This window comes from Colius striatus, chromosome 3 (assembly GCF_028858725.1).
Source record: "Colius striatus isolate bColStr4 chromosome 3, bColStr4.1.hap1, whole genome shotgun sequence".
Taxonomy (NCBI): Eukaryota; Metazoa; Chordata; class Aves; order Coliiformes; family Coliidae; genus Colius; species Colius striatus.
The window spans coordinates 79,684,598-79,828,776 of NC_084761.1; the positions used below are offsets into that span (position 1 = coordinate 79,684,598).

At 39.4% G+C, this 144,179-nt stretch overlaps 2 protein-coding genes across 4 annotated transcripts; one reads left to right on the plus strand and one right to left on the minus strand.

Annotated features, from left to right (window-relative positions):
• The first annotated feature begins 15,620 nt into the window (after nt 1-15,620).
• On the plus strand, nt 15,621-22,546 carry CCKAR (cholecystokinin A receptor). The gene is made up of 5 exons (XM_010203584.2): nt 15,621-15,741; nt 16,496-16,747; nt 19,438-19,699; nt 21,266-21,393; nt 22,020-22,546. Exons 1-5 carry the CDS (start codon nt 15,621-15,623, stop codon nt 22,544-22,546), a joined length of 1,290 nt encoding a protein of 429 aa, XP_010201886.1.
• A 16,399-nt stretch (nt 22,547-38,945) lies between these two features.
• On the minus strand, nt 38,946-102,356 carry RBPJ (recombination signal binding protein for immunoglobulin kappa J region). 3 transcript variants are annotated; one of them, XM_061993328.1, is made up of 12 exons: nt 102,292-102,307; nt 88,031-88,118; nt 68,936-68,974; nt 65,561-65,656; nt 56,504-56,669; nt 55,222-55,396; nt 53,606-53,743; nt 53,270-53,382; nt 50,987-51,127; nt 44,671-44,826; nt 43,860-43,963; nt 38,946-43,142 (listed from the first exon to the last, which is right to left on the minus strand). In XM_061993328.1, the coding sequence occupies exons 2-12, from the start codon at nt 88,090-88,092 to the stop codon at nt 42,827-42,829; spliced, it is 1,506 nt and encodes a 501-aa protein (XP_061849312.1). In that variant the 5' UTR covers nt 88,093-88,118; nt 102,292-102,307; the 3' UTR covers nt 38,946-42,826. The 3 variants fall into 3 exon arrangements, with proteins under 3 accessions (XP_061849312.1, XP_061849313.1, XP_061849314.1); XM_061993329.1 differs by lacking the exon at nt 88,031-88,118 and having other exon boundaries at nt 102,292-102,356; XM_061993330.1 differs by lacking the exons at nt 88,031-88,118; nt 102,292-102,307 and adding an exon at nt 81,580-81,640.
• Between the last annotated feature and the right edge of the window lie 41,823 nt (nt 102,357-144,179).

Sequence of the window (144,179 nt, forward strand, 5' to 3'; positions counted from 1 at the left end):
CTTCATCACATTCACTGGTTTCCTTGCGCAGTCAGAAGCATGATATGTTGTTTGGAGCTGATAACAGAGAGGTGTGACAAAAAAAGAGACTTCTGCCCATGACTCACCCTCATCAATGTCAAGCTTTGTTCAAATTACTGCACAAAACGTGACAGTGCATATTTTGACAAGTTTCAATACTTTAGCAATAGGATTTTTTTCTTCCCAAATACCACTGATGCAATCTGAAGAATGTAGGAGGCTTAGATGATGTATCTTCACTTATCAAGGAAGAAGACATTTCTTATTGCAAGCTATTGTTCATGAGAAGTAATATATTTTATCTAACACATGGCTGAGCTTGAGAGCTAGGCTTTGGCTACCAATGACGTAAAGAGTTATCAGGAGTTTGTTATGTAGGAGTTGCATGTTGCTTCAGTTCTTGATTTTAGGTAATTTCCTACCGAAATTGGGTTTAAAATAGGTATAAGCCTACCTAGAGAGGATCCTGTATCTCAGGTCATAATATCTATAACTGGTACTTTTAAATAGCATTACTGAGTCATAGCATCAACTGTGAGTTATCAGATATGTAAAACAACTAACATGCACAAAGTTCCCAATTTTTCTACTGTTATTAGATTTAGTTCACTTTTCATGTGTTTTATTATTAATTGAGTGACATGGCCTTTAGCAGTAACATTCTGGATCTTGTGATTCATAAAATTCTGGGTGTGCATTTACCATGTATTCAGATATAATTGCACAGATGTAGGATTTCTTGGGGTAAAGGAAAAATGGAGCCTAACAATTTAGATTCGTTTTGAAGAGAAACACATGGTGAATCACAAATACAGTCAACATACCATGTAGTTTATGCACCTCATACATGGCATATATTTTATGTCTGAATTTTATATTATATACTCACCTGGCAGCAAGTCTGTTGGGAAATTCAGACAACTATCATATTGTATTGTCCAAACCAATGATTCAACATTCATAAGCAAACATTTCCCTGGTACAAATGTAACAACTTTAGTCATTTCCTTTAGGGTTCTTAGAAACTTTAATCAATTGGTCTGTAAGTAAGAAACGCAGTAAAAAGAGCTGTTTCAGGAGATTCTCAGTTAACATCTGCAGGTCAGAGCTGACCAGTATATAGATATACTAGAGTGAGATTGTTATTTTCAAACCTATTGATTTCAGTGAGAGTATGCAGCGTAAATAAATGCAGAACTTGGAGGTTGTCTGTGATAGGAAGTATACCCTTTTTCAAAATATCTGAAAAATTTATGTAGAATGATAGAATCGTAGAATGGTAGGGGTTGAAAGGGACCTTTAGAGATCATCTAGTTAACCCCCCCTGCAGAAACAGGATCATCCAAATTCAGATCGCATAAGAACATGTCCAGGTGGGTCTTGAAGACCTGCAAGGAAGGAGACTCCACAACCCCTCTGGGCAGCCTGTGCCAGGGCTCCATCACCCTCACAGTGAAATAGCTTTTTCTTATATTTAAGTGGAACTTTTTGTGTTCCAACTTCATTTCATTACCCCTTGTCCTGTTTCTAGATACAATAGAAAAAAGGGATGCCCAAACCTCCTGACAGCCAACCTTTAGATATTTGTAAATATTAATAAGATCCTCCCTTAGTCTTCTCTAGTCCAGACTAAACAGCCCCAGTTCCCGCAGCCTTTCCTCGTATGAAAGATGTTCCAGTCCCCTGATCATCTTGGTGGTCCTGCGTTGGACTCTCTCCAGAAGTTCTCTGTCCCTCTTGAGCTGAGGAGCCCAGAACTGGACACAGTACTCCAGATGAGGTCTCACCAGGGCAGAGTAGTGGGAGAGAAGAACCTCCCTTGACCTGCTGGCCACACTGTTCTTGATGCATCCCAGAGTGCCATTGGCCTTCTTGGCCACGAGGACACATTGCTGGCTCATGGTAACTTTATTATCAATCAGAACTCCCAGGTCTCTCACTGCAGAGCTGCTCTCCAGCAGGTTGACCCCCAGCCTGTACTGGTGCATGGGGTTGTTCCTCCCCAGATGCAGGACTCTGCACTTGTCCTTGTTGAACCTCATGAAATTCCTCTCTGCCCAACTCTAAAGCCAGTTGAGATCCCGCTGAATGGCAGCACAGCCTTCTGGGGAATCAGTCAGTCCTTCCAGTTTGGAGTCATCAGCCAACTTGCTGAGGGTACACTCTGTCCCCTCATCTAGGTCGTTGATGAAGATGTTGAACAAGATTGGCCCCAGAACTGATCCCTGTAGAACTACACCGGTCACATGCCTCCAACTCCATTCTGTGCCATTGATCACCACCCTCTGGGCTCTGTTATTCAGCCAGCTCTCGATCCACCTCACTGTCCGCTCATCCAAGCCACAGTGCCTGAGCTTTCTGATGAGGATGTTGTGGGAGACAGTGTCAAAAGCCTTGCTGAAGTCAAGGTAGATGAACTGCTCTCCCCTCATCTAGCCAGCCAGTTATGCACTCATAGAAGGCTATCAGGTTGGTCAAACAAGATTTACGCTTGGTGAATCTGTGTTGACTCCCTCTGATAACCACCTTTTCCTTCATATGTTTAGTGATGACATTCAGGATGAGTTGTTCCATCACCTTTCCAGGGATGGAGGTGAAGCTGATCGGCCTGTAGTTTCCTGGGTCATCCTTCCTGCCCTTTTTGAAGACTGCAGTGACACTGGTCTTTCTCCAGTCCTCAGGCACCTCACCTGTCCTCCATGATTGTTCAAAAATGACAGAAAGTGGCTTAGCAATCACATCGGCCAGCTCCCTCAGCACTTTAGGATGCATCCCATCAGGATCCATTGACTTATGAGCGTTAAGCTTGGCCAACAAGTCTTTAACCTCTTCCTCTTCCACCCAGGGCAGGTCCTCTGCTGTCCAGGCCATCCTACTATCCTTACTGGACTGGTCTTCCTGAGGGCTGGCCTTGGCCATAAAGACTGAAGCAAAGAAGACATTCAGTACTTTGGCCTTCTCTGCATCCTCAGTCACCAGGGCACCCTCAGCGTTTAGCAGCGGGCCCACACTCCCTCTCGTCTTCCTTCTGCTGCTGATATACTTGAAAAATGCCTTGTTACTCTCCTTAACATCCCTAGCTAAATTTAATTCTAGAAGGGCTCTAGCCTTCCTAGTTGTACATCTGCATAATCTGACAATGTTCCTGTACTCTTCCCAAGAAGTCAGCCCCTGTCTCCACCTCTCATAGATGGCTGATGCCTCCTTGTGTATCAATTCCAGATGCTTTGTTATTGTTCTGATTAAGATTTAATGGCGATTAAAGGGGATTAATCCTTTATTTTAATATTTTTTATTCAGTGTGAAGGATTAGTAGGCTGATTGGTGTCCTTCTTTGTTACATTTTCAAATAGAAGATTCAAAAGTGAAAAAAAAATCCAAAAGAATTTAGAAACTCTTGTAGAGTCTTTTAATTTTTTTCCTGGTAGTTACGTAGTTGGAAGATGAACAGATACTCTGTTAAGAGGAGCAGTCTAGTTTGGATCACAGGAATTGTCACTTCCATTACAAGGATTTTTCACATATCCTTTGCCTTGACTTCTGTTTCCTTAACTTGATGTCTGCTTTGTTTAAAAGACAGCTAGAAGTGCCACAAAAATGGAAATGCTGAATGAACTGAACATAACAAGCAGAACCTGCTTAAGTTTCTCACTGATGGTGCTTTATACTGTCAAAAGGGAGCACTGCACAGTGAATAAATATCTTTACCAGTGATGGAATAGCCTCCTCTGATAGATCTCAGGCCATGGCAGGAACCTAAAGAATTCTATATCAAAACAGATTAATAGAGTCATAGAATCATTTCGATAGGAAAAGACCTTTAAGATCATCAAGTCCAACCACTGATGTAACGATACTTGGCAATTGTCCTGTATTAGTTCAAAAGAGATGAGGTCAAAAAGTCATGCATCCTATGGAGAGGACTGGTGAAGCTGAGATTTGTTTTCATTTCGTTAAAGACCCCACATCAGGGCAGTGACTCACTTCACTAAAGACCCTGCATCAGGGGTAGTTATTCTCTTCATTAAAGACCCCGCATCAGGGGCAGTGATTCACTTCTTTAAAGACCCCGTGCCAGGGACAGTGACTGTGGCTGGAGGAAGCCGTGTCCCATGTGAGGGATCCCATATTCACAGAATCTGTAACTGTGAGGAAGAACCCACACCAAAGAAGCTCATTAAAATTACGCCCAGAAGAGGCTGTGTCCCATGGGAGAGACCCTGTATCTGCAGAAGCTGCAACTGTGGGGAACAACCCACACCAGAGATATTCACTAAGAACTGTGTCCCATGTGAGAGACCCTGTATCGGAGCAGGCGAAGAATGCCAGGAGTCATCCTCATATGAGAAAAGCGGCAGAGCCCATCTGTGAGAGACTGACCACATTCCCCATTCCCTGCCCCACTGAGCCGTTGGTGGGGGGAGGAGGTAGAGATATCGGGTGCAGTGAGCTGGGCCCAGGAAGAAAGGAGGGATGGGGGAGGGAGATCTTACAGTGCTGGTTGTAATTTTATCATCATCCTACTCCCTTTTTGCTTTTATTTCATTCTGTTTCTTGTAGGTAGTAGAATAAACTTTCCTACTTTCCTCTCTAAGTCAAGTTTTTGCCTGGAACTGTAATTGGCAGCAAGCTCTCCCTACCTTTGTTTTAATCCACATCAACCTTGCTTATCTTTTTACTCTCATTTCACTGGGGCCTCTGCCATCATAACGAGAGTGGGAGTGAATGGGGCACCGAGCGAGAAACTTGTGGTGCTTCATTGCTGGCTAGGCAAAACTATGACAAGCTGATAAAATCTTTTGGCAAAACTGTACAGCTTTGCCCTAGCTGAGGCTATCAGTCATTAATATGAGTGAGCAGTCATATAGCAATGTAACTGGAGGAATGTGTAATGTCAGAAGGATAACTGTGATACACCAGACAGCTAAGATGTGGAATATTTTATAGGCAGACTTTTCCTTATCCAGCTACAGGAGTCCACATGCCTGAGTTGAAAATTGTCAGTAGCTTGCCATAGTCCATCCTCCTCAGTAGGATGCCTCCTATCCTGCCTCATGACTTTTATCATTGATCACTTCTGTTCTTCATAGGAAGGACTTCTGTGGCCAACATTCTTACCCATTTTTACCAAAAGACACATTTTGGAGAGCAGGTGAGATAAAAGATGCTCCCAGCTTAAATCAATATGTGGATACACACTGGTAGCCAGTGTGGATAAAAATTTCCCAGTCTTTTTCTTAAATTGCATCCAGGCTTGCACCGACAGAGAGTAGAGAAACGTTCTGCTGGATAGCGTATATAGCATCAACCTAATCTATAGCATTAACATACTCTATTGGAGCTGTTCATCAGCGGAAGGTCTCACTCTTGCTTATGAGGTTTTTAATTTCAGTAAACTTGGAACAGTAACAAAGGCAACATAATAAAGGTTCAGATCCAAAAAGTGACACCTAAGCCTGTCCTTCCCAAATATATACTGACTTATGAGCACATATAGCAGGAGGTGACACCAATCCTTTGAGGGAAGCTACTTTCAAAACATAGGGATTTTTTTTTCCCCGAATATAACTGTGAAGGTTTGCGACAAGAATATGAATGGGCCAAAGACTTAAAATAGCCTAAGGAGCAAGTCTGGTAAAGGATTTGGATGTATGCCTATTGATTTTATAATAAAATATTCACTTAGAAAAACACTTTGGCATCATTATGCAGTAGTTTATGACACCGGGACCCAGAAATATCCATAGCTTTGCAATGGTTTTAACTTTCAGCGAGCTTTAATTGTGATATAAGTTATTACGTATTAAGTTAATATGTATTAAGCATTATTTGCAAATTTACAGTTTTGGTTAAGTTGGTTTAAAGGAGGAGAAAATACACACAGATAGGAAGGGTAATAGCTAAAGAAGTATTCATGAGGATGCATCAAAGAAGGAAGAGAGAAAAAGAAGTTATCTTGTGGCTGACTGAGTGAGCCACCATGTAATGAACAGGATGTTGGGAAAAGTGTAAGGAAATAGGAAAAATCCTGTTTTCTTGCTCATTCCCCAAGACCATTCAGAGAAATTAATTCTACAGCCTTCTTGATTTCATCAAAGAAATATAAATTTGTACTGCTAGTTTCTTCTCAAGCAGCATTAAATCTGAAAGGCCTTTGTTATTTAGCAACATGCCAGACTAGAAGAACAAAAGTTTCCTGTCATTTTAGGCTGGATAATATGGTACGTGATATACCACCTACTCCTCCTTAAAATAGAAAATCAAAATGTTTTTAGCAATTTATATAATCATCTGATTTTAGCATTTATTTGAATATTTTGCACAGAATCCAGTTTTAAATTTCCAGCCTTCTCTATAGAAGGGCCTGTGAACAAGACATTCCGTTGTGAAATGACTTGGTTTAACAGCTAAGGAAATAAATACTGCTTTACAGTTTATTTAGCCAGAGCATTCCCAATTGACTTCTAATAACTTCTATGAGCAGTAATTAAGTAAAGATTTTGGGGAGATTGTACTTTACAAAGTATGAAATTGCAGCTGACGCTTCTGGCTTTTTAACTGAAATGTAAATGAAATTTAAAGGGATAAGATCACTTTAAGATTATGGTTTGAGCAAGATTATACTTCTGGTACTGATGGGTTTAAAACTAGAGTGAGTGAGAGTAGAATCTGGGAGCATTTCACTAGCAAATCACTTAAAATATTTTAAAAACCTTTTACTTGCTGCAGTGTCTTCAATAAGCCAAGCTTTTATTAATAAAGTACTAGTTGTTACTGATCTTGGTCTCATCAGAAATACCTTTCCTACTTCAATTTGTTAATCTTCCCCACATTACTGGATTGCAAAATGAATATATTAGAACAAAAGAACACCAGGAAGAAATAGTCTTTCCAAGTACTGACACAGTAGCCACAGTTTATATGAGCTGTGACTGTTTTACACTGCTTTCTCTGTACAGAATGTGCTTAACAGCAGTGTCGTTGGTTACAGAAAGGCCCAAACCAGTATCCATGAAATTGCAAATATAAGGTAATGACCTCAGGCACACACAAAAAAACTACTGAAATAAATAATCTACATTAGTTGCAAATTTTCACGTGTTTGTTAAAGCAAAATCAACAGTGTGTCAGATAACTTCTCTGTATATGAAGATTCCACCCCAAAGCTCCAACTTCTGCTATGTTTGCCTAACAGCTTTTAGCCCCTGGATATTTGGGGATACCATAGCATCCTATCTGACACTGACTCCATCAAAAAGTGAGCATAGAGAATTCAGAACAAAATTCATCCTTGGGCTTTTGTTTCTTTCTTCTTTAAAGAGCTGAGTCTTCTCCTTGGCAGCTTTAAAACAGTTCTGTAATGTAAGCAAAGACTAAACAACGAAAATTAATTGAAAACTTACATGCTTTCAGTCACATTAACTCCCTGCACAATGTAATATCATATAAACATGGGCAAACTAACTAAAGCAATTGTTCCTTGGAGTGTGTTTTCTTAAGAACTGTATAGAAAAAAGCATGGCAAGCAAGGCTGAGAATACTATCATTTAACAGCCCATCTGTGCTGCAATACTGGAAATTATTATTTTCAGTGTTTCAGTGTTTGAATAATGTTTTGAAGTCACTCTTTATGGAAATACTATCAAATACTCCCAGGACAGCTTAGCACAATGGTTGAAATAAATCAAAGTATTTGTTATCACTATGGACCTGACTACCTCAGTTTCACAAAAAGTTATAATTGACAGCTTACGACATTTAGTTATTGGACAGCATTATAGCTTCAAAGAAGTCCAAAATGCAAAGATAATTTGTGTCATTTACAAATAAAGATAAACATTCCAGAAATGAATACCTAGAACAGAACTTCAGTTGAGGTAAATTGTCTTTACTCTTGAAGGTCTCCCTGTACTTCATCTTACTTGTTTCAATAATTAGTCCAAACTGTCAGCTAACAGAGTTCCAGTTAACTGAAAAAACTGGCCTGGAGATTGTCAGGGTAAAAAAGAACAAGAGTCAAACAATAAAAAACTTAATTGTGTGCAACAAAATGCATAGCCATGAAGCTAACTTAAATCTTACTTCCATTCTAGGAGCCCCAGAGCTTGAAGGGGACAACCCATTTTCTCACTGTCTGAGTACCCTTCCATGCAAAATCATGACAATGGAAAAACAGCAGAACTGTAGACATCAGCCAGTCTTTTGCTTGTCTTTTTGTTATCAATATACTACTTGGGTTAACTGCTTCCAAGGAGACAGTATTGCCTCTCTGTGGGGGATTGCTGGTAGGGTTTTATAGACAATAGTATCCATCTATATTGTACCAGTAGGAATGGTAGAAGAGTCTTCAAATGAGACACAATTTGCACTATCTCCTAAAATTTTTAGCTATAGCTCTGGATTTAGAAATAGTTCTGGATAGCTATTTCATAACCAGATACCCTACCGCAAGTACCTTATTTCATGTTCTCTTTTTCTTATTCTGTACTCCATTTCATGATCTGAATTGTCTCAAATGACAAAAATTAATACTCAGAATTCAGTTGTTGGCAAGAGATTTAGACATTTAGTAACTGCAAATTACAGTAAGTAATTACTTTCTTACGTAAGTGTAATTTTCAATGTTTTTCTAATAAAAACAATACTTCTCTTGCAGCCCATAGCTTAAGTTCCCTTAAGCAAGCGTTATGAACCTTGGGAACTCAGATGTCAGTGGACAAATTTCAATAATATTACCTTAAAGATTTTTATCATTTGTTACCAAAATTGATACTCTTCAAAAATGTACGTGGCAGGTCAGATGTCATGAAACCAAAGTAACTTCTCTCTGTACATAGGAAGACATATAAAAGATGGAATCTTAAATTAAAGCCCTGGCTTCAGACATGCTGGTACCAATTCACCCAATAATACATCATCTGACTTCTTCTGTTTCCTCCCTACTAGCTGCACAGCCAGTCCCTTAATGACCTAGTTGGTGCTGTGAAACTAACATCTCTCTATCTAATTCCGCGGAAATGTGAAAATCTATTTGATCTTAATGTCATGAGTATAGACCAGCTGTCTGACAAACGTAGCACTGGACCAAGTCTGAAGAGACTGCCTTCCTTTTCCTGACCCTTCCACTAGCCCGTTGAGTGGCCTGTGACAAATATCTCACTTCCTTGCGCTTCATTTTTTTTCGTTCTTAAATTGAAACTCGTCATGACTTCAGTTAACAAAATTAGCTTCTTACATACACTTCTGTGAGACCTACTAATGAAAATCTTTAGCAGTAAAATAGCAGTGACTCTTTGTTATGTGCTTAACTAGAATCTTAAAAAGACTACAGTTCTCAATTGGTACAGGGGTATATTTAGCAGTCTGTTCCAGCTTTGAGCTTCGTGGCCTAAAGCCAGCATAACCCTGGCAAGTGGCAACAAAAGTAGACCATGACTTTCCATATGTATTTCTTCTAATTAATTTATTTTATTTTATTTGCCAAGACAAAGAAGACCTGGCAACAAATCCAAAATTGTTTGTAGGTTTGCCACAAGATAAAGATAATCTTTTCCAAATTAATAATTTTACAAGTGGAGCTTCTATTTAAATTTAAGTGAAGACCTTTGCCAAATTAATGAAAAAAGAAGAACAAATGCTTATTCTTTGGGAAAAAGAATGAGGCAACTGTAAATTGATGTTGTTCGGGTTTGGATGAGAAAAGCGTTATACACATAGCATGAAAAGACAGAGCACAACAACTGTTTTGGCTGCAAATCCAGTCTGTTCAGGATTTGACGTTATAGGGGAAAAAAAGATTAAGACTAAAACTGAAAAAAACTCACCCTGTCCTTAAAATGGGAGATTCTTTTGTTATCATGGATTACCAGGCCTCCTCTTCTTCAAATACAAGGGAAAAAAGGTTTTTTTATATGCTTTTCTCTAAAGTAGCTGCATAGGTACACTATGGGACTTATTCTTAATTAACAAAGCCAATTTTAAATATAAATTAGTGTTGATAAAAGCGCTGAGTCAAAGGGACTTCTTGCCTAAAACTAAAAAGTTCAAGTAGGATATACTTTCAGGGTTTTGCTTCTGCTAAATGCTATAACTGCATCTGTGATAAGCAAGCATTTCATTAAAGCAGCATCCTTTTTTTCTCTCTCTTAAAGCTTGCAGGGAGACAGTATGATACTGATCTGTATGGAGAGGGATCTGTCATGCAATTAGCTAAATGTAATGATGGGAAATGATGTTAAAAAGGCATCTCAGAACTGTCCAAACATTAAGAATATTGGCTGTACATTTAGGTAAATCTATGAAAAAAACAATGCCTAGAAAAACTAAACTCTTTGATCTTAATATGTTTCATGCAGAAAACCACTCCAAACAGGGAGTCAAGAGTTCATAGCAAATTCTTATGCATTTAATCTGGCAATTTAACCAGCAGACACTCAATCCAGCTCAGCTCAGGACCAGATGGTATTCATCCAGAACTTCTAAAGGAAACAGTAAAATTATTAAACCTGGTATGTAATCTCGTGCTTAGAGCTACATTGTTGCCATAGGAAAAAGAAAAAAACTGTAAATGTGATGCCAATATTTAAAAAGAGCTCCAGGGTAACCGAACCCTTGGAATAACGAGCCAGTCTGTAAGCCTGGCATCCACAGAAAGAAAACTGGTGGGGATGGTAAGAACAGATAAAAATATCTGGATACATGGTCTACACAACTTTTATAGCAGAAAGCAACACCGTGCAGATTTAGAGATCTGAGCATGTGAACAAGATGATCCAGTTCTTTTTAAGCAGTAACTACACAGTTGTTGAGGTTTGTACTAGTTAGCATTCCCTCACTCATTCTGCACTGGCTTTTGTTTAAAATTAGTACCCTCTGGAGGCAACTATGACTCAGTGCCTGCCGGCCTCATTGGCTTCAGCCCACTTGCATGTGCTGAGAAAGCATGTCTCGACACTGTAGTGGGCCCATCCCCTGGGATGAGGCTAGGTGAGGGGCTCCTACTCTCCTGGAGAAGCAGATCCTTCACACCTTCCCACATACAAGTGAGACCAATGCAAGAGACCTGCACTGGCTTTATAGTGTTTGTTGTAGTGATCTGCAGCCTTGGCCAGCCTCTCACCCCCCTGAGAGGAGGTGGGTTAGTGCACCACTGTTGAGCAGCTGTGTCTGGGACTTCCAGAGGTGAAGAACATTATGCCAAGTCCTCCACAAGAACCCACTGCTCTGTGACAGTCTTTTACATGTGACGTGTCCATGACAGGCTTTTTTATGCACAGCCTGTGGGCTTGCATTGGGAAGACATGAATGGCAAGGGATGAAGCCATCTGCTCACATGTAATCAGGACAATAAGCCTGACAAGTGTCATCTGAATTTGTACATCCAGAAAAAAGTGAGCTACAATTCAAACACGGCTCTGGGCTACCTTTGCAAAAGTGGAATGTAAGTGTCTGATTTCCTTTTCTCCCCAGGGAAAAAAAAATAAAAGTTGGTTAAAAAGACACTCTCTTCTTAGACTGGCAATCAGAAGAAATTGCTTGGAAGCCAAGTTCCTAGCATCCGTGAGCATCATGTGGACATAGAGCCAGTGAGCCATCAGTAACTGATGATTTAGTGTCAGAAAGGCCAGTAAAGGTCTTAATAACTCAGCAGAATACACGCTGATTTTTAAGTGACTTGCTTTTATTTTGTTTCTTTAATGTAAAACATTATTCCCTCATTCTGTGGGCACAACCCACATCACTGAGCTGCTCTATCACTTGTTGTTTTGGATTTTCATTGCTTATCTATGTTCCTAAATCTTGGGATGATTTAACACATAGGAATCAATGTTCACAAATAGTCCTGGAAGACTTACCAGGGCTGATGAGCAAAGTTGGCACGGATTTGCTTGCCAGAAAGAACTAGGAGAAAGATGGATGCAAGAATTCAAGAGCAATTTAACATCATGGAACAGTAGACCATTGGTCTGGGGTGAAACAGGGAACAGCATGCTTAGAAGATTAGCGATAAAAAGTAGGAGTGAAGTGCAATTAGGAATGGAGTCCTACAGGAAGCTTTGCTACAGCTGTTCATGTCTTTCATAAATGCTCCAGAAAATAGGGAAAGTGGTGAGGTAAAAGAGTTTTATGCTGATGTTAAGTCGTTTAAAGAAAGGAGACGCAAAAACTGATGTTGTTGAGTTGCAGAAGGCTCTTTCTGATAAAACGGGAGAATAAAAGTAACTGCAAAACAGAGAAGAATTGTAATTTTTCATGAGCAGTGTAAGGCTCTAAGCTAGACATTACTATACAGGAAAGAACCTACTTGTGGTCAGTTCTTCCATTAAAACATCAATTCAATTCTCAGTAGTCAGGAGAAGAGTAAATAAGACATATTAGGAAAGGAACAGAGGAAAATAAACAATGTAGAAACTCAATATGCCATTGTTTAAATCCTTGGTTCATCTTTATGTGTTAGCATCTGTGAAAGACTGCAGAATAGCTAGAAAATATTTTAAACCTGGGCCATGATGCCCATCGAAGGTACGAAACTGCTTGTTTAGAAAGAATGAATAGCCAACCTGATGTTCTTCAGATATGACCAAATCATCACAGGTACAGAGAAGTTAACTTCAGAATGGTAATTCAATGTCTATCATAATACAATGAGAGATAAGAGTCTCAGTGAAATCTCTGATTGCAATAATCCCCCTAATGATCCCTCTAAGCTTGTCTTCCCTCCTGATCACTAACTATGTCTTCCCCAGATCTCCATTCACTCTATGCATTCTCTCCTTTTTAACTGAGTCCTGGAAACTTCATGGAAGATTCTATGCAATCCAGTTTAGCAAATCTGGAATCCTAACAGATGACAAGTGCACAGTCTCAGTCTGTATTTGACAATATAAATTAAAAAAATAATCTTTCTCTTTAGTGTAATGTTGCTTCCTCACAGCACACCAATAACCAATATGTAACTTACCAGAACATCAGCAATTAACCTCTCACCCCAAAAGCACAATGCTATAACCAGTATAAAAAGTGTAAAGTAAAAACAAATTAAGAGAGAATCCAACCCAAAATAGCAACACATCTAGGGTAAATAAATAATACTGTAGATAAAAATACTGCTAATATCACTTATTCCACACGACTGCAACTTAAAACATATACAATCATTTCTCTAAAGCAGACCTAATAGATGCTGCCAGGAATCCAGAAAGTTCTCTTCCACATTAAGAATAAGGCCAGAACAACATTTTGACATCTTGCTTACAGAAAGATCTGAACTCCATTACAGGCTATTAAATTCAGTAAAGGAATTACTAAACACAATTACACAGCAGGTCAGACCATTAAAATAGTGATAAATAATTATAACTTCTTTTCATACACAAAGGTTTCCTAAGGCTAAAAATTGTTCAGATTAAACGCTACTTCATGACAAAAGAAAATGCTCTAAAAGTGAAAGGCTTCGTTGAAATGAGTCTCATATGATACGGAAAGCAGGATCAGTATCTCAAGGGTTAAAGGACACCTTAGAAAGGCAGACATAGGCTACAAAATTAAGTCTGAGTTGGTTTGTCATGGATTTTGCTTGTATAGAAAGTAATTTTAAAAGGAAAGAGAGGTTGTTAACCTGAAGTTTAAGCAGTTTAAACTAGTCTGCAACTTGCTGTTGTCTGTGAAGAAGAGCAAAAAAATCAATGTTAAGTTCAGCAGTCCTTTCCAAAAAGCATCTGTTACTGTTCCTGAGCATATCAGTACTAAATCAGCACCTGTCTTTGCTGCCATTTCATTGATTTGGGAAATTATAATAATTTTTAATTGTCAGAGAAAATGTTCAGGAAATAATGGAATGATTACAGATAAATTTGAAACAAATAACGCAAAAATAATATTCTATTATTAATTAAATGGGCAATGTTTGTCATTTAATAGAGTGATTGGTTAGTTCTATTTGTAAACCTGAATTAAGCAGCTATGAAAAAATCAGGTTTCAGACATGTTGGTACCTAATGTTCAAGCTTAATGCTCAGTCATTGCAGAAATGGAAGTATATTTTAACTTTTGTTTCTTCAACATAATTTTCTCCCATTTTGAGATTCACAGTTGGAAAAACAAATGAGAATGTATCAATCTGGATTACTTTCCTACCAGTACATTACACCTTTGAAACTGGAGCTGAGCCCTGCTGGAATGAATGGGTTTTTTTGCAGCTGAGACAGTTACATGTTGTATATAACAATTGCCCAGCTTGAGTTGTTTTATCTCAGGTTTTATAAACTGCAAAACTCCATAAAAGAAATGGAAAACTATAATTAATCTGCTAAAGGAAGGATAATTAAGAAATCAGAACTTTAGAGGTAGCTTTTCAATCTGCTCTCCTATGCACCTATTCCATTAATGGCACTATAAAGCAAAGCCAGAGAGACAGGAAAAGAAATCCAGGCCTTCCAGTCTGTGCATATCAACTTGAAGGGGTCCAGACTTTTCATTAGGAACCTGTTACTGCTCTGCCTGGTTAAGCAGAAGAGGTTTTAAATGTTTTCCATTGAGTTACTGTGGAGATTCATTTATAATATTAGTTAACGTTTCTGGCCATAAACAAGCTGTATACAGGAAGTTAAAAGTCCATGACTTGGTGAAGACAGCAGAGAGGATGATGTTTATGAGTTCAAAATGAAGAACTCAGGGAAAAAAAAGGTTTCTTTTAAACAATCAAGAGTGCTGCATTTTACACTAATGCATAACTAATGTGCCACAGTTTATCAGTTCCTCAAGGTTGTATTCAAGTCATATACAGGTGCTTGCACTGAGAAAATGTATAGACTTCTGCTTATATTAACCAACAATTCGAATATCATACTTTCATGAGGTTTGATCCAAGAACAGAGAAATGAGCGATTCTGTCTATTGAGTTGCTTGGGTTTGGATCAGGCACATGCAGCGGTTTCCCATGAAGTTAGCACTTCACCAAACGAGATACATGTAACAGCTCCCCTTTTTCTGAGCATATCCAGTCTTCAGTCTGCTCTGAAAAATATGAAGGTAGGAATCATTTTCATGTAAGACATATAAAATTGTCACTGTGTTCTCTGCTCTTTTTTTCAACTACTCTTACAATTTTAAATGTTGCTTGAGACATGGATTTATTACTCTCATCACTCACTGATTGTGATTTACTGGCTGTGGCATAACGGGCTCCCTCTGAGAAATATTGGAGAGATGTGAGTAGAAGCAATCTTGCAAGGGGTTAATGCTGTAATCTTTTTCTAGCCTGATTATAATCCCAACTGTAGTCCAGTAACAGAAGAGGGTGGATCTGAAAAAGTATTGGAGGGGATGTATGTGTGTGTGTCTGTGTGTGTGAGTCTGCATGCATGCATGCTTTGCTTTTCTGAACTGCCTTGTGTGCCTCTGGAATAAATCTTGTTCAGCCTGAAAAGGACTCTGTGCTGAGTGCTCCCGACAGAGAGTTAGAAGAGCTTACTTGCACAACTGCCTCTTGTATTCCTCCTAAAGATTTCATTCAGAAATATATTTGTTTACTGAAAGAATGGGCAGTTAATACAAATCCACCCTCTTTTCCATCAAAGCTAACCTGTGGATCCTGAAGAATGGAAATAGTTGATGCTAGCTTCCTTGGGAACAGTACCAATATTACTGCTTTCCTCTGTGATATCATCTTGGAAAATGACACCTTATTCTGTGTGGATGATCTACCTCATCCTTCTCAAGGTATGTATGGAAAACCAGATCTTGTCAGTTTTAGTTCTAGCTGGAAGTAGACATACTATGTAAAGAAACAGCTACACATGGCTTAGTTCTGTGAGGGAGTGTAAAATCAACTGCTTGCTGATAAGTTAGGATGAGAAACAAGCAAGAAAGAATTTACTATGTCCTGGTTTTCCAAGTAAAAAATTTAACAAGAACAAAACTTGGATATAATGGAGAACTAAAACAGTAGCACTATTGGGTACAAAATGTGAACTGGTCTGCTAAGGACCTGGAGAAATGTGATTTGTACTCTTTGAGCAATTCAATAACAATGGAGTTATCTAATCTGAAATCATATTTCAAAGTGATTAAATATGAAATTACAGCACTCTGAGGCTGAAAAAATTACCCATGTACTAAAACATTTTTGATTGCTGTATCATCTCTTCCTTCTGCATAAAGGAGGAACTCCCGTGGTGACTGAGTGGTGCACACGAAGTAGCGTGAGCAGAACGTGCTTTTAAGAAGTTGTATTTGACTCTCCAAATGGACGTTGTATTGCATGCATTGTATTTTAATGTGATGCAAATCAGGTAGATCAGCATAAATGTAAGGATATCAGAACTTCCACTGATTTGGCATGGGTATAAAGACATAAACCTTAGTAAAACTGACTACAGAAAGGCTTTTACCTGTTTATTAAAGGATGAAACATGTAATACCAGTCAGTGAGCTGTATACTGTGTAACTGATTTTCCCTTGTGACATTTTTCAGATTTGCATCAGATAATTCGGATTCTGCTGTATTGTTTGATATTTCTGCTCAGCGTTTTGGGGAACGTTCTGGTAATTACAGTGCTGATAAGAAACAAGCGTATGAGAACAGTCACCAACACGTTTCTGCTGTCACTGGCAGTCAGCGACCTGATGCTCTGCATTTTCTGTATGCCATTCACCCTGATTCCCAACCTACTGAAAGATTTTATTTTTGGTAGTGCTGTTTGCAAAACTGCCACTTATTTCATGGGTAAGTCTTGGAAGTTCATACTTATTTTGATTGATGAGATATGTGAGAAGGTCATTAAAGACCGGTAGAAAGCTCATTGTTTCTGTCTGCCATCAAATAGCTACCAAAATCATGAAGAAATAACTTTGTACTGCAAATCTTCATGGTTCTGGTCTCAGTCTGATCCTGCAAAACACAGAGGCAGCTACTTAATTTTAATTACATACAGAAAAGTTTTGCTGGATCAGGTTAAGTGAGAAGTACGTTATGTGATCAGGCTTTAATGAGGAACCTGGCACACACACTTGCTCACCCATCACTGACAGAGTTATTAGCAGTGTTCAGGTCACCCATCAGAAATGACAGGGTGGTACTGTCCTCACTAAGGGCAGATTTTGCTCTCATCGTTTTCATAGCAGTGACACATGAAAAAAAAAGTAGATGTCATTTGTGGAGCTGGAAGTCAGGGCAAGCACTTTTTGAGAACAGATCCAGAGCTCAGCAGGACACCACAAAATACAGATCTAGGTTTTAAATGCTGACTCTAAGAAACATCACATTTATATGCCTTGCCATACTCTTTTCAGTTGTGTAGCCAGGAGTGTCAAAATGCCTGGGTTATGTATGTCTGTCTAAAGGATTTTGTCTCACTTCCAATACTTCTCATGTGTTTGCTTGTTTCTTAAAAACAAACAAACAAAAAAGAACACGATGTAAAGTTTTTGCAGAAACCTTAGGCTCCCTTTCAACACATGCCCTTGAGAGCTTTGATATAATGTGAAAGTACACACCTAAAGTGTGCGAATGGGAAATCAACATCTTTTTGTAGATAAAACCAATCAAACTAAAGGCCATGTTTAAACAATTATAATGAATTGCTCCCATAAACACCCTAAAAGGTTACTGACGCTGTGTCATCTTTCACTTATTTCACACTATGTAAATTACTTATAAAAAAATCTCCACTGAAACATTTTTGAATCTGAAGTTTATCATTATTAAGGTGTTTTAAGAGTTAGAATGTGGGTATTTCCCACTGACAGTTCAGGCTAACAGAGGCTTCAATTGATGGTCTGTCTTATCTATTGCACGACCTAGTCTCAATTTTTCATTTGAAGTAGAATGATAGAATCACAGAATGTTAGGGTTGGAAGGGACCTTTAGAGATCATCTAGTCCAACCCCCCTGCAGAAGCAGGGTCACCTAGATCAGGTTGCATAAGAACATGCCCAGGTGGGTCTTGAAGACCTGCAAGGAAGGAGACTCCACATCCTTGCTGGGCAGCCTGTGCCAGGGCTCCCTCACCCCCACAGTGAAATAGTTTTTTCTTATATTTAAATGGAACTTCTTGTGCTCCAGCTTCATCCCATTACCCCTTGTCCTGTTGCTAGCTACTATAGAAAAAAGGGACGCTCCAACCTCCTGACACCCACCACTTAGATATTTGTAAATGTTGATAAGATCCCTCCTCAATCTCCTCTTCTCCAGACTAAACAGCCCCAGTTCCCGCAGCCTTTCCTCATATGAAAGATGTTCCATTTCCCTGATCATCTTGGTGGTCCTGCGCTGGACTCTCTCCAGAAGTTCTCTGTCCCTCTTGAGCTGAGGAGCCCAGAACTGGACACAGGACTCCAGATGAGTCCTCACCAGGGCAGAGGAGAGGGGAGGAAGAGCCTCCCTCGACCTGCTGGCCACACTCTTCTTGATGCATCCCAGGATGCCATTGGCCTTCTTGGCCAGGAGGGCACATTGCTGGGTCATGGTTAGTTTATTATCAATCAGGACTCCCTGGTCTCTCTCTGCAGAGCTGCTCTCCAGCAGGTTGACCCCCAGCCTGTACTGGTGCATGGGGTTGTTCCTCCCCAGATGCAGGACTCTGCACAATAGAAGTAGGAAGACTTAGATAATTTGTGTAAAGCAAACTGTAATGATGTTGTCATTGTATATTTTGACTCACATTAGAACATTTGCAAAGACTATTAAATGAAAGCCTATTCACTGAAAGAAAAACTTGTGACAAATTTAAGAAGAAATATTTATAAGCTTGTAGTGATAAACTCAGTGACACCTCAGTAACAGACATTTAGACCACTGTGTTATATTTTATAATATATGAACAGGAGAAATTAAGGATACTTGAAGTACAAAGATTCTGTTTCATGACACCATTTCTCCTGCTTTGTAACTCCATTCCCATCTAATTTTAAAACCTGATAACATATTTAATTCTCTCGAATGAGAAAATGAGATTACCAGTCAAGCAGGACACTTAAAACAATTAATTAAAATAATAGAATGAATTTCTGTGTTAAAAGAGTAATTAACAGCATAATCCCACTGATTTCAAATGCTTGTTTAAATTTCAGTGCAATTAGCGGAATGGATAGACCACAGTAGCACAGAGAAGAATTAGGAGGAAAAGTGTACACTTTCCTTGTTATCAGAATTTCATGGTTTGGCAGAAGTCTTTTCTCTTGGACTTCCCTTGGAGTTAGAGAAGTGCAGACCAGGAGCATCAGTCTGGAGACCCAGACCAATTGTCCACACATTCTTTGTTGACTTAATCAGTATGAGCTTTATACATATTTTAGCTTAGATATAGGTAACTATATTTTAAGTTTTCTATATGCTCATATAAAGTTTGCAAGACTGTTTGAAAAGAACACCTTTGAAACAAGAGAATAACCTTTTGCTTTATTTCACATATATAGGTATCTCTGTAAGCGTGTCTACATTCAACCTGGTTGCCATATCTTTGGAGAGATACAGTGCCATCTGCAAACCTCTGCAGTCCAGGGTCTGGCAGACAAAATCTCATGCTTTGAAAGTGATTGCTGCTACCTGGTGTGTTTCCTTTACTATCATGTCACCTTATCCAATTTACAGCAAACTGATACCTTTTACGAAGTATAACAACACCACAGCAAATATGTGTCGGCTCATTTGGCCAAGTGATGTCATTCAGCAGTCTTGGTAAGACATAACTGACTGTTAGCAAATGCATAATTATCTGGTGAAAAACAGGATTTCATGGTGACCTTAAGCCTGTTGAAAATCAAGTATTAACCTTCAGCAATCATTTACACTCCCATAATGCTCATTTAAGAAACCTGAGCATCCTATTTTTGAGCTGCTTACGTTTTGGCACTTGTGTGGCTTTTCTCTTGTCACAGGAATGATACCCAACATGGCAGTGATCCTCACACTATAGTATGCTAAGCCCCTACGGTTGCTGTAAAGAAAGGATCTGTCACTCTTCAAGCAGGAATACTGCTTTTGCTTTTTCATTCATAAACTTAAATATTTTCAGAGGAATCCTTCATTAATCTTTGAGAAACGGACACAAGTGTCCCACTGTGTGCTGCCTTGCCTGTTAATTCATCTGAAGGTCCTCTGAAGCAGAGAAGTAGAATGTGAGAACCTGGAGGAGTTTCAAATGTCCTTGAGAACTGAATCTTTTCAGCCACTTATAGATAATAGAGGCAAAGAGATGAGGGAAGAGACAGTGCTCCAGGTCCTACACGTCCAGGCAGAGTAAGTAAACAGTGCTATCAAGCAGCAGTATTACTTAGACATCGTGTTCTTGCACGATGACTAAACACTTTAACTGGCACTGAAAAGATCTAAGATTTGTTTGGACACTGAAGGTCATTTGGAGCTGAGAACAAGATTAAAGTATGCACCGCTTCACTATGGTGTATCTACAAACACAGTAAATTTGTATTAATGCTTTTGGTAGTCTCAGGTATTTGGCAGTATGAGTACAGATGAGGGATGGTGCAAGGTGAAATTCTCTTTTGCATGCAGGCTCCCTGTGAGTTTGCACCTAAGTCCCAGGCAGCAGAAGAGAAGATGCAGGCTTGTGAATGCATTTAAACAGAATTATTTCCCCAGCTTGTAGTTATATTAGGGAGGCTGCCTAGGAGAGTAACAAATGTGCAACTTTAGCAGGGGGCTGGGATCCCTCTCCGGGGCTCTGAATGGCCCCAGGGCTGAAACCCCAGATGGTGGCTGCTCTGTCCCTGCCCTGTCCCTGCCAACATGTGCCACCACCCTTGGCAAGTCAGATCTCATTGAAGTACTGACTTTCAGTACCAGCAGCTGATTTGAGAATCACCAGCTGCTCATTTGGCTCCTGCAAGGCAATTTTTACATCGTTCAAAGCTACAGGGTGCTCGATGCTCACCTGGTTAAAGCAGAGATCCCCATTCACGGGCATAGAGGTGTTCTGCCCCCTCTAACCACTGCAGGAGTGCTCATCTCCTCTATGTCCATCTCCTCACTCCAGGAGGTGAGGTGATGGATGTTTTCCAGCCACAATAGCTGTTCGTGCTGGACTTTTCTGGAGGAGAAGAGGTGGGAAGCTTCTAATCCCCAGAGCTGCCGAAATGATGCTTCGTATTTGTACGAAAAACTTTCAGAAAAATCTTGAAATCCTGTTCCCCTTCTCCCCCACCCCTGCAATTCTCAACAGGAGAAAAAGGAGTTTTTCTGGTTTCGTGCTGTTCTCTGGTCTCAGTTTGGCTTTTGATTCTTTAGGTACACTTTCCTGCTGCTCATACTCTTTCTTATACCTGGCATTATAATGATGGTTGCATACGGCCTAATTTCTTTGGAACTCTACAGAGGAATAACATTTGATGCCAGCCAGAGAAAGCTTTCACGAGGTAACAGTACGTTCGGGGTTGGGATTTTTTTAGAGTTGGAGATATGAGCAGGCATCTTGAGGCTATTAAAAGTAAAATTTCCTATTCGCGAGAATGATCATTGTGGTCAGTTATTGGTCATGAATCTGCCAGATGCATTTGTTGGCTGAAGTAATTCCATTATTTATTAGCAAACGATTCCTCAACTATGGCTTGTTTGCAAAGAGTCTGGGCAAAATGCATTGAATTCCTAATTTGCTTATTGTAGAAGTACCAAGATTTTTTTCTGGCCGTGGATGAGGACTATTTCTGTCAACTAACATCACAATAAAAATTATCAAATTAAGATAGAAGCATATAATTTTGAAAACTATCTCCAGTGAATATTTGAGCAAACAGTGCTCATACAGCTTTTGAATCAATCTATATAAAGATGTGGGAATACTGGGAGGCAGTGGGTACAAAGCAGCTGATAGACACCTGACTCAGCAGTAGGCTGGTGCTCTCTTCACAGCAGCTGTTCAGCCAAGAATTCTGTTATTTCTTTACACTTACACTTCATTCTTTGGGTTGGTTTTTTATTTTTATTTTGAATCACTGTTCAGAGATATTTTGCCAAGTACTTAAGCACTAATTTATATGTGCAGAAAGGAAAATCAGTACCGGCAGCGCCAAATATGAGGATGGAGATGGATGCTACCTCAACAAAACCAAAAGAAAAAGGAAAATGCCATTGCAACAGCTCTCTGCTACTAGCCATAGCAAAATAGACAGGGTGAGAAGCAACAGCTCCTCTGCCAACTTAATGGCCAAGAAACTCGTCATCCGCATGCTGATGGTGATCGTGGTTTTGTTTTTCATTTGCTGGACCCCCATCTTCAGCGTCAACGCCTGGCGCGCCTTCGACACCACTTCGGCAGACCAGCGGCTCTCAGGGGCTCCCATCTCCTTCATCCACCTGCTGTCCTACACTTCTGCCTGCGTGAACCCTATCATATACTGCTTTATGAACAAGCGTTTCCGTATGGGTTTCCTAGACACTTTCACTTGCTGTGCAAAGCAAAAGCCCCCTGCAATACGGGGAGATGTTGGTGATGAAGAGGAGGGGAAGACAACTGGGGCTTCGCTCTCCAAATGTTCATACTCCCACATGAATGCATCTGCACCCCCCTGAGCTGCATCAGAAGAGGTAACAGATGGCCAACAGAAATTCAAGTATCTGTCGTCTGGTCCTGGCAAGTGACTGTGGCATCAACTGAACATGATTTAGTTCTGAGGTAATGAAACACTTCAGCTGACAGTAAACACAGTGAGAATTTTGTGGGAAATGGATGCTATCACCGTCTGAGCTTTCATATCGCTTTCCCTTCAAAAGTACAAAGGAGGAAGAGGGCTCTTTGAAGATAACGGACTTTATAAAAAGCCTTAGAAGATGTTCTATTTGTCATAAATTCTCTTGTAAAAATTGGTGTCCTTTACATTGACAGTTTTGCTCAGTTTTCAGCTGCAGTTCTGAGTATCTCTTAAAATTTCCAAGATGCCAGCAGATTCTCCTCCAATATGAATATGTGTATTGCAGTCTTCAATATCTATGCTTCACAATCAAAATCTTTCAGTTACATTTGTAACATTTTTTTCACATCATTTTAGCTGAGCTAATACATATTGAGATCATTTTGATGTCACAGTCAATTAAAAGAAGAATTTTTGTATGGGGAGAATGGGCTTGTCCACGTGAAAACAATGCTATTAAGTAAAGGGTTTTTTAATTATTATTAAAATGGAAATAAATATTGGTGTCTTTGTGGCTGTAATACATTCTTCACTTAGGCAATAACCTAAATTAACATAATTTAATGTCATTTTTTGTTTAAATAAACTGCATAGAACAAAGACAAAGAAGTGTCTTTCTCCTGTGGAGCTGCAAGCACTCACGTCTGCAAGTGGCAGGATGAGCCCCGAAGGCTGGCATACAAATTGTCACACTGGTAAGGACAAAGATAAACAGCAAGGATAAAGGCAAGGAGGTGATCTTACAAAAGACACAGGACCGAAAACATAGGACAATGCCCATTGTGGTCATACACTTCACAAATATATCCACAGTCTCTCCCGGAGTGGTCCTGTCCCCATGGAAATAGAAGTTGTTGGATGTAGAAAGGCAGAGAGAGCAGATACAATGAGCAAAGGTGAAGACTTTGTCAGAAAACACAGTTTTTCTAAGCTTTGGAACAACTACCCAGCTACCCGTGTTTGTAAACAGCTTTGAATGATATAACTACCGTGGTTTTATTGAGCACGGAATGCAGCCTCTTTCCTCTGCAGCGCACAGGTGGGTGCGGGTGGTCAGGTCATGCCCTTTGCTCTGTGGAGCTCCGAAGGAGAAGTTTTATCATTTATTTTGTTTTGTGAAAATATCCTGTTGGAGATACTTCTATCTTCTAGTTGAGTCAATATTTAAAAAACTTGTTATTAGATGGAGATTAAATTTGAGCACAGCGTGGAATGTAGATGTGGATATTAAACGTAACCCCTCTCAAGGTTTTTAATCAGGAAAATCTGATCTCTTTACAGAATGATTTAAAATTGGGAATACAGTTTGAGTTCCAGGCACCCAGATCCATGTTCTGCACCCTGATATTGCCTGAGACAGCTTACCCATACAAGCAGACAACTTTGGCTGTTTGGGTTTGTGTTTTGTTTTTTTCTATGCAGCTTGTCCATAGACAGGAAATTAAAAAGACCCAATTCTAAACAGTATTTATGCACAATCCATAGAAACAATGTTTTGCCTGCCATGTTAATAAAGTACCACTGTTCCAGGAACGCTGCTGAGACTACTGGCATCAATCTGACCTTTGGCAAGTACTCACTGAATTAAACTGGGGGTTTTAATTCATAACAATGAAATGAAAATTTTACTTCACTTAAGGATGCAGGACGAGATCTTCTACAAACCTGTCCTGCACGTTGAAACTGAAGGAAGAAAAGTAGCTGCTCTTGGATTGATGTGGATGAGGGCAGAAAAAAATACTTGTGAAAATATGTAACACCCTTTGAACAGCTGCCTTTATTAAAAATTGTTGTTAAGTAAAAAATAATCAATCCCATTTTAACAATACAGTAGTTGTGACTATTGCTGACCGTGCGCTGGGTAGGGAGAGACAGCCTACTCACGGCTCTGGGTGCGCTTTGAAAGGCAAATGCCTTCCTGCAGACGCAGAATTCTCAGCACCATTAGAGCCCACATAGCAGAACGTGCACCACTCACTTGCTCTGACTGATTTAGTCAGACGATGGTGGTTTCAGATGAAAGGCAAAAAGCTCTTTTCAACAATGCCTTAATCAGATCAGAGACCCCTGCGGCTTCCAGTACCTGTGGCTGAAAGGAGCAGAGTCTCTGACTGATTCCTCACTCGTAACTATCAGGGAGCACAATTTGGAGGTGACAAAGTGAAGGAGGCAGAAGAAGATCCTGACAGTGGTAGTTGGGTGACAGTCAGTGAAGGATTAGAAATATGCCAGAACAGACACGTTTCCTTTTGTCCAAGGCTCATCTGTGCATGTGTCACTTCCCCTCCATTGCCCCCTGTGCATCCTTTTCCTTTATAAAAAAACAGATTAGCTCTTCTACTAAGCTCCCAAAGACACGAGCTTTAAGCCAAATTCCAGCAAGGAGTAGAAATTAAGTTTCTTAAATGCACAGGAAATTTTAGCTCTTCTGCAACCTGTATGCATTTGAATGCCATTTTCCCTGCTCTGTGCCTTGCAGCAGCCATTCCTGCCTCCGAATGTGGCCCTTTCATTGCTAAAGAGTCGTGGAATCCTCCCAGCGCCTTTAATTCACATACTGCTGTTAGTGGAAATGTATCTTCAACAATAAATGTAGTTGAATAAACATATAAAAATAAAAGAGCCTATGAATTCTCTTTTAACGTGAGTTTATTTTAACCAGATTTTAGTCTTCTTCTACAACAGACAGTATGTAAAGACAAACTGTTTCCCAGATGTAGCTGACAAATGGCAAACCAATAAACTTCAAGTGCATAAAGCCCATAAATCGCTGAAGTCTTTCTCTTCTTCTCCTTTCTCTCCTGACTCCTGGGGTTTTTTTTCCTTCCTTTTTCTTTCTCTCCTATCTTTCAGCTGCATGTCACGATCTTTTTTTCTTCTCTACCCTTTGCAGTCTTTAGGTTACTTTTCCCCCACCACCAACTGCTAGATTTTTTTTCCTCTCTGACAGGTTTATTTTCCTTCCCCTAAAGCACCCTCATCTTCATTTCCCCCTATCATTTCCAGTTGACAGACTCCTGAGACACATTGCTCTATGCAATATACCCTGCCCACAATGCAATGGTTCTGCAGTTGCCTTTTGCAGGCTCATGTCTGAGTTCACACACCATCTCTCTCCAACATCAGTTCCTGGTGTGTTCAAACAAGCAGTATATACTAGTTCACAAAACAAAGCCACAGCACTAAATAACATCCAAGCCCTCCTTTGCTACTTCTGTTTGCAACCTCTGTTATTGGGGTCCTGAGTGTACCCTCAGCAAGTTGGCTGATGACACCAAACTGGGAGGACTGGCTGATTCCCCAGAAGGCTGTGCTGCCATTCAGCGGGATCTCGACCATTGAGCTTGAGAGTTGGGCAGAGAGGAACCTCATGAGGTTCAACAAGGACAAGTGCAGAGTCCTGCATCTGGGAAGGAATAACCCCATGCACCAGTAGTGGCTGGGGACTGACCTACTGGAGAGCAGCTCTGCAGAGAGAGACCTGGGAGTCCTGATTGATAATAAACTAACCATGAGCCAGCAATGTGCCCTCATGGCCAAGAAGGCCAATGGCATCCTGGGATGCATCAAGAAGAGTGTGGCCAGCAGGGTGAGGGAGGTTCTCCTCCCCCTCTACTGTGCCCTGGTGAGACCTCATCTGGAGTCCTGTGTCCAGTTCTGGGCTCCTCAGCTCAAGAGGGACAGGGAACTTCTGGAGAGAGTCCAGCGCAGGGCCACCAAGATGATCAAGGGTATAGAACATCTTTCATATGAGGAAAGGCTGCAGGAACTGGGGCTGTTTAGACTGGAGAACAGGAGACTGAGGAGGGATCTTATTAACATTTACAAATATCTAATGGTGAGTGTCAGGAGGCTGAGACATCCCTTTTTTCTATAGTAGCTAGCACAGGACAAGGGGTAATGGGATGAAGCTGGAGCACAAGAAGTTCCATTTAAATGTAAGAAAAAACTATTTTACTGTGAGGGTGAGGGAGCCCTGGCACAGGCTGCCCAGAGGGGTTGTGGAGTCTCCTTCCTTGGAGATCTTCGAGACCCACCTGGACATGTTCCTATGCGACCTGATTTAGGTGAACCTGCTTCTGCAGGGGGTTTGGACTAGATGATCTCTAAAGGTCCCTTCCAAGCCCTACCATTCTATGATTCTATGATCTCCCTTTTTTCTCAGGTATCCATTTTCCATAGCTTATGCTTTTTTTTGTACAAATCGAGGTACGCAAACTAAGAGTGTCCTCAGACTCAAGGACTGTACTTACTTCCTGTTCCATTTCTCAGGACTTTGGTAAATATGCCTCTTTTTTTTCCCCCCTCTCATTCTAAACTGAATGGATGTTGAGCTCAACTTAAAAGTTCCTTGTGGCAAAAGATGCCTATTCTCAAGATTAAAGTGAATAAAGATAAAACTTAACGGCTTTGAGTAAGGATGACATGAAAGGAGAGGCTGGAATATTTTTATTATGGCATCAGAGACAGGGTGGTAGAGACTGAAAAAAAAAAAAGTTGTGATTTTTAAGAGGTTTTGAAAAATTTATTTTACAAATTGACTTGCTCTTCCATTTAAAATACAACCCAGACCAACCAAATGGGGCTTCACTCAGTGTGCATGTAGGTCAGCAGACTGTTCACCCTCTGAATATAGTTTTCCTATCCATTTTTCTATATGCATTATTCATTTCTGTTAAGCAGCTCCAGCTTTTTATGCACAATCCCCCCCTGGCTCTTCCCTCATCAGTTAAATCATAGTAATGTGCACCTTAAAGAAGCCAGAGTTTCTGTCTAAGTAGTTTATAAAAAGATTCATTTCCAGCATTAGCTTTTTATTTTTTTCCGCCTGCAAGGCTTGTTAAGCTGCCCTTGGTAACTACCAAAGGGAAAAAGGAAAAAAAAGGCAAAGGAAACGTCTGCGAATTGTAAAGCTCCTGCCTTGCTTGCCTGATGGCAAATCATCCCTGCTAGAAGTTATTTGTCTGCATCTCTACAGATAATTAAGGCATGAAGAGTTTTCTTTGGCTTCCGCTCACAGTTGTGTTCAAAAGCCACTAATTTTGAGCTAGTGAGATATCAGTTGTCTGCTGCACTGTGAGATGAGAACAAAACATCTTCATTAACATCAGCAGGTAGCAAACATCAAGTAGAAATCATCCCCTATGGGGTAAACACCATTTAATTGATTTCCTGCTACTTTGGCAGTTATTAATAACTTTAAAAATACTTCCTGATAGAATGAAGAAATGCAACTTACACGCCAGGTTTGAGTTAAGCCAGTGGACAAATCACTGTGTAGCTCCTGTGGATATTACACAAATATCACTGTTAGAAAAGGAGCCTGAAGAACAGCAACATGTACAGGACCTAAACCCATAGGAAAGATGAGGGGCTGCTCGTGCTCTTGGCTTGCTGTCAGAGCCTTGTGGGCAATGGCTCAGGGCCTTGTTCTGAGTTATTTAGCAATTGGTAACAGGCTTCATTCATGACCAAGTGAAGAATGACACACGGAGGTGAAACTACAGGGGCAACCACAATAAACAGATGACAATACCCAAAAGAGAACTGGGCAGCCAGCTACAAACACTGTGCTGACTCCTGGAAACCTGCCACGAGCCTGCTAACACCCGAGATCTTTGGGATTTCATAGCTAAACTGCAAGCAGATGCAAAGGAAAAAGAGCTGTTTCCTTGCTTTAAAACTGTCTCAAAACTCTGCATCCCTGTGGTGGCATCTGGCAGTGTTGCTGTCACCAGCTGGCTATTACTGTAAAGGAATATGAGGATAGTAATGTCATCCAAGACACTGTGTCTTTGGAGTGGTTTTTTTCTGGTGGCTTCCCAACAGATGGTCCTGCCACAGTCCACATGCTAATAGGAAAATTAACACTGAGGTTATGGCGCTGAAATGGACTCTTCGTATCAGAGAGGGTGTAGCTGCTCCTTCCGTGCAAACCCAGCCTCGTGTCCCTTTGAGCTCCCTGGCGTGCTACAACTACTTCAGCACACCTCTGGCCATATGAGGGGCAAGGACAAGAGGTCATTGTAGGATGAAGGGGCTGCCTTGTCTTGAAGACAAAGAGCTTTTTATTTGCAGTCCAGATGTGGTCAGTGTTCAACTGAGTTAGAAGAAAAGCAGTAGTGACTAAAGTAAGTTTTCAGCTGTTCTCACAGTGGATTTTTAACAAGAAGAAAGTTCTGCTAATATCCAGATCCTTGTTTCACTGGGATTGTAGATCTAGGAAGAGGATCTAGAAAATGTATCTCAGTGCCCTTGTGTTTATTAAACAGGGAACCTGTTTAAACAGTGTCAACTGGCTGAAGCAAAACAATACAGTTCAGGAGACAGTGTCAGGCTGTGTGCTTCCTGCTAATTTTCAAGCATTTCTGTTTTCCCTTTTGCATTCATTTCCTTTGCTTTTTGAAGCAGCAAAAAGTAAAAGCTGATGTAAATTCAAAGAACATTTATTGAAAGCCAGGGTGTTCCACAGGACATCAAATGTTTATTAACATCTGATGCGACTCCTTCACTGCATTAATTTGTCAAATATTTATTAAACCCAGGACAGACTTTCTTTTCTGCACACTGAAGCCAAGACTGACAAGCCCCAAATTACAGTGGCTGCATAGAGAGGGAGAGAGAGAGCACAAGCTGCAGGTGTACAGCTTTGCTTGACATTGCTTTTGTAAGATCTGTAAGAGATTAATGAGATTGGTAGAAGAGTGAATATTTAAAAGCTGGTGACTGAAGACAAAGCTGAATTTGATGCACTTGCAGCTGGAAGTGTGGCTCTGCAGAGCCCAAACATAGGGCTGGTGGAGAAATGGAAGAAGAAGTGAATGAGAAACATTTCAGCCTTGTAGAGCAGGGGACAAAAAATCATAACAAGGAGGAAAGAAAAATATGATCTGGTCTGTGAAGGAAGAAAACAATTGCAGACACTTGTTGGTTTGGGATTAGCAAGACCCTCTTGAAAGCAAAAGCAGACAAAAGTTTCCCTTGGCAGGAAGATGGAAATTCAAACAAAAGTCCTCATTTTAGGCAAGGTTGAAAGTGAAGATTTTCTGGAACAAATTTCTTTCCTATGGGCTTTGCACAGGGTTTTGCTATGGAAGGACAGAGCAGGCAGCGGGGCTGGAGGTCTCTGAGGTATACTGCAGGCCGAGGAGCCAGCTGGGGAAGTGCTCTCAGGACCATGGAGACTGCTGCACTCTAAGTGCTGCTGGCAGGCAGAGCGTGCTGTAGGACACATGAGTCGGGTACCTCATGCCTTTGAACTGCACGACCACAATACTGCTAGTTCCAGCCTGGCTGATAGGCTGAGAGGACACAGGGCTGTGCTCCCCTGTCCCCAAAGCCCAGTACCCCACAACACTGCACATCCATGGGGTATACTGAGGGCTGCAGCTCCACGACTTGTCCATGTCATGGTTTGACATGACAGCCTTTTCTGGTAATGGGGAAGGGGCTGTAAAGATGCTCCTGTAAGAAGTTGCTTGAAATTCTCCCCAGCTCTGAGCCAGATCCACTTCTGGGGCTGAGCCAATTAGACGCCTCCACAATCACTTTTTAAGAAGAAACTGGAAGAGGAGGCTTCTTCCTCCTTCTTCTGTCCCTTCTTCTGGCTGGTGGTGGTGCAAGGAGTAGGAACAGTGAGAGAAACAACCACGTGGACTCCAAGGTCAGTGATGAAAGAGAGGAGGAGCTGTGCTGTAGCAGAGACTCCCCTGCATTCTATGGAAAGGACTCATGAAGCTGACATTTGTTTGCATTCCTTTAAAGACCCTGCATCTGTGGTAGAGACTCATTTTGATAATGAGCCCGTATCAGGGGCAGAGACTCATTTTGCTAAAGTTGGCCCCAGACCAGGGGCAGCGATTCACTTCATTAAAGGCCCCGAGCCAGGGACAGTGACTATGGCCAGAGGAGGCCATGTCCTGAGGGAGGGATTCAATCACTTCACTGCAGATCCCGAGCCAGGGGCAGTGATTTTCTTTAAAACTATGGCTGGAGCAGGCCGTGTCCCGAAGGAGGGACCCAATATCCACAGCTGTAACTGTGGGGAGGAACCCACAACAAAGCACCTCATCAAACTTATGCCCAGAAGTGGCCAAGTCCTGAGGGAGGGAGGGACTCTCTATCTGCAGAAACTGCAACCGTGGTGAAGAATCCACGCCAGAGATATTCACCAAGGACTGTGTCCTGTGTGAGGGACCCTGTATCGGCAGAAGCCGCAGCTGTTGGGAACAACTCACACCAGAGAAGTTTGTTAAGGACTGGGTCCTGGGGGAGAGACCCCGTGTGGGAGCAGGGGAAGAATGCCAGGAGTCGTCCTCATCTGAGAAGACAGAAGCGGCAGAGCCCATCTGTGAGAGACTGACCACATCCCCCACTCCCTGCCCCCCTGAGCCGTTGCAGGGGGAGGAGGTAGAGATATCGGGAGCAGTGAGCTGGGCCCGGGAAGAAAGGAGGGATGGGGGAGGGAGATCTTAAAGTGCTGGTTGTAATTTTCTCATCATCCTGCTCCCTCTTTGCTTTTATTCCCTTCTGTTTCTTGTAGGTAGTAGAATAAACTTTCCCACTTTCCTCTCGAAGTTGAGTACTGGAGTCTGTTTTGCCCAGAACCATAATTGGCAGCGAGCCCTCCCTGCCCTTGTCTCAATCCACAACAATCTTGGTTATCTTTTTACTCCCATTTCGCTGGGGCCTCCGCCATCCTAACGAGGGTGGGGGTGAATGGGGGCACTGAGTGAGAGACTGTTGTGCTGCTGCTGTGCTGGCTGGGCCAAACCACAACAGTCCACCAGCCACAAAGCTCAGGTACCACAGAGTTCATCTCTGCTGCTGCTGGCACGGCAGCAGGGAGCCTGTATTCCGTCAGACATGCCTAAAAGGGGCAAAAGTTTCAGAAGCCATAAAAATCAGTTGCAGTCAGGTAGGTAGGAAAACAAACACCTAAATAAGCATGGGACTACTTAAAAGAAGAAAGCAAAAAAACCCCACAACCAACCCCCTTCTTCCATCACCCCAAACTGAGCTGTTTGCAGTAACTGAAACAGCCTACTCTTCACTAGCATCCCGCACACAAACTTACAAAGGGTGGCACTCTCTGCTAGAAGGAAATGGGTATTGCCTCTCCTGCCCAACCTCCAGCTCACTTTTACTGAGGCTCTTTTTCACCACAGAGTCTGTGTGTCCTCATTCTGACGACAGACAGCAGCAGTCTGTTATGCATCTTGGTGCTAACTGCTGGCTTTGCTGGCTAATAATTTCCAAATCTACGTATCTGCTTAGTCTACAATGCCTTGTACATTCAATTATTCCCCTACCTCTACCAACAACAACATGTTTCTAAATTAATATAAACTTACCAAAATGCAATTTTATAACTGATACATGTTGTGTCTGCGCTTCCTCCAGATTTGAGTACCGTTTTCTGATCTACTACTACATAAAACAAACTGAAGAACTTTGATATTACTTCCATATGCCTGTGGGCCCAAATGTTGCCATCTGTGCAACTTCAGGCTCTGCTTCTGTGCCAAGAACTGTTATCTGCTTACATGTGTCCTTGGTCTTGTCTGGAGGAATATATTTGTGCAAGTGCTTTTGAGTACTTTCCTGTGTCGGTGAGACTCTCTCCACCTGTGTGATCAGTCATTGCAGATAGCAGCCAGGAGGGCTTTTGAAGAAGGGACACTTGGAAACACCTGCTCTTTAGTTACAACATCAAGCAACTTTACATCCGCTTTTTAAATACTGCAACATTTCTTATCTGGCTTGTGTTCCCTTTTCACAGCTTTAATGTGAACCTTTCTCTTTCATCTCCTATGACTGCTCTCCAACTCGGGCAATTCTCCCTTTCCCTGTGAAGTGTATCAGATCTAACGTTCTCACACGCAAGTCACCAGCAAAACTATCGCTGTTTTGTATCGAGAAAATGAAAGCAATTTTGTTTGGCTTCAGCAAACACCAAGGTTAACTTCATCAATATTGCAGGATTTCCACGTTCTCTCTGAAACCCTTCATCTCTTTCCATGCACAGTGTGCAGTGAGATGTGGTGACTAATCTAGTTCTTACTGACTGGTCTATCAACAGCACTGAAAAGAAGGGGAGACACAGATGTACCATCTAGATTTCACTCCTTGCAATACATTTTTGTGGACTGACAGCACATATATATATACACATATATGTATTGTTAAGAGAAGTGAAGGTTAGGGCAACAAGGTGAGAGTGGATTAAAATTTTTGGCACCTAGTAAAGTAGGAGCAGCATTTTCAGGCCACTGAACGAGTATGCAGATGAAATAAGAGGAAATTAAAGTTTAAAATGCAGGTATTTAAATGTCTTTTTGCCTTCCTAGAGGAGATGATGAAGCAGTTTACATCTCCAACAAATCTTCAGAAAGAGATAACTCTTGCAAGAAACGGTCTAAACAAAGATGTGGAATAGCTGAGGTACTGGTGATGGCTTGGAAACCTCATGTACTTCACTAGCTAGTTCTGCTTCAAAGGCACTCTGAGGTCAGTCCCATCTAATCCTCTGTTCCCAAACAACAGTTGCTACAATTCTGGGCTGATTTGCAGATTCTACCCTCATCAATGACAGTTTGTCTGGGTAAGGATATGAAAGTACAGCTTCTCTTTCCTCTAGGTATCCAAGAGGAGATAGTGCATTTATTTTCAAGTGTTTGTTCCCAGTGGTCTTAAATGTATCATTCCATAATCCTACTCAGATATCCAGTGGAACCCGTTGATGGAGGGTGGTGTGGGGCTGGGAATGCTGCTGAGGCTGAGAGTCTCCATCAGGACAGCTGAAGTGAAAGCTTCTTTTCTCATTTATTTTCATGTTACTTAGAGCGGATAGATCTGGTTTAATGTTGTAATAGAGCACTGGAAGTCTTGTATCATTTCCAAGAAAATGATTCTTTTTTCACCTTCCCAATGAAGTGGAATTTCAGCCTTGCCTCTAAGCTGAGATTCCTGCACCTCTCCATTTAAGAGCTCAGCTGATTACAAGGCTGACTGATTTAGAAGGCTTTAGCAAATAGAAACCCAGCACATTATTGGCACATTGCTCATCAAACAATAGCCAGTGGGGATTTTCTGGGCAGCAGCCCCTAGTTTCCCTGACACACAAATCCATTCTTGTCCCTTGCATGTCTACGGTTTGCGATGGTTCTTTAGGATCCCCAGTTAACATGACTGCACTTCTCATCGGTGCAAATCAGATCATTTGTATTTCTCCATCTCGGGGATATAATTCACTCCTTGAAGAACTTTACAGGAAGTCAGGTGAAGTGAGAGAGATTTCACCAGGAGCTTTCCTATTAAGCTAATCAAAAGCTTTCTGCTGGCAATGAGGGAACCCTTTCTGGCAGGTTCGCTCTAGCTTCTCTAGTCCAAGATAGAATTTCTGATGAGAGAGAATCAGGTTTTGGTTCTTCCTGTTCCTGCTTCAGAAAAAGGATTTAAACCTCAGTTTTCTCCATTCAGGCAAAACAGACCAATGAAATAGCTACCTGGAAGACAGACTTTACAGCCTCTCTGGTCTGGGCTTTTATCAAGGCCTGTAAGCTATTCCGAGTTGATAAAACTGGGGAAATAGGTTATAAATTCCTAGAGAAACAATTCAGTGGGATGCAGGAGAGCTACTCATGCCCAAGCTCTGCACCCAAGGCCAGTATATCTTGACCATTTTTTTTCCCCCTTTTCCAGGTCTTGGTTCTTTTTTATTTTCAAACTTCCTCTATGTGGCCCTGTAAAACACATCTAATTGGTTAAGATGAGGTAAATACAAGATGATTTCAACTTGGATGGCACACAGGCCTGAGTTTGCCTAGTAGATATCTTGTATATAACTTGGTATTTCGTATCTGAGCTCTTGACTCTTTATCCATGACAACTACTAGAGAACAACAGATTGTGACTCGGTTTTGCCAGAGCCCAGCAGCTTACTGAATTATTACCATTCACCTGTTACTTGATTCTGCCCATTCTATACTGTAAATGTGTAAGTTTCCTAAGTTCTGGACATCAACAACACAGTTTTAACTGGTACTTGACAGAGGAGTTTCACGTGTCACTGTTCCTCCTTCTGAGTTAACATCACTGTAGGCCAGTGGGAACCCCCCCCCAACCAAAGAGTATATACTCTAGGCCTATGTGACAAGTGACACTCACACTTTAATGACTGCATCCATTACATGACTCCCAATTCCCATCAGCCTCAAAATTTCCAGCACTCTGTCTTAAAAACTAGTATTCATCTTTGGTGTTAGCTCTCCCCTTCCATCTTATGTAATAATTTGACTGTACTTAAGTAAAACTCGAGGTCTAAGCAACCCCCACCTGGGACTGGGACAAATATCCTTTGAATCAGGACATTGCTCTATTGTGACCGTGAAGTTCCTGCACCAGAAAAATGGGGAAATAGCTCAATTTGCATTGAAGATGCCATAGTGCTTTTGCAGAGAACACTTCACGAGCTGACTAGCATTTAGACATCATTTTAAAAAGAAAGGAACATTTTCATAGGCACATAAATACCGAATTAATTGAAAAACAAGATAAACATCAATATCATTATCATTCACTCTAACACAACCAGCTGCAAAGAATGGTAAAGCAGAATGCAAGTGCAGGTGAGAGAAAGAGAAGTTAGATTGTAATATAATATTAAACTGTTTAATAAACCTTCCTCAGGTCCGGACACATGAAGAGCAAAACTCTACCCGTATGTCATACCTGTACTCTTCACAGTAGCTGGAGGAACAAGCTGCAGACTCACAAATCATTTTTAAAAGCTATGACTGCACAATGCATTTGTATTTTCTCCTTGCTTCGAAGATGATCCTATGGAGGTAGTAAATGTAGTTTACTGTAGTAGTTTACTAATCTTCAGTGAGAAGACACAAACTTCTGATTTTTTTTTCAAATTCAATACATTTATATTGGTAGCTGATATCCATTTTCTGAAGCTTATCTGTAAGCTGAGAGTAAAAAAATGTGCAAAAGCCAAACTTTATCAAAATTCACCATTTCGAGCTCTGAATTTCATAGCAGTACAGGCTATAAAGACATCCGGATCCTAAGTTTTAGTGTGAAACACACCTGGCTCATCAAAGCAAACAGAACAAACAGAAAACAGTACAAAAGGAGGAAAAAGACATAATTTAAGATGTTGTAATAATAAGTTACTGAGATCAAAAGGAAACAACAGAAGCTACCAAGATACAACCAACCATTTGTGTTGTTGGGTTGGGTTTTTTGTCTTGTGTGTGTATACTTGGTGCTCTGAGACATGCTCATGCAGGTAAATAAATATTTTATGCCCACACTGAACTGAACGCTGCAACTGCACACACATACAGAAGTATTATGCAAAGTTGCCTCCGACAGAAACCAAAAAATCAAGCTTGAAGTCACTGCTGTGACATCCACCAGGCATAATGAACTAATGTGTATCTCAGGATCCCATCCCACAGATATCTTGGCTAGATCAGCTCTAAACAGGTTATGTACAAGTCTATCAGAATTATCAAAGTCATGAAGAAACGCTACAATAAACTGTCTCACTTAGAAGTGACTGGGCTCAAACCAGCATGAAACTCACTCAGACATTAAGAACTAACTATACGTTTGTGACCAGACACAAAACAGTATGTACAGATCTGTGCTTCCAGCTTTTACACAAACGTTGAAGTTACTCTTCAAGCAGAACTATGAAGTTGTTAAAGAATCCTGATGATATGGTCTGTAAAGCTGCAGCTTTTGTAACAAAGTCTTTCCTTCTGTAAACGATGGACAGTGGAAGCTTATAAATTTCTTAATGTACCGGCAGAGCAATCAGCAAACACATGCAGTTGCCATTTTTCATTGGCATGTCAAAGGTCTTGAAGTCAAGTCACTCAGGAGAAGCTAAAGAAGAGAGTGAGAGATAGGGGTGGAGTACAGAAGTGGCTCAAACGGCACAAGGTCCCATCTGTGAAAAACATCTGTGGGGATTTGCAGAGGTGGAAATGGACAAGCTTCCCAGTCAACAACTCAGCGAATAGAACAAAGGTATTTAGCTAAAAACAGAGAAGATTTAAGGATTCAATGAACATAGATGAGTGGGCAGCATGACAGCAAATGTAATTAAAAGGTTAATATTAAGCAAAGGATTTCTAAATTCAGATAATGATTCACAAGCCTCTTTATATGACTCCAAATTACATATCACCTTCAGATAAAAACCCACAGATCATTAAGGCCAAGTCTGTAGAAACTCCCATTCAATGTACCTATAAAACAGTTTAGAAAACCACCAACACAGCAGTACAAACAGCACAGAGATATGACAGCATGTTACTGTCAGAAGTTACAGCTCACCTTACACAACACAGACTAAATTATGCAGAAAAACTTACACATTCAGACAAAAATTGCAAACTAAGGATCTGGAAAAGCATACATGAAAAGTAAGGGAACTGATATAGAATGCAAAGGCAATAGTGTGTGGAAAAGATGACAGCAAACTTTTAAATATCCTTTTCTATGCTTGAAGGAGATGCAGAACCTGAAAGATGTCAAATCCAGGCAGCTGTATCAGATCTTTTTCATACAGCAGTTAGCCTGTAAGTTTGGTTCTAAAGAGAATCAAGACTTCCTCGACTCACTTCTCTTTAACATACATAATCCATGCTGAAATTCAATACAAAAGTATTCTGAAATTTTGAAATACTGGTTCATGCTTTTGGCCTCACACCACGTGCTACTGGAGATTAGAAATAAATACCCTTTATGAATACAGAGCACAAAAAAGTGTTTTCTACCCCTCTCAGATGCATAAAGCTCAGATCTAAACAGGGCACTGTGAAAAGTAAACTACCCGTCCCAGCTCTTTAATTCTTTATGTTCTGAAATGGCATTTAAACCAAATGAATCCCTTCCTCTACTCAAATAATTTCACACTACTTTCCTTTTAATCCTCTACTCTGGATTTTAAAAGGATTTACTATATAGTCAAGGTTTAGACGGAGCTGTTTTTTCTGTATCTGAAATTCTTTGTCTAAGACCAGTACCATTACATGCAATTTCTTCCAACCACACCAGCACTAAAGTTTAGCAAGTGGCAGTTCACTTTGTCAAAACCTCAGATCTAATTTGGATTCTGTTCTAGAAAAATCAGTTTATAATTCCAGAGACAGACTACAAGAGCCCTTAAAATAATTTAAAACTGTAATCTGCCCATATTGTCCCTGTTTCAAACACCAGAAGCTCTAATACTGTTGAGTTTCTGGCTATTTCGTGTCTTAATGGCATTCATGTTTGCAGACATTTCAATAAAAATCTGTAATGCTTCTTGGTAATCAAATGATCTGGTTTTTTTTCACTGAAATCTGTAGCTGTCACCACACCTTCTTATCAATCACTTCTGGCCCCTTCACCGTCTTATGAATAAACTAGTAGCTCTTGTATTAGTTCAATACAAAACTAGTACTGGTTGGTTTCTGCTGTTCCATATTTTCTCTCTGCTGTGTCCACTTCCCCTCAGAAACATTTTTCACGTGACCATGTCACTCACACTTGCAAACTACGCATAATTTCTAGTTGTTCCTTACAGCCCTACTAGAGTATTTTGCCCAAGCAAGAAACCAGCTGCCTTGTTCCACTGCTAGTTCCAATTATTAACCAACCAAAGGAAGGAAAGATCAGACAGTCTGCAACTAAGAAAAGGATAAAAATACATCAGGTCTGCTAGTTGCAATAACAAAGCTGCTGAAGTTAAACAATTAAACACAGTTCATTTTTTCTTATTTAATAAATAATATAAAAAAGTGAACTTTTTTTTCTTTACATTATTGGAAAAAACAGTTTCTTATCTAACTCCAGCGATAATACAAGCAATAAATGAAACCGATTCAGATTTCTGGGTGGACAATCCAAATCCCATTTAGGTGAAGTCCAGCGTGCATGGCCTCGCAACTACTGATGACTTTTCCACTCCTGCGGTTGGTCTCCTTTTGTGTTCTTCTAAGTTCCATAGATGACCTCACCGATCATCCACCAAAAAAAAGAGAGAAAATCATGTTCCTTGGTTAACATTGAAAAAACAATTCCACAAAAAAACGTGGCAAGTTTCAACACCCAATCAAATCATACCTACTTTTACATCATCATACAGATGTTCAATTGTTTGTCACATCAACAGTAGCATGGCATTTTATCTTTAGCCTTGTGGAAAAATAATGAGCCCCGATAGTATAATGCACATACGCACACAGAGTACACTTGACAAAAACGCTTTCACGTGGTTTCCATTTCACTTTTATTTAATCCTCAAAACTGCCCATATTGCAGGGTTTTTCTTGATGAAATATGGAACTGAGCAATTAATTCTACAAAATTATGGTAAAAACTTGCTCATTTTTCTACCTTATTGCTAAGAAACTTTACAGGTGCACAGTTTGTAAAAATAACCCTTTTAAGACTGAATGTATACACACGCTACATGTTTTTAGAAAAATGACATTAGCATAGCACCTCCAGATGGGGCAAATGCAGTGCTGAACACAGACAGAATGCTTACAAAGTCAGAACTGGTCATTTACTTTACAGCTTCTAAAGGGGAAAAGTTGTTCAGTCCTAAAAGGGTTAAGTAGAAACCCTAAGATACTTCTTTTTTTAACAAAGCTGCCACTCAATCCCACAGTACAGTGCTTGAAAACAAAGTCAAAAGTCTGGCACAGGAAAGCATACACATTTTGTTCAGTACTCATAAACACAGCTGCTTTTGAAAGAAAGTAAATAATACGGTTAATGATTGAAGAGCATCTCAGATTCAAGAGGGACACCTCTATGGAGTCATTTCACCTACAAGTGGGTCGTTTACTTCCAGTAGACAAATTGTTTCGCTTGGCATTAGTATTTTGCACACAGGGAATTCACTGATTTATGTCCCGAGTTCACGTCTTTTCAGGTAACTGATCTTTTTAAGTCTGTGCAATGCAAAGCGGTACAGAGTACCATTAACATCACCATTGTGGGATGTCCTCAAGGCAAATAATTAGGGAATACCTCAGCAGCAGATTATTAAAGACTACGCTAGTGTTGCACTCTGAAATGCAGTTTCCAAACAAAACAAGAAAAGGCATAGCTACATCTGAGCACTTAATCTGCTTCTTCTTCCTAGAGTTGGAACTATAACAACATTCTGAACACAGACTCATTTTCTATGTATATAGAATTAACAGCAGACTTACAGCTAGACTTGAACAGTTATAATAGTTTCATATTGAAACATTCTAAAAGTAGTCTTAGCAAAACCTTGAAATATTGTTAATATCACGGAAACCAATTAGCAGCTCACAAGGCCAACAAATGTAACAGTATCACCCCACAGGAGAGTTCAGGAAGATAATATATCTGAACAACTGGACATCTTAAAAAGAGTAAGGACCTGGAAGACCATTTCCATATGACAGAATAACTACTGGCAACAACGGAGCCACAAGTCAGAGGGAAAAATGGGGTTTTTAAAATGGTCTTGTAAGCAGAACTTCATAGTCTCCCTTTTTTTTTTACCCACTTGGCTGTAGTGTGTAAACCAGCAGAAATTAGGCTAAGTAATTAGGTTCTTTACAAGTCAAAGAATATTATAGCTATTGGGCAAAATTACTGCAAGTAAAGAAACTGAATATAAAAAGTATTGCGTTTACATGTAAAAAATTTAAAATAATGAGTATGAAAGCACATGTCAAGTTCTGAAAAGCTATTTTAAATAGTCTTTAAGGTTAAAAGGCTTGTTATGGTTTGCCTACTGTGTGTACATCACGGTTTGTTCTTGAATACCCTCTAAATCTGATATATATATGTAAAATACCACTTATTTTAATTCTCAGTCTGATTAGTGATGAAAATCTGTGGTTCTTGGATGAAGCCGTACTGTAAGATACTCGTGTGCTTCTAACAAAAACACTGTGAAATGATTCCTGCCACAGCACAATTAAACTGAACTTTTATAGCACGTACAAAGGTAAACAGATTTGCAAGTAAATGCCGGTAAACAGTTTAAAACAGAGATAAGGCCACAATGAATTCTGCCCTTGGTCACTGAAACAGAGATGAGGTGAGGCAGTATTCACTAGTGCTAAGAGCCAGCATTGCGACTACGTCACGGGAACAAGTTTTGTAACACAGAACAGCAAACACGAAGGCCTGTGGTAGAATACAAGCACGTTTTCAGAGGACAGTGGAGCCGATTTCACTATTATTGGCTAAATACGCTTAATAACCGCTTTCTTCCTTTAACCACACTGTTTTCACACAACAGAGCACTACAGCAAACAAGTAGAATGGAGCGTATGAGGACACAAATATGGTGCAGAGACAACGCTTCAAAATGGTGGCGGGCGCTGAAACCGGAGCAAGTGGTCAGAAACAAAAACCACACGAGAATGGTCAGCAGACAAGCTTGTAAGCAATGCACCGTAGGAAGCCACAGGTTCACATTTACACAGCAGTTGTGACTCTCTCTCCAGGGTATAGCAAAGGCTGAACACACCATAAAATTTGTATTTTGGCTTTAAAAGAGGAAGGTCACACTACAAGAACTTGTCCTATGAGTCTATGTCTAGTTCTGTGACTACGAATGAACTACTGGGGTATACTTCCAGATACGAATGAAGCAGGCAGGCCTACAAGGAGGGACAAAACATGGCAAAGTCAAAATAAAAAACAAATGCAACAACCAACAAAGTCAAAGTGCAAATGAGCCTTGAATTTATGATGGAGAGAAGACTTGAATGTTGCACAAGCTGTTGGCAGCGAAAATGAAAACCCACAGGAAATAAAGATGGGAGGAGTTGACATCTTCATAGTGCTTTTACGATATTTCTATTTGCCCATTTCTAAGTAATAAAATTTACTTCTAGTTATTATGGTATGATCACTTCACAATGAAAGCACGTTCTCAATACAAGTGTTACACCGAAGTCTGGCCTAATTTACTGAACGGTATGAAGAAAAACATGCTTGTTGTGATTCTCAAGTGATGAAGGGCATCACCCACCAATCCCATTTGTAGCACATAGGCTCATGGTATTTGAGTTACATGCCAACAAGACAGAAGACATGCTGCCAAATGAAGTTATTGGGAACATTCCACTTTCAAAATAAAACATTTAACTTACACTTAATACAAATTATGTACAAGATTAGAAAAACCTGAACAGATCCTGAAACATTTTCAGATGCAATATGACTGAGCAAGGAAGAGAGGGAGTAACCCAGTAACAACCCTTCAAAAACACCAACGTATGCCTGTGACACGAACAATCATTAATACGACTGCTTGAGATGCCACTTTAAAAAAAAACTCATGTCATGTTAGAACCTCATGAATTATCACTATAAATACATATTTAAAAAAGGAAAACAGAAATAACTATTAACAATGACTGAAAACAGAGCACTAAAGTTAACATACATTGCATGTATTGCAGGCAAGGCAGAGGCATTTTTTAAAGCTTTTGCACAGACTTCATATAATCTTAAAAAAAATATGCTGGCCTTTACAAGGTTCTACTTGCTGAAATAAAAACAATTTCAGTTCATAAAAAGTCACAAGACTTCAGTTTAAAAAAAGGAACAGTTCCAGCCACAGACCAAAAATATATATATTTTTTTAAAACTGGAAGAGTATGGTAATTAGATTATACAAGTATGGTCAGGCTTGGAACCTGAATATACTTCAGAGCAAAAGCTCAGAGGAAAAAAAAAATATAAACTATTTGGTAACAAAAGTGTACTATATGTTGTGATACAAAAAAGGTATGGTGAAAATGTACCTTTTATACTAAAGCTTATACAAGTTCCTTGGTCCATAAAAACTATGTTGTGTTCATGTTTTCTAGTTTGCTCAACATGTATCCCAGCCACATTTTTTGTTTCTTGCCCATTAAAAAAAAAACAGCTGAAAAATAGATTTCCAATAAAGTTCTTATGTTTCGGATGTTTGTTTGTTTGTTTTTTTATTGTGGCTTCTATAGTTAAGATCAGCACTTGCAGGTAACAAGGTTCAAATAATATCACCTAAAATGGAAAGGTGTTTCCCCACGAAACCACAAAAATTGTTCAGTTCTCTTGAATGTAGCACTTAAGAGTCAGTTAAAGTCCAGATAAACAACAGTAGTTAGGAAACCACAGTTGCTGTAGATGATGTGACATTGGTTGGGTTTGTGCTGACGTTTGTGTAACTTCCCTCGCTGTTTGTATTCGTTTCACTGGAAGCCATGAGGCTTGAGTTGGCTCTGAGGATTGCTCCAGCAGCACTGCAGTGTGGTCGTGGCCCTGGTTCCGGTGTGTACGTAAAGGTAAGGCTGGTGGAGTAAATTATGCCATCGTTACGGACCAAAGTTACTGGCACCTGGACTGGCTGACGGACCCATCTCCAACCCTCTCGAAATGCAGAAATGTCTGGAACAACACACAGCATGCTCTCTGCGCATCTGTAACACAGGAGAGACAACTGAGCACAACAAAACTTCAGCTTAAAGAACAGGACAGAATAATTCAGTTGGAAGGGATCTACAATGACCATCTAGTCACCAAACACCAACAGGCAGGGGGCATCAACCATTTCCCAGGGAAGTCTGTTCCAGTGTTTGACCACTTGGCAAAAAAAAAAAAGGCTTCCTAATGTCCAGTCTGAACCTCCTCTGGTGCAGCTTTGAGTCATTTCCACATGTTGTCACTGGATCCCAGACAGAGGAGATCAGCATCCCCCTCCCCACTTCTCCTCAGGAAGCTATAGAGAGTAATGAGGTTGCCTCTCAGCTTCCTTTTCTCTAAACTGGACAAGCTCAAAGCCTTGAGCTGCTCCCCATAGGGCATTCCTTCCAGACCTTTCACCAGCTTTGTTGTCCTCCTCTGGATGCATTCAAGTACATGAACATCCTTCTGAAACTGTTGGGCCCAGAGATGCACACAGTACCCAGGGTGAGGCTGCAACAGTGCTAAATACAGTGGGACAAGCACCTCTTTTGACCAGCTGGATGCGATTTGCCCTCTTGGTTACTAGGGCACGTTGCTGACTCATACTGAGCCTGCTGTCAGTCATCACTCTTAGGTCCCTTTCTGCAGGGCAGAAAGTATATATTTGAGTGTATACATGAGTATACACTCTTTAAACGTAACCACCATAAGAGTGGTAGGAAATACTGTACCTGTACATGGTTTCAGCTTCCACATCCCCAAACCAGACACGTAAATTTGGAGTGAAGTTCTGTCCTGTAAGTTCCAACATTGCTACATCTCCGCCACCATTCAACTGGAAAAGGAATGAACAGAAAAAAGAAGAAAATCCACAAAACCCGACACATATTAATAAAAACAAACACCCCGCTCAGGAAAAAAACCCCAAAACTCAACCCAAGATTCTTCACATGCATACAGGAATAGTACACAGCACTGTTTGTATCAGCTGGACATAACTGAAACATATCTACACATCTGAACTATAAGGAAGTGACACATCTAAAAGATACTGCTAATTAATTTGATATTCTGAAAGAACTTTTAAGTCTTGATAGTGACTACTTAGAACAGAAGTTATCAGGGCTTTGAAAACAAAGAATTTTTCAGAGGATATGTTACGAAAGCTTCAAGTTTTTCCACAGCAGAATGTTGGCTTCCTTAATAAGGTTTAAGTCTGTTTCTCTTTGATCTGTAATTGGCTGTCTTAAGAGCTAAAGTAAATTTCTAAACAATCAAATAGAAGTAAAATTTCTAAGAATATCACTATCATACTATTTTAACAAATAAAATTCTTAATGTACAGAATAATATTAATATTAGGCTCATATATTCTGAAATGCAGGTAAGAAAAATTGCTGCAATGTAATGTTACTTTCCTATTTGTAAAGCCAGTAAGAACATTTTTCTTCAGTATTCCACAAAGGTATCATGAAGGTTGAATCAGAATGACAAAAATAATCTCACACAGAAAAGCTCGTCGTAAAAAACCCAGCAACTTACTTGAAGACTTTCTACAACAGGCACAGGTGTCACTGGAGCATGGACCGGTCCCATCCCCTCATAAAATGTGTATTCTGCCTTGTCTGTGCTAATGATTGTCCAAGAAGCTCCATCATTAATCATTTCTTTATTTGGTTCTTTTGGGCATGGAGTGGCCTTATAAAGAAAGGAAAGTTTTAAATCTGATGTGCAGAATTGTTTGCCAAGTCAGAGCTAAAAAACAACTCATTCAATAACCACGTTCACTATTTCAAAACCAGGAATTTTATAATATTTTAGTTCAGCTTTCAAAGTTTTAACGTTATTCGATAGCCAATAACCATCCAACTGCAGCAACAAGAAGTAGGAACTTTTTAAAAGAGATCTGGTTTATTGATGCAAAGTGACTAAAACAGCTACAGACTGTGAAGTGAAATACTTTTCATTAGTTATGATTTACATCTGGCCAAGAGGGTTTCTTTCTTTTTAGAGAGCTCTTTGCCATCCACAAAATGATGTAAAACATAGATTTATATTTCAGTGACTGTGCAAAAACATGGGAGAGAAGCTGAAATAACAATCCTGCAGATTAGAAACTTTCACTGTCTCCTTGTAAATACTACTAAATTAGTATGAATACATATATACATTGATAGAAAATACTCTGACAACTGTTTTTTATGGCAAGAAAAACCTCTGAACAATTCCATCATTAAGCAATCAATAAGGAAAGTTGAGTACAAGTTAAACACAGGCACAGATGAAAACTGGACTCAAATTCTATTTTCAATACCTGAACTCTGTTTTCTTCCATTAAGATTTAAGGATATCTAGGTACGTAATCATAACTTTCACTCTTCAAAACTGTCAGATTAACTTTAGCTAGCATGAGTTTACCAGTTCACAGAATCATTGAATGGTAGAAGTAGGTAGGGACCTCTAGAGATCATCTAAGTACAAGCCCCATGCTAAACCAGGTCCACCTAGATCAGGTCACACAGGAATGTGTCCAGGTGGATTTTGAAAACCTCCAGAGAAGGAGACTCCACACCCTCCCTGGGCAGTCTGTGCCAGGGCTCCCTCACAGTAAAGAAGATTTTCCTTATGTGTAAGTGGAACTTTTTGTGTTCCAGTTGATGTTCATTACTGCTTAACTTGTCACTGAAGACAACTGAAGAAAGTTCAGCCCCATCCTCCTTTCAAATACTTTTAAGTATTATTTAGGTCTCCCCTCAGACTCCTCCAGGCTGAACAACCCCGGATCCCGCAGCCTTTCTTCATAAGAAAGATGCACTGATCATCTTGGTGGCCCTGCGCTGGACTCTCTCCAGAAGTTCTCTGTCTCTCTTGAGCTGAGGAGCCCAGAACTGGACACAGAACTCCAGATGAGGTCTCACCAGGACAGAGTAGAGAGGTAGAACCACCTCCCTCAACGTGCTGGCTACACTCTTCTTGATGCATCCCAGGATGCCATTGGCCAGCTTGGCCATGAGGGCACATTGCTTGCTCATGGTTAGTTTATTTTGAACCAGCACTCCCAAGTCTCTCTCTGCAGAGCTGCTCTCCAGCAGGTCAATCTCCAGCCTGTACTGGTGCATGGGGTCGTTCCTCCCCAGATGCAGGACTCTGCACTTGTCCTTGTTGAACCTCATGAAATTCCTCTCTGCCCATCTCTCAAGCCAGTCGAGATACTGCTGAATGGCAGCACAGCCTTCTGGGGAATCAGCCAGTCCTCCCAGTTTGGTGTCATCAGCCAACTTGCTGAGGATACACTCTGTCCCCTCATCCAGGTCACTGATGAAGATATTGAACAAGACTGGCCACAGAACCAATCCCTGTGGAACTCCACTTGCCACAGGCCTCCTCCAACTCAATTCTGTGCCATTGATCACCATCCTCTCAGTTCTGTCATTCAGCCAGCTCTCGATCCACTTCACTGTCCGCTCATCCAAGCCACACTGTCCGAGCTTTCTGATGAGGATGTTATGGGAGACAGTGTCAAAAGCCTTGCTGAAGTCAAGGTACGTGACATTCACTGCTCTCCCCTCATCTAGCCAGCCAGTTATACCATCATAGAGGGCTATCAGTTTGGTAAAGCAGGATTTCCCCTTGGTGAATCTGCCCGATAACCACCTTTTCCTTCATGTGTTTAGCAATGATATTCAGGATGAGTTGTTCCATCACCTTTCCAGGGATGGAGGTGAGGCTGTCCAGCCTCTAGTTCCCTGGGTTGAACTTCTTGCCCTTTTTGAAGGCTGGAGTGACATTGGCTTTCCTCCAGTCCTCAGGCACTGCACACGTCCTCTATAATTGTTCAAAAATGACAGAGAGTGGCTTAGCAATAACATCAGCCAGCTCCCTCAGCACTTGTGGGTGCATCGCATCAGGACCCCTAGATCTGTGAGTGTCCAGCTTGCCTAACAGGTCTCTAACCTGATCCTCTTCCACCAAAGGAATGTCTTCCATTTTTCAGCCAATCTCACTACCCTCCAGGGACTGAGCTTCCCAACAGCTTGCCTTGGCTGTGAAAACTGAAGCAAAGAATGCATTCAGTAGTTCCACCTTCTCTACATTCTCCATCACTAGGGCACCATCCTCATTCTGCAGCAGGCTCACAATTCAGTTGAAATGAAGTTAAGATTAAAGTTGTGCTCTCATGGGGACTCTTCACTCTGACACAATCACATAAAGAAGCATGCAAAACAGCTTGCCAGGATGCAACAAGGATAGTAACTGCAGATCTTTTTAAGCTCACGACTCAACTGGTATTTTTATTAGAAACTTACGGAGCTTCTAAATTACTAAGCCAACTTGAAAAGAGGAACTGCTGGATACTCTTTTGACACATGACCTTCCCTACACATTTTCTACAGTTCCTTTTGGCATGGTCTGATATACTTCAACTTTTATACCCATGGCAAATAAAGCCATGGGTATAAAAAAATCATAGAATGGTAGGGTTGGAAGAGACCTTTAGAGATCATCTAGTCCAACCCTACTGCAGAAGCAGGTCCACCTAGACTCAGGTCACACAGGAATGTGTACAAGATCCTTGACTGCATTCTTCAGATCTGCTAAACCCCTGCCACAAAATGAGGTAAATGCCACAGAATTTGTTCTGGAAGTCCTGCTACATCAAGAGTCATTTCAGGAGCGCATTACTCCTTCTGTCTCAGAAATCCCTGAAAGATTATGATTCCTCTTCTAGAGAAGCATTCCTCCTTGTCACTTGCAAATACAACAGTTTACCTCCAAGCACTTCCCCTTCCCCCCGCCCATTTCCTTTTCTCCTATAACTTAACTTTCTCAACAGGCCTTAACATCATGCTTAGTACCTCATGCATTGACTCATATAGAGACATGATGGTAAACTGTACAGCATTAACTTCATTAATGGACAGAATTCTTCAAGTATTGGTACACACAACAAGGATGCAGACAAAAGGAATCCAAGGAATCTATTTGGATTTAGAGAAAGAAAACCAACACCACTAAACCCTCTCACCCAAAAAACCCTCAAGAAAGCTCTTTATCAAAAGATATTAAAGAAGTGAAATTATAATGGATTAGAAAAAGTTGTTGTCTTCTTTTTTTTTAATAGTTAGCTAATGAAAGGAAAGCAAAAGGTAAAATGAACAGTCATTCTCCTTTTAAAATGTACAAAAGCCAACAGTGCAGTCCCTTCCCTAGACTGGTGTTACTACTCGTTTTACTGAACGTGCTCACCAGTATGCTGGTAAAATTGAATTTTTAAACTTCTGCATGGCCCCAAGTTTTTCAAGTAGTTAAATGCTGTTACATTTGCAAGCATTTTATGTCCAGAGGACACAGAAATGAACATAGAGGGGAAAACAGTGGTAATGAAGTTCAATTTAGATAAAAGTGAGGATGGAATCACCTGGAGTAACCACTGACAGTTTTCTGAAATCACCAGCTCAATGTGCAATGGCAGTCACACGTGACAACGGAGTGCTGGACATCAGCAGAAAAAATACTGAGAAGAAGCAATCAGCTATTATTTTGCCAGTGTAAATCCTTTGTTCACCTACTTCTGGAATACTGTGTACAGTTCTGGTCATCTTGTCTAATAAACTATCGTAAAAAAAGGGTACAGAAAGAAAGCTGAAAGTCACCAAGGAGTTGCTGACGATATGAGACGAAATTGAAAATACTGTGACTCTCCATTTCAGAAAGAAGAAATTAAGATGTTCATGGCTAAGGTTAACACAGAAATGTTGCTCACCAAATCCTGCAAAACTGGAACTTGGAATCACTACTAGATCATTCAAAACAAATACAGCACAAGTTTACTACACAGGGGGCAGGAAACCTGTTGAACTTTCTGCCACAAAATACCACAGAAAAAAGAGATTATTGGCACATTCAAGATGAATCAAACTGACTGACTACACATCTACACAATGATACTAAAAAACAGAGTCAGGGATGCAGCCTTCAACAACCCTTAATAAAAGAAGTGCTGATACTGGCAGAGGATGTCTGCACTGGACAGTCTAAAGACAGCAGGTCTGCCTGCTCTCTGTAAGCACCATCTCCTATTGCTCCTGGTGGATGTAGATAAAGAACTATGCTCTGATCTAGTATGGTATTACTTATATTCTTTCTATATTCTCCAGAATGCATGGACATCTTTAAAGAGAGATCTGGCTGGTACTTGAGCAATTCAATTTCAAGGCTTTTGTAGGTTTGTGCTGGCCTGCTGACTTTTAACAGCTTAAAATGCTTAAGAAGAGGCAGGTGAAAGAGGCTACACATGCCTTGCTTCTCTGGTTTTGGTACTCTGGTCCAAAGGAAAAAACAGATAAGAATGGGATTTCCCTCCTACCACTGGTAGAAAAAGTTTAACTTCCCTAGTGTGGAAAAGTGCTAACAGCCCAATGTGCAAGTCAGCAGATTTCATTTAACAAGTAGAAGTGGCAGATACCTATTCCACTAAAGTAATTCAGAACAGTGGGTTGACCTTTTACCTAAGCCCTACCCATATGGACAGTTTAGAGCTCTTATGAGTTTGGGCTCCATGTGTGCTGCAGAAACTGAAGACTGGTAGGATGTCCTGGTAGTCCTGTAGGCAATTCCAGGGTGTTGAACTAAGGCAGCTGTCAATAAAGCTGGGGTTTCTTCTTCATCCAGCAATTCCCACAAAGTATTTGGAGAAAGGTCATATCAAGGTCAGATCAGCAAGGCTGATCCTGAGTTAGTGCAATTCTCATTTCACAGCCTTTGCTTCTTGTTGACAAAAGCCCATTCTCCTTTTACAGCAAAGCATACTGATGTATCTGCTATGTGCTGCGGGTACAACCAATAGATCTGGTCCTTTCTGAGTCACAAGTCATGAATAAGTTTCCTGAAATATGAACAAAGCTTCTCATATTCCCTTTCCATTGTCCCAATATAGGTTAGAAGTCAACTGAGCCTTTACCAATCCTTGTTCTCTCCCTTACCCAAGAAGCTAAGGAAGTCCCAAGACATATGTGGCCATCTTCCTGGAGGCACAGAATTACCTCTCAACACTCTTTTCTACTTTAGCTGCCCTGGATGTTTAAAGAAAATTGCAATATCTAGTTAAACCTGAACTTGGTCACGGTCTCATTATTCTGATGGGAATTGCCATGCTGAAAGTCTGCTAAAAGAATGTTAACATACACGAGACTAAACCCACAATTTGTTAACATATTGTGTAAGCTGTCAGAACAACTGTACATTGTGTTTTGGGTTTTTTTTCTTCACAGTTCTCCCTAGGGGTTAATTCATGTTACACTAACTTGTTAGCAATATTTTTGTTCACCTGCTGGAGAAACAAGTACTTGAAGACTAAGACAGCCACATTCTTTACAGGCAAATCAAGTTTCTGTGGCCTTACTGTGGTCAACTGCCACAGATGTCTATGTTTATGCTCTTAACCAAAAGTGAAACAGTGCAACTCTGCTAAGTTCAAGACAACTATGGTGATCCGCATTGTTTCCTATTTGCTGTAATCAAGAAATGGACATGCAAGTAAATGGTGTGACTGCACTAGAACATGCCAACATATTAAGCCACAGTACCATGATTACTTGCACAAGTTCCTATCCTGTTTCCATTTTTTCCATTGGAGAAAACAATTCATTGTCTAGACAGACATGCAGGGAGCAAAGAAAAAGAGAGAATTGGAACATGACACATAAAAATTTGTTGCTTTCCCTCCTTTGTCCTTCCAAAACATCAGACTTGCATTCAAAATCAACTGCAGAACTGGCACTCATACACGTCTTGGGAATATTTGGGAAAACACTGCAACCACACGTCTCATCTACTGAAATAGTTTTATACAACTCACTTGAAATTGGATTATTCTCTCCTGGGAAAGGCACAAATACATTCTCTCAGTGTCTTTAAGGTAAAATGCACACTTATGGAGCTGCGATACTGGATCATCTGCATCCAATAACGCTGTTTGTTTATCTACTTTTCGAATTATCTGTGAATGAAAATTGTACATACATGTTTAGGACAACTTCTGTACTATATTACATTCAAGATTACATATACACTCTTAGTAAAGGTCTTTTTTTCAATTTCCATGCCTCTTGTTTTAATACCAACATTAGATTCACAATTCTCAGTCCTTTTGAAACAAGAACACAATATTGAAGTGACTCGGTACTACAGCTTCAATGTGCTGCACACATATATATTAAATTTTTTGCTCTAAGATTGGGGGAAAAAAAACTTTAAGCTCCAGTAAAATCTACTTTTATTCTATCTCCTGCTACAAAGGAGCAGTAAGTGAAGTATTAATAGACTTCTACAGAAGCTTCCACCATTGATAGCATCAACATTCTGTAGCAGTCTGGTTGCTGAAGGAGAATAGTTAAAAATAAGGACTTACTTTGAAGTTATTGAGATGTGTTTGTAAAACTGTACTTAAGGACAACAATCACAGCATATCTTAACAAGCTGGTCATTAAATAATATTTAAAGGCAACTGCAAAGAAAAATTGTTCCTCACATTTAGCAATTTGGTGAAAAAAATATCTGCTGACTTAATTCAGACCTGTTATACCATTTTTTTTTCATTAAATTAAAAAAGTTGTCCCCTTACACACCATGGAAATCTGTAGCTTGGAATTTTAACTCAACTTCTGAAAAAAGTTTTAATACTTAATTTCATGCAACACCAGGAAAAGTAGCAGCCAAAGCACTTGAAGATTTCTAAGCCAATAATCAGAAAACCAACTATGTCCTCTGGGATTTCTAATGATATTGCTAATAATGCCATCTATTGTCAGTTTCAAAGTTACCTTGTTTCTTCAAAGTTCTTTGCATTAACCTACAAAATGTCTGTAATTTACCTTTTAATTGCATCACCTTCAGTCAGCCTTGTAAGGCAGCATGACAAATGTTCCCAAACAAACCAGGAACCTTTAGTCTAATCTCTTTTAATCTATTTCTAGCCATGCATGACGTTTCTGGAATCATAAATGATGGCATCCCCTTTTGGCAATAAGAAAATATTAACATGAAGCCCACAAATAGAAGTGAGATTCTCTTACTGAATTTCCTGTGCACTGAACCAGATTGGCAGTAGCCAGGTCTGGATTTTCCTGTCAAGTAGTGTGACTTCAAAAAAAAAGAGGATTATTTCACACAATTTACTCTCTGTTTTTTAAAACCAGGTTTGAATTTGAGAGAGGACTTCTCATTGCAGTCCTATTACAGTCCTCATAAAATAAGTCTCGTAAGTGGAACAAAAACCTGCCTGCAGGGAAGGCTGGTTTTACATTGGTGCATTCCAAAAGCAGTTTCTAGTTAGAAGAGAAATTAACAAAGCCTTGTAAGAAATTCGTAATAGGCTGACAAACCACAATTTCACAGAAGTTCTCACATGAAGCACTGCTTATTATCAGTCACATCAAATGCATAAAACAGGAGAGAAAAAAAAAAAATCACTAATTATACTTAAACTGATTTATAAAAAACGTTATTGTGTACCCAGTAATAATTTTCTGAGGTTCAAAGACCTTTACTGGTTAAAATCAATTTTATATCTGTGTCAAAGGGCTGAAATTGTGTATTTCTGAAAAAAAAAATATTCCAAAGGTATTTCCAATATTCCATATTTAAAACTGACAGTATCAATGTCCAAAATGCTTTTACAAGCTGGTATCGGTATAATTATGTACCCTTAGAAGTACAAAGATGTGCTTTTAGGTTCAAATCAGTAGAGCATTTTTAAAGCTATGCTGAACCCAACAACTGACATAGTCCTAATCACTACAAAAGCCTACTCATCTACTCAATATTAGTATTTAAAGCACTTTGCTAGACTGGGATCTATGTCCTTGTTTTTTAATAGAGATTTTTTTTTTTTAAGGACAGCTTACAGATTAACCTACTTTGGCAGGTTTGAATTCTGAACAATTCCCTATGCTTATTTTACAAGCTGTTCTTTGCTTACAGAATTAACCTGCAGATATAAAACCACACTTTTATTAAAAGAAATGGTGTTTTCCATGAGGAAACGTACAAAGCCAACTGTAAACAATGTAAGCCTGACTATGAAATTACACTAAGTAGCCATCTACAAATTAATTATAGCACTGGAGAAATTAAACTGTACCAGTCTCGGGAGTGCCATGCCAGTAACTGAGCATACAAGTTTGACAGTCTGCCCATAATGAATGTAGCCGTCTCTCACTGTGAATTCTTCTCCTTCAGATTCATCATCATCCACTGCAGGAAACAGGAATTTTCACATTATTTGTTTTAATCATTGTTTTCCTTGATAAGGGAAAACATTTAACATCACACTATTACATCAAATATACACTCAGTAACAAAACAAATCTGCATGTGAGCAATTAATATCGAGGAAAAGACAGAGGACTTCTTTTTCATGGGGAGGGAGGTAGGGGGGGAGGTGAAAAAAATAGAAACTTGCTTCATTTTTACTTACAGAGGTGAATGTAAAATGCTCCCCACTGTTGTGAACTGGCATGGAAATTGCCACCTTCTACGTGCAAATATCTGGTGCTAACTGTTTGGGATCGAAGTCTATTAAATAGTGCCACTTTTGTCCCTGACGCAATACACACTGCAAGGAACACACACAGACTTGAGATTATAAAATTACTTCATTATTACACAGAAAAGTAACAAAAAGTCACAAATACAGTAACATAGACTGATGAATACTGGAAATCAAGAAACAATTCTCAACTATGTTAATTTAGAAAATATTGATATGACAGACAAAAAACAATCACAAAAGAGCACAGTGGCTGTTCTCCAAAGGCATGCTAGTTCACAGAATTTTGCCCCTTAGCCAAATGGGCCGGCGCTTGCCAGCTGAAAAAAACTTTCTGTACATAGCTCTCCGACGACTGATCATTTGAGCAGAAGCTTTAGCTTGCCCTTGATAAGTACTTAGGCAATTTTCAGTGATCATCTAAAGTGTATTTGAAGTATGAAGAAAAATTATTCTTACAAATCACAACCAATTAAATAGACAGACATAAATATGTAAAATTGTAATGATGCAACTTGAAATTTTCTCAGATCTGAACTTATCATTCAAGAGAGAAATGCTAAGTCTGCTCCCCTAAAAAAGAAAATCAGCAACTAGCATTTTGCCATCAAGACAAGTATGTTTCTTCTACTTGGTTCATATTTACTATTGAAGAATGCTTGGCTCACATTCACTGTCCATCAAAACTATCTATCTGAATACAAAGTCAACAGTGCATACTCTGACCCCACGGGCATGAACTGCACAGCAGCAGATTGCCTTTAGTCATGTGGCAAGCTCGCACCCCGAGATCCACATTCCATAGGTGAATGGGTTCCAGCCCAACACAGATGGAAGAGCCTTTTAAAGCACTAGTGAAGAGAGAGAAAAAACAAACAAACAAAAAAGGGTATCTCTTGAGGTGCTTCAGTGGTATATAGGCAAAAACTTTGGAGGAAAAACAAAAGAGCTCCCAATTATCCATTAGCACCAGAGATATCTTTAGTTGAAAAATATGGTAAGCAAATAAATCTGTGGGACATATCACCATACAGATTCCTTAACCAGTTACTTGAAAGGAACCATGAAATAAGTATTAAAAATAAAACCAACGTGAAAATGAGACAATAAGAAGGTGGCTGTGATAACATGGTGACAACGGTGCAGTTTGGCTAAGATGATGCGACTCATTTACCACAATCTGAAAGCTATCTTTTTGATACTAACCAAAACATCCTAAGAAGATGACCACAGCACCTTAAGAGATCCAACAGCTTGGAAAGCTGAGGTAGAACATTCTTTACACATTTTTCTACGAGGACTTTTTTCCATGGACTTTTTACTAAAGAATTAACTGTGACTGCATAAAACTCAACAGTGTAACCTATCTAAATCGGAATACTTGAAAATAAACTGATGTGTACAGTTGTAAAATACATTAGAAAAAACATAAATTGAAAATATCATTATATTTACTTTATAGTCAAACCTCAAAATACATAAGAAAAAATTAGGAGGAGGCAAAACGAAGTGCTACATGAAGAAAAGAACTGTAAAATACTTACAGTCTGCATTTTTCAGCGACTGTTTCTTTTTAGAAGGTTTGGAGATGACTTTGATCCGTTTACTGAGGAACACACCAATGTCATCACTATTGCCATAGAACATCTTTACCGATAACATGAAGTGCTTTCTCTTGTCTGAGTCTGATATGTATAATGTTTTGGCAGTGCAATAATTCTGTAGGCAAAAACATACTATTGTTTCTTCATTCAAGTTAACCCAGTTCAGGAAAGTATGTATATTTAGTTACGAACAACATAAGAAAACTGATGCAATAGTTTCTAAAACAGACGAGAAACTGCTTTTTCTTCCATTTGGATAACTTTTATGACTACTATTTAGCTTTATGAAGTTTCGCATCCAACTTCATTACTTCAGTATCTTTAGAAAGACTCTTTATCAGGAGCAGAAACTAGATGATTAGACTACAGCTGTGTTAAAGCCATCTCTGAGTGGCTAAGAGCACTACTGAAAATTACATTCGAGTAGAGCTATACAGGCACTACAACGGGCATGCACAAGAGGCTGGCTGTGCAGAAAATGAGAATGTGTTGGGCCCAACTTTTCTCGAAAGAATGGGAGATGATTGAGTTTTGAAACATGAGAAAGTTACTTCTGGCTAATTGTTTACACTTGGTGGCAATAAGAGCTTAAAAAAGATCACAAAATATTCAGCAACATATAATGCATTTCTAAGTAGACTGCACTAGAAATACCACGTAGCTATAAAATACTGCTTAATACAACAAGCAGATAAAAAAGTACTCACATGTTGCAAGTTCTACAGCAACAGTTTCAACTGCTATAAATACATTTTTAAAAAATCTTGTCGCAATTTTGGTAAAAAGAATCTGCTAGATTTATTAAGATGTCATCTTAATTGTATTTTTCTGCAAAGAGACTTAAGAGTACTTCTAGCGGCAGATGTTGTTCAGATACTTCCTTGATGAGATTATGCACTCACACAAGCCAGGGAGAGGGATAGGGAGGCTGGGCCACAAACCTTCAGTTTCAGAACCACCGATGCCTAGCAAATAAAAGTTTCCTGACTCTGAAGCAACAACCTACAAACAAAAGGTTAATACCCTGCTATGATCCTATGAACCAAACCCACCTACTCAATTATCCCACAGATTTTTGAGGGATTTTTAAAAATCACTTAGGTAACATCTGCTACAGTGTAACAAAAGTTATCAAAAGTAAGGAAGGGTATTCCTTGAAATGCCACCACATAGCTATAAAATCCTCTGCAGTATCAGGAGTGGTTTATTACAATTCTTCTACCTTTCCTTCCAAGTTCAGCTGCTGCATTTCCTGGTCACTGTTTCCTATTCCAATGAAGGCGCAAGGCTGTGACTCTTGCTCAGTGCAACCATCTCGTTCCATTTGTTCTTTTTTTTTCTTCCATCCACTGCCCATAAGATACACACATGGAGGAGGACAAAAGAACCTGAAAATGAAAAATGCATTATGAGATCACACACAGCTTTCAAGAAAATTCTTGAGACAGAAATTGTGTTGTGTTGAGCTTTCTCAGTCCATTTACACTTTGCATTTGAGCTTATACATGTACACCCTTCATTTGACTTGAAGATTTTCTAAAATGTAAATGAAAAAAGTGAAAAAGCAAGGAAAATTAGCATTAGATGCACTGTCAATGAGTATCTTTCCAATTCAATATATGACAGGTAACAGTCTACATATGTCTATAAACTGAAAATGCTTTCTGTCCTCAGAGAGATAATCAAAAAGTAAAAAATACAGTGTTTTGCTTTTGTGCATACTTAACATGATGCAGTGATTGACACACATAGAACAATTCCATAAGCTAACTGAACGGACACTTGCTGACTACAATTCCTAAACATTTAGTGTTTGATCATTAGCAAGGAGGAAGCTTATTCTGTCCAAGCAAACAGCTCTTTTCAGTTTTTAAACACAATAGATATTTGATATCTTCATCATTAACTGTAAAATATATGATCTAGTCTTTAGCAACACTGACTAAAATCTGTCCAGATGCTACTTAGACCAACATGTTTAAATATTTTTTCACTTAAAAAAACTCTTAAATCTCTCATTTCATTTCAGCCTTTTAAAAAGACAACAAAACTGATGACACACCAATATGTGTGCAGCTTAAAGTTCTACGAACATAAGTATTTTGCTTTTGTTTGAAAAGACATCACCTAGGAAAGAGAATTTGGAGAAAGTAACTTGTTATGGGACATCAAAAGATCTGCACGTTTCAGAAGCCCATTAAATAAATTGTGAAGCTGTTCCTAAAAATTGCTTTTTAAACTTACTACTTCTAAACAAATAGAAACAAATGCTCTACGTCCTCCATTTTGATAAAGGCTTTTCATACTTATTTGATCCTTTTACTGTCTTCACACTGTTCTGAAGCATAAAAATGTAGATAAATATAGAATTATTAATTAATAGAAAGCCACTCGTAGAAGCAAACTATTCAAAGTTTAAGAACTAACATTTTTCCATGTGCTTATTTGCACCAGTTTTAACTATTTGTTTTTTAATCTTTGGGATAATTCTGTCATGTGAAGCCCCTGGAATTTTTTTCTTCCAATTGAAAATACAGAACACAAAGAACCAAGGCAACAGGTAGTAAACTTGCCAATTTGCAAAGCAGATGCTTCCTGATGGAACTGTAAACTTGAGCAACCACACAATAAACTACCTCAAAAAAAAAAAAAAACAACCACCTTCTCAGTAGCAGTAGAAGAGAATACTTCCACCAGCCATGCCATGAATCATAAACCCGAAATTTATAGTTAGCTGACGATAGGACTTTTTAACTTTATTGCTGTAAGAATAGTAGTTCTGAAATCTTGAAAATCACCACAAATAGAAAGAGTAAGCAGTAATAAACGTTATCAAACAACACACACTGTGTATTCCCTTTTTGCTTGCTATTATGCCTTTTGCTACCTAATCTCTTACCCATCTTTTTTCATGATGGATGCTGAATGATGGAGTAGGAGTATATTTAAGAACATCATGATTTTGTTACATGTCAATTAAATCCTCTCCTCCCTACCACAAATTTTTCATCACAAAACTTGGAATTAGTTTCCTACTTTTCCATTGCATTTATTTCAAACAGCATTGATCACTTGACCTAATTTCCCTCAAATATTTTTCCACCCTAAAGGAAAAGTGAACATAATAGGACTTATGTTTGTGAGGGAGATATTAAAATTTTATTGTCATTGCACTATGTATTTTATGACCTTGACAAGATGTATATGACCAATACAATTCACATGCCTTATAGTACTCCACATCTAGATGAAAATACCATAAACCTTGTCCAAAATCTATTCTGAGGCTCATCTACTGGTTGCTGCAATTTTAGGCATGCAGTCAAGTGGAGGCAGTGATCATGTTGATGTGCTGTTTTAGGAAGCCTGCACTGCCTTGCCATCTTAGAGAGGAGGAAGATGACAGTAGTCTTCTGTGAACTATACCCTACAAATGGAGGTTATGAACCAACTGCAAGGTTAGGAAACACAACTGGGGAAGAAATTTCCCCAACTGACGCATTTATTCAAGAGCTGATCTTTGGAAACAAACTCAGATTGCCAGAAAAAGCATACCTCACCACTTGTATTCCAGGTAGGTATCATACCATGAAGTAAACATCACACACTAACCTTTCTTCCCTCATGTACACTTTTTTGTTTGTTTTTATCTTACTGGTCAGAACACAAGAGAGAAAAAAAAAACCCAATAAACATTTCATACGCTTTTTCATTTCAGCTTTACTTTAAACCAAGTCTTTTGAACAACTATGGCCACTAGATGGCAATGAAGACATAAGAAAAAGGTTTTAACCCACTGAGGAGAAAACTAACGTCAACAATTGAAGTGTTCTTTTAAAATGAGAACACAGGAGGAAAAACTCAGAAAACTATCATTTACTGAACAAAGAAACTTTTGAAGATGAGACAAAATTTTTAAGTTTGGTTAACACTACCAAACAATAAGAAAAGTCTTGACATTCACAATTTGAATGTGTTTTCCTACATCTCTTAATCACCCTAAACCAGATCTAAAGTACAATCTCAGTGCTTTTTACCTCATATTTTCAATCTCAAGAACTCACATATAGAAGAGATTAACTAGATATTTTCTACCCAATATACTGCAAGTAAATACTGGGTATCCTAATATTTTTAATATTCACAGATAATAAAGAAGAATGTTGCCAGTAGGTCAAGAGAGGTTCTTTTCCCCGTCTCCTCTGCCCTGGTGAGGCCTCATCTGGAGTACTGTGTCCAGTTCTGGGCTCCTCAGCTCAAGAGGGACAGAGAACTTCTGGAGAGAGTCCAGCACAGAGTCACTAAGATGATCAGGGGACTGGAACATCTTTCTTATGAGGAAAGGCTGTGGGAACTGGAGTTGTTTTAGTCTGGAAGAGAGAGGACTTGGGGGGGGAGCAGGGGCAGAATCTTATTAACATTTATAAACATCAAAAGGGTGAGTGTCAGGAGGTTGGGGCATCCCTTTCTTCTAGAGTAGCTAGCAAGAGGACAAGGGGTAATGGGATGAAGCTGGAAAACAAAAAGTTCCACTTAAACATAAGAAAGAACTATTTTACTGTGAGGGTGACGGAGCCCTGGCACAGGCTGCCCAGCAAGGATGTGGAGTCTCCTTCCTTAGAGGTCTTCTAGACTCGCCTGGACACATTCCTATGCGACCTGATCTAGGTGAACCTGCTTCTGCAGGGAGATTGGGACTAGATGACCTCTAAAGGTCCCTTCCAACCCCTACCATTCTATGATTCTTTGGTTAAAGAAAGTGCCTTTGATATGTATAAAACAACTGATGGAAACAGGTTCTCATTAATAAATAATTTCTGATGTAAATGTTTATATGTGAGAGGCTGGCTTTCAGAGAACTATAAAGGGGGAGAAGAGAAAAAGAAAATCCCCTCCCTAAACCAAGTTATTTAGGTAAAGTTATTTCCAGTATTACTGATGGGAAATAAGGTAGGACATTTGTTTGGTGGAACAAATGAAAGTACTCTTCCTTTGACCTTTGATTTACAGGCCTAGCTTTTTTTTTTTCCTTTAATCACAAATCTAAAGTAGGACTGAGTAGGAGGTAAAAATTCTTCTGAAGTATTAATCTGACCTATAGTAAAAATAAAAGTATGTTGGAGGGAAAGGCAGCTGTGTCTGGTTCTTCTGAGCTTGTTCAGAATTCTCAGTACAAGAACTAATGGTGGAAAATTGTGCAGGATGTAATTTCCTCACTGGATTTATAGCATATTCTCTTAATACTTCTTCTCTATGCTATAAGTAGACTGGTAATTCCTTTCTAAATGAGCAGAAAAACAACAAAGGAAATTCTTCTGTGAGGGAAACACTTTACAACTTGATCTATAAAACCAAATGAGATCTATTAGAGATCTGTGAGCTCTTTCATTACTGGAAGTAAAACCACTAGGAATGTCTTTCCTGGACACAATCTACTCCACCCTTGTTAGAGTTGCATGACGAGATGTAGATTCAGTGACTGAACTAAGGTAACATTTTGGAATATTTGGTCTTTGTAAATACTTCTTATATTTGCAACATCTCTTCATTTCTACAACATTTTGTTGTGGTTTCTCAGAAATTGTAGTTTCTCAGAAAAAGCTCTCTGCAATGACCCCTCCTGTGCATCTTCCAAGAGTTTGCAATCAGTTTTGAAACAGTTTTATATGAAGCTAACTTGGGGACTGATAATAGCCAGGAAAGGTCAGAGGATCAATCTCCAAAAGTACACGGCATCCCCCTAGTGCCACCTTGCTCTGTAATTTCATGAGCTGCTCAAGTGAGGAAAGCCCATATTATTACCAACGTCATTGGTTGGCTCCAGGCTCAGCAACTCAGCACAACAAAGCAAGCTGTTACTCATCTGTTCCAACAGATCTGTTCCACCAGACCAACTGGAAACAGAATAATCTTCCATAGCAAGAAAATCAAGCTGAGTTTTGTCCAAGGGTGCTCCCTTTTATTCCAAGTGACTTGGAGAGAAGAACAAGATGATTTCTAGTGGTTTCTGAGTCTTGACTACAACAATAGAAAGTGGAATAGGTTGAGTCTTTGGCACCACCTGGAATATCACTTTAAATCAGACAATCACCAAAGGACAGAATAATATTCCTTCAGTCCATTTCAGTCAATTCAGGCCAATCAATACAGTAAAAATATGGTACTTAAGCAGAAAAGCTACTCTTAACTGAACTTGCTAGGAAGGGAAGGGTAGAAAGTAAAATAAAATTAGCTCATATTATTGCTACCTACTTGTGATGCACTCAATGCACTTTTCAAACCATTGGCTTTTGTTCACAGAGGTTTGTTTTTCAAATCATCCAAATCATCCTTGTGTTCACCTTACATTGCCTTCAGGAGGATTTAGAGGTCTCTAATAGTTTTCCTTATGTTCAAGGTGACATTATTAGAAGAGAAATTTTTGCTTTGTACCTGTTGGTCAATTCCCAGTTGGTCAATGCACAAGGTGTGTTTGCTAATTACTCACATTGTTCTGAGCACGAAACAACTCAGTCTTCTTACAACAGAACTTACAACATCCACTAAAGTATTCAACACAACAACAAATAAATTAAAAATCAATAGATGCTAAGGATGAAGTAGTGGAGCCATGGAATAAGCCCTGGCTGTTCTCTCAATAACAACAGCAGTAACCACAGTGAAGACACACTTAGTTTGGTGAAGGGAAATATTTGAACAGAAATTACAGGAGCATTTTCACTAACAGTCCTTTAGCAAGAAACAGCCAGACCATTCTGAGGCTAATCAGTACTGATAATGTGTAAACTTGGAACAGCAAGTAATCCACAAAGACCAATCTGGTGCATAGTTCTTGATAAACTATGTCTTGGAATCCAGAACACTTTAGTCCTTTAAGCTGTTGAATGTTCAAGCTATTCAGACTCTGAAGTAAGAAGTCTCATTGAATGGTATAAAAAAATACAAGAAGCACAAGTCAAGTAACCACACTCATCAGGACTAAAACATCACTTGAATCTCTCTCAGTTGAACGTCTTTGAAAGATGACAGTCATCCAACATGAAACAATAGGCAAAAAGTCTTAAATTCAACTGAAGTCCACCCCTGAGCTTCTTGGTACCTGACTTTTGTTAAAATAAGCAAGATAAACTTTAGGAAGATCAAGGCCAATAAGAACAGTCCACTCAAAAAAGGAAAGAAGTCACTTTTTATTACTGTTATTTACAGACAAGTATCAAGAATACTCTCAAAATAACCCAGAAAATCTCCAGTCCCGTGGCAACAACCTGGAATTGTGCTTCTGTGAGGCATATGTAAACAAGACCACACTAAATGAGATCTGCGCTGTCTACGCTGAGTTTTCAATACAAGTATTTCACCATGTACTAAGCTTCAGAAAAACACTCAAAAGGTAGTTATTGTGCTAACCTTTTAATTATCCCATGCAAAGTTTATTAATGATAACTATTTTCCATGACTTCACAATAAACAAGATTTAAAGACTGCAATAAAAGGGTTTTTCTGGGTTCTATATCTACTTAAAAGATATGTCAGATTTAAGAAATAATTTATTTTATAACTTGAATTTTTAGTTACAAAGGGTAACATCTAACTTAACTCTTTATGGATCAAAAATGAATCAGATTATATCCACATCATAATGAAGTCTCGTGGAGAACATGACATTTCTTCATAAAAAGGGTATATAATAGTTTTCTGTCTATAAAGCAGGTGTATGGAAAACGACTCACTTCAGAAATGGTATAAGAATGGTGAAAACTTGGTTAATCTGTTGCATAAAACAGACTTACACCTTTACTAATTTTCTTAGTCCAGCAACATGAAGAACCAAAGCACACATTATGCTAGGAGTAAGACAGAAGCAAATTTAAAAAAAAAAAAAAAGAAGAAGAAAAAGAAGCAGCAGTTAATTGATCATTCAGTTTCACTAAATACCTCTGGACATGCATAGATCCAAGGACTTAATAACTGGCATTTTCTTTATGCTGATAACAACAGAACAGTTTGGGAACTAGTAAAACAGTACCAGAAACAGGCTAAAAGTTGAAAAACTAGAATATTTTAACTGAAAGATGAAATCTTAGTGTGTATTCCAAACTTTCATTTCATACCCATATCAAAATGGCAATCATTGGACCATTGTATTATTTTATAACTAACATCCAACCATTTTCATTCCCAGTTGTCTTCTGCAAAGCTCTGAAATTCTCTATATTCATTTGACATGCTTCCACTTTTAGAGGTTAAACTGAGAAATCTTTCATACACTAATGCAGTTGGGCTCAGAAAGGCAACTGAAGTGCACTTCACAGAATCTGAAGTCCTAGAAGAACGCCTAATTCCAGTTAGCAATCGTTTCAAGCAGTTAGAAACCAAAGACTAGTTTACTGAACGTCATCAGTAGCTAGGCAATATCTGTGCCACAGTGACTTTAACAGTCTCAAGTGAATTATCGACCACAGAATGATAGCGGTTAGAAGGGATCTCTAGAGATCACCTAGTCCAACCTCTCTGCTAAAGCAGGCTCACCTAGATCATGTCACACAGGAACACGTCCAGGTGGGTTTTGAAAACCTCCAAAGACTCCACACCCTCCCCTGGGCAGCCTGTGCCAGGACTCCCAACATTCAAAGCAACAGGAATTTACAGCAAACTATGAAATGCACAGAGAAGCTTTAAGAAACTGTTAGCAAATAACAACTTGAGGCTTTGCCCTGTATTCTTCAGAACACTTCTGGAAGTTTTCCAAACAATAATGGAACTTTCAATTATAAAAATTACATACTTTTTTTAGTTCCTCCCTTCTTTTGATGCAATTTATTCTCCAAAATAACAATACACAGGACAGCTTTGCAAAATGTTCCTGCCCTCAGGAACTGTTCTGGCCCTTGGAGAACAAACTGACTGAAGTTACAGATAGACTATTTAGAAAGTCACTTTCTTATCTGGAAGCACATCCCTCATTTTTGGGGAGTGATATGCATAACTCATCTGCAGAAACAAGTAAACTATGCAATGACAATAAAGATAACATCAGAGGTCCCTATATTGTAACGATAAATCTTTTTGGCTGCTGAGTTTACAACAAAGGGTCAAAGTTATCATTTACTTCTAGTAAGTCCTTGCATTGCAACCCTTTTGCACTTCAGTACGGCGGTGAACAAGAGGGCTGCATAGGTGTACAGCAAATACACAGCATACTTGTCTGCTTCCACGCTCTTCCACTTTCCTCTTTCACTGACTTCCCATTTGATTCTCATCAAGAATTTCAGAAAGATCTAAAAAGCTCTTTGAGTAAACAGTTCCACAGAGTTGGAGAACTTGGACACTGCCCAAAAGAATGGAAGTGAGACAGTGGTTAACAGAAAAAAATTCCACATACTGAAAGACATGTACTTGGGCACAGAATACTGAAGAAGAGTTTAAAATACAGTATTTCCACCTCTGTGATTCAGAGACATTAGGAAGCAGAACTTAGACTGTTAGCAACAAACAGAGCTTTACAGGCTTAATTATTCCTGTTTCCTGACACTTTCATACATAAGTGTTAAAATCTCGAATCTCCGAAAGCTACAAAAAAACCATAATGGTGTAATAGGACTTACAGAACAGCAGCCCAAGAAAAGTTAAAACAGTAAAGCCATTAGTGTGCTGAAAATGCAGTCTTTGGTAGCGAACAAATACTAATAACACAAGGTATGTGGAAACTAACCAAATGCTGTACTACTTATTTACAGTAAAATTTAAGGTAGAATAGTGTCATTCATACTTAAAGAAAATTATATTTCATAGTGAGAGGACTAGAAATCTATATACGAAGAACCACCCTGTTTGCTTCTACTAGTCATGCAATAAAAACCATCACATACAGAAGACTACAGAAAACTGACCTTTGCCTAAGAAGCATTTATCCTCATGTTTTCCTGTAAATTCTGTCCCTTAGAAAACTATTATAGCAACTCGTACTGGATTGATTTTTGCAACAGAAAGTTTACAATAATAATAATGATTTTGACACCAAATCAGGAGGACTGGCTGAATCCCCAGAACGCTGTGCTGCCACTCAGTGGGATCTCAATCAGCTTGTTGGTAGAAAGAGGCACCACTACAGTAAATGCCACAGGTTTGCAGCATTCATTACACAATTTAAATGATTTATGAGAACAGATTTTGTTTTAAGTTTCTTCAGATTATAGTACAATCACACACATCAGCTGACACACTGTAGGTTTCCTAGCTGGGAACTGCAGAAGAAAGCCAGGAGAGAATAGAGACTTACCTTTTTTCATTTCCATACGATTTCTGCGCAACCTTTGCATGGAGTATTAGCACTGTTTGATCACCTCGCTCCTTTAGGTAATTTCGCATTGCTTCTCTGAAAAGAGAAAGACAAAATAAGCTTTGAAAGTCCTTTCAGTTTTGTTATTATAATTATAATAATCCAAAGACAGATTTAGGACAAAAAAGTCCACCCAAACACCTGCAATTACAAAAAAAAAAAGGCAACCATTTATAGAGTAAAAATGAGTTTGTTTTGGTTTAGGACAATTGTACCACACAAAGCAGCAACTATCTTGCATGAAACCAGCAGTAGGGTTCTGTGGTCATTTATAATTGCTGCTTTTTCCAGAAAAAAAAGATGCTTGTGATGTAAAATCACATCAATGTCAATCACTACATGATGTTAAAAGCCCCATTTTTGTGAAGTACCATGCCACAAATACTCAATTAGAATACACTTTATTTTTTCAATATTGTCTCTAACTAATTTAGTCTCTCATAATAACAATGAGTTGTTCTGAAACTTTTTTTCACTATTAACTAAATCAATGTAATGTTTTATATAAAGTTTTCTTTTGGTCGTGAAGATGTTTAAACTATTCACTTTATCGTTTCATCTAGTTTTCTAGAGAAAGAAAAAAATTGATTTTCTATCATTCATCATCACTGTAATGACAGACATAATATAAACGCTATAATTACATCAAACACACCAACAGCAGTTCCTTGAGAGAAGCAAGAGAACAATACACCCTATCATTCTTCTGTATAATAATCTAACTGTTCATTAAGCAGCATGCCAAATTCAACACCCTAGGGTTTAACGCTGTCAAAGTGCTGACAAGAACATTTTAAGTCCCCGGAGGAGATTTTGCAAGTTGAATGCCCACCAATGCACCCATCTTCAAACTCATCAACTAGAGAAACAAATTATAAATTTATCAGAAAGTTATATGAAGAGACAAAAGCCTATAGAAGAAGGATTTTTTGAGGGGTTGTGGTTGCTTTGTATTTGGTTTTGGGTTTGCTGTTGTTGGGGTTTTTTTGGTTGGTTGGGTTTTTTAAAAACTTTTTTGGTTTTTGCAAACTACCCCCAACTGTTTAATTCCCTTTGGACTGACACAGAAAACCAAACATCTAAAAAATGGTGGAAGATCAAAAGCAGTATGTTGCTGACAAGAACTTTTTCCCAAAGAAATCCCCACATACAGTTTCAGAGAGGAAAGCAAGGAGATTGAGCCGGAGGAAGGGCTGACAACAATAACCCAACAGCTTTGCTAAAGGTGTTTTGTAAATTCTTGCATTTGTCATGCCTGTATAAGACAGTTTTCTAGATTTTCTATGCAATAGCAGGTTATAAAGGCAGAGAAAAAAACCAATTACTGCTTTAAATTTGGACTAACTTGATCTACTTACATTTACATTGGTAAAACTGATGTTTATCCACGAAAACATAGATGAAAACTGTGAGTGTGCAGACCTACTTTATTTACAACCATTGTTTAACAATATGTTTTAAACCACAAAACATAATACACTGTGAAATTTTGATTATACATTTCATTATGATAGCTATTATCTGCATTTAAGTGGTTTCAAAACTTTTTATCTGACAATTTGAAATACTCTATTGAAGTACTGTCACAGTAAATTAGGAACATTTGTCATATTAAAAACTTTTGACTTTACTACTGTAAAAAAATCCCACTCGAAACCAGCAACCCACACTCAAAAACAGGACTGCCATTACTCAAAAAAAAAAAGCAGAATAATTTCCAATAATTGAACTAAATGCCTTTTCAGGTTTTACAGATACATTTTTTAGCATTACATAAACAAATCACACTTTTAAAAATTTGTGTGATAGTTTTTCCATTTAAGCATTTTTCTATTCAGAAGAAAAAAGTCAGGTTCCTTATTTCCAGCCTCTATCAGTATAGAAAAGGTTTGCAAGCTACTGCTTTGATGGATGGCTAGCAATTCACTAGATGCCTACACCTTGTACTCACAGGAAAGAGTCCCTGGCACATAAAGTACCTAAAATCCTGCACATAAAACTATAGTTAACAGAAAACCTAGTTAATAAGACTGAATAGCCATTATTTCTGTTGATTTTTCTAAATCATAGAAGATATTGTCCATGATATTAAAAGGACAAAACAAACATGATTTAAATTCTATCAGTAACTTCAGGGTGATACTAATAGGTGTTACCACTCAAGATGGAAAACAGTTCATTACTTAAAATTTGGTATCTTTAAATATCCCTGAAAACAGGTCAGCCAAGAGTAAACAGAGATGTTTCTTCAGTTATTTTTAAGTCAGTATGGATCCATTTTGCACTGAAATAAAGTTTAACAATGACACAAGCTGACCAGAAGCTTATCCAGAAATCCAACCAGACAGGAAAAATTCAATAAAAAAATTAAATGTTCCCCTTAGCCCATGCTTTACGTGAGGCAATTTCATTCAAAATAGAAGTAGGCCAGAATAACAGTAGGTTTCTGTGTCTTTGTACAGCACTATTACCACACAACTCTATAAAGATTGCACATCTTTCGTACTTCAAGCTAATAGTGGATTTAAAACTCAGTAGCTAATTATATTTGGTACAGTCTGTGGCATAAAATAAATATTTGTAGAGACTGTTTGAAAAAAATGGTGACTACTGAACAGCTTCTAGTATAAATACTCCTAGGCAGGCCATGGGCAAATCAGTCACTGTACTCCAGTCACTCTAAACACTTCAGAACCGATTGATTTGATGGTACTATTTGATGCTATCTCTGATTGTTTAGGTTTCACCAATTAAGATCATTCTTTGACAGTATGGTGTTCCTTTTGCTCTTACCTGCTGCATGACAGCAATAATACAATAACCTGAATTTTGGTGTAAAAAAGTGTTATTTTACGTTACTTCACACCAAACTTTTACCCAAGGAAAAAATACAGCTTTTTCCTGATGATGAAAACTAAGTAGATTCATATTCTAATTAATAATCTGCAATAGCTGATATATGAAGTCACAGAATCACAGAATGGTAGGGGTTGAAAGAGATCTCTAGAGATTATCTAGTCCAATCCTGCAACTACAGTAGGTGCACCTAGATCAGGTCACACAGGAACGCATCCAGGCGGGTTTTGAAAGAGTTGATCACTCCAGAGATCAATATCATTTCATCATTTTGAGTATCATATTAAAAAGAAGCCACTCGCTGTTCAAAATTTTCAGGCTGCTGACTGCATACAATTGTTGAAAAACTCCAATATTTAAAATTCTAGGATTAGCAAGACAATTTAAGTTACACACGCTTCTGAGAATTAAAAGAGCAACTTTAGAAAACTGTTAAAACTGGAATTGTTTAATGCTTACCTGGTGAGCCGTTTCGGTTGAGGTCGCTCTCCAAATTTCCTGAAAAAACCCAAAAAGTTTCTAATTTAAAACAAAGGCATTTAATTATAATTTTATAGTGAACGTTATCTCAATTTTACAAATATTGAAAATGTATTGGGATTTGGTCTCCTTTCTTTGTAAATTCCTAGACAGATTTCTATTAAAACATCAACCACCTCCTTGTAACAGCTTTCCACCAGAGCACACGCTTTTTTTTAATTTGAAAAACTTGATAACTTTCTTTGTTAAAGTCACATTTACTTTCTCTGTGAATCGCTTTTGAAAAGTTCAAATGTCACCTGTATGCAAATAACCAGATCTTTGCCTTAGCATTGATCATAACTGTCAACACAAAGCTGTTATTATAAACAAATAGAAATTAAGAGACTTATCTCTGAGTTATAAATCACAGTGAACGCTTCCCATCAGGACAACTTCTTAAAAAAATCTGTTTCTCCTTAATGGTTTCTTACAAAAAAAGAATGGCAATGGATTTCATACGTGCCACTACAGAATTATAAGAAAAATCTCTTTTGGAATGTAGTCAAGAATGATTAGAAACTATCTTTCCACACACTTCACATTTTTTTAGCCATAAAGTGTATTGAGACAGTTGTATTTTGGTGCTTTAACATTGTTCTTGACTGAGAGTACATCCTTTATACTAGGTTAAACTTTCCAGAAACATCTTTATTTACATAAGACATTGAATTTACACAGAGTAGAAAAATTTTTATTAACAACATCGTAGAATCATAGAATGGTAGAATGGTAGGGTTGGAAGGAACCTTTAGAGATCATCTAGTCCAATCGTTCTGCAGAAACAGGTTCACCTAGATCATCCTCAGACTAAACCTAAATAGTCAGGTAGAAGACCTCAAAAAAATGAAGGCTGTATCCATCAATGTGCATCTGCAATGTGTATCTGATAAACCTAGTAAGGAAGTCACAAGCTAAAGTGAGGACAAAGAGGAAAGGAAAAAAAATCCAAACAACAACAACAAAAACCCCAAACCCCAACCAAACAGGCTTAGTTTAACATCTTTCTATTTAAAAATAAACACAGGCATAAGAGGTGCTTGGTGTTATCATAAATATGACTTGCCAAATAAGTGGGCATATCTTTCCCTTCATGCTTCCTGGATAGTGGAAAAAACATCCCTCCTAACGATGTTCTACATCAGTGTTGGAGGCTCGCTAGAACATGAAGAACTTGATCATTGAATGATGTGACGAGAAATTCCTCTATTTGTGCAGTGTATCTGTCCTGAACGCTACAGCAACCAGTAGTGGAATGATTTTATACATTTCAATTTCATTTCAGTAGTTCTATAAATGTACAAAGTAAAAATACATAGCTACCACTATTTATATAGCTGAGCAGAAATAGCATTCCCCTGAAAAGAAAGTGACAAGAACATGGAGCAAATTTTGAAGTTGTTTTTCAAGACTTGAGAAATTTGTCTTTTAAAGTACTGGTAAATCCATTACATGTAGAAGAAATGAATAAACAAGATGAACCCAGATATCTGTTTTTTTCCAGTTTAAACAATGAAATTAAAATTCACTTTTCTGTCCAGACAAATCCTTCCACGTTCTATGTTGTTGTAAGTAGGGCCCCTCAGTCCAAGAAGGACAGGGAGCTGGGGGAGAGAGTTCAGCACAGGGCCACCAAGATGATGTAGGGAGTGGAGCATCTACGTTATGATGAAAGGCTGATGGAGCTGGGGCTCTTTAGCTTGGAGGAGACTGAGGGGTGACCTCATTAATGTTTATGAATATGTACAGGGTGTTAGGAGGATGGAGTCAGGCTCTTCTCAGTTATTGTTCACTGATAGAACAAGGGGCAATGGATATAAGCTAGAACACAAGAGGTTCCAAAGAAATACAAGGAAAAAAATCTTCACTACGAGGGTGATGGAGCACTGCAACGGGCTGCCCAAATGGGCTGTTTTTTCTGGAGACATGCAAAACCTTCCTCGACACAATGTCTGTGTGACCTACTCTAGGCAGTCCTGCTCTGGCGGGGGGGTTGGACTTAAGATTCTGTGATTGTCCATGTGTTTGGCTTTAACTACAAATTAAACAATGTAACTAAAGTTCTGGCTGCAAGACTTTCATGTATTTTAAATTTTGAAGTCTGTTGGACACATACTTAATTTATGTTTCTCTGTAGTACCTATTACTGCATTGTCACATCTGTAATACCAAAATGTAACCAGAAAATCCAAACAGTTTTGCAGTTTGTGGGCAAAAAAGCTAAATCTGAAAGCCTTTCTGCTTCTACCACTTACCTTTTCAGGATCTGCCTAGCTTCATCTCCAAGCACTCACCGTGTCTGATTTTCCCTGGATAACAGTGGGAGTATCTATGTGTATCCCACGTCTCGATGTAGTTACTGCTCTCTCCCAAAGGCTTAGGATCATTGCACCTGGCAGAGGATTTGCCTGTCTTTGACTCACTGACTAGACGTCAGATTACCTTTAAGCAACACTCTATAGCCAAACAACATCCCTATAGATTAGCTGCCCATTTTTAAGTAGAATTAATGTCTAGTTCAGTGTTTCAGAAGCTAGTGCTTCAATCCCTCTGTACATTTTAATCCACTAAGAAAAACAAATGAAGAGGTGTGTATTTTGTAGCAAAGGAGGTGTTACGCACACCACGCTTATTGTGTGGCCCACAGATCCCATGCAAAATGAAGAAACTAGTAAGTACATCAGAAATTGCATTAACACAAGAAAACCTCCCAGACATCTTACACTCCCCTAAGGAAATATCTAACCATGCAGAACTCCTGAGCACAGCTGATATATTCCCCTTGCACGTACACTTATTGCTGTCTAAAAAGAGCTTTATTAATAAAAAGGTACCTACACAAAACACTTGCAATTACTTAAATAAATAAATCCTATCTTTTTCTTTAGTCAAATCTTCAGTATACGGCACAGAGTATAAAGCACCAAAATCCTCATTCTCCAGAGGCAGAGGTAAAGCACTGGATTAATTCTGAAGGTGCATGGAGCAAAGTCTGATCACCTGATGCTCAGTGCGGCATCTTTATAAAAACTATATGCCAGCTTTTCCTAGCCTCCTCCATCTAAAATAAAGTTAATGATGTGATTGTAATCAACTTGTGAATTCATATAAATGCTGCCCTTAGCAATACTAACCTTCTAAAGAGATGATGCAAACTAACTTTGGTAGTTCTTTTATTATTCTTTCAACATACATCACAGGGAGAGGTAGAATAGGAAGAAATTACATATTCCTATTTACTTAGGTCTCTAAATTAAAGTCAGGTACTCTTCCCTCAATAATGTCACGTTGACACATGACTGATGGTTATGTACCCTAGCCTTGGTGTCAATGAACAGCACTTTCCTGTTCCACCTCAAAATCAGATTAAAGATCCCATAAATATTCTTCAGATCAACTCTAAGATCTGATCTACAAACCACTTAGATTAGTAGACTTTTTCACAAGGATAACGATATTTTAGGAAAAAATTATGTGACTTGTACAGGAATGTTATAAACCAAGTTGTTTAAATAAGTGACCAATATGCAAATGAATAAGGTTCACCGATATTGCATTCTTACATATCCAGTAAAAAAACCTCCCTAGCTCAATAGCAACTGTCAAAGAAGTTAGGATTTAAGAATGAGTAAGAAAGGAACAGGAAACACAAATATTACCATGTCCTACTACTATTCTGCCACATCCCCACAATTTTGAAAACTACCTGAAGTGCACCAAAAAAAATTTTAAATTTCATGTGCAATTGGATAAAACTCTTTAGCCTTTAGAGAGAGTAAAGCCTTCAGTGGGAAAAGTGACGAACAGATGCAGAGACCTAAAAGACTACTAAAAGATATGCAAAATGTGAAGAGAGATAGTTATTCTATCTCTCATGAACACAGGATTTACAAAATATATTTAATATTTGAAAATTTCATTTTATAATAAAATATTTTTCCTTGCTCTACAAACACTGTTATAACTAAGTTGTGAAATACATTGCTAGAGGATATTGTGGAGGCTGAAAGCACAAATTGGCTCATAAAATTAAACAAAAGTCTGGTACAGAACTACATTAGCTTCTATTAAGCATAATGACTTATTTTTCACAGGAAAACCCGAATCATGTTCTATCAGCAGCAAAGAATCATAGAGTCATAGAATGGTAGGGTTGGAAGGGACCTTTAGAGATCACCTAGTCCAACCCCCCTGCAGAAGCAGGTTCACCTAGATCAGGTCACATAGTAACATGTCCAGGTGGGTCCTGAAGACCTCCAAGGAAGGTGAATCCACAATCCCTCTGGGCAGTCAAAGTGGAACTTTTTGTCTTCCAGCTTCATCCCATTACCTCTTGTCCTGTTGCTAGCTACAATAGAAAAACGGGATGTCCCAACCTCCTGACACCCATCATTTAGATATTTGTAAACGTTAATGAGATCTCCCCTCAGTCTCCTCTTCTCTAGACTAAACAACCCCAGTTCCTGCAGTCTTTCCTCGTATGAAAGATGTTCCAGTCCACTCCAGAAGTTCTCTATCCCTCTTGAGCTGAGGAGCCCAGAACTGAAGTTACCAGGAAGGGGAAAAAACACCAACAGTCTACATTTACATTGCCTTTCTATTCTTTCCTTAATTGTCTGTTATTGATGTACAGTCCAGCATGCATACTTCTACGAACCAGAAATATTCCATAGTAGCAACTGCATCCAGGATGATAGATTTTCAGTAATACTGTAAAACCCAAGAAAAACAAACAAAACATGGCAATTAAAAAAAGTCTCATTTGTATTTTATTTAATGGTTCGTCTGTTTCACTCTTTCCATACATTTTCAGCTTGAGATGCCTGTATTGACAACACAACCTGAAGTACAAAAACTATCAGCAACTACAACGTATAAGAAAAGCTGTAGAAGAAAACACTAAGTTTTTTAATTTTACTGATGTTAAGACAGCTTATCAGAAAGTGCAAGAAACACATTGTCTACGGTTTTATACTAAATGACAGATATCATACAAAATATGATTGCTGTTATTTCAAACTTTTGTATTTGACTGGCATGTTGAAAAATGAGCCAGTTCAGACATTTCAACACTACCTGTCAGAGATGACAGAGATTGAAGCATTTTTCTTGTGTGGGTTTTCCCTACATTTCACTGTCCTGGAACTTCTTTTTTCTGTTCAGTGTTTCTATTCCTTCTCTTTGTTTACATTTTGAAAATATGCACATTGATGGATAACAAAAATATACAAGAAAGTAAACTAAAAATGTATCATAGTTCTATTCCTGTATTGGTTATTCAACACACTAAATATGTATAATTTGGAATCCTAATTATAACTCAGCTATCATTGCATCTGTATGCTCACCAAGTTCCTTTCCTGTTTTTTACTACTACACAAGACTAAGTGCCACTTCAGGTGTACTGTACTGGAATAATGGCTAAACAGTCAAGCTGTCGCTTCAATTCAGAAAGTAATCAGTATAAACTGTATTTTATTAGTACCTCCCTAACACAATGCACTGTCAACATGAGTGTGAGCATCAGTCACACTCTAATCGCTGCTGCAGCAAGTTATACTTGTTTTAATCATCCTTTTCCCAATCCCGTATTTTCTCAAATCACTAATTTGTATTCTATTATTTCATGCATTTGTCTTCTGATGTTTTGCATTGACTAACTTCACTTCTGCATTTTGCACTATAGGCACAACTCCTCTCCCACATCATGTCCAAATCATTCCTTTCAAGTCCATCCGTTTCATTTAGCAAGTCCCAGTTAGCCATTCAAACTTTTATTCAACCTTCTTCAGACTATTTGCAGAATAAGAAGTGAACTTAACTGTTTTTCTTTTTGCCTCTTACTATCCCACAAGTAACTGTGGAAAGTACAAGTGCACTAACATTAATCTTACAAGTACATGAACTAGTTTTGCCAAAATTCTAATATTCTCAGGTTAGGTAAAAACATGACACAACATATAAGTTAAGTCTCAAATCTTTTCAGAAAATATTATAATGTCAAACCCTATTTGAAATTCTTAGCTCATACTATAATTTTCTACGGCTGTGGGAATACGAATTTCCACTGCTTCCAGCATCTACAAAAGAGATGCTGGAAGCACACAGACAAGTAAATTCTATCAGTTATTATTTATCTCTGCTAAAAGTAACAAACTTTTTTTTTTTTTTCTGTGACACAGTATTACTTTTCTGGAGTTAACTGATTTGGCTGTTTTGTTGGGTTTTTTTTGTAATGGTTCCACACGTCAAGACAACTTTGGAAGGAAATATAAGTAAATTTAAACCAGTCAAGATAGCTTTGCCATTTGCAAGAACAAAATTGTTGAGGAAAAAAAAAAAATCCTACAGCGTCCCATGCTCACTTGGACTGAAATTCTGTGGCCACAAAACTGCTCTAGCATCCTCCTGCCTGGAATATGAACTTCACTTTTTCCGGTATTGGCCTTCAGCCAAGAACATCCTTTTTACAGTCCCTAAGAAAGTCCATTCACCTTTATTTACCAAGCACAGAAGCCTTAAAAAGAATATTTTCGCAACATTCGCATAGAGGCAAACTTTAGTAATTTGCTTTAAGAATTCTATCTTCACTTGGTCTATAGACTCACAGAATTTTTGGCAGCTAGTAGGAATAGCACAGATCTTTCTGTAAATAATGCTCTCCAGAGAGGCAAAAAGCAAAAGGGAGTTGTCAAATTTGAATACAGTAGGAGTAACAGCTGAGCAGAAAGCAAGCATGTTGGAGAGGCCAACATGGGGAGAAGAGCAGGAAGAGCAAGGAGTGAGAGTGGGAAGACATGAGTGGCAAACTAAGACTTGCTAGGTGAGAAGAATGGGTCTGACAATATTATGTGAGGTGATGCACCACAAAAGCCTGTGGCAAGGCAAAACACTGAGATTTAACTCCAGAATATAAAAAGGCTAGCAAAAATATACTACAGTTGTTTTCTCTGTTGACTTTTTAGGGGACAGAAGTTTTCATGGTATCTTAAAAATTTCAAGATTGAAAACAGAAGCAGAATACTTGCCAAACAATCCAAAATCACCTTATAGCAGATATCCACGTGTTGAGATCTGAGTTTAGATCTCTATTTTCTGTTTGCTTTACGTAAGCATGAAGAGATCATAATGCGTGTTGGGAGCTAAGCCTGATAGGTAGCTAAGCACCACACAGTCACATATCCATGCTCCCACCAGCCATCCCACGGGCAAAGAGAAAAGCGTGAGTAAAAAGCAAGAAAACTTGTAGGTTGAAATAAAAAGTGTTGAATAAATAAAGAAATGGAAAAGAAAAGCAAACCAAGCCAAGCCAATCACTCACCACCTCCCACTGGCAGACCGATGCCCAGCCAGCTCCAAAACAAAAGCCGGGTAACCTCTCCAAAACCCCCTCCTCTCCATTTTATTGCTGAGCATGAAATGAGCAAGAAATATCTCTTTGGTTAGTTTGAGTCATCTGGCATGGTTCTGCACCCCCCAGCCACTGTGAGGGGACAGACAGAACGGAGTGAGAAACAGCAAAGGCCTTGACACTGTGCAAACACTGTTCAGCAAGAGCTAAAACAGTGTGTTATCAACACTGTTTTGGTCTCAAAGAACACAGCACCATAACAGCTCCTACGAAGCAAATTATGTCAATCCCAGTCAGATCCAGTACAAGAAGAATACAGGAAAAAAAAGGGATGCTTTCTACATGGGAAACAAGTGCTGGATTTTGAAATGGCACAGAGTGCCTGTTCACTAGAAAAGTTTGACTCCCAAACATTCAACTGTCAAATCATTTCCAACTGGATCTATATACTTGTTGGTGCTTTTGACTGATCTAGCAAGGGCCCAACATTTTTCCAAAACAGTGAATCTAGTTTTTTATTAGTCCAGTTATATGACAGCATATATCACAGTATTTGCTACAGAACATATTAATAAGATACAAGAGATTACTTTAATATTTCAGTATCTATTTTGGAAACAATCCCCAGACAAGCACTCAGAAGGAAATTTCCCTGGAAGGAAGTTATCACATAACTGCTTAGTTCAATCACACCAGATCCTTCTCCTGAAGCACAAACCTCACAAAATTGTCAGAAATAAGATACGGCAATTGCTAATCCAGGACAGTACAAGACCCAGAGACTGATTGAGTGGCAAGTCCCTCTTGCCTTAAACAAAGCTGTCAAATAAGTAGATTTTGAGAAAAACAGACTGTGCTTCACATACCCTTACCAGGGGATAGAGATGATCAGGAATACTAAATTAAATACAGAATACAGTGACTAAAGATAGTTTTTACTTAAACAGAGCAGGTTTGAAGGAAACAATGTCTGAAACAGGAGGAGTTCAATGAAAAGAGATTCATATTTTTACATAATCCCTGGAGAAGCTTCAGAATATACTATGTAATTCAGAAAGAAAGAACATAAGAAGTTCCAACCTCTGTTCTCCAATAATACGAAGTGAAAAAGAAATTTGGTGAGAAGTTGAAATTAAGTTCCAATGTTTCTGATATCTACTGTGTAACTAGCATCCCAAAAAACCACTAACTGTGACAGGATTTGGGGGGAAGAAATGCTGCCATTTCTACTACTATAGGTATACTGTAGATACGAGTGTAGCAAAAGCAATCTTTGTGTTTGCTTAACCTCAGTTCTAAAAACACAGTCAGCTCCCAGCTGCACCCTTCTCCTGGATCTCTTATACAACCATAAAACTTGGAAAGAACGTGGAGAGTTTGAGGTGAACTAAGCGACAAAAGCCTTTTAAAGCAAGAAATTAAAATAAGACATGTAATTTAAAAGTATTTTTTAACATTCTCCCTCAGCTTTAAACCAACTGCTATCTTGAAAGCTAGAAAGTCTTTCAAATGTACATTCCACCTTTAGCACAAGATGACCTTCATCGTAACAGGGCCTATTGCTTCTATTGTAAGAAACCAAAACATTTTTCAAAGATTTCATTACAAGCTGCTATGTGACCAGTTATCACAAATCTGTTAAATGTGGTGTACTACAAGCTCACCAGTATGTGAGCTAACAAAGCTTACTTGGCCCATTAGCGTTATCCAAGATGTAGGAAAGTGACATGTAGGTTTCCCAGTTTTATGATTAATATAAAAATATTCTTTTTCAGCTGCTAATAGAGACATCATCTGAATAAAGCTGAACAAGACGGATTCAAGTAGAGAGAAAATAGAGTCCCAGAGTGCTATTTAATCCTCTATTCTCTGCCCATTGCCAGCTTCAGTTTGCTTATGACAGGGAGGAACTGATCAAGCACTGAGGAAAACTCATATTCATGGACTTTAAACATACTTAAAATTATCAAAGTCAATATGTATATAACAGCACCCATGTACAGGATATACTAAATACTTCTCAGGAGTTATCCCTTAATCTTTCATGTGTTAAAGACATTTTACACAACTTAAGCAGCATACTGGAACCTGGCAGGACTCAGCTATTTTACATCAGCCTTGTTTTGCTTTTGTAGATTTCTATACTTAAAATAACAGGTTTCATGAACAGTAAAACAGCAGATGTACTTCTAAAACATACGAAATTTCTGTTAATCTGAGTATATTTTCCTGTGCACAGATTTCTGTGAAGACAAGAAGCATATACTGAAAATATTTCTCTGCATTCACCTACACAACCATATTCTCTTACAAATATTTTAGAACACAAGTCCCAAGGGAAAAGATCATCCATCACTGGAAAACATTATCCCATTTGGTGGTTTCACAGACACAAAGAGAATTCCTACATATTAAACCAAAATGTCCATTTATGATCTGGCATGAGTTGGCATATAAAAAAAGACCACAAAATTTCACAGACTGGTTTCTGCTACAATTGGTCTATGAAAGACACACTAAATGTAGCTGTTGACGCATGTCACTTTTCATATTTGTTTTCTCTTGGAGATTTTTCTAAGTGCAACTTAGCCTATACTGATATCCTTTATTTTTCAAATGAAGCTGAAAATAGGGCACTGTTGTGATTTCCCAATGTGCAACTCAAAAAAGCAATGTTCCACAGGTTTAAACGTGACTAAAAAAAAGCCAGAACAATTAAAGTACACAATTTCTAAGAGATTAATGCAAAAGACATATAATTAGATATATTAATTCAGTTATGATGGAAGTAAACACAAGCAATTAATATTACTTCTGCCCAAACAGAACACTTCATATTTATCTTTTCCATAGATAAGGATATTAAATAAGTGCACCATACAAATGGCTAAAACAAAGAGCTTCAGAAGGAAAAATCTGATCTTCTGCAAAACAAAGATAAGTTCAACAGAGGTCTGATCATTAGGGGAAACAGACAGTTGTACTGCCAGTAAGATCCAGCATCAAATAAACAAGACACTGGAAACACCAGTTAAAATGAAAGAACTAAAATAGACAAGTATATATTATCAAAAGAAAGCGCAGGTGACAAAGCAATTCTGCTTTCAGCCACTTCATACTCCACAGCCTATGATTCCACACAACCCTCATTCTTCAAAGTTCTGAGCAGATTTACTTTTCTCAAGCTACCTCCCTCTATGTCTCAGGTAGTTTTCCTCTGCTCTCCATTTAACTTTATAGTTTTTGATAAAATAATGCCATACAGTCTCATACACCCAATCTACAGTCAGTGTCCTTAACTACTGTGGTTTTATCTGCATAGCATCCGAAAGAAATTAGTTTTAAAATGTTTAGACTACTCGTAACCTAAACATTTTATGGTCTTCTAATATTGCCTTTCACTTAAGAGAATCACAGAAGTTGTTACTGTGCTACTGTCTCAACAAAAACACTGCTGTAGCCATTATTCAGTTCTAAGAAAGGTGTAGAAAACTCTGAAGATTACGCAGATCTGTTATTTTGCAGTGATATAAGTACCCTAGGAGTGTCCTTTTTTTGCTATCAATGTACTTAGATGTACATAATATGACATATGTAAATAAATACACAGGTAAATGATGTACTTCAGAGGCTCTTCTTCCAACTGTAATATCACACATCTAAAGTATAGAAACTGCTGAAGAAATGACATCTCTCTCCCCTGTTACTCCCTCCAGGTGCAACTGTGTTCCTCCAGAGCTGATGAAGTCAGCAAAGTGACAAATTCCGTATCACTCATCACATCACAGGCTGGTTCACCGTTCAGGATGATACACGCACTAACAGAGGCACATGCATTCATCAGCTCACTCTCACTTTTGCCTGCCAGCAGCACTTGGGCCTTGAGTCTCATTCCAGTGTCTGATAAATACTGCTATAAAGACTTTGTCTTGCAAGTTAGGAGTTGAACTTAAAGTTAACCTATTTAAATAGAGTTTTCATACCCACACATAACATACAAAGAACCAGCTTCAGCCAATCTGCTTTGAAATACTACTGATCCAATGTACTCTATTTCTTTCCTGTCCTATAGAAGACAGCAAGATTAATTAAAACCTCACCAATTGAGAACGTCTAAGGGACATGAACAATGCTAGCATTTCTCCTACTCCTAAAGTCCTTTGCTCCTCTGCAAAGAGACAAGGATGAGTGGTTCAACTGCACTGTGACTCTTCGGATGTAGGGGGTACAGCAGCTCCCAGAAAAACAGAAAGTTTTTGATCAATACCCCAAACGATCTCTCTCTTCAAGAAAAAACAAACAAAAACCAAAAAAAGGACCCACCTGCTCCACGGTGAATGCCACCAACCACGCACTATCACATCTTTGTACTGCATGATCCTGTACTGCTTTGGCCTATACTTAAATTTCTTTAAGTTCTCCAGCAAAGGGAACATGTTACTTGTTTGAAACAAGTCTTCTACTGTACAGCGCTATATACACTTTTGGCACTATATCAAATAATACTGACATAAATATAATAGAAAAAGCTCTGTTTCATTTAGTCACGCCCTCCCACTGGAAGTCACTGGTTCAATTAGAAACTCCCTCTCCCCTTATTGATCTGCTTTCATCCTCCTACATTGCTTTCATTACTGTCCTCTCTCTTTTCCAATCCCCATAAAAAGAAAATCACAGAACCACAACTGCAATTTGAATACAGTTTGCACCGTTATCAATGAATAGGTTCACTTTCAAACAACGTAGAGAAAGTAATTCACTTCTTTGTAGCAGTCTACCTATATTTGGAAAAAAACTTCTAGTAAATGACTACACTTGTACATGACTATAAAAATCAAAGGTCTACTCCAAAAAGGACATCATTTTAATCCAGACAGAACTCTCACAACTCTGCCATACTAAGGAAGTCAGTAATGACAGTTTATTTAAGAACACAAAAGTGACTAAACATATATCGAGATATGTTTTCCCTGCTTTTCCTTTTTGCTGTAGGTACTTGCTGCAAGAAGCTACAGTAGCCCAAAGACCTCAAGTGTACTAAAGAACTTAGATATTATCAACTTAAAGGATGACACTGAAATGCTGAAATGGTGCAAAATACAAGAAACATCATAAAAAATTATTTCATTTATTAAGATTCCTTTATATTAACATTTGATTATTTCTTTCTGTTCACTCCCTAATTACCAGGCTCAAATGTTCATTGGAAACTAACAGATTTGTACACACTTACCTTAGCAACTGTAAGAGTTACCAGCTTGAAAAGAATCAGCATGCCAACAGAATCTCAGTCCCTAAAACATAATATAATTTGGCTCAGCTACTGTAACTGCATCGCAAATATGCAATATAAGGATCATTAATTTTACCTTCATCCACTCAAACAAAAAAAATTGTGACTGTTAGGAACAAGAAAAAAAACTGAATGTAGTTCACAAAATTGGCTACTAAAACAATGGTAAACTGCTAATACATAAAAACAATCTGAAGCACATTTCCACGTGTAATATCCCACATTCATAACTTTCAGTGACAACTTTGTTCAGTGTATGATTATTGAGGTTCGTCTTGTCCATCTAGCATAGTAAATCTTACCCTGGATCTCATCTTGCACATCATCTGTGAATAGTTATTTCAGAGGTGAACTTGACTTTTATTTCCTAGGAACATGATTCTATTTCTCCTGCTAAACCATAATTAAAGTATTTGTTTTTTAAGAGTTCACAAGAAGCTAATTTCTAGGAAATTAAATTTCCAAACATCCTAAGAACTACTGAGTAATAAAGCAGTGCTTTTTACAGTTACCATGTGCCCATAACTCTGCAAACAAGATTTAGTATGAAGAAGGATATTTTAGATGCATGAGGAATTAATTTCAATAAGCCTACTGATTGCTACCTTTGTTACCTGACTACTTGACAAAAAGCCATAAATTAGACACAAGATTAGACTTCTTAGACCACTATCCTGTCAAAGAGGAACTCTAAACTCCACTACAGTACCTGAGGATTTGCTCAACCTTGCTTTCAATAACTGAATGTCTGCAGTGTCCACAGAAGTTTCTTCTAAGCATACCTTCCATCCTTAACTGGAAGATAAGCACTCATATTTTTTGTGCAGAAAGCAATTTGAAAAAAAAAAAAAAAAGAATAAAAAAGAAGCCCAAAATCTTAAAGTTTGTGGCTTTTTTTGAGTTGCCACAGTTCACTGTAATGCCAAAAATATGTAACAGAAGCATAATTTGTGAATGATTTTTGCAAGGAAGTGGTAAAGAATCATACTTAACTTGCAAAGAAGGACAACTGTCAAAAAGTTTGACTAACCTCACTAACCATAAAGGCAAATACATATTTTTTTTTGTACACCTCTTAAATAGATAACAGGTTCTTGATAGGGATAGTCATTGGTCAGATCAAAATTTCTAAACACCGGTCTATTAAAGTAATATGTTAATCACTGTTCCCTGTGCTTTTCCTTACTCTCTACTCACATAAACGAAGGAGCTTCATTACTACAGCAACTGCTTCCTATCAGCACAAAACCAAGAATGCATTCATCTGCCTCTAAGGGGCTTACTGTCCTGCTCCAAGCTCCTCAACCAGCTTCCCCTGCGCCACCTGCAGAGCTCGAACCTTCAAAGGGAGCCAACTCAGCCCATCAATCTGTCACACCACTAATACACTGGGAAGCAGGAGACAGAGGGGAAACCCGTGGGTTTGGTTGCAGAAAGCTGTTCAGTCACTTCAGCAAATTCAGCTTTAACAGAAGCCAAGAAAGATTATATAGAAGGAGCAGCTAAGCTTGTTTTCCTTTATCTTCTAGCAAGCCTGTACCTCTCACGGGAAAAGAATTATTTGTAAGAAAATAAAACACAAAAAAATTCTGTAAGGAAAATGACTTGCAAAAAACCAAGTCTTAAGCATAATTAAGAGATCTTACCAGCAGACTAACATCATTAGTCAAAGTTTAGCATATGGATAGTTATAACTCTCACCCCAAACGCAGCCAGAACTTAATATAAACTGACAACTAAGTACACTAACATCTCTGAGGTCAAGCAGACCAACTCTGACAAGTCTTGCTGTGACAGTTTAAGTCTCCACTGTCTCAAATGCCTTTCCCACCTCTCTGCTAGGTCAGGGTAAGCAAATGCATCTGTGTCCCAGCTGCTCCAGCTCACAGTTGGACTGTGGCTTCACAGGCAGCTGAGCCGACCTGTCACCATCAAACAGAGGTTTTGCCTGTCAGCTTCCCCCTGGCTACACTGACCTACCCTTGCACACCAAACTCCAGCACTCATCTGACCCTTCCACAGAAAGATTCAAACCAGTAACTCAGAACAAAAATTCTCTTTTAGGGGAGCAGAGGGATGAGAGGAAGGAAGGAAAGAAAGTGAATTTTATTGATTCAGTCACAAACCCAGTGAGTGCCAGTGCCACCACAATGAAACCAACAGGAACACTCAGAGGAGGATGTGACATCTCACTTCAGTAGCAGCACAGTATCAGACACCTGGTGCATCCATATCTTCAGCTGAGACCCATTTCCCCGTATTTTAAAGAATGTAATAGAAAAAGCCCAACTCAAATTCCCCTTCACTGATGTCCTTTTAGGAATTGTAAGCTCTGTCAGGAATAGTATATACAGTGCTTAGACCACCAAAGCAAAAGTTTCAAGAATAATTTTTAAAAAATTCTTTATAGCATTTTCATAATTCTAACATTTCTTTAGAAAATGGGAGTGATTCCCCATCATCTCCTTCCTCTCGCAACTCAGTCAGTTGAGTCAATTTTTTATATTGTAGAATACTTCTTTTTTGTTGTTGTTCTGTTTAAACACAGTATTATTACAGTCTGTATCCTCTCATTCCCTTTCTTCTTGCAGCTTTCATACTGCTGAATCCTTCAAAACACAAAACAGACCAGCTCCTTATATTCATTAGACAGAAACTGCTGGAGTTATATAAGCTTACTTCTATTTAACCATGTCTTATCCACCAATTCTAGACTTGTACAACAATTCACAAATTATATTAGTATGTAGGCAGAGTAGGCAGAGAATGGGTTATCAGCTCATAAGCAGGCTTCAATGCAAACAGTCATTTTCAAATTGTCAAATAAAATGTCTCTCTTCAGTAGATTATGACACAAAACCTGTAAATACATATACTTTTAACAAAATCCTATTTAGCACCAACCTGTTTTACAAAATTACAGGGTTTCCTAGATTTCAGATGTTTTCTTATTGCATCACCCAGGAATTATGTGGTTACACTAATATTAACTGGGTGTAGTTACAAAATGAGCTGTCAGTATCTTAGAATTAATCAATCTCAAGTATATTGTTTCGTAATTAATCTTATGAATACATCATCCCATGACTATAAAACCAGCAGCAATAAACACACATACCAGAAAAGACAAAGAATTAGAAGGCTTTTTCACCTTTCTAGAGCAGCTAAATTATTTGGAGGCCGTTCTTCATCATCATGTTTTTTTTCACTGTGGTTGTGCTAAAGGCTTCCTCAATTGGGAAGCATTTTGTATAAGCAAATTATTCTTAAACCTTTGAAGTTACATAATCAGACAGCAAAATTACGTGATATTCCCTCTGCAGTTTACAAACCTGTGATTTAATCAAAACATAAATGTTTTAAGAGTTAAAATATTTGGATTTGGTTGTTGTTGTTGAAATAATGAATACATAAATTATTTCAATGTTTCTAAGATATTAATTTATACTTCAGCTACAGCCTCTGCAATAATTAATAGAGCATTTCAATATTGGAAAGACACAGAAATTCAGATTCTCATTTCACAAAATACCTGATTATTGAAAGAGAAGGATGAAAATAGGGTATAACAAGTATACTTCTGTTGAAATTATATAAGCCAGAAGTTCCTTTCAATTAGTTCTATATTTAATTGTAAAACTCAAATATTTAGAAACAAGTTGCTATAAACATAATCTCCACAATGTTTATCATCAAATATAACAATTTAATAACTGTTGTACCAAACAGGTCAGTGATCCCCGAACAAGACAATTAAACGGACACTCCAAAAATCCACTTTTACTCTCCCTTATCATAGTACATTTACATCAATCTAGATTATATGACTGGGATGTCAGCAGACTAGTACTTTATCATCCTTTCTTCTGATACTATAATGTTATAGTTCTCTTACATAGTTACACATGCTCCTGTTGTACCCAAATAGCTTTCATGGGACATTTTTCATACAAAAAAACCCCTGCAAAGTACAAATGCAAAGCAGTTATAACTGTCCATTTTTTTTTAATGGAAATTGTGTGAATCATACTTAATTCAAGTAGGCTTGCTTTTCAGGTTTGTCAAGTTTAAACTCCACACAGATGCAAATTACTGGTAAAACTTCTCCCTGCATCTTAATGAGGTACACTATAAACTATGAAGTCAACTCGAAAACAGGAATGTTTCTTAGAATTTTACTTGACGTAGGTGTAAGTGTTTAAGGAGCTAGTATTTTAAAAGAAAGTTTCACCTAACAGCACTTAATTTCTGCACGATCTTGAACCTGTGACTGCTACAAAACTAGTTTCCCAGAATAATGCCTGAGCTGGCACAAATTTTTCTGTAAGGATTGTACCGCATGATAAGCGTGCCTAAGCAGTGCTGCAAAGACTCCCAACTGCTGAGCTCTGAAACCAACCTCTTTTCAAAACATTGTCTCATTCTTTCAAGTACATTCAAGTCAAAAGGGAAAGTAAATTGTCAAAACTGTTTTGAAGTACTAAACAACAAAATTTCAGAAGTCATTTCAGTTAGCAACCATATCTTGACTGGTCTAAAAAAACGATTGCTAATACAGGAGTGCCGAGTGTGTACTACACAGAACACACTAATCAATAGGGAGATTTCCTTCCTGCAGTTCCTGCCTACTGCTACTTCAAACAGAGCAGGCTGACCTCTCCAAGAAAAACGAGAAAACCATCCATGATCATTAAGATTCAGCAATCAGATAAGCTGAACTCCTGAATTAAAACATGCAGATGGTTGCACAGCCACAATACTCGAACAAAAAAAGTCTCATCCTGAAGTAAAAACAGGGAATGACCTATATTAGAAGTCACAGCTTAGAACTGAGCATTTTAGAGAGATGGTACCTTTTCTTCCAAGGCATTAGTGCATTCGGGAAAACAGACACACTAATGTGTTCACAGAGCAAGGCATAGTATTCTACTAACAGTTAGTACTCCTTCATTACTTCAGTTTCTCAGTTTACTAAAAAATGAAGCTTCTGCTGTGAAACTGATTACCCATCCTCACAATAACTTTAGAACCCATAAATCACTTCTAACTAAGTTTAAACAGAAGAAAACAGTTTTTAAAGACAATTAAGTTGCTATGAATTTTACAAAAACTGGAGGCTGGACAGACATTTCTAAAATACTGATGTCACTGAAAAAGACAAGTAGAACTTGGAAATTACATACTGTTCCACAGCTGGGCACTTTGCATATGTCATTTGAGTAGATCATAAGCATATGCCTTAGCTACACTGCAGCTATGTTTTGCCCATTAGGGATGAAGGAGCTCACAGTATTGTCTCATGAACTTTCCTCACCATACAGGGTATATATGCATGGCAAACAAGCTCTGTATTCCTGCTTTTTAAAAACCCCTGTTACTTGACAACAGCATATGCAAAATGCAGTCTAAACAAATGAAAAAAACTCAGAATGCCAATTTTAAAGTGCTTAAATTATCTTCTAGGGTTATGGGAAAGTTTAAATACTGTCAAAACAGCATTCACACATATAGAACACAATACCAGCATTTCATCGTATAAGTCTTTTCAATTTGTTATATACATGCTGTTCACTCACGCATGAGAAATATAGAAACCAACTGTTTGATTGTTAAGCAGAGAGTCTCCAGAACTTCTAATGCCAATAATAAATTATGAAATGCAACTTCACTGTTGAGTTACACACAAGTTTAGGGCCCATGTCTTAAGTGGATTTTTAAACAAAAAAACTCAACCATTAGTTGCATACTGAACTTATTTATAACCATAAACCTCTTGGAACAGGTACCAAATAATGTTATGTTTACTAGCCCGAAGAAAAACTTAATAAAACATTCTGGCAATTTCAAGATAAACACCAGGATAGTATATCACCCTGTAACTTTTTTTTTTTTAATCTTCCCAGTGGTTCACAGGTGGTTGTAATAATTTTGTGTGCCAAGTTACCTATCATATTAGCTATGATGCTGCCTAGCTCTTTAAATAGATGGTATTACTATAGGGACACAGAAAGAACTGCTGGACAGTTTCTGCGAAGAGAAGCACAGTGGGAGAAGTGAAATGCGAGTGGCAGGTTTGGAAGCCTAAGGTATTTTTCACTTCTGTTTTGTATTTTTTCCATATACACAGGGAAACTCCCTTGGGGGAAGAACGACCAACTTCCCTACAGCTAAATAGAAGAACATGTGTAAAACAGAACAGTCATTCAATGTTTCCATGCCTTAACAAAACAAAAAATTAAAAGAGAGACAAAAACTTCAATACTGAGATAACAAAATGTAATTTTCCCACCTCCAGAATTCCTTTAGATAATAATGTATTTGCCATGGTAGAAAATTCAAAAGATTCAACAGACAAAAGAAGATTAGGATGTGTGCACACACTCATACTCACATCATCATTTGCCTTTGGATTGAAGAGTTTGTTCTCTTCCCCAACTGCAGGCTACAGCCCATCCATTCCCCTCCATTCCCCTTTGCTACTGCAAATCATGTGAGGCAATGATGGGGAAAAAAAAAAAAAGAGCAGAATTAGAGCAGTCCACCCAGGAGTGCAGGGTCTCCTGCTCTCACAGCTATTGGATGCAGTGGTTACTCTTATCTAGGCCAAAGCTCCAGCAATCCATTTGTCTGTCTCCAACAGCAGGATTAATAGACAGCCAAAGAACCAGACAAGTCTAACAGTACTTCTGCCGAACGTTCTCCCATCTTAGGGGATTTCTAAGCCCAGCATTGATGCAGGAATGAACATAGCTTTTAATAACTGAACTTCACATGGTCCAAGCACACTGTAGATAATAAAGGGCACTATGAGCTTTGGAGACCACTGGGGCAGAGAACAGGGCTATACAATATGTGCAAGGGAATCCCAAGGTACCTTGGCATCACCAGTATCATCAGCCTCGAAGCGTCACTCCTAGCCCAGAATTAAAATTCAGTTTTAAGACATCAGCAAAGCCAGTTTCATACGGGACTGACACTTGAATAGCCTGGAAGTCACACGGCTCAGAAGCTGTGGACGCTCACCTGAGCACTGTGACAGAATGCCAGATAAGTACAGAACATCATAATGAAATCTCCAGTGGTCATGAACGTGCTTTTCAGAAAACTAATTTGAATAAATAAGAAAACAGAGCTTCTACAGGAGGGTGCCAAGAAGTTTCTCTTTGGTACCATGCAATTCATCCCTGCTACAAGATGTTTCCAACTTTTGAGAACAAAGTAAGAGAGCTGAGTTTGTTTTGGGTTTTTTGGGGGTTTGGGGTTTTTTTGTTTGTTTGGGTTTTTTTTGCGGGGTTGGTGTATTTATCCTTTTTTCCCCCAAGGAAAGTATTTTGCAGTTTTCCCCAGACATTGGCAAGTACAGAGCACAACGTCCTTTAGGAAATAAATCTTTGCTAACTATGACAGGCAACCAATGGCTGCTCAACTATGCTACATTTCATAGTTACAAGATCTGGTCAACCGTGCCAGGACACCTTTGGACAAACGAAACAAACTCAGCATCTGGGCGCCACACTTCAGAATACACAAGGAATACAGAGAGGTCTGGAGAACTCCAGTTACCCTGACTGGCTTTCTAATGGAAGCCAACACAGTCCATCCTTTCAGGTTTAAACGACTTCCTGAACCTGCATGCCACCCCATAAGATAGTTTGCAAGCAGTATAAACTACAGGCATATAAAGGCTCCTTACAGAAACAATACTGCGTCAAAACCCAGAACACTTTGAACTCAAAGAGTCCTCAAGAAGATGTTTCTCATAGCTACAAATAACTGTAGATGCTGTAGAATAAGGACAGCATAAGGAACCAATAGGATTGAGAAAGAAAAGCAAAAGCAAGCAGACAAAGCAATAAATGGTTTCAGGCAGAAAACATAGAGGACTCCATTATAGATTATTTGGCAAAGGAGAAGCTGATAAATGACTCAACTCTTAGGAGAACAGCATGAAGTTACTTTTGGCTTCCAAGACAGAAATTAAGAAAGCAGCTGAAAATAAGGAAGAGGCCACAGACAGAAGGAACAACAGAGATCTGGGACAAAGCTTAAGTGTTTACTTCCTGTTCCTTCAACTACGGTCCAGTGTTGCAAAACTGAATGTTTGAAGGTTCCTTTTACCAAATGAGAAAGGTTGCGTACATTGAGCCTTGCTGGCTGGAACTCCTACTTAATTCTGATATCCAAGGGACATGCCTATTTGTCTTCATTGCAAAACGAAAGGGAGAGCAGTGCTTTAGTCACAGTGTGACATGAGCTGCCTCATCACTGAGAGTAAACAGAGGCTCACTCCTGGTGTTGCACATCTACTTCAGGAATATCTTTGTTACTCTTTCAAAGATCTTTTTTTTTTTTTTGTGATGCAGCCATAGTAGACAAGTTCACAACAAGCAAACTCTATTTGTGTTCACAAATCACAAACTCTACAAACTACTAAAGATACCTGCTCTGAGAGCCACAAATGTAGGAGAGAACTATTTCAATCTCACTGGTAATTTTAACCTATATTAAAATACCCCAGTACAAATGCAATTTCCCTAAGGTTCTGAAAACGTGTTAAGAAAAGCAAATCTACTGTTTGTACTCAACCACTGAATCAAGCAAAAAGAAAAGTTACAGTTTTATGCAGAAAATTGCACGTGCTTTTCTAAGTCATCTTATGTTAGGAGAAAATTTCTGTACATTAAATACTAATTCAAGTTGTGTAACAAAGCTGTATAATAAACAACCTGAAGTCTATCTTTATACATACACCTCTAGATTTATAGAATTTAGTTTTCAAAACCCAGTCTGAGCTTTACTTTGTTTGCTTTCATCACCTCAAAAACAATCCTCTCTCCCAGTTCTGTTGCTTTAGAAATACACCATGTTAGTAAGAACAAAGTGTCTTGTTTCTTCACAGCTTTCAGTATACTCTCTAGAAAGCTGCTAGAAATATACTGCAGTCTTTGAATTCAAAGTTCTATTTCATTCAAAAGAATAACAAAATAGTAATAGCTTCCTATGCACATTGAAGATGATGAAGAGTACTGAAACATGTCAAAAGAGAGAAGGGTAGTGAAAGGAAATAACAAAACTCCAAAATAAAGTGATCCTCCACTATGTTTTCTTCCTATCTGTCCCAAAATACATTTCGTGCCATTGTAATATTAATACTTAAGATCTTTCTTTGGCTTTCCCCACACAAATTTTCTTCATCTCTCTGTATCAATGTTTTATCTTCTATTATACAAGATACGCAGGGTTCTTGAATTCTTTACATTCTAATTTCTCTCCACCCCTGCCCAGTTCTTTAGCTGGCAGATACACAACATACTAGTGCTCATTAGACTTGCTCTCTCACAATCAAAGGCACCAATGTGGCTAAGTTCCAAAAAGCTTGACTTATACAGTTATGACACTGGTTGTGTAGCAACTTCCTCATTCTGTAGAAAATGGTGGTGATGCTCTAAGTATACCGCAAGCCTTACAGGGCTAGTAAGAGCAAAAAATGCAGGGGGGAAAAAAAAAAAACATGACAGATCCAGAGTAAGGAGCAACACTGTTGGGAAGTAGCCTGAAGTAGTGCCCTGCTCAAAGGTAGGTGAACGCAGACAGGCCAGGAACAGAGGATAGGGCTTATACAGAAACTTCACAGAAAAAAATAAAGGGAAGAAAAAGTATTCGGGTGTACTAGTCCATCAAAAAAAGTAAACAAAGAAATCCCAAAAAAGAAATAGGAAAAGAGAGACATAGAAGCAAAATTCAGGAGAGTGGACTGAAAGCAACTAAGTCAAATTTTCAAAATCCCAACATTCTTTCAGTATGCTGTATGTATAACAATAGGAAGCAGAATTGACCAGATCTAAATTGGAATCAGAGGAAAGGAATGTCAAGCAGCAGCTATACACATTTTTCAACTTACGTCAAAACAAAAAGGAGAAAATATTAGTCAGGAAGGCAATTTGGACACTAGTAGAATAGTATCTTTCCATCTTAAAAAAAAAAAAAAGTACCATTACTGAAGTAAATTGCCTAAAATCAGGTCATTAAGTAGGAGAATATTGAATAAAACAAAGTATCATAAGTGTCACCAGTAAAATCTACTCTATGAAAGTACCTTAAACAACAGTATAAAAAATTTGAACCCTATGCACCTGAAACACAGGGGACAACTGCCAGTGAGTGAAGAAGTCTCTTACCTCTGCAGATGTAACACTCATCACTTCTTACTGGCAAACAGAGGTCAGTTGCTTTTTGGGATTTAAAAAAAACTATTCTAAGAAAAAAAATAAAGACACACTTTCAAATTTGAGCTGATGTAATACACCTTTCATGACTATGCAAATTGACAAGTCTAACCAGTCTACCACTAACTTTAAGTGCCATATAGCAATGAGGTGAAACAGCCATGAGTCAGTTCAGTTTCTGATTGATCGCTTAGTATTGAACAATATAAAAACCCCCTTTTTTTTGTCCAGAAAAACTGGATGAAACACTGGAAAATCAGTGAATATGTCCAGAGTGTTCATTCTTATATATTTTATTTCCATATGGAAATTCAGTCTAGATTCAGGCAACACTAACACATGGACTGGTTTCAAGCTCTGTCATGGCGGCAGGTACCTTTAGCATATCTTTTCAGGTCACCTTTTATTTACTGCAGTCTCAAAAGCTACATGTAGATGTAGCAGTTAGTTGAAAAGACCAAAAACTATCCTTACAGCTCAAAGGTTGTCCTACACTTTTTCGTAACCTTTAACACTTGCAAATGACTGTACAAGCCTGGTTGACTTTGTCTTTGCTACCATTTGAAGTACTATTTATCACTTCAACAAGATAACTGAGTAAAACTTCTCAAAAAGACCTTTTTTTCTTCAATCAATGTTTCATAAGTACTCCTTTGTTTTGCCAGTTAGCTGTTGTGAAATACAGGTTTTTTGCCCATTGCAAATAAAGACGTAAAGAGTTCTGACATTTGTTTTAGCATAGTCCTTGTGTTTGTTTTAACATAGTTCTTAGTATTTTGAGAATGCTGTTATCTAAATGCAAGCACTGCAAACAAATCTTATTTATTGTTTTATCAAAACTGCACATAAACCTGGCCAACATGTCTATTAATTAAAATAGGTATCAGAATAAGAGTTTTCCCCCCATTTTTTGTTATCTTTATGGCAAAAAAAACTACTTCAGATCTAGAGAACTCCCCATTTTCTGTCTTTACATACTATATTTTTCTAATACTCATGCAGACAAATTAACAGGCACATTCACCTTCATAATCAGCAGCAAAGCAATTAATACTGGAATCCATTCTTGCAAATTACTAATTTAAATTAACTACTAAATTCTTATCTAAAGATGTCTCAGAATTTTACATCATGATTAGGATTTCAAGTTAGCATCATCTGTGCTTACTTAAGCAGTTTGTCACAATGCATCAAGCATGTTACAAAAACCTCTACCAAAGAGAAAGTGGAAGCCTGGTCCCAAACACCTATTTTGATTAACTGCTATGCATAACTTAATGAGAGATTTGTAATGCATACGTAAACAAAATCAATCATAGAATACTAAAAAATAAATAACTTGGAATGAAAACAGAAAAGAAAAAAAAAAAAACCCAAAGCAACACCCAAGGACTCGGTGCTGGCAAAGAACTGCTGAGCAGTAGAAGAAAAAAAATTGGACAAAAAAATACTTGGACAGAAGAGACACATCCAAAATAGTTTTGTTATATTCCCCTCACTTCTGGAAGATACTACACTATTAGGGATTTTGCTAGTCATCGCTGTGTATCTACTACAAAACTATGAGCATGAAAAGAAACACACACATGCAGAATAACACCAGTCTTTCAATAAAACTTTCTCGTTTCTGAATTTTTTTACACTCACTGCTGAAGCCAGAAATGTCTGGCTGATTGGGAAAATAGTAAAATATTTTGAATTTCAAAACCAAGTACCTACACATATTAAGTTCTTTAGTAATATAAAGACATAACTACAGCACACTGCAACCAACTTCATTTTTCTACCTGCCAGACTTACGCACTGGTGATGCCCTATCCATTGTTTTTATGTCTCAATTTCACCAGTGCAGCATCTCTCCAATGTCCTTCACTAATAACACAACATGTTAATTATGAATGTAGCCACTCCTAGTCTTTCTTCCCATACCTTCCTCTTACACAGATTAAAAACCTACAGAAGTCTGGTATCTTCTGACCATCTTCCACAATCACAGTAGGGAGAGAAGACATGATGCCACCTCTGAAAAGCCAGCATACTCTGTGCAGTGAATGGCCCATAACCACACAGAGCAGAGCAACGAGAACCGAATCAGGAGACAGTAATTCCGTTTCTACCTTTCCACATACTCTGCATTCGACCTTGGCAAGTCACTGGATTTTTGTGCTTGTTTTTTCATGTTCAGGACATGAAGGGCTTTTTATGCAGACGGTTGGAACAACAACAACAACAATAATAAAATAACCGAGTAAGTTTAATTATTATTTATTCTACTATGCCAGGCCTCAGAACTCTTCCACAATGACATAAATTAGAGTGAATGCAAGCACCTCTGATTCTCCAGACCTTCATTTTTAAGTTTTCTTTACGTAAGAGCCCTGGTGAAAGCAGTAATCCATTATCAGTGTCCCCCTACATTTATCAAAAACTGATAAAAGCTTAGATTCACAAATTCTTCTGCTGAGCAAACAAGGTTAACATTATTTTCCAAACAAGGTTAACATTATTTTCTACATTCGCAGCTCCTAATCCACAGCTTGCAAAACAAACACTGCCTGCAAGATCCTCTGCCACTGCTCCCAGACAAAATTAAATTATAGAGTTAAAATAAGAGCTGCCAGGAAAAGGAAAGTAGGATGTCGTCTAGAGAGTATTTTTCACTCTCTGCCATTTCTACAGTCCAGTAAAAATTAGGGACCAGTATTTGAACACAATTCAATTCTCTCAGGCTTAGAAAATTCTGCATTTCACGGCTGCCCAATCAAGTTTCATTCTGGTACCAAGTTTCCTGGTAATCTCCCAAAGCATTATGCAGTATAGCTTTTCAAAAAGCAAAGTGCTGATTAAATGTTTTACAGATCACACAATATTATCAAGAATACCAGCAGAAAGATTTTGGGTTTTTTTTTCTGGCACATACAAAAAACGTCTGCATATGTCCACACTCATAAAGAGTTATAAATGTTATAAATGTTTGTTCTGCTACTGAAACAACTATAAATTATAAGCTAACTCAAAAGACTGCATAGGACCCATTGCATTACATACCTTTGAATCTCACCTAGCAGAAGCAGAAAAATTAAATGGAGTAACAAGTGTAATTTCACAAAGAGCTGTCAAAAATGGCCACCTGCCAATACAGCTTGTTGCCTACTGCAACCGTTCTGGATTTTGAATATGTTGATTAAATGGCACTTATACAAGTTAGCCATGCAATTACAATGAAAACAAGATAGTTCTTGCTCCTAAGAAACAAATGAGGAAAAGTTATACCATAACATAACCACCTAATCATCTTCACATTTTCCAAATGAAGCAATGAAAATAACTTTATTTAAATAATTACAGAAATAGATACTTAAATTCAATGTTTTCAAGACTTATCTACATAAAAATACATGTTCAAAAAAGAGCCTCACAAACTTACTGAAGAAATATGTTGACTGAATCATTCATATTGCCTTAAAAAGAATAAATCATATCCCAGCAGTACATCCTTCATTGAAAAACGATTAATCAAAATAGTAAAATATTACACTAACTATATCTTATGGCAAAATTTTATATGAGTCAAGCTTTTCAAACGACAAAAAAACATTAAATGGAACACAAAAAAATGAGTTTAGCATTGCAAAGTTATAGATTCTGTCTACTGTAAGAATGTAAAATTGCCACCTTAATCAAGAGATCGCACTGTACATGCTGAAACCCCTACCCTCTTTCCTCATAAAAAACCCTTTACCATTACAAATATTCATTTAAAATCAAGAAAACAGAGATACATGGCCACATATCACTATGTAACCAAACCTGAGTTGAAGTATATGAAGTATTTTTTAAAAAAATGAAATTATTCTGAATAGAATACCTAGTTTCTGAGAAGTGGTCTATGACAACACATAGAAACAGGCAGTGAAACAGTTTCTTTAGGTTGTAAAGGGTACTTAACTTTTTTTTTTTTTTAAAAGGTAGCAACCACAAAATATGAGCAACCACATATGGATTACGAGTAAAGAGTACCACAGCATAAGCGGAACCTCAGGAAATGAGATAATGTCAAACTCTAAGTTTAGCGCTTACTTTTCCAAGACTCAGTAAGACTATAATGATATGGAAATTGCTACTTTCTATTAATAATCTTCTCTTCAAAGAAATCTATCAGCTGTTTCCTTTTCTCAGCTTTTACATTGGAAAGATATTACCATAATTCCATATTATTTCCTTGCCTCATAATCTTAATTATTAATTATTGCAATTATTTTCAAGTATGAATGGTGTACCATATTAGAACACTTATAGGCATTTACACAAAAACAATTATACTTCAGTAACATCAGGAACATAATTTTACATCTATAACTGTAGATTTGCCTTGAAATATTATAGATTTAAATGGCATATCCAGTTTTGCAAACAGAATTAAGATTTCATCAGACAATACAGCTAGTGACATACATTTCTTTTGCCTCTTCACCTAAATACATGGGGAAAAAATAAGCGACTTTCTAAAAGCAGGTGGATACTACAATTGCTTGATTTTTTTAAATCCTGCAATAATGTAAATTAAAATCCCCTTATTTAAATCCCCACACCTTCCCCGTGAAATGCTTTTGAGAGGCAGTGACTCAGCATATTACAGTGTCATACAGGTCAGCTAATAATGTCCTTGCAATGAACATCCACAGAAGTTAGGGTGGCATTACAAACACAGAAAGTATGTCCTGAAATTTTAAATTTCTGCTGACATGATTTGCTCTCCAAATGAGAAACTAAGATTTTACATAAGCTACATTCCCAATAGAGATTCAAAAGTATTGCATCAAATAGAATACTTGTTTGTATTAGATGTGTTATTTTACAAATCTAAAATTACAATATCTTCAGTTTTATCAAAAAACAAACATGCATAGAATAGGTATGTACTGCACCTTACCTGTACTCACCACAAGTTACTAACTATAAAACCTTTGTTCAAAATCTTTGCCCATGAAGGCATCACAGGTCTTTTAGGAAGGCTTTATAAGTCTTTATAAGTAGCTATAGGCTACTTGTCTTTCCATATTCTTTTAAAATAAACCTGGAATAAGTTATTACGGTAAAGTAGAAATTAGCAAGTCAGAGGAAAGAAACTATTGCTCTTTCACAAACCCATGATCATTTACGCAATTCACAATACAGAATACCACACTTTAAAAAGTTATCTCTGCAAAGAGGTATTGGTAAAGGATATTACCTTTTAACTAGTGGTACAAACTGCACACATATTATGTCTAATAAAACTATCTACAGATTACTTCTGCAGAGATGAAGCTATAAAAAGATTACTTTCAAAGTTTCTTTACGCTCTACATCAACCAGAATGAGTAAAAAAGTGCTAAGAGCCACTTAATACAATGAATAATGAAAGCACATAAAATCCAAATCAAGAGCTTAACTTCATAAAACTGCTCCTACTGAAACTACAAAGGATTAAAAGAATATCTGTAAGCGTATCAGAAGACTCTTTAAGAATATCCTGCTCACAAAGATTTCCCAATAGTCAGACTTAAGACACCAACCTACTCCTTGATAATGATTTAAATGTTAGTCACACAAAATCATCTACTCATTTGATTGTAAATGAGTTTTTCCCAACCTTTAACACTCATCATGTGCATATATACAACAGCTGTAGTTATGTCATTACTCAAATCTTAATAAGCACTATGTTTAAACCTTCAGTGACTGTAAAAACTGTAGCCTGAAGATCCCATCCTTGATTTCTATTCCTATAGTCTATATAATCCTGTTTCCACTCCTTGACTTCCACTGAAACCATCCTCACTAACATCTCTTGCAGCCTAACCCTATGATGAGGGGCAGAATCAATATTTTATTTTTATCTGCCTAGACCTATCAATCACCCAAGACTACCAGAAATGCTTGTTTTCCAAAAATATTTGCCCTGGTTTCTTTGGCATCATTGCTCTCATCACTCATCCCTTATCATTCTATTTGTTCTCTTAGTGTATCCTCCTGAAAGAGCCTCCTCATTCACCTGTTCTGTTTTATGAATCTTAAAAGATTTCTGCCTTGCATCCCTTTACACTTTCCTTCACTTTGTCCAGGGCCAGGATTAAAATTCAACAATTAACTCCTTGCCATTAATCCAAAACATACTTTCTGCTTTATACCTTCTGTGTCTGTCCAAACCAACACAACAGCTTGTGTCTTTCTCCGTGTAGATGTCTCATGGAGCTCAGTCTCAGCAGAGACAAAATACAAGTTATTAATTTTCAGGACTCTTAACTACCCATCAACCCTTAAACCATGAATCTTTACAGGTCCTAGAAATAATCTGGTCTTCAGATCCTGTCAATGCCCATCATGTTGCTAAAATATACCATTAGTAGCTTAAATTTTATCTTGTGACCATAGTGGTTCACACCTGAACTTTTGAAGTGTCTCTTTTCACCTTTCAATATCCAGAGTTGATCCTGGTCTGTTTACTTTTGGCATTCCTTTCTAGATAGCTTTTTTAGCCTAAAGACACATCACACAAGCCTCTCCCCCTACCCCCCAGACCCATTTCTTGAGCAGCATCACTTTCACTCTCTATTTAGATCCCTACTGGTCAATGTCCTCAACCTAAAATTACTAATGAGGATGTAGATGGGATTAAAGATTCAGTAGCAGCTGTATTTTTATTTCTGAACTTCTCTTCTGTTGCTCTCATGGTTGGGAAGAGCTCCACAAAGCAGTAAGACTGTCTTTCAAACACTTCCTACAACTTTTTCTATAGTTCTCACTGAAAACAAACAAATAAAATGACCACATGGCTAGCACATCTAGATCAATACCCTAAAACTCATTGCACTGATGACAAACATTCTTCTGTGTCATCAACAGACCTGATTTGTCTTTCCTTACTCTTAAAGCATTAAGTATTCTGGGTCAGGAAACACCTCAACCACAGAACTTTGGGATGACAAATTCAGGCACACGTAACTTCAACTGTCCAATACTTCGAAGAGTGTTACTAAAACAATTTTCTACCTTACAGTGCCTATGGAAAGCACCATAACAGTGATAAGCTTGCTCAGCTACTTTTGCCTTTTTCACAGCATCTCAGCCTCTTTTAAAAATAACCAAAATACTATCTTGTATGCTGCTATTATTGAGGTTTTCACTAGTACTGAAGTACTCAAACCAGTGTCTAGTATTTACCATTCAATCTAACCTTTCTAAATTTTATTCACTTGTTTGCTGGTATAGAAAATTTTGCAAGGGTTTGGGTTTTTTTTTGCAATAGCTTTTAGCATTATTTTCTAGTACTTTAAAGATCAGGCTGTCCCAGTCTACACAGAAGATATCAATTCATATGTTATATATCTTTCAAATGTCAAAAAATTAAGTTAGATTAGAAACAATTAGAAATGCTCTCTCATATGGTTGTACTAGACCTAGTACAGCAATTTTCAAATTAATTGAGGTCTACAGGTGTTTCCTACTATCAACAATTATTTAAAACAAAGTGTTTTCCACTCAAAAATGTGCTTCTCTAAGTTTCATTAACTTTCCCTTCTTAAAATGAATTTCCATAAATCATTCACAAGCAAAACCAAAAATACTCCGCAAACCCCCGAAATATTATCCTATTATCACAGCCATAAATTATCCACTTCATTGTAAATAATAGTTCAAATAGTTAATAATTAATTTTCAGTTACTTGTTTCATGCTTCTGTGTACTTTCTTATTATATCCAGTCCTGCCACTGCGCAATTCTGTTTCAGTCACACTGTACAAAGCAATTTTGATCAAAATGTTACTTGTGTTGCAGGTAGCAGGAGTTGTGTCACATGCTACAAACAAGAAGTTAGTCATGTACTCTTACTGCCCCCCAAAATTACTGTAGTAAATTCCTATTCTATTCCAACCCCACATAAACCCACATATCCCAATTTAGGCTTAGGAATATAGTTTTCAGAGGGAAAAAAAAATAAAAATAAAAATCAAACAACTGTGGTTCTACATTCAGCTTACACTGACTGCAGAAAAGCCATATGCTTTATCTCAAAGTCTGAGCACCCGCAAGTACTGCAGGCTCCCAATACAATCACAACTTTTTAATATCAAGCATTTTTTCCCTGTGCGAGCCAGCTTTTACAGAACAATCTAGAAAGAAGCTGCCATTACTATGTTTAAAAAAAAAAAACAGCTACTGGATTATCATCAATTTTTAATCCTAATACATATAAAAAACTCAGCATCAGAGCTGTACTCCAAAACCAGGTCACATAATTAAAAAAAAAAACCAAAAAAAACCAGGCTCTTTAATGTAATCTAACTAGAACATTAACCAGAGCAAATAACAATTTTACCAGTGCTAAAAACATAAGAAAAAAAGACTTCTTCAGATAATTATTCAACTTAGACATCTTTAACACTAAATTTAGCATTAAAATCCTAAACCACAGACAATTTTTTACTCTTGTCAAAATGTTACTTTTTCCTAATGTTCAAATTAGTCATTGTTTAAAAAAAAACAAAAGCAAACAAAAAAACCCCCAAAACCTACAGATGTTACTGTCAACATTTTAACAGAACTCCTAGAAGGTTAAAAGTAACGTCACAAACATGAGAACGCTTCTGACAAACCTGTAATAATCAATAAACAAAAGGAAATGGAGCTTAAATATCCAGATGAGTAAACTAACAGAAACACTGAAAAATGTAATTGCTAACTAGAGTGCAGACTAATACTTATAGCCAACTTCAAAAGCATTTGTTTCCCTCTTTCAACTCTAACCTCTAAAATAGTACACTCCAGGAACCATAACAAACAAGACTAGCTTCCCTAAAGAACATTTAATTGGGAAAACGTGTATGAGCCAGAAGATGCCTTTATCAGGAAAGAAATCAAGCAAAAGCTTCGATTTAGTTTTCGACAAACAAGAGTGAGGAATTGGAAACACTACTGCAGCCAAACAAAACAACAAAATACCATAATGCTACCTTCTCTATGAGAACAAAAGCATCAACCACCAACTCCACCCCACCCCCAAGCAGGCTGTTGCTCTCTAACCACAGAGCCAATGTTGTAGACAATGTAATCCCACAGGGAAGACAGGAGGTCACAGACACACTGTGAAATCATAGAATAAGGTCCACGTTTTAGAAAGACACAACAGTACTTTCACCAGTCAAGATTTCACTTGGAACAAACAGGTGGAGCATAGAAACTGCCTTTTCTTCTCTTGACTGTCCCTATCCTCCACACATAGAGGGAGGCCACACATGCTCAGCACAGTCCAAAATTCAGGACATGGCACTCACAATAAGCAGCAGGATTCACAATGTGGCAAGGATGGCAATATGCAGCCTAACACTGCAGGTGAGATTGCATACTATACACCAGCAGTGGATCTGTTATTATTCACCAGCTGTAGACGGCTGAGAGGGTGTCACTTATTACAGTGACACATGCTGCAGCTGGCTAGCCATGATTAAGTGTTACCCAGTGTGGCTGAAAGGGATGGCAGCTATCATTCATTATGATCCAGCACGGCTTAGTGGGGTGGGGAGGCTGCTACCCTTCACTGCCACGCAATATTAGGAGGAAAGCAGCGAAAACTCAACAAAGCCCTACGAATAGTGTGCAGGGAGGAGAGAAATGCAACCTCAGTCCCGCAGTCTGAGGAAAACGGTGTCCTACTAGTAAGGGTGCTAAGCCTGACCCCGCTTGGCGTGACCCAGGGCGCTCCACCGCAAAGCGTGGCAGTGACAGAGCTGCTCAGCTCAGTTCGGCTCAGCTCCGCGGGCCGGGGGCCTCCGCCAGGCGAGGGGATTGAGGCAGCGCGGGACGGCCGTACTTAACTTCTCCTAACCGCAGGAGCGAAAGCCTTTGTCCGAGCGCTCCCAGTCTGCGGCCGAGGGAGCTCAGGAGTTCCCCTGCTGCGGTACAAGGAGCTGGGGCGAGAGAGAACGGGGAATGAATGGCCTGTGCCAGGCTTGGGTCCCCTCCCTGCCGGGCTCGGCTGCGCTCTCGGAAGACCTCAGAGCGGGACTCCCTCCTGAGCACCCGGGAGGAGCGGCGCTGACCCGCACGGAGTCTCAACCCGTGTGCCCACGCCTGGGAGAAGGGGAGCAAAACAAGCACCCGTCCCTGCCGAGACCTCCGCGCCGGAGGCCCGTCGGAGCGCCCGGCCGCTCGCGGCCCGTCACCCAGGGGCGCGGGGGCCTCCTCCCGGGAGCCCACCCGGGGGGATCTCACAGCCCCCCGGGGTTTGCGTCTCGGGGCCTGCGCCTGAGCCGCCCGACGGGCAGTACTGGCGTCCCCAGAGCAGCGGCAGAAGCGTGGACGGGCGGAAGTCGAGCAGCCGGTACCCCAGCACCCCTGGAAACAGACGGCTCCCGGCGCGGCGCCGCGAACCCCCCGCACTTACCCTGTCACAACAGGCGCCATCTTCCACAAACTCTCGCCAAAACTCCTACTCTCGCGAGAGCGCCCCCCTCCCCGGGCCCGGAGCGCGCGTGCGCGGGCCCGTGAGACACGCGCGGGGCGGCGCGCGCCGCCCACTCAGCGCCTGGGCTCTCCCCTCAGACACAACAGCCGAGGCGTGGGAACCGCGCCGCTCTCGCGAGAGCGGGGCGCCGCCGGACGGCGGGCACAGCGCGGAGCCAGGCAGCTCTCGCGAGAGCGGAACAGGCATGGGGAGCCGAGGGATTCCCTCTGCCCGCTCGCGTGTCTCGCTCCTGCGCCTTGCGGGGTGGGGCGGACCGGCGCGGGGGGAGGCGGGAGAAACCACTCGGGGCGAGAAGGGGAGGGGAGAAGGTGGCTGAAGGAAGGTCGCGGCGCCAGCGGGGAGTGCCGGCGAGGGGAGCTCGCGGCCGCCGCCGGCCCCTCCGCCCCCCCGCGGGAAGCGCATGTGGGGCCGCCCACCTCGTGCTGTATGTGGGCCCGGCACATGGTGGCCCAGCGGACTTGCGTCTGTGCTTCCGCCGCCTTCGGTTGCCATGTGGGAGCCTGAGGTGGGACCCGCTGGCGCGGCCTCGCGAGCTTGTTGTGGAAGTTTCACCAGTGAGTGACATACTTGCTCTATCCGAGCCCCTCACAAAACCAGACCAAGTCAGTGAGCACTGAGCAGCCAGGGTTTCCAGCGGCCGCTGTAATGGGGGTCAGACCCCACCGACGGGAGGTGACCTGTCTCGCTGCTCCTCGGGGCTGCATCAGACAATACAGACTAGCAGTGCTTTCTCATTCCTATTTATTCTGTTAGAAATTGACTCTGTTTACAGAGCTCAGAAAACAGTGGGAAATGGAAAAGAGACGCTGTTCCGAATGGTGAATAGTAACTAGGAGGCTGGGATCTAGAGGCACAGCTGTCTCAGAGTTGGTTAGACTTCTCACAGTTACATGTTACGGCCCGTTTTTGAAAAATCATTTGAAAAGCCTGTTGTCATGATATTGTTGTCATCCGCAATCAAAATGCGTAAGGTACGTTTGTTTGTTCAGCAAACAAAACTTGTTGAGTCTGATAAGGCTTCAACCAATAGAGCTAACCTTGTGGTGACCTTTCAGATAGAGGGTCGAACATAGGCATGGAGGAAGAACGTATCTGCAAAACGAAATTACTTGCATGTGCCTCTGTTTTGAGACGCCAGTTTTAGATTCATTTCGCGACATTACTGCTTCACCTTGAGGTCATCCATTAGAAGACTGAAAATTAATCAAAGATTCTGTCCTGTCCATTCAACGACTTCTTTGTCTTTAGTGTAACACGTCAATCAATCTTTGTCAGCAATGCAGAATTTAAAGATAAATAAAATTTAAAAACTTACATATTTTTTATTACTTCACCTCTGTACCTCTGCCTTCTCCCAAATGAAGGAAAAATACAACTTTCAGTGATCCTGTGAATATGATTTTGGGTTTCTCTCTGACATAAGCTCTCCACCATCAATACTAATTCAGTGAATAATGTCTCAGATGAGTAAAATTATGTTTTAAGAGGGTGCTTGGCAACAAAGTTTGCTGTCATTCTGCTCACTGTACAAGCATCTATTGTTTGCTCTCATTAAGGGACTTTCCCCGTTGTGATTTCCCCTTCTTTGTTAGGTATAAAAGGACTTTGATTGGCTCCCTGATAGCACACTTCTCGGCAAAAGTACAATGCATACTGGAAATCCTCTGTATTGTTTGTCAAGAGCAACACATAATCCCTTTGGAAATCTCTTCCTAAAAACATCTCTCTTTTTTTTTTTTTTTCTCCTAAAAACATCTTCTTTCTCTCTCTTTTTCTTTTTTTTTTTTTTTTCCTCCCAAGGCTAAAGAATGATCTCAGCTTCTGCTAGCTCCATTCCATTAAGAATGGTTTCTGGATATTTGCCATGAACTGTCTCTAGATGGTCATTTTCTGGGGCCCCTCTTTTAGTGTGTTTTGAATCAAAATGGAAAATCTAAAAATACAGCATACAATAATCTGCAGTGTCTAGACTCTTTTAATATTTTGCGAAGAAGGCATTTTGATTAAAAACCAGATTAATTGGGTACTGGAGCAGATCTATTATTTTGAAGAATTAATAATTCTGAAACTATTGTAGTCCTTTCCATCACTGATAGGGGTACACTATAAAACAAATAACCATTGACATTTTTATTTTTTATTGTAAACAATCTGTAGTTCAAAAGGCCAGGAATACTATTCAAATCAAAAAACAATAGCCTGAAATTATGTGAATAGCTGGTGGAAGGAAAGATAATAAAACCACAGAAGGTTTTTTAATATTGTTCACGCAATGAATTTTCTTCTTGCTGCAGAGAGCTTGTATCTCACATAGTAGAGTCAAACATAGTAGAATCAAAAATTCCTGTTGACTTTATCAGAATCAAAAAGCATTCAGTACCGCAGGGAACTTGTCCCTGCTTTCAGATGTGAATGCTTCCCGAACTAAAGTAAAAAAACAAATACGAGGTTTGCACCATATAGAATTTTGTGTTTGCTATGCACATTGTTAGTTTGACTTTTTTATGTAAGCCCCAGTGAGGTTGTTCGAAGGGTTCTGAATCAAGCTCATTGCTTCAGAGATGATTTGGAGAAGCATGGCTTGGAGGTGCCTTTGAAGGACATTATTTCAAGTGTTGGGCTTCACTCTTCTTCTAAGCAGATGCTCTGCTTAGTGCTTAGAATCACGAGTCATAGAATGGCAGGGGTTGGAAGGGACCTTTAGAGATCATTTAGTCCAACCTCCGTGCTAAAGCAGGTCCGCCTAGATCAGGTCACACAGGAATGCGTCCAGGCGGATTTTAAAAACCTCCAGAGGAGACTCCACACCCTCCCTGGACAGCCTGTGCCAGGGCTCTTTCACCCTTACAGTAAAGAAGATTTTCCTTAAGTGGAACTTTTTATGTTCCAGCATTTGTCCATTACCCCTTGTCCTATCACTGGACACTAGTGAAAAAAGTGTTGCCTCATTCTCTTGACATCCACCTTTTAAATATTTGTAAGTATTAATGAGGTCCCCCCACAATCTTCTCCAGGCTGAACAGTCCCATATTCCACAGTCTTTCCTCATAGGAAAGATGCAGAATCATTAGCTGTCTTCAAAAATGAAGTCTATTCAAGAAGAAAATCCAGTTTGCTCTTTGTAAACTGGGTGTCAGGACCATCTCCCACATCTTTGGATTCACCAACATGTGCAGGTGTGGACGGAGCCAGGCCCGTGCATCTGTGCTAAGTGGATGCTGGCAGCTTCCTTTGAGAATTCATATGGTTCGCCCGTCCTGTCAGGATCTTACTTTGCATAGAAAGAGGACGAAAGACGGGGAGCCTAGCAAGAGCCCACAGAGTCATTAAGGATGAGGCACTCTATATGGACGGGGAGAAAGTCTTTTTGCTGGAGTTTTGTCTCACCGTGGTACTGAAGCAGCTGCTGGCCAGTGGAGCTGGAGCTCTGGAACAGAAGGGCACATGGGAACAGTGAGCACTGGATGCAAATGGTGATAACCAAGCTGAAGATTTCAACAGCTTGTTTGACCAGTCCAGACCAAAGTTTCTCCAGCTCAGCCTTGGTTCCGAGCTTCCCCTAAGCTTTGGGCACAGCACTAGCTAACATGCTAACTGGCTTCTTATTTGGCAGCTGCCTCCCACCTCACTGGTTTGAAGAAAGATGAGAAGACAAGAGACCTGTACACATAAGTGTAGAAGCACCCAGTGTCTCTTATGTGCTTAGCACAAGTGTGTAAGAGACAGACAAGGGGACAAAAGACCATTGAGTCAATCTTCTTGCAAAAAATAACTCGTAGTGTGTCTGGTAAAATCTTAGCCAGTTATAAAATTTAGTGACTTTAAAAAGCATTGTAGGTAGCAGAACCACATAGTTATCTGAATCTTCATTATAAGCAATGTGTTTATCCGGAGATGTTGCAGTTTGTACGTGGTGGTGTAAATCACACGTTCTGTTGGTAGGTACTATGATAGAACCCTGCTGGAATTTTATAAGCACAGGATGTGCAATGTGGTTTAACCACATATCTAGGAAAGAAAACAAACAGGCACTTGCCCACAGAACATATCTTACATCTGAACCTTGATGCAGATGCCAGCAAAAGTTATCGCTTCAGCTGCTAGCTGGTCAGCTCGATGTCAGAAGTGCCTCTGCTATTCAGCATAGCTCAGAGAATTTGCAACGTTGTCTTGATGATAGGGAGAAAGGACAGGCAGGAGGAGTGTCCTTAAATAGTTTTCGCTTGTGTGCCGTAACCTCACAGAAGACAGTAGCGCAAAGAAAATCTCAAGCTGCATCTTAATGCTGGTTGAGGTATACCTTAGTATATACCCAAAAGCTACAGTCATGCTTGGGCCTCACTCTGGTATTGCCCTGCAAGCAAGTACAGTCCCTTTACAGAGCATTTTTATAATGTCAAGGCAAGATGTAAGAAGTGAGTATAGCAAACAATAGGAAGGAAGAGGGGGAGGGAAGATGAGGTTAGCAGTAATAACATCATGTGGTTATGTAGGTTAACAGTATGAACAGCTTGATGACTGACTTCTGTAACCCCTTATTTTTAAATTCTTTTCTGGAACACACTTTTAAGGCACTTTGTATTAAATTTGTCTCTTCACCCTACCCCAGAAAATTATCTTCACTAATTTTCCATTATGTGAAGGGGGTTTTTTCTATTTGTGTGTAAACTGTCCTGCATGTCTCATCTCTTTAGTCTTACTGGGCTCTCAAAAGATCCCATGTCTGAAGCTCTCATCTGCAGCACTCCTCCACTGGTGCACATGACGCCTATGCACCAGTTAAGCGTGGCGCCAGGTCACTCCCTTAGCCCTGCTCTCCACACACAGCCAGCCCTCTTCCGCAGTGGCTGCTGCCAGCAGCCTCCCCGTCCTCTGGGTGCACCTGCAGGTACCACCAGACTCCAGTGAACCCGTGAATCAGCTGGAGAGTAAAATGTCCCGGGGGCTGGCAGAGCCTGCCGACCACCGACCAGGTACCCCAGCCCCCGAGCCCCGGCACCCGCGAACAGAGGCAGGGGCAGAGCTGCGGTTCGCGTCGCCGGCCGCGACCCCACCTCGGTGCGCCGCGCGCCTCCCACGCCGCCGGACCTCCCGCCACGGTTACCGCGCCGACCCACCAAACCAGTTCTGAGATTAAACCGCAGTACGCAGCGTTACAAAGTCATAGCCAACGAGAAGTACGGCAGGGTAATCTCTAAAAATCGCCACACTTCCAAAAAAAGACAACTCCTTTTCAGTATGTCTGCTCCCCGTAGGACTGACCTTGAGCAGGGGAAACCAGAGGAAGTATAGTTCCATCTCACTGAAATCAAGAGTACAGGAGAGACTGAAATAGTTAGGCTGTGAATTGTCACAAATAATGAATGAAGCAAAGGGAAGACTTAAAGATTGTGATACGGCTATGGATGTTTTATCAACTTAGTCCATATATAAATACAAATTGAATCTGCAGTGCTACCATTCTGACCCAACATGAAATCAGATGTCTCTGTGCAGAAAAACTGCTTAACCAGAGGTGCCTTGACAGTTCTGTTGTTTTCATGATCTATATTAGTTTACCATCTATGCTGCCAGAGAGGTGCAAACACCCAAGCCTGTAATTCGGTGACTGAGAAATGATTTTTTCGGCTAGTCCGCTGTTCCCATTCATGAGGTGCTTTGAGAAAATGTATGCTGACACGCTTCACCTTTACCTGCAAGACAAATGTGTTTTTGGAAAAGTCCCCAAAGAATGAAAATACTCTGGACAAAACATGAGAGAAACCCACACATTTGATTATTCACATTTTTCTGTTGTATATAGTGCTAGAGGGAATTTCAAACTAGCTATAACAAGGCACAAAAAAAGAGTTCGTCAGCCTGCTCTAAAAGAAAACCACAAACTGCACATAACCCCTTGATAAAACTACCACTAAAATCCTATTTGATATTATAAACCAGCCCATTTTACTGTACACTAGGAAAGTAGGTCCTGGGCATAACCACACACTATGTTGAATGGGAGGAAACATAGACAGAAACCCTTAACCTCCAATTCTACATACAAATACATGCACACAGGAATTTTCCTAGTTATGGCTAAAGAGAGGAGTTAAGAAATTAATTCAATGAAAGTATAAAGCTAGGTACAGTGTCAGCATTATATGGAGAGTTTAATGACGGTTGAGCCTCATACTGATCCTGTATGAAGTTAAACTTATTTTCCGTGTTTGGTGGCATACAGAGACTATCCACGCCTTCAGGCTATGAGGATAATACTTGGTTTAGGGCTGCTTCTTTGTTTAAAATACTGAGGAAGTTCAATGCTCCTGGAACAGAGTTGTTTTTTTTTTTTTAAAGTACTCTGAGGGCATGGTCAAAGAATACATAATCCTAAAAAATAATTCTCGTATAATACTGCTATGTTGATATATATTTGGATTTTTTCTTTTGTCAAGCACTGTTTCACAAATTCTAGTTGCTGTCGACTTAGTCTAACTTTCATACCACTCTCATTTTGAACCTCTGCTCTTCTGTAGCCCATTTTCCATAATCCACATCTGGAAAAAGCAAACACTACTTCTGGCAGTAATTAATGAAAATAAATTCCATGCAAACTGCCTGAGAATATTTCATTGCTCAGGTCCAGGGTGGCTGACACTTGTGAATAAAATAACCTTTTGAATTTTTTCCTTTTAGGGGATTACACCTGACCTTTTAATGCTAAAGTTCATTAGCGCTTGGATATCATATTGATGAGCTTTGTATAAACGAATGGATGAACAGATAAGTCATAAATAAGGTAATGAGCTTATAACTGTTACGGAGGTAAGTGAAGATATGTCATGGATGCTAATTATGAAATAATTTATGTATAATTTTCGTTATTGTCAGTCTTGGTTCAGAATTCACTCTCTCTTCTTTAACCTTAACAAGCGATGTTTCATTTTAAATGTTCCAGACAGCTCTATCTTTTTCTAGAAATGCAGATATCCAGCCATTCTTATTACTCATGGCTTCATTATCAGCTTGTTTTTCTGCTCATTACTGGCACCGACCTTGCCAAGAGCTAAGCACATGCATAATTTTACTCAAGCGATTAGACTCATTAAAGCTAATGGGATTAGTCAAGAAAGTAAAGCTACTTCTGTTTAAGTGTTTGTAGTTTGAGGTAGTGTGACTGGAAACAAGATCAGAAAAGTCTGGAAGGAATTCAAACTGAAGAGTAATTTTCATTACAAGTCAAATAAAGATAAATTCAAACACTTTCCCCTTGACCCAATCCTGATGGGTCATGAACTTGATGGGTGGTTTCATGTTTAAGGCGAACAGGGATTTTCAAACATCATTTTCTCATCAGAAGATGGGGGCTTGTCAAATTTGAAGCTGGTCTCAGCAGACTTTATGAGGTCAAATCAAATCTAGGATGAAATTTCTAAGTAGAAGATAGTGAGAAATGTGCATCTTAGCCAACAGGCCAGCAGCAGAGGCTGACTGTAATCTGACAGCAATGTCATGATGCTGTGACCTGGGACACTTCAGGTCTCCCCAATAATTTTTCATTAATATGGGGAGTTTGAGAGGGACAAACACAGGGCAGGTTTCCCATGCACAGAAAGAGGGAGATTGCTCTGAGTTAAACGTAAAGATGGCTGCTCTCTCAGAGGGAAGGTCTGACATTTTGGACGTTGTCTGTCAGGTTGAGGGTCTTGTGCGTGTAATCTTCAAGAGGTGTTTATGCCGGTACAGAGTGGGGGAAAAGTCTAAAGAGGTTTTGAAGAAAAAGAAGTGCATTTGCTTGCCAGGACTCCTGTCCTACCTTTGTTTCTCATTTTGAGCACTGCAAGTCTGCCTTTCTTTGAGCTGCTGGCTGAGAGCCTCACAGAAGCATTATAGCAGCCAGAAATACAATGTTTAGAGCGCAGCTGGTTTTCGGCCCCTTTCTTTGCTAGCCATCTCAGCTGGGGCTGGCAGAGGAGGGGCAGGGTGCAGTTATTCTGTTCATTCCAAGGAAGTTCCCTTCTGGACCGTCAGGACAATTTTATGGCGATTGGTAATGGAGAGCAAGCATACAGCGTGTGATTATTAAGTCCAACATGCTACAATTTGTCCTTTTTGACCTCTGATGAGATACCTCATATACAATGAATTATAAAAAAGTCTGGCCTCTCACAAAACCAAATACCAAATGCCTTGCTATCATTCTGAAGCAATAAATCTCCTGTGGCCTTGCTAAAATAACATCACTTGTGGACTTTCACCCATTTTATACCTTCAAAACAAACGCTTATTTTGGTCACAGATAAAAATGAATACAAATGGCAATGAGAACTTCTAAAGGCTACAGCAAAGCCTGTTTGTAGTCTAAAAGTTAATTTTTTCAGTTAATACTGACTCTCATACCCTGGATTTTTCTGTGTAGAGTTTAAAAAACAGCAAATCCACCACTATCGAGCCTTATATCAGGGGTGGTAAGGTATTTTTAACTAACACTCACTTTTCTCTAGGAAAGCAACTGATCTATGCCCCAGTGCACACAATATTATTCACATTGGAAAGAGCCATGTGTTGTTCATACAGTGTTTAATCTTGATGAAGTCTCATCTCCCCAGGTTTTCTGATTAATGGCAGAGGAGGAAGACTGGAGTGACAGTTAGGGTTTTGCCAGTTTGTACTGTATATACAGCTGTTGCTGTGCAGGGGAGGGAAACGCAGGGTCTGGCTGTCTGTTCCGAACAAAAAGAAATGGCACATGCTATTACTTCCAGATCATTGCAGTCCCTGCACCACCATCTGCTGGGGGTCAGAACAGTTGTCCGGGTCGGCGTCAGTCATGCACAAACTCAATGCCTTCCACCGAGCTGCGCCCAGCAGTACATATTTACAAGAACAATAAAGCGAACCTGCTCCCTGGACACAGGCACCACAATGCTCCATCACACTGGGAACAAAGGGGCACAACGAAAGTTGATATGCATTACAAAGGAGGTTCTTGGGGATCACAGCTTCGTGATTTCAGGCCCTAACATAAATTGAAGGGAAGAGAAACTGTCACCAATAAGCCCAAACCTGGTGATCACTGTATTTGTAATTGTCGTAGCATCTCTAAAAAGGTGCCTGGGTCTCTCGTGTTTCCCCTTTTCCTATTTACAAAGTCCTCTGTACAAGAGAGTCAAACAGGGAGAGCTTTGACAACACTTGGAGATATTATCCTGAAAGAGCAGCAAGGTGATCTCTGCCATTTACCCCAGTTTGTGTGCGCATATCTCTTTTTACAGGGCTTGTGCCATGTGCTGGAGCGAGGTGTAGAGAGCCCTGACTGACGTAAACTGAATAGTTCCTGGAAACAGGACAAGTGCAACTGTGTCACTGTGATGTTGAAACCAAATGAGCAGTTTTAGCATCTCTTCATCCCAAACAACAACTAGTGAGTAATTCATTTCTTCTGCTAAAAACAGCCACCTCCACAATTCCAGTGTGCCACATTAGGCACTACTGCAGGGTATTGCAAACCTCTCACCTCTCACTGGAGGTGAGTCTTCTTGCTGTATGTAAAGGCACATACAACATGTAAAGCCTGCACAGCTTTTCTTGTTGATCTGGGCTAGCTTACTGCAGAGCTAGGCTTGTTTCAGTGCTGCATCAGAATGGAAATGGGAGCAATCGAGCTCAGCGCAGGGACATCTGCATTGCTCAGGAAAAACTCAGCTCTATTCATCTGAGTTTATTGGTTGTTCTCAGAATCAACTCTGTTAAAACAGGCAGCAGTGCCAGCATGGGGTGAGAGAAATGGGCAGCAGCCTTGGAAAGCTATGAAAAGGGCAGGTGGAGCTGGACTTGGAACACTTTTTAAGTGAGGCTCATTGCCAAATAACTAGAAACCATGCTATACTAGCAAAAACACATGAAGAGCTGCTGTACTCCCTGCCTCACTTAGCTGCAGTGTCTGTCACAGCACTACCACATACATAATCCTTGACGTTTCATCTCATAATTAGTGGTTTTGGCACAAGCAAACCCAATCTTGTTAGGTCCTATCCTCAGTTGCTTTTTACTGAGCTCCACTCTGGGCACTTTTGCATAAAGCCTCTACAGTCTGTGTAACATCTAACAGCCTTCTCAGATGCTTTGCCTGGAACATAATATGGGAGAGGAGACCAGCAGGTAGCTGCACCCACATGCCTTCCAGACTCCACCTCCCCGGCCTGGCTGGCACCAGAACACCCCAGCTGCCAGAGCCGCAGAGCTGGTTCTGGAGCCTGCGGGAGCATGTGGAGCAGCCTTTGCGTGTTCCCTTGGAAAACATCACCACTTACATACTAGTACTTGGAGGGCACTTGCCCCGAGCCATTCAACGTGGAGCTGAACTGCACAGGTTCAGTAAGGCAGCCTTTCAGTATCTGATCAGAACTAAAAGAAAGATTGTTTTTTTAACAATCTAGTGCTGTGGAACTGAGTTTGAAGCAAAAAGTTGCAGAGGAGTAGTCAATGTATAGTTTAGATGCATATTAAAATGTATGTGAAGTGTAAATAATTTGGGATATCTCTAATTTTGGAGACGGGAAGGCAAGGAATGGGAAGCTGGCAAAGTGGCTCTGTCAAGACACTAGTAGCAAAGAGCTTTTAACATATAGGTAATTGATGTAAATCTGCCCCAAGTGTGTAGGGACTGAAAGTCATTCCCAACAGTAGTCCAAGAGAAGTGATGTGTGTTCTGTGTCTGGTCCACAGAGGTGCTACATTGTGGAAATCATCCCTTTTGCCGCTTGCTTGCACCTGCATTGGAGGCTTTATTCTAGCAGCCAGTGGCCAAGTTAGCACAGGGAAGAGGCTGGGTTTCTCAGTCATTCTTCTGGACATAGTTCAGACAAATTCTTCGAATAATACTGGGGAAATTTGGGACTGGTTTGTCTGTTGCGCAGATAAATAAGGGACTTCAGTATTCAGCAGATATTTTACAAGTCTTGTGTTTACTAAAAAAACAAAGGGAAACCCCAAGAACAGATGCATTCTGTCTAATAAAATAACTTTTCTGATAAAAATGAAGCTTTTACTGAATGAGCAATTCAACAACTACGTTGGTACTCTCGTCCTATAGCATGTTCCTGCCAAACCATGCTCTCGTTGGTGGAATACTCTCTCCTCTTCAACCATATTGTGGCATACTTAAAGAAATGGTGCCCTGGGTAAACCATATTCTTAAGTACCAGTTTGTAAATCTGTCGTCATGTGGGGAAAAAAAAAGAGTTCGGTTTATGTTTCTTAATTGCCTACATGAAATGAGTTTATATAGTGTCTGGCCCAAGGGGTATCCAGTTAGGCATGCAGCTTAGGAGTCTAATGTTGAAATCATACATCATCCAGGGGCTGCACTGGAATAATTTTGTTTAGATACCTAAGTGGGAGATGAGCTGTTGGGAAAAATCTAGGGCAGAATAACAGTTCTTCTTTTTACATTGCCTCTTTACTTCATCAACATCAGCCATTATCTGTCAGGCTGTAGATATGGTTTTTATAAAGACCAGTTGTGTGAGTTACTACATCTCCAAGCAGTAGAAACTCAGTCCAGATCAGGCACAATGAAAAGTTACGTTGAATCGGCCAGACCACATAATACATACACATAATGGCTGTTTACACCAGCTTTATTCTTTATGCTCCCTCAGTGACAACTGTGGGAGAAAAAGTGATATTTAATCAAACCCAAATTGCACAGAGGCAAGGTTTGGCCTTTTTGACCAAATTTAATCTATTACCTTAAGCTGTATCAGTTGAGTACGCTGCATCAAGAGGCGGTGACATTTTTCATCTGGGATTAACTGCTGTAACTTTGGATTTACTGCCTGACGGAGCCTTGGCCTGATATTTACCCCCAAACCACTTATGCTGCTGTTTCTTAACATATCTGCCTTGCACCCATTTACAAATCTACTAACCTATCTTCTTCCAAATCTCTTCTCTGAATTGCTTCTGCAGTAATGTCTGCCAGTTTCTAATGCCTAATGGCCAGATAAATGAGCATTAGGAAATAACAGATTCATAAAATACAATTATGTAGCTTTATGAAAGCAATATTTTAGTGATTTGCAGCTGGCCTAGGGCACACATACGGTTTTTGTGGACTTCTGTTGCTTTTGTCCGCCGTCCCTTCTCACTCCTTGCTCTACCCACTTATAGCATTGTATTTTAGCCCCTTCAGTTTGCCCGATTGAATAAGTCTTTGCAGTGGTACTTCCTAATTATGTTATACAGAACGTTCCCCAAGCATATTAGAGAGAGTAAAAGATATTCAAGGCTTTTACTATTCAAATATATTTGTTCCCATTGTTTATGGTTACTTTTCATTGTTATAGAAATCTTCTGAAAGGATTATTGAAAGGGTTGTCTTGCTTTAGTCAACTTAGTAAACTTTTGTTTTGTCCTTTATATTGATTACAAAAGCAGCTGACATTACTCTGTTTTACTTGCACCTTTTAAGCCATTGGGCTGTGTTAATGGCCGAGCAGCACTTCACTGAGTGCCAGAACTGTGCTTGCTCAGCTTAAATAAGGCTGCAAAAGTAGCACAAGAGAAAAAATGATGTCTTTAAGGTCCTACAGAAACGCTGGCTGAGCTGGAGTGGCAGACTGGAATGAGATGTGGCAGAGAGAGAAATCACAGTAGTAGCGAATGAAAAAGGGGATAGAAAGGCAAAGGGAGATACTTGCTTCGGGAAGTAGATAGAGAGATGGCTGAGCACACAGTATCAAATTGCTCCCCATCTCTGTTCTGGCACTTGCAGATCTATTGAAAAGAGGCCAGAAGGACATGCTGAATTTGTTGCTCCCGTGTGCCAGCCTTTTCTGCAGCAGCGAGAGAAACCAATCAGTGCTGCTTCAAAAGCAGCTGGAAACTGAGAAAACCCCGGTCCCCTGCTGCCTGGCAAGCAGCGGTACAGGGTCTTCTCGGTTTCCAGCCACTACAGAGGCTCCATTGACAAAATGTGTGCGGCATTTGAAGGAGCACAATGTGACAATGAAAGAACCTGAGGGAGACAAAACAAGGAATGGGGGAGAAAAAGGGGAGGAGGGAGAATTAAATGAGAGTGAGGGAGCAAGCTGATGGCAGGAGGACAAAAATCCAAAGAAAAACATGCTAATCAATGTAAAAGGGGTGATAAATATAAACAAGCATCATATATGACACCTCTGCACTGCTTTATCAAAGAAAATGGTTGCAAGAGCATTGACTCAAGCAAGACTCAAGAAAACAAAGACTTTACTAATGTTCACTGTCACCACCTCTCTGAGATACAGACACCCTTACTTTAGTCCCCTGTTTTTACAAATATCATTTGAGAAGTAAAGAGGGACTGGAAGACAGCAGGTCCCATGGCTCAGGGGACCATGTGACACTGCACAGTCCTGTGCTTCAGAGAGAAGCAGGAAGAGTTAAAGAGCCCTTGAAGCCAGGAGGATGGTATGTCTTACTGTTCTCAGAACAACTGAGAGAGAGAAAAAAAATGCTGCAGAAATGCCACCTGAAACCAAGCCATAGAACTGGCTCATTTTCTCCTTGTCCTTGTACTTCATCACTTCAGCTATGAGAATGTGGGGCAGAGTAGAAACCCGGCCACCCCTGATAGCTCAGACCAAAGCAGCATGGCTAGGTTTTATATCCTTTACCACTGTCTGCCCAGCCATGTGGTGGGACACCTAAGAGAGGCATCCAAGAGCTCAGAGGTGTGCCTGTGGTACATTTTTGTATCTCCCAGCTGTCCCCACTTGTGGTGTTTCTTCCAGGTGAGGGGCCATCTGGGGATGCAAGAACTGAAACAAAGCAACTACACTGGAAGGAGCTTCCCATATGTCCTCATGTGGCTCATGGCCTTTGAGTCCATGGGTCCAGTGCAAGCTACTTCAAACCAAAATCTGCCGAAACATATCTGGAGTGAACACAGAGTCTTGAGCACCAATACTTTCACTCCAGATAGTTGCTGTCACTGGGAATAACCTGGTAATGTAAGCATGCAAAGGTGACTGACTGTTGCTTGGGAGAAAGCACTAACTTGTACAGATTTTCTGGGATTTCTTGCTACTTTCTGAAAGATCAGAGAAGTACACCATAAAAATTGAGATGAAAGAATAGAAATGCTTTTGTTAGTTTCAAGACACAATATCAGCCAGGAACAAAGAAAGGGGGTAAATTATGTATTGCTAAAGTTGGAAGTTGGTAAGCTCAATTTACCTGGAATTTTCTTTGGGGAAAGGAAAATGAGGATGCTACTGTCCTCATTTTAAATGAGTTTTTCTTTTTAAGCAAAGAAAGGTTTGCTGTTTTAATGACAGGAGTTTTGAAGTCAATAAAGTCTTCTTAAAAAATTCTCAATTATCATTGAGGTTTAAAATGAAATGCTTCCATTTCCTCTGTTAAGTTGGCAGTTCCATTCAGTCTTGAGAAATTACTCCTGTAAAGTAGTTACTGCTTAGGTCAAAAAATGTGTTTCTGCAAAGCAAAGTTAATCTGAGCATGACCCATGGCATCTACACAATCACAAACGTTTAGATCAATGGTCAATGTGTCTTTTTCTGTAGGAACAGTAGGCAGTGTAGAATGAAAATTATGTTCTTGGGATATTTTTACTAGTGAGTCACTGTGCGTTATAATTTTGAAGGAGCCTGCAGATGCTTTAGAAGTTGTCAAATGAGACCACCATCATGTCTCCATCCTCTACCATATAGTAGTTTAAGAATGAGATGGTGCTTACTTTATTACTTCATCTGTTTGGCTCATGTATAGTAGACTAAAATTGACACTGTATTTTCAAATTTACCATTTCAGATATTTTCCATCTGAACTATAATTTCAAGCAAAGGTATCTTGCTTAATCTGTAAAAGCTGTACTTTTCATGTCATAGGAGGAGGCAATAGCAAGGGCTGTAGAGAAACTACCAGTACAATAAACAAACATGCAGATAAACAATAAACCCATCAAAATGTTGTGCAAAAACCTGTTTGACACTTATAGGGATTATATTTTTCTCTTTTTTTGGGTATGTCTCATGGGCTGGCTCTGTCTACATTAATGAGTAATTCACCGTAAAATAAATAGATCTCCATATTGAAGTAGTTAATGCTGAGAATCAGCATGTTCATCGTAGGCACTTTAAGGATTTGAACTTCAGGCTACCTTTAACTTGACCCCTTGGATTGGCTTTTCTCACCATGGAAGTGGTTTAAATCCACCCAAAGGCACACTAGTTGGTTTGGACTCCCGTGTCCCCGTTGCAGGCTGGAGAGCACTGCAAGAGCACTGGGGAGAGTTTCTGGGTTAGTGCCGTGCTAAGGGAATTCAGTGCTTCTGTGCACTGAAACTGCACTGCCAACCAAACCAATGGGCAATAAATGGGGACAGTCAGGGGATGGGATTTGTTTCAAAACTGCCTTAGTGCTCTGAACCAGAATGCTAATGGATAGGCAACCATTTCTATTTTTGTGGCTTTGGGAAGACACTGCATATTTTTTTGTTGTATGCAAGCCCACAAATTTTGCATGGTAATACTCGTATATCTGCTTGTATGCTTTTCTGGCCAGCAGCCTCTGGTAATTCTCTGTGTTGAATGATGCAAAGACCAAAGCCAGATACCTCAAATCATTATGTAAGCAGAGAAATCCTTAGGTGTGTGCTTTACATGCAACTCAGAGCAGCAGGTTTTATATTATCAAGTGATTACAATTGTAGTCCTCATATACACAGTACAAAAAAATGGTTTCTAAGCTGCGTGATGAAATTGGGCAAGTTTTACTCCAATTCTCCAAAGAGAGAAAGTGATGGGTTTGCCAAATCAGGAAAAAAGACTGATTGTTTGTGACCAAAGGAGATGGCGAAGGGAAAAAAAAAAAAAGAAAAAAAAGAAGTCTGGAATCCTGTAGCCTTCATTTAAAGCAATGTGCTTGAAAGTTCAGTCACTTAAATGTTGGATATTAAAATAAATTAATAAGTCCCTTCTGTCTTCTCAGCTGGAAAAACCCACAATACTGATCGCTTCCCCTAGCTGACAGACGTTGGTTTCTGCAGGAAAAAGGACACAGATGCAGTAACTCGATGATACTTGGGACTTTTAAGCAGCTGATACTTCAAACTTCACTCACATTAGAAGTTTGGTTTTGCTGCTAGGATCGACTTTTCTCTCAAACTCACTTATTTTGATAGTGAATCTTGAAAAGCAAGTTGATAAACTCTAAAGCTCCATGAAAAGCAACCTTTGTCTTCTACATTTCTGAAGGAAAAAGTTAATCAAAAGCATCAGTCAAGACCTGGAAAGAATCACATCTAAAGTCTGAAAAAAGTAGTTAAATTTCACTTCTTCTTACTTCCCTCCACCAGAGGCAATTGCAAGTAACATTAGAAATGGAGATAGTCTACAAGTCCATCAATGTATTGGTCATGAGATCAGAAGTCAGAATTCCCAAATGCTATCTTTGTCAATGATTTTTAGCTTTTGTTGAATTATTACTATTTGAAGTTTTCCACCTGAACAAGTGAATGTTAATGCTTTGAAGAGCAGAAGAAAGAGTTCAACAGTTAACAATTTCCTTTTCCAATTTCTACTTTATTTATATGAATGAATCATTACTTTGCTATTAAAATGCTTCTCTAAATTTTGTTTACTGTTGCTGGCTAACTTTTAGCACTGAGTGTTTTAATTCTGATTAGTCACATTCGTTTGTGTAATTTCAGTTCCCTGGCTGGATTGCCAGAGCTCAGGCAAGTTTCTAGTGCAGCTGCTGGTACAAGTACAAAATCTAGTTTCAGTTAATTCCTGCATATATGATTTTTGTATTTGTCCTCAACAAATGATCAGGCACATTTTGAATGAATGCATGATTCCAGAAAGCCAACAGAAAGGAATGTAAAGTGCGTAGTGAAAAAGCATTTGACTGATAGAAAAAGAGACTTTCTACAGTAGCGTATTCTATTGGCTTTGCTCTAATACTCTTGAACTTCTTCCACTGGGGTCTGATCCATAAAGGGATTTGGTCACTTAAAATAGCAATTATGTCCTAAAGTTCATAGTATGTGCTGTTGGAACTTCAGCTCAGCTTCTATTTAAGCTTAATAGAGAGCACTCACCTTACACTGTGGGTTATACCCTGTCAGAGGGCATGGTGGCAAAAGCCTCTGCTGCCGTGGACATGCCTGAGCTCACGAACAGCTCTCTTATTCTGACCTGGAGGCTCCTTTGGCACCTGTGGTTGTTTATTTGCATATACTCAGAGCTGTGTCTGTTCACTTGCAGCTCCCTGCCAACGAGACCTGACCCATACACCAGCTTTGGTGCAATGACACCAGGGCTCTCAAGAGGGCTGAGTTTGGTATGAGTGGCGGGAGCAGGAATGATTTCTCTTTGTAAAACACTGCCATCCACTTCTGTGCAATCTCCAATTTGATCCAAATTTCTGACAAAAACATTATGAGGATAATGTGGCAAACTTTAAGTTTCATATCCCTGGATGAGAGGCTAAGTTTGCCCCAAGATCTGGGAGGTGCTGCTTCCCGGAGAGCTCTGATGTTGTCACTCAGCTGCAGCTCCAAACTCCTGGCATGTCACGTGCTAATTAAAACCTGCTTCCAGAATGTTTTTTTGCACAGATGCGGGAAATGTCATTCTAGTTTAGGAAGCTTTCAGAGATAGCCATACTTAGCTCCTTTCTGAGTCTGAGAGGACTCAAACCTACATTTTCCACCTCCTGGGCATCCTCTGCCTCAGTGCACCTTATCTGCCTTCCTAGTTCTGGTCCTAGGATAATTGCTTCCTGATCAAAAGATACTTTTGTTAAATTTTTCACATCATTTTTGCAAAACCAAAAGTTTCCTCATAATTGGACACTACAGATAGCTTCAGATTTAGCTTTTAATCTGGACTGGGAGTGGACCACAGGGTTGTTCAGAGATAAGGTCTCAGTTCAGTCTGATAAAACACTAGGAGCTGTTAGTAAAACTGGCATCCGGATTTTGAACTCCTCCTAGGTGTTTCTGATTTTCTTCTCTCAATTTAACACAAAACCACTAAGTATCTTCCCTTCCATCTCAGGTTTACCACAGGTTTAGAGCTGCAGGAGTTATAACAACTGTCTCTCTCAAACAGATGGTTTTAAAAAAATTTTAACAGGCTTTTAAAATTCAAATTTAGTCAGCCTTTGTAAATCTGATCTCTAAAGAAAGCTTGCAGAACCCCTGAGTAATTGTTAATGGGTCACCTGGCAAGTCATGGAGATCAATACTTCTTTTCCTCCACCATTACATCCCCATTACAAGTGAGTACACAGGAACAAACAGCGCAGGGTTTTACTTTAGCATGATCCATACAGATTAATTAAAAAACAGGCCCAGTGCAGATGATGCCAAAAAACATTTCCAAAGCATGGAAAAAAACCCAAAAATAATTACATCATTTCCTTGTATCTTCCCTAAGGACAAGGGATTGGAGAGTATGAGTCAGTCTGAAGAAATGAAATAGAAACAGACCAGCTTTTAGTGACTTTTCCTTCATCTTACCTTGTGGGGCAGAACAAGCTATCAAGAACAAGAAACAGAAATCTGACTGCTTGCTAGGTTTTAAAAGAGGAGTAAAGGTTTGCATATGGATAGTTTTCCTTTATGATTTGCAACAAAAATATAATGACCAGGACAAGTGGACTTGAATATGGGACAGCATGGCCTTGCGAGTATCACTTCTACTGCTGCCTACAGTCAACTGCAAAGCTGGTGTGCTCTGCAGCTAGTGAGTGAAATGTTTTCAGAGCTCCTTAAGAGAGAAGAAGTTGCATGTCCTTTTGGGTGATTAAGCCTCTTCTTTGTACATCTGCTTCCCAGTTTGTAATGCAGAGGTTCTGGGAAAATGGAGCAGTGGATGACTTATGCACTACTTTCTTGGTGTAGGGACAGTACATTTTGCCTGTGACTTCTGACTTGCATATGACTTTGCTATGTCCTCACCTTGCTCTCTGTCTGACATCACAGTGTCAAATATTCTGGGAGATGACAATGACACAACGTACTTTTATGCTTACTAATTCAGAGAGCAAGAACTCTTTGGATACTAATATACTTCCCACTTTGTCAAAATGGCATTCCTCTGTTTACAGAAGAAGAACGCTGAGGATAATGAACGATTGTCTCTTTGAGCTCAGGGTTCACTTGATAGCTTCACTTGCAATTCTTTTATTATCAAAGATATTCACCACATCAGTGTATCTAAGGACACTCTGGTAGACATAATTGTGTTGTTTACATTGGTGGAGAAGACAAAAAAGGCAACACAATGTGTTTTTGTTCACACTCTCTGATGCCAGTGATGCCTTTCAGTGATCAAACCTGGTAAGTTCCAAGACTGCTCTGGAGCCTCCCAGATCAGAGCTTACGGGTCAGAAGGCTTAATTACCCAACTCAACTTTTATTGTCATCTGATTAGTGAGACTTCATTTCAGAAGGAGAGAATTTGGGGTGTCATTTTGCCCATATTTTTACAACTTTTTATTCCTTTCTGTTTTTCACAAGTAATTTGAACAGTCTCTTCTGTCTTTTGATGTCACATTCCTTCCCTACTCCAGATAGCTACTCTGGCAAGCACAAAGACTTTTGAAGGACTTAGAGTGTGTGTAGAACTAATCAAGGGTGTAAGATGAGAAGGTGGGAAAGGCCTATATGGAAGTATAGATACAATTTGTCTTAATAGTTTAGAGTGAGACCTCCTAAAATTCATTTGATTGTATCACAGTCCCAATTTTCATTTAAAAATAAGTCTCTCTGAAGAAATATTGATGCCCATACTGATGCCTGTGTGTGCAGTCTGAAACAATAGCTGTGAGCAATGCTCACATCACGATGTTCAGTAGTGTTCAGTAGCCTCATGGCTCCCTGGCAACTTTATTGAGTGACCCCGTGTGCCAGAAGGAGAAAAATGTAAAGACCCTATAAAACCTTCCAAAACCTTGGCTTTTGCAGTAATGACCTCTTTGCCTCCGTCAGCCTATGAGGGACAAATGGGAATGAACCACGGGATGGGTATGAGAAGCCAGGATCACGCAATCTTCATGTCACGCTGTGCCTTGGGCAGAGGCTTGCAGTCATCTGACCCTATCCTCAGCATCTGTTTCCCTGAATTACAAATAGTCCCATTACCATCACGCTGTTTTACCATCCTGCAAATGCAAATTTGCCCTATCACAGAATGAGTCCTACCTCTGGTGGAGCAGATTTCAACATCTCATAGCGTGTGTGTGCTTTATGCTGCAGGTCCTACGTAAGCCTAAGAAAAACCTTCTGATGTGTACTACTGATTGTTTACATATGTTATCAGAGGGGGGGCAAAAAAAAAGGGAAAGGAAAGCTGGCAGCTCATGCTGCCAAGAGACCTGGCAGTGGCTAGGATCACATGTAGATCATTTCCAGTCAATAGGCTTTGTTTTCATTTAAAAAAAACAAACCCTTCCTAGAAAGTTGCTGCACTTTTCTTTTTACTCTGTTACTATCAGTCCAGAGGAATACTTGCAATGGCTCCTGTCCTTACAACCGAAGCAAGCAGCATCAGGAGATGCTGCCAGAGAGAAAGTGGAAGGTGTGGTGAGATAGTGTGCTTTATACAAGTTCAAAGTAGGCAATGCTGTTTGGGGCAGTGACCATGGTTCTGCATGATAAAGGCCTTTTAATGACAATGAAGACAGAGACCTATGATGCAAACAGAAATAGATGCCAAAAGAAGAAGAACAAGTTTAGGACCTAGGCATGTTCCTCATCTTCAGGTCAAGCTTTCTGATGGGGCTAAAAAGGACTGTGACTCCCAGTGGCCTGCATCTATGGTTTGCCTGTAGCAGAGAGAATGTTTCTTCAGCCAGAAAAACTCACAGCTTTTCTGAAAACAAAATATTAGAGGGAACGGATACAAAACCAAGTTTAATTAGACTCTTAACTCAAATTCTTTCAAATGCATTTAAAACAGGTTTTTATCAGCTGCTCTGTGCCCATTCACATGTACAGACAATACTGGAAACTTTATTAGGCTGAAAGAGAAGTTGCAAACTTACATCAGCTTCTCAAGTACTACACAGTCACAGTTAGTCCAGGCCCAAGCTTTGGGAGTCCTTGGCTACCAATACAAAACCAGTCTCATAGGTTAAGCATTTGGGGACATTTGAGACTGCAGTTTTTGAAAGTGCTGACTCATTTTCCAGTAACAGCCTTGGTAATAACTCTGCCTGAAGAGACACAACATGGGCAAAAATGTAAACTTTCATATCAGTGTGTTAGACATTCATACTAGTATCATCCAGAGAGAGAGGGGGGAAAAAAAAAAGTTCAAGTGCAAGCAATCGGAGTGAGAAAGAGCTCTAGCACAAACTCTGTGTGAGGAGATGCAGTGTTATTAGCATCAGCATTTCTTTTGACGTTGTAGACATCAGGAGCACGAGGATGGCAGTTACCATGCTGCAGTGGAAGTAAGGCAGTGATAAATTCACTTCACATCAAGTGTCAGATTCCAGATGTAAAAACACAGCAATTATGTTATATCATTGTAAACATGCAGAAAAGTGACAAAGCTATCTGCTTTTGATACCTGAATGAGAAACACCAAAGAGACTAAAGTTAGGATCGTACTTTTCCTGTGTCACCTCTAGATGAAGGAAGACCAAAGAGCTCTTGTTAGATGCTGAAGTTGCCTATAGGTTACCGCATACACTCCTTCCCTTTGGCCTCCATGGCCACTGGAGTCACAGTTGTGTCAGAGATTCTGGCTGTAAGGTCACAAGCTCCAATAGAATCATATACAGATGTAAGACAAAAAAGTTGTCAGTGATACAGGAAAAGCAAAGTAATGCTTGTAGGCTGAGATGTCAGAGAAATGACAAAAAACAGAGCTGAAAAAGAAACAACAACAAAAAATGCTATTCCATCAGGACTTGGTGGAAACTACTAGCTTCTCCTGTGTTTTTCTTGTGAGGGGAACAAAGATGTTTTTTCCTAAAGATTGACAATGGTAGGACTTTGGCATGCAAAAATTTAATATCTGGAGGTATTCCAGACCAACAGAAGTGGAAAACAGCCTTGAAATGAATGGACTTTGGTGCCCAAATCTTTATCCAAAAGATCTATTCCTGATCCGAGCTACGTCAGATGGCAACAATCATTGGTGCCAGGCTTCCAAACATACCTTTGTCTATGAAGTTTTTACACATTTGGGAGTAGGGGAAAAGGTTGGATGAGCTAATTCTGGCTGAGGATATCCTGGTTCACTGTTGCAGACTGACCGGGAATATTTTTGAGTTTAGCTCTTCTGCAAGAACTGTCTGACTTCTTTCCATGAGAAAAGTGGACCAACACTGTTAATCATTTTACAGAAAAGCCATCATCCACCTTCATTTCACACTCAGGACTCCTGCAAAAGTCAGACAGGCTCTGGCTCAGAGCCAGCACACAGTAGTGGCAGCAAGAACTCCTTTCCATTAGTTTCTTTAATTCTCTGCTTCCCTTACAGATCTGAAAATATATGAATCAAAAATAATTGCTTGCTTAAAATGCGATACTGACTTGTTCATTAAACTTCCTCGGGGCACTAGGTGCAGGCACTTGAATGATCTGGAAAGTATGAAAGGAACTTGGCTGGGGAACAGAAACAGAGCTGATACGTGGTAATGGCAAAAACAGAGTAGAAGCTATATAATACCGGCAAATTCCTATTGAATGCCTCTTTGTCTTGCTTTAAAGAAATACAGAGAAGGACTCAAGATGTGCAGATAACTAGCCAATGTTCCTCACTGCAGAGCTCAAAGAAAGAAGGAAATGCTTCAAGGGTTAGTTCCTGGCTATTTGGAATACTGCTGAACTGAATGCAGTCAGCTGGAGTTCATCCTGACAGTCCCACAAACCATTTTATCACAAAAATGTACAGTAATCAGTAAGAAGCAGCCACAGTATTTTCCCACCACTTTGTGCTTTACAGGCATATGGAGAAGAGGAGGGAGAGACTGCAGTGTGGGGTTCATGCTGCATGTGAATAATGAGCTTGGTCCATGTGTAAAAAAATGTATCTAATGGAAAGGGAAAAAAGAAGGAACTATGATTGCCTGTAAACTTCATGTATTCCTCTTGCCTACTAATTACTTGTTCTGTTTGTTAAGGCAATCAATGTTTCGTGCATATTTGTTCATATAAAGTCCTGAAGGAGCAAAGATGAGTTCATAAACTGATGGATGTTACATTCTGCAATGTCTTTGCATCTGCCTCTGCTGCTACACTACCAGTTGGGGAGAGACTCTACAAGCATCAGTCCTGCTTCACAAGCTAGCTCAGTGAAGGCAAATTCTCTCTTGTTTACAGGAGTATGAAATTAGAAGCAGCAAAGTATTACATTTTCAGAGAAACTGATATTGTCTGCTTTCAGAGATGAGAGTATTGGCTTAGCCTTCAACCAAGGCTAATAAGAATGCTAACAAGAATGCAGTTTTAGGATCTGATTTCTATTTATGCCAATCCAGATGTTAAATTGAATCTTTGTATTTCAATGTCGTGTTTCATAATGTTTTTTATACATAGCTTTCATTGTCTCAGCATAAGGATACAATTGTACTATCTTAAAAGTAGATGTGTTGTGTGCCAACCTACTTTGCAGTTTAGATTCCGGAGTACAATCACTCTACAATTTGTACTCAGTTCCTAAGTCCTTTGAACACTAAGATTACAAAAAGAAAATTGATTGTAGTGATAGTAAAGCCAAAGGCAAACTGGCCCACTGAGGTTTCTGGTTCAAGAAAGTTCTTACAGTTGTCCTACTAGTTCACTTCCAGATGCCACGTGATATATAGGTAGCTGTTAATGTGCTGTGTCCCAGTCCTTAGAATGAAAATCCCAGCTTTGGTCTCAGCAAGATAAATAAGATGAGTAGGCAGAGTTTTTATCTTGTTTTGTAGGGTTAAAAGCCTTAATGGCATGACAGGATATGCCTCTTCTGGCATTTTAGAGACACATTTACCAACTGAAATTATGACACAGCCTTTTTTCAGCCTGAGGCATTTATATTTTCCTTTCACACATCCCATCTCCTTGGCCAGGACAGAAGCATCAGTTCAGAGGTCAGCTTGTTGTTTTTTAAAAAAAAATACTCAAAACTACTCTAAATTTTTTCTACAAAATTGTCAAACCCAAAGTGCTCTCTCCTAGTCACAGCGGGCTGTAGTAGCCTTGCTGTGAGGTTTCTGTCTAGGAGCCTGTGGTCCTAGAGCCCACATCTCCAAACCAACCTTCTGTACAAGCAGTCCTGGGGCCAGGAGCTGGGTAAGGTTGGGATCTCACTTGAGCCAAGAGCAAGGAAGCCTTGGAAGCTTTAACTTTAACTTTCTTTTGGCCTCCATCTCTCTAACAGTCAGCTTACAACCCCAGCTCAAGCCTGCCTGCCTGCCAGGCATCCTGTCATGGATGAGGCTGCAGAGGTTCATTGCTAATTCAGATTGACCTGGGCTGAGGGTCCCAGGGTTTCCAAGCTCCCTGTCCAGCTGGCTTTCTAGGCTCCCCAAGTCTGCCTGGAGTCTCAAGGCCATGGCAGATGCTGACATGATTCCTGTTGATTTCACTACTGCCTATGCTGACTAACTGCTGCTCTGTCCAAACTGCTGCTGTGATCCCTGGAGAGCACCTTTCATTTGGGAAATACTGTGTGTTGGTGGTTTGGTTTTTTTTTTCAGTTTTCTTACTGAATGGGAAATTTTGCAGGCTTTTTTTTCCCTTCTAATCTGCCCACAAATCAATTCCCAAATGACAAAATTTCACCCCTTCAGATATTCTGGGATTTGGCCATCTCCAGTATAAATGTTGGTACTTAAATCCCAAGAAAGATTTAATAGATTCAAATGGTCAGGCTCACTCAAAATGTAGCAGGGTTACCCTAAAAGAGGAAAAGGTAAAGCTCTGCTGACAAGATCCATCTTCTTCACTTTTAATCCCATGAAGAGATTGTAGCCAAGTTCTTTGCTTTTCCATATTCTTGATGCTGAACAGAGCTGAACAGGAACTGAAAATTCAGAAAAGTAATTTTTTCCCCTCTTCAACCCCAGTAGAGTCTCTCCCAACAATTTTTAATGTTCTCCTTGGTGGTTTGTTTTGTAAAATACTCTCTTTAAGGCTGACAAACAAACACGTAATCACTCATTATAAAAAACTAAACAGTTGATGCATAAGGAAAAGACCATAGCTTCCTAATTCTTAAACTTCCTGTGCTCCTGCAGCTGAACAATATATAATTGTGTAGGGAAGGAAAGCATGTTCCCAATGGTACCTGTCTGATCTTGGGATTGCACCGTCTCTTAAGGATACACACAAAAGCAAAGCTGCCATTTGCCTGAACAGGTAGTGTTGCCTTAGTTTTACTACTGGTTTTATCCATCTTCTGCAGCTAACAATGTGTATTTTCAGATGATTCTGGGACGCTATGGTTTGCAAACCAGGAAGTCCCTGCAGCCATTGTGCTGGGTCAGATGAGTAGGAAAGACAGAGCAAAGCACCACTGCTTTGTAGCGACCATATCTCTGGGCTTCTCAAAAAAAAAAATGAAAATAGCTTCCTGGTTTAGCAGGAAACTTCCTGTTATTTATGTAGTCTGTCACCTAATGCAAGGCATCAACTTCTTAACTGTAGCGTATCAAGTATTGTATCTCCATTAAGCTGAACCAATTCTCATTTCCATTGCTTCATTCTTGTGGGTACTAGGAGTGGCATGAACAGAAGAGCAAAATGAGGAAGTTTTTGGATGACCGTGCTAGAAATTCTTCTTCTTTTTATGTTACAAGGAATTTAGTAGGAAGGGGAAGAGTCCCTTATGTAATACATCTTCAACATGCTGTGTGTGCTCTCAGCTATTTTGCTTCCAACCAAGCCTTCAGGAATAGGACCTTTAACCTTGCAGATATTTAAAGCTTCAAGACTGTAAACAAGACACAGTAGAATGTTATTTCTTTTCTGTGTTAAGGTAAAAGAGAACAGTGTGGTATGGCAGTATGATATTTAGCACTGAGGGATGATGGAGCTAAAATTAGGAGACTCTGGGTTTTTTTCTGCCTCTTTAATATTTCATTTTCTTGGCAAGTGTGTCTTCATTATACATGACACCCCCCAGCCCTGTGTCACCAGTAGAATAAAGGGTATTTCAGAGTATTTGGACTACAGTGTGGTTCCTCTTACTGCAAAGCAATTCTATTGGTGCTGGCTGTGTCTGAATTTGCCAAGGTGCAGGCATAGAAATGAGCAATCTGGCTTCACAGGCAAAGTGATATTTTACTGGTGTGGAGCCAAGGAATCCAGAACCCTAGAAGACAGCATCCAGCAGGTGCTGTAGCATTTCTTTAGGGAATGAAGGTACAAACCATACCAAGATATTCCTCTTGGTCTTTATTATCACTGTAGGAGATTTGCTTGTCAGGAACAGCTGTATACAGATTCCTATCATTTTAAGTGATAAACAAGGAGAAGCGTCTCAAAAGCCCTGCACAAACGTGTGTTTCTTGCAAACTTCTCTGTGTCCTCTCATTCCTCTCCCTTGGCAGCAAGAGATGGAGCAAATCTTTCCAACTTACAAAGGTGCAGTAGGCTTTTGTGCAGAATGGTTTCATCACCTCTCCCCAAGTGATTTGGCTTTTGAGATAAAGACTGATTTAAGTTTTCAGATCACTTAGGATTTGTCCTGCATATTTTGTTTTTCTTGTACTATGTTATTGCAGACTAGTGCCCTTCTTGCTTATTCATTGATTGGCAGACAGATATTGCCACTCAATAATTCTGGGGTTTTTTTCTTCATATTTTTTTGGTTCTTAGGAGGTTTTTTCCCCATGACGGAAAAACCAAAGGCAGTGAAATTGAGTTTAAAACTTTAGCATTCGCAAGCATTGGTTTTGTTCAGAATAACTTTCAATTTTCTCACTTCAAAATACAAACAACTCAAACTGTTATAACAACAATGGTGTCATAACAAGTCCCAGACTTCTTCATTGTTGTCCAGCCTGCTTTTAATTGTCTGAGTGTTTTAAAAGTAAATTCAAAAGTTTTGCATTAGCAGCGTTTCAAAATCTGCACAAATCTGGAACTAATGAGGCTACTCTGGAATCTTAGTTCTAGAAAGTAAGGCCATTTCAAAATATATTCATTTGTGGTCCCTGCAACTCTTAAATTTTGGCCTCAGTTGGCTTTATACAGAACTGAGAAACATTATGTTTGAGCTGACGAGAGAAGCCAAGGCCAGAAGAACTCAAGAGGACGGACAATGCTAGATGTGAGCAGGGAAATAGAGACATCTGATAATGCAAGAGGGCTGAAGAAATCACAACCATATTGCTGTAAAACAACACAGAAGCAAAGGCACCAAACAGATGTGGTAGATGCACTTTTGAGAACTGCATGTGAAGGAAAGTGTCACTAATGTGGATTGCAGAGGAGATGGAAAAGAAAGTCATGTGAATTTGTGCAGTCACCTGCCATTAACTAACCTGAAGTCAAGGGAAAGTTACCGTGTGGCCACACAGGCACAGAGGAAGATTATAAAAGCATTAAAATGAAACAGTTAAGCTTTCCTACTGCAGCTACAGAGAGAAGGCATAAAGTGAAAGAATAATCATGGAGAATTTGAACCTAGTAATCATTAGATCAATAAAAAAGAATTTGTTTAGGACAACTGGGAACCTAAGAATGTAAAAGCAAGCACAAAAGTGATGTTTTGGCCAGGAACGTCTGGACAGGGAAAATGATTTTTTTTTTCTTTTTTTCTAATGTCAGCAGAAAACTTTGTCTAAATGTCAGCAGCAAGAAGAAAATGTGAAATCGTCAGCAAAAAGAAACATTTATCATTCCTGAACTTCCATGTCACCTATGGAAAATTCAGGGAACAAGCTTTTCTGCAGGGAATATTGTGAATATTTTCTGGCAATATATTTCAAGTATTTTTAAACATCTCCCTGAAAACAAAATGTATCATTGTATATCCACTCCAGAATGGTCTTCATTCTCTAGGAGGAGAAAAAAAAAGGTGAACAGTACACCTGCTTTTAAGCAAAATCCAGAAAGATTTTCAGAAAAGCAAAGGCTGGGAGTGGGGAGGTTTTCTGGTTTTGCCATATAGACACAGGAGATCCTAAAATGCTGATCCGATGAGCCAATGCAGTCGTATAAAGCACAGTGAGATTCATCACAGTGAAGGAGTTATGAAGGAGCCCTTTAAAACAAATCAAATACAAACAGGTATACAAAACTCACAATAGGTTATTAGCAGAAAAAAAGTGAAACTGCTCCCCTGTTAAGTGTAGCCATGCTCTGGTATGTGCCCAGTCCACCAGCGCTTCCCAGGTCCCACAGGTCTAACTGGCTCACAGCACCTTACAGCCGTGAGGGCTGAAAATGACAGCAGCATCTCCTCACTGCTTCCAAGCATGTGAAACTTTCAGATGAGGCCACCACAATGCAAATCACTCAATCTGCAAGGCAGCATACATCACAGCAGCAGAAGGCCACATTGCCCCTTATCAACTAAGCTGGCCATAAGAGCCCTTTGCTGCAGGAAAATGCCTCTTCTGAGCAGTTCAAAGCAGTACCCCGCACTCTGTTCTGTCCCTTCCCCACTGAATACTTGCTGGTGCTTGTATCCAAGCTATCTCTGGGAGATTTTCATGGTATTGCACCGTACTCCTCATCTTGTGGGATCAGGCAGAATTCTGAGCTGAGGCTGATAGAAAGTACCTATGTTCTTAGATGGGGGACTGGCTCTGCTGGCAGGATGGAGGAAGAGGTCCTTATCTTTGTTTGCCCTCAACCCAGACCAAATTACTCCTAATAAAGAAAAGGTGATTTACCTGCAGGTAGAGAGTATGGGTGAGTAGGTATTTGTCTGCCTGCTAACATCTGAGTGGGGTATTCATTTTGAAGTTACTTAAAAGTTAGTTTGATAATGAACAGGCTGCCCAGGGAGGGTGTGGAGTCTTCTTCCTTGGAGGTCCTAACCAGCCTGGACATGTTCCTACGCAACCTGATCTAGGTGACCCTGCTTCTGCAGGGGGATTGGACTAGATAATCTCTAAAGGTCTCTTCCAACCTCTACCATTTTATGATTCTATGACCCTACAGACAGTGTAGAAGTGCCTACAGACAAGGACATTTTCTTTGAGAAAATGTTTGGAGGTTTGGTCTGTTTTTTCTTAAATTATGACAGTAGCTGCATGAAATGTACATCCTACCACAGAGCCTACGCTACAACTAAGAAACCCAAAAGTTAAAGCACAGCATAGCTTAAGACCACAATAATGCACGATTTCTGGAAGGACTAGACCTACACTCTATGTGTCATCATCAATAAACAGGATGCATTCTTATTTCTTCTGCAAAGAAGAAGACCTGAAGGACTCTCCAAATGCCTAAAGAGGCCCTTTTAGTATTTTTGTACCAAATTCCTACTCCGTAATAGACTGGGGTTTTCATCTCACAGCCATTTTATCACACACCAGACTATATAATCCACCTAGTTATTTTTTTAGGGAGAATACTTTAAAAAAGCTAAGTGAAACTAACACAATTTGCATTCATTTTGTCATAATCAAAGGTTTGCAAAACATACCTCTGAGTTTAAGAAGGCAGTTAAGAAAATGTCACACTCCCCTGTAATGTACAATTACCGTGTAAAGCGCTCAGTAAGGGAGAATTTAAGCCGCTGCTTGCTGTTGTGTCACAAGACAGAAACTCTAAGTATGTGGAGGCACAAAGAGGAACTTGTACAATGCTTTAGAGATTCCCTTGGGCCACTGAAATAGTGAAAGTGAGGAGGGGGCAGCAGTATCTCCACTCAGTGCAATGAATAACTAGAATTCTCAGCAAGTGGGAACTTAAGGGTTTTTTTAGGAGTGAACACTGGAAATTATAATCCGTTCCAACCACTTTGCCCTCAAGCTAGGAAACTGAAAATCCTAAATCTAAGAAAAAAGCAATGCAGCAGCCTCTGAGTACTGTATAAGCCTGTTAAAAATCAGCCCACATGATGCTTCCTGGAATTTAAAGGCTATGAAAATAAATACAATCTTCCTGTTCAATATCTAAGCAAGAAGCTTCATAATTACCTAACTGGCCTACCAAAGCTCAATAGCAGTATGCCATAACATTTAAAGAACAAGTTAATAGTGCTATTTAGAACCCAGATCATTACTGAAAAATTTCAGAACTGCAGCTTCCACTTATTGAGGTTCATGAAGATTAGTTGAAAAACTTGGCTTTTTGTCATATGACCTACTGGTCAACATGTTATCTAAAGCTTCTATAGCATGTCTCACCAAATGAAGCTCAGATTTTGCAATATAATCCTTGACTGGAATTGTGAAAATCTCTTGCTAAGAGAGATAAACATTTGCATTTCCTCTTCTGAGTTTGTGTCGTTCTGGACACATTATGACCATGGAAAATTCAGGAATATTGGACAGGTTCTGTTAAAGAAACATCTTAAGGAAAAGTTTAAATAAGTCTCATGCTTGTGCAATGATTCAATGGATTTACTATTATAAAACCCAAGCTCATGGAATTTTGAATTCAAGACAGTTTTTATTTTGCTGGATTGGAGAGCAGACATATTACCAACGCAAAAGATCCTGCAAATTTCATTTAATCATGTCGCATAATTCTCTTTTCTCAGTCTCAAACTAAACTTCAGAGATCCAGAAAAACCTGAGTGCCATTTTTTTAATATAAGATTTGTAAAGTACTCTTTGTGTAGATATATCGCACACACATTTTTATATAGAACATTAGGTTCTATATAAAAACTGCAGAGATTCTTTGTCTAATTTCTGACGGCTTGGAATACCCACTGAGGCTGACAGCAAGCCAGAGTTTCTGGAAAACTAAATCCTCTCATTTTAATAGTTTTGAAAATCCTTGGCACTTAGCTTTGAACTTTAACCAAGAAGAGTTCTATCTTATAAACAATGGCATTTGTTGATTGGATGAAGGACTAGATCAATATTGATTTTGGCAACTTGTTTTGGCTGAGTTTGCCTGAAGAAATATGCTGGTTGTGGTGTTAAAAAGTTATGTCAGTTCCTCAACATGTGCCTCTTTTTCTTGGAGCACTGCCTGAAAATCAGTTTCCAAAGTTACTTCCAGAAGTTAACCTAGAGGCTGGCCTCCCCAGCAAAGGAAGCTACACAAAAAAAAATGCTGGAATATAATCTATTATTGTGAGCTAACGCAGCCTTCTACTGAGCTATCACCATGGTTGAAATAAAACCATTCCAGACAGGTTAAAGACATATAATACAATGGATTTGTGTTTCACAGAAGTGCTAAAGCATAGGACCCAGTTTTTATTTCCATTGAGTCTGATTTACACAGTTCTTGCAACGTAAAAGGAGCTGTAAAGTAAATAAGTAGAGTGATAGCAACAAGATTTTGGGCACTGTGGGAATTATCTAATTGACACACAGCAAAACAAGAGCTGTATGATTTCCATGAATCAGTTCCTGATTCAAGAGCAGCACTATGAATGAACAGAAATATATCTTCTAGAGAAAACATGCCATTTTCTTTTCAAGGTTTCTACTGTGACACAATCTACTGCAAACTGATAAATTGCTGCAAACTAATAATTGCTAGTTAAAACTTTAATCTCATTTTGATTTGGTTTTGTTTTTCATTTCAGCTTCCAACTTCCCAAGCCTCTGATATGACTGCTACAGGATCACTTGTGACTAGTCACTCTGAATGCAACTATCTATCTACCTGCACATCTATCTATCTACCTACCGATCTTCCATTTCCTGTATATGCTGTTAGTTCACATATCTTTCTCCTCTCATGGTTCTCAGCCCTCTGATGTATTTCCAGAAAGCAATCATATCACATCCCAGCCTTTCTTTTGCTAAGATAAACAAGACAAGCTCCTTCATGTCTGCTCTACAAGAGTAGTTTTGCCCATTTCGTCCAGGTACCTGCTCTACCCATATTACAAGTTTGAATTCTCAGACATGAGTGAACAGAGTTTCCAGATAACATCATACCAATAGTCTTGGCAAATAGTATTAATATTTACCAGTTTTAAAAAAGAACTTCCCTCACCTAATTAATCCTGAGGTTACTTGTCCCTTTTTCGTATTCAGGTCCCACTGTTCTTCCGAGTGCACCCTGTGCCTGAGTAGCCTTTTTGCTTGTTTTTTTTTTATTGTGCCTTGATGAAGAGCTCCACTTTACAACACAAATTCATGTTCTTTGACCTAGAGGATGGAATTCATCTCCTCTCTCTTTAGGCATTTTCAAGTGATTTAGTCCATCCTGAGAGACGAGTCCAAGACAGGTGGGATAAACAACCAGCAAAAAGTTCCCGTTTCTATATGTTGAATAGATATGCCTTGAAAACATCTGTAATGGAACGTCTTTCATCAACAGACTATGTGAATACAGTATTGCATAGCCCCTCCCCTAGAAAAGAACAAAAGCACTTACTGAACATTTCTTACTTTTCTGTGTTGTTTCTAATTTTCCTCTAGTAACGTCTAAATACATTTTTTGTGCTGTTCTCTGGTCATTAGCTTTGGCCCTTGATTTCATATAGGCATATATAAATAAAGATAATTAATCTATTTGTGGTGTCTGGGAATTGTCTCTTATCCCCTTCCACTCAGAAACAAGAATATTTTCTTAATTTTAGCAGCCAAACTAATTCTTAAGGCAATACAAAGGAGAGAAAACAGCCCCTACTAATAATCTATATTTTTTATATGTATACGTAAACCTTTTCGAATTAACTGTCCTTTATTAAATGAACAGGTTTATTTTTAGGAAAAGTGTGCTCTTTCAAGTTTTTTAGTGTTGCAAATTATTGCTAATGAATATGGGTTATGAATCACATTATAATAGTGAATTTTATGTTAAAGATGTTAATCCACAATAGTTTAAGGATCTTGCACTTTAACTATTGCACTTATAATAATCTATGAAGTGACATAGTCATTCCATAGATTTTACCTTTTTCCTCACTATCACGATGATACAATTAGTTGTGTGACTCGTTAATTAATAAGCTATGTTTGCATATCACTAAGATCAAACAAATCTGAGGAATGTGTAGTTGCCTTCATAGTTTTCATTGAGCAACTTTTTCCTTACAGAATTCAGAAGTGTTTTACAAACCAACAAACGTTCCAGCTGCACATCAGCATTGTTTTATTCAATAAGGGTATGCACATATCACTGAGGTATGAATGGGTCAGTCGGTTTAGGCGACAGGTGGATTTCAGGTGGGGTTTAGTTATGCGTTGAAATTTGACCAGTTAAAACTTACTCTTCCTTCCATAAACCAATAGAGAAAATTCAATGGTAATTAATACTCAGCACTTGGGTTTGCTTCATTTTTTCCTTGATATTCAGAATATAATTTTGGAAGCCTGCCTTACCCTACAAGAGGACAACATCAGTGAAGTGAGGCAGCAGCAGAGCTGCTGTTACTAAGTTCCTTTAAAGATTTCGTGATAACTTTTTCCATTCTCTAAAATCTCTTTCATTATTACAGTAATCCTTTCCAAAATACACTGAATTAAGTGTAAGTTTTTCAACATCAAATGTAGTACTTTTAAGAAAAGGAGAGAAAATGGTCTACGAGTAAGTGGTCCTTTTTCTTTACCAAAAGAAAAAAAATCAGCCATTTTTATAAGTCCAGTGCTTCTGCAGTCATCAGGAGTCTGCTGCCTCAGTTTTGATCCATGCTACTTCTGATGGCATCTGTTACCAGTTTGAAGTAGTACGTGACAGAAAATTCTTTAGCACTTTAAGTTTGGCTAGAAATCTGAAATTCTCTAGCCCTTTTACTTGAAATGGTGCTTTTGAATTATGGTGAGAGCAGAAATCATTTTCTTCTCGCTCCAGAGTTTGTCAGACATCTGTAGGAGCAAGCTGTATCATGGGATTTCTGTGTCTCTGCTTCTGAATGATCAGAACACCAAAAAATAATTTTAAAAAGAAATTTCTTTCTTGAAAAGACAGAATTAAATTCATTTCCCTTAGACCTTACTCCTTTTGCCCTCTGTTTGCTCAATCCTAATACATGTTAAAAAGACTGCTTTACCAGGCCCAGACCATGATACTAAAATCAATCTAGACTTCTTAATGAATCCCTCAGCAATTCTCAGGTGACCTGTCATCTATGCAGCCATTTTCTTGCCTGGCTTCTTCTCTAGTGCACAGTGCATTTGATGCACTAGTGTGTCTTCAGCACTGAGGCCGAATCCACGCCGTGGCTCATCTTGTTGGAGGCTGTATCTGCATTGGACTTATCAGAGGGAGCAGTTCCCTCCACAACCATCTCAGTTGGACCAAAGTGGAGTTGTTGGGAAAGTCTTTTTTTGTCGGGCTTCCAGGGGAAGCTTCAGATAGATTCTTCTAGGTCATGCACTTTTGTTTATTGGATCAGAAAGCCCTTTATCATCAAATTATTTCTTCCTCAATAAGGACGTTTTCCAGACTTTCCCCTGACATTATCACCTACCTAATACCTAGGTTGAGTCTTTGTTCATCCTCCAGTTCTTTAACCATTGCTATGGATCCTCTCTGAGTTCTTTCCAATTTTTTTAAAATCATTCTTGAAAGGTAGAAACAAAAACTACACTATACTAGAAGCTGTTGAAGCAATGCCAGCTACAGAAGCTCTTAGCCAACTCAACTGCTTGTCTTTTCAGGTTGGTGTTTTACATACTGAATTCCACCACTTAGCTCCACCCTCCTGCTAAGAGGCAGAGAATAATCAATGAGATTGTGAGTCATCTTTGAGATGCTCACTGAAGGCCCGCAAATATGAGACGTTGGTTTCTTAACCATGCAAAACACACGTGGACCCACAAACTCCCAGGCCAGGTCAGAGTTCTGTGAGGTTTGGATGCTCACTGGCTCCCCACTGGCTCCTGGGAGGGACATGCTTGCAGCTGACAGCTGGGGCACAGCCACCTTGAGAAGCTTCACAGCATGTACCTGCTGTACAATTCAAACATAAACAGAGACACATTCAGACTCTGTTTAGAGGCCCAGAACTGTAGCCATATGGCCCACAGAAAGAAAATAACTAGAAGCACAGATTAAAACCACAGTGTCTTCACTTTCCAATGTAAGATCTCTCAAAACAAGGCATGAAAGGTAGGACACTCCAATACAAATGGAGGTAATCAACTCCAATAAAAATGACATAGTTCTACTTCTTTCTAGCACCAGGAAGAGATAATTTAATTAAGAATTCCTACATGAAATCCTCTTTTCTGGAAAATGTTTTGCTGAAAGAGCTAATAAAAAGTGGAACAGAGGCAGAATAACAGTGCACATAGGTTTAAGAGTATGCACAAATAGTATCATAAGGGCTTGTGAAACTTTTGTTGGGTCTGATTGACAGTATCAGCATGTGATGTTCTTGCAGCACTTTGACCTCCTGAACCATAGGATTGACAGTCTCTTACTTCATCCCCATCTTTCTGTCTCCCTCTGGCTTTTGGTCTAAATTCTGTTATTTTTAGCTTGAAGTGGAAAAAGGAAGTTATTCAGACCTTTCATCCGAAATTCACCACTCTACATAAAAGAGTAGACTTTCTGGTTCATATATGGAGCAGGTCATATTCCTCTTTCACTATGACTGTCGGATCTGTGATATAACCTCCACAAACCCACTGCAGAGAAATTCAGACAGATTTTAAAGAAGTCAATTACTTCTGCTAAATATAAAAGGGCAGGGACTTTCTTTTAAAGACTTAAATTTTGCTTTAAAAATGATCCTAATAAGAGAAGGAAAATGAGTCAGTAGCATGTGGAACATACATTATGTGTGAGACATCTTACCCACGCAAGAAGAGATGGGATACAGAAAGGAGTTTTGCATGCACTTTTAATGACCTTAGAAAGCTGCTTTCCCCTTACCTTGCAGGACAGCATATATCTCTGTTCATATACAAAACCAGTCATTATGTATATCCAGTCTTCTAACTGAGCAGGCTATTCAGCGATATCCTTCTGTCGAATATGAATGACTACTTTGAGCAGCATTGCCAGTATGATCTACCAATAGAAATATATTAAGTGACCAAGGGAGAATCATCTGAGTTTCAGGATAGGTCTTAGGATGGGGTGCCTCCCATTGCACATCCTGCTGTGGGAGCAGCAGAAAAATGAAGTGGCTGGAAAGCTTCTGACCCAGACAGCTTTCTGCTCTGTTTGAGGCCTCTGTAACTCACAGAGCCCCAACATCAGCTCTGTGATAATTCTGTCTCTCCCATTTTTCACCATTCCTCTGATCTGTTGCACTCTCCAAATAGGAATGTGACTACTAGGAGGGAAAAAGGATAAAGTCAGGACCATGGATAAAATTATAAAATCACATGTCCAGTTGGCATTGATCAGGTTCAACATTCACAAAGTTGTCAGAGGTAGCTGAGATACTAGACAACTCTAATACCCTTTGCAAGAAACATCCAAATGCTCTTCTGTCTTCTAACATTTTACCCTTTGCATGTGTGCAAGAGAAAAGGAGGCTATTACTGTTTTCATTTTGTACCCCAAAAACTGAGACCCATTGGTTAGAACTAAGCAGCCAGGTGCAGGAACGCATGAATCTATCCAACTTAATCCTGTGGTGGCAAAACAGGCACTGGGAAAACAACAGCCATGCTTCCTTGGCTAGTCAGTCCTGCTGGAAAGCAACCTGTGCCTTGCTAATGAGATTATCCTGCTTCCAGAAACCTGAATTGCTCATTCAGGGACTATCTTTTAGTATCTGACACATAGCTTTGGGAATCATCTTGGTATGAAAAGGTTCAGAGTTGGCTTGGTCATCTCTGCATGGAAAGGAACCCAAAGGAACTGAATGCATCGTCCTAAAAGTACTGAGGACTTTCAGGGGAAGTCAGGGCAGGACAAGCAACCATACCCACATCTGTTTGCCAGACTAACTCCCAAACAGATGAAATGTGGGCTGTTGTGCCAATGGCTGTGGAGACTCTCACTCGTGAAAATGCTTTGACTTGGGCTCCTGGTTATGTCAGTGGTTCCCCTGAAATCACACTGCTTTTTTCATAAGGTATTTGTTTCCTGAGAATACCTTGGAAAACTTCTTAGAAGAGACTTAAATGAAGACAGTTTCTTAACTTGGCAAGTTTACTTCAAAATTCATTACTGCTCATCTTCTGTTTTCCTTCACAGAGCTTTGGTGCCTGTCATCAATAGCCAAGGGGAGAGATGGGGGCTGGTTTGTCTTATTCCAATTCTACAGAGGAAAATCCTATTGGTTTCAGTGTTTGGCCCTAAAACTTATTGAATTTCCCCCAGAAAGCTGCAACTTTAAAATATTCTGTGCTGATGTGTTTTTAAGTCTGCCCAGATGTAAAATGTTTACATGAATTAACTTCAGTTACTGAGTACCTGAGACAGAAAGATTTCCTAATTAAAGAAGATATATTTTGTATTAGTGTTTCCTATCTATTCTGATTCAATCCATACGATCAATCTATTTTCCTCATGTCAGGGATTGCAGAGATCATTCAACCATGGTGATTTAACATAATGCCATGCTGTGTTTGTACAGAAACACTGCACAAGGGAGATTCCAAAGGGATTTTAGCAACCCCCATCTAAGACAGGAATTCTGAATAACATTACTTGGCCATAGGCAAAAGAATTTCCTTTTGGCAGTTTTTCTCTCCAAAGAAAACATAAAAAGTGGAAGTTAGATAGTACTGTTATTAGAGCTTTGTTGCAAGGAGAGAAAAAGTGGTGCTCAACAGCATGGATACAACAGCAGCTGAGAGACAGCTCCTCTGCTGAACCTTGATTTGTTCAGACTCTCCTGGATTCAGGTCTTCATGGAGATGATCCCACTCTTGGACCACACCTGCACATCCCACTTCCTTTCTTAGAATCTTCTATACCACCGGGAGTTTTAGAGGGCAGAGAGCGAGCAAAGAGGTCAATGTTGAGATTTTTCTATTTTAACTTTGTTACTAAGGAGGTGCTTGGAAATATTAAGATTGGCTTTGTGTGAAGTTCTAATGGAAACAGAAAGATTCTAGTTCCCCTTGGCTGCAATCTGAATGGTGGAGGAAGCACCAGCATACAGTGGGTCTGTTTCACGCACTCACAAGAGCCAGGGGAAAATGTTAATATTTTCACAGGAAACATTTGAAAACAATCTCCCTTTTTGGGTTCTCAGGTTTTTTTCTGGTTTGTGGTTCTTTTTCCCCTTGCTTTCCTTCCATTTCGCCTTTACTGGTGAAAGAAAAGAGAACAGAAATGCAGTAAGTGATCTAGCTAGTTAGACACATAGGCAGGTATCTCACAGCGATGGGGCAATGAATATGCCTTGAGGTCATCAGGCCTGTTGGACTGAAATCCAGTTTTTAAGTCCTGGCTCCCCTGTGCTCCACATGCGTCAGACTGGTGCTTCAGTCCCGGCTGAGAGACGGCGCCGTGCTCAGGGCACTTACCTAGTAGTGCACCAGCTGCCTAATGACATGGTGTCATACCATTTGCTATCCAGCTGAGAGAACACGTATCACTGCTCCATCATGAACACAAAATAGAATTGTTTCTAAACAGTCCATTTATACTTTCGACTGTCATTTATGACCTGTATATGTTGACCTGTAACTTAGTCTTGTTCCTATTTACTTCTCCTTTATACTGTGCATAGACAAAGCAGCAGTAGATCCCTGAACAGTTCCAAATTTTCCTTAGCAGTTCTCATGTTAAGTTTCTGTTCCTAAGTAACTATGCCTAGAAGTGCTTTAAGCTTTAGGGAACTGTCTCACACTTTTCCTTTAATTATTTCACACCCTATTCCAATTGCATAAGATAACAAAATCACGGTGCACTCCTCAGTTAGACTAAGCTCCTATTTTAAGTCAACCCACCCTGGGTTCAAGGCTTTCTGTATTTTAAAGCTGGTTCTTATTTTTAGAGTCTCTTTTAGAGTTTGGCATTAGATATCCGGCAGATCCAAACTGAAGCCACAGGAGATTTTTTTTCTTCTTAATACTACCAAAGAGATGTCCTTGCAGTTGCATAAAATTGTAGTCATCGGTTCTTCTTTCAGAGTGTTGCAGTTGTGGGCTGCGTGTGTAGGTAAGGCTTAATGCTCACCAGACCCTTTGGTGCAGACCAGGCAGTGCCTGCTGTGATATGCAGCACCCCCTCAGCCCATTCCATCTGCCCAGACCAACCTGCTGCCACAGGAGCTCAGGTTCCGGTCATGAGACTCACCTCATAGCATTGCAGCCATACTACTTAGGGTTTGTTAGTGGTACATGAGGTAGCATTCAGTAGAGGAAGAAAGTGGGCTTCTGAAACATGATTCAACATGAGTAACTGAACTGGAGAATGATGGAGAGAAGCAGAGTTAGGAGGGACGCCAACATATCTCGGAGGGCACTGGCATGACTTAGAGTCGCAGGATCCTGCATGCTCAACTTGCTAGCACGTTAAACTAAATACAAAAAGGACTACTGGCTTTTCCTTCCATCTCCTTATTTTGCCTTTCTTTGGGTCATTTTTCCGGTAGCTTCTCCATCAGCTCCATGGAACAGCAGATGAACTCAGGAATGTGTGGTTTGCAAAACACTAGTTTTCTGCCTCTCAGAAGGAAAAGTCATTTGTGCCAGGGCAATCCTTTGCACCATGGAGAAGGAATATGCACTAGAGGGTGGCTACTTCCATTTCACCGTTGATGGCGTTATTTAGGAAAACAGTGTTATAAAACCCAGCACTAAACTTAGAAGAATGTGACTCAACTTTGAAAAAAAAACCCCAACACTTCTTAAAGGAAGACTTTCTAGTCTATGTTTGGGCTACTATTTAAATGGCTAATAATAATTTGTCCATAAGCCTGCTTTCCTCCTCCTCCTCCCTCCCCCCCTTCTCCTTGTGCTGCAATTTACAGAAGCAAAAAGAGGAAATCTGATGATGACACTTTCCCAACTGTAGAACAATTTTTGCTTAACGTTCCACGCAGCAATCTTTGCATACTGTGCCCATTTCTTACTCCCTTGTATGTGACAGTGGGAGAAACGGTTGCTGCAAGACTTGCTGTGCCCATGCTGGCTTTCCTTCAGAGGGCAAGGCCAACGGAAAGGCTGAGGATCCAAGTGCTTGGCTTTTAGCAAGAGCCACAGGTGGTTCCCAGTGCCCAGGCTGAATCTTGTGCTCCTACACAATCACTTTTGTGAATGCTGGGCACATTGCCCAGGGCATAGCTAGTAGCATCTTATAACTGGTTTTGTTGAGACTACTGTCTGAATAGGTCCTGAAGTTATTTCTACTTATTCTGACTCTCTAAGGGAGGCAGACAAATAGGAGAATGACACACAGTGATTTCCATCAGATGCTCTCAAGATATTTTGGAAGGCATATTTGAGAGAGCAGTACACCTTTAGCACCTCTCAGTTCACTACCCCAGAAGCCCTAAGACTGCTGGCACATCAGCCTTCTGTGGCTCTTTCTGATAGCAGGCAATAGCAGGTTTTTTTAAAGAAGATAATTAAAAAATCCTTGTAGAACAATAGTTTATTTTTAAAGGAAACTAATAATGGCCAAGTCACTAGACAAAAACCACTAATCCAAAACCAACAGGATATGTTGTATGGACACAATAACATACAAATAACAAAAGCTTCCCTCTGCCAGTTACATGGAAGAGTTTATAAAGTCAGGAAAGATTATAGACAACAAGGCTTAAGAAGTTCAGAGAAAAAATGCTTGCTGAATGAATTGATGGGTGAGATTATACCTGAGAAATGAGAGGAATGGCTCAAAACATGATCAGGAAATTTGGTCTGCTTGGCAAACAACAAAAAGATAATGTAGGGGTTTTTTACTTACTGCCATTTTGTGTCCATAATTTGATACAAAGAGGGCTGAAGGGAGCGAGACATACCTTCAAGGTACAAAATGCCCACTGTCTACTGGAATTCTTTATGGCATTTTTGGACCTCAATTCTCCTAATGCTAAGAGATGACATGGGCAGACAGAGTTGATGGGAAGGATCCAATAGATAATCTCATTTTTACCAGCTTCTGTGAACTTCTGAATGATATCCAGCATGTGAGGCTCAGGTTCCTGTCCCCAGACTCTCCCTGCTATCTCTTTTTCCTTCTCCAGCTCAGTCAATCTTTCTTTATTCTTGCCATCTGTTTAGTTAGTTCCATCCTAAACTGTTTCTTTTGCAACACTGCTGCAATCCTGCAACCAGCAAGATAACCAAGAGTGCTGCTCTTGACAGCCTGACACTAGTGAAAATTTGCCAGGTCTCAGGGTAGCTGATAAGGCTTTCTGCTACTTTTTTTTACTTTCTCTGGCCACGAGCTTGGAAAAAATAGATACATAGGAGCATTTATACCCATTTCAAACATGCTGCCTTGAGTCTGTTTGTTTTTACAGAGTGCTACTTTTTACTTCCTTTTTCATTGCGTTCAGCTGACGACAAAGCTTAGCAAGGAAGGCTGACTGGGAAATTTGAATTCTGTTTCATGAAACTGCATTTAGTTTCAAAATTTCTTTCTGTATGCACACGAACACAATCCTTGACCTTTCCTCTGAAAACAAAGCACAGCTCTATGACAAAGCCCCCAGAGAAGCTTCATAGTGGCTGCACACCCCAGGAAAGGGTGAGAGCCTTCTGGAGAGTTTTTACTAACTGGACTGGGATTGGAAAGTTGGTTTTCCACTGCTGGGTAAAAGCCAAGGCCTTTCTCTTAGCTTGATCTCTCCTTCCCTCCATATATCATCTGGAGAAGCTGTTTTGCCAAATTTTGGTGAACTGACATT

Bases quoted from the DNA above. Each gene is read 5' to 3' on its own strand.
- CCKAR (XM_010203584.2), top strand. From the start codon at position 15,621: ATGGAAATAGTTGATGCTAGCTTCCTTGGGAACAGTACCAATATTACT. The intron at 16,748-19,437 runs GTAAGTCTTGGA...TCACATATATAG, and splicing joins AACTGCCACTTATTTCATGG to GTATCTCTGTAAGCGTGTCT. The intron at 21,394-22,019 runs GTAACAGTACGT...TTATATGTGCAG, and splicing joins CCAGAGAAAGCTTTCACGAG to AAAGGAAAATCAGTACCGGC.
- RBPJ (XM_061993328.1), bottom strand. From the start codon at position 88,092: ATGGGCTGTAGCCTGCAGTTGGGGAAGAGAACAAACTCTTCAATCCAA. The intron at 56,670-65,560 runs GTAAGTCTCTAT...TTTCATTTTCAG, and splicing joins TCGTATGGAAATGAAAAAAG to GTTCTTTTGTCCTCCTCCAT. The intron at 53,744-55,221 runs GTAAGTATTTTA...TGTTCCTTGCAG, and splicing joins GTCGCTGAAAAATGCAGACT to TGTGTATTGCGTCAGGGACA.